Genomic DNA, 106,724 nt, shown 5'->3' on the forward strand with positions numbered 1-106,724 from the left:
AATCCTTTGCATATCTGAATTGTGGTGTAGAAAGATGGTTATCTCTTTCATCCCATATCATAGAGGCAGTGGGTAGAGCTGCTACCACAAGGCTGTGTTCAGGCAAGAGTGAGGGAGCCTCCCCCAACCCAACAAGGGTCAATTTAGTGACCAATCAGGATTACAGATGTGGCCACATGACATGAACTACATTTCCCTTGATGCATTCCCTTAAGGGGACAGCTCACAATTCCTAACTATCCCAAATCCCATTAACTCTAAACCAGGCTTGTCCAACTCGCGGCCCACGGGCCGCATGAGGCCCAGGTCGCCTCGTAATGCGGCCCAACCTTCGTGAAAGATCCAGCGAGGAGGAGGAGGAGAGGCAGGCGCGAGGTGGGGCGAGGTGAGCAACAGAAAAGGCGGGCAGCCGCAGCCCAAAAGTCCCGCCCCGCCACCTCCTGCTGTTGCCGCCGCCACCGCTGCTGCTTCTGCCCCCGCCGCCGCTGCCGCCGCTGCTGCTTCTGCCCCCCCGCCGCCGCCGCCGCTGCTTCTGCCCCCGCCGCCGCCGCCGCCACTGCTGCTTCTGCCCCCGCCGCCGCCACCGCTGCTGCATTTGCAGGAGGAGAGGTAGGCGCGAGGCGGAGCGAGGCGAGCAACAGAAAAGGCGGGCAGACGCAGCCCAAAAGTCCCACCCCGCCACCTCCTGCTGTTGCCGCCGCCGCCACCACTGCTGCTTCTGCCCCGCCGTCGCTGCCGCCGCTGCTGCTTCTGCCCCCGCTGCCGCTGCTGCTTCTGCCCCCGCCGCTGCTGCTGCTGCTTCTGCCCCCGCCGCCGCCACCGCTGCTGCATTTGCAGGAGGAGAGGTAGGCGCGAGGCAGGGCGAGGCGAGCAACAGAAAAGGCGGGCAGCCGCAGCCCAAAAGTCTCGCCCGCCACCTCCTGCTGTTGCCGCCGCCGCCGCCGCTGCTGCTTCTGCCCCGCCTCCGCCGCCACCGCTGCTGCATTTGCAGGAGGAGAGGTAGGCGTGAGGCGGGCGAGCTTTCTTCCCCCCCCCCACCCCGCAAAATTTGGCCGGAAAATTAATAAAAATAAATAATTTGCAGGAGGAGAGGTAGGCGTGAGGCGGGCGAGCTTTCTTCCCCCGGCAAAATTTGGCCGGAAAATTATAAACTAAAAAATAAATAATTTTTAATAAATAATTAATAATAAATAATAATTTTATTTTATTTTATTAATTATTTAATTTAATTTAATTTAATTTAATTTAATTTAATTTAATTTAATTTAATTATTTAATTTAATTTAATTTAATTTAATTTAATTTAATTTAATTTAATTTAATTATGTGCGGCCCAAACCAAATTTTCATCTTCTAATGTGGCCCAGGGAAGGTGAAAGTTTGGACACCCCTGCTCTAAACTGTCTGGACAGCACAGTAACATTACATTATAATATATTGCACCAATATGAACATGTTGCGCCAGTTCTGCAAGTCTATCATACTACATCCTTATGATGTTATGTTGCATTCAGGAGTCTGACAGACCACGGATAAAAGCTGTTCTTCAGCTAGTTCGTAGGACTGGCTATGCTTCTACATCTCCTACCCGATGGTGATAGAGCAATGGTGGATTTCCAAATTTTTTCCTAACCCGTTCTATGAGAGGTTGTCTGCACGCGCGCTTCGCAGTGTTAGGAAACTTTTAAGAGGATTTGCCAATCTTTAGAAAAAATGGATCATTTATCAGTCATCACTTATGGCTATGCTGTAGGGTTAGTAGTTTGTGAGTCTCTAATGAAATCTCTTTCAAAGATCTACTGTGCCATCTTTGACTACCTCCACAAATGAAGCCAAAGTAAAGCCGGTGTAATTAAGTTATTAAAGTGATTAGAACGGTTGAAAGGAAAAAGTCAGCCATGTACCCAAAGACAAATTTTGTTCCAAAAGAATTACAAAATCGCAAAATGCCATTTAAAAAAAACTGTACCGAGGGGCTGGCAACAGAACAGAGGAAAATGATTACTAGAAAGCAACATCGCTACATTCATTCGCACCTACAACCAGTGATCCGAATCTTACAAGGATTCAGGACCCAACAAAGCCGAATAGGCACAGTTCGCTCTTCCACGCCGACAGCTCATGAGAATGCTAAAAACAGAGCGTGCTGGAACCTGTAGTTCGCTCTATGTTTTTGGCTCCTTGCTATAAGAGGGGCGGGTTAAGCGTAAAGAATGCTCATTCGTTCTTGGAGACGCCAATCTTGGGTGGCTGTTGACCATAGCAACTGAACGACGCCTGTTGCGAAAAGGAGCTTTCAGAGGGAGGGAAAAGAAAAAAAGAAAGAAAGAAAGAAAGGGGGAGTAAAAAACGGAGAATAACTTCATAAGCGGTAAGTAGTGATCTCTGAGAGAGGGAAAAGGGGCGTAGTGGGAACAAAGCTCCCTCGGGAGTTTGAAACAACAAACAAACTTGTGCCCAACTGAAGCATCCTTTCCCCCTCTCGAAAAGCTGGACTACATAACAACACGTTCACAGGCTGTCCTACTGGGAATTGTAGCCCGCTCCAAAGGAATGGAGCCCAGACTGGCAAGCATTGTTTCCACATTTTCTCTTCATTGTGCCAGGACTAAAGCTACATAGTTATTTGTGTACCCATTGCACAGATAGGGAAATAGTGGCTTCCTTCCACCTTATCAAAGAGCTGAATGAATCCCGGACTCGCTCATAGTAGTTTTGCAGCATTGCTGGCTTTTTGTCAATGGGAACCTAGGGCAGCTGAAACAAGAGAGTTGGTTTATCTTAATCAGGACAATCCTAAGACATTTTGCTACCTAAAGCAGAGCCTATATAGGTGAAACTCGAAAAATTAGAATATCGTGCAAAAGTTCATTTATTTCAGGAATGCAATGTAAAAGGTGAAACTAATATATGAGATAGACTCATTACATGCAAAGCAAGATAATTCAAGCCGTGATGTGTCATAATTGAGATGATTATGGCTTACAGCTCATGAAAACCCCAAATCCACAATCTCAGAAAATTAGAATATTGTGAAAAGGTTCAATATTCTAGGCTCAAAGTGTTCCACTCTAATCAATTAATTAAGCCATAACACCTGCAAAGGGTTCATGAGCCTTTAAATGGTCTCTCAGTCTGGTTCAATAGGAATCACAATCATGGGAAAGTCTGCTGACCTGACAGTTGTGCAGAAAACCATCATTGACACCATCCATAAGGAGGAAAAGCCTCAAAAGGTAATTGCAAAAGAAGTTGGATGTTCCCAAAGTGCTGTATCAAAGCACATTAATAGAAAGTTATGTGGAAGGGAAAAGTGTGGAAGAAAAAGGTGCACAAGCAGCAGGGATGACCGCAGCCTGGAGAGGATTGTCAGGAAAAGGCCATTCAAAAGTGTTGGGGACTTTCACAAGGAGCGTACTGAGGCTGGAGTCAGTGCATCAAGAGCCACCACACACAGACGGATTCTGGACATGGGCTTCAAATGTCATATTCCTCTTGTCAAGCCGCTCCTTAACAACAAACAACGCCAGAAGCATCTTACCTGGGCTAAAGAAAAACAGACCTGGTCTCTTGCTCAGTGGTCCAAAGTCCTCTTTTCTGATGAGAGCAACTTTTGCATCTCATTTGGAAACCAAGGACCCAGAGTCTGGAGGAAGAATGGAGAGGCACACACTGCAAGATGCTTGAAGTCCAGTGTGAAGTTTTCGTAGTCTGTGTTGATTTGGAGAGCCATGTCATCTGCTGGTGTTGGTCCACTGTGCTTCATTAAGTCCAGGGTCAACGCAGCCGTCTACCAGGAGATTTTGGAGCACTTCATGCTTCCTTCCGCAGACGAGCTTTATGGGGATGCTGACTTCTTTTTCCAGCACAACTTTGCACCTGACCACACTGCCAAAAACACCAAAACCTGGTTCAATGACCGTGGGATTACTGTGCTTGATTGGCCAGAAAACTCGCCTGACCTGAACCCCATAGAGAATCTATGGGGCATTGCCAAGAGAAAGATGAGAGACATGAGACCGAACAATGCATAAGAGCTGAAGGCCACTATTGAAGCATCCTGGTCTTCCATAACACCTCAGCAGTGCCACAGACTGATAGCTTCCATGCCACACTGCATTGAGGCAGTAATTGCTTCAAAAGGGGCTCAAACCAAGTACTGAGTACATATGCATGCTTATACTTTTCAGAGGCCCAGTATTGTTCTATGTACAATCCTTGTTTTATTGATTGCATGTAATATTCTAATTTTCTGAAATTGTGGATTTGGAGTTTTCATGAGCTGTAAGCAGGGGTGGGATTCAAATTTTTTAACAACTGGTTCTGTGGGCATGGCTTAGTTGGTGGGCGTGGCTTGGTGGTCATGTTACTGGCTGGGCATGGCCAACTCAACATCACTCACATCGAGGCACACATCTCCTCGCCTGGCCTCTTGTGACTGTGGGGATGCTGCAACAGTTGTAAGTGTGAAAAACGGTCATAAGTCACTTTTTTCAATGGTCACTCCACACAAGCAGAGTACCAGCAAAGGAGGGGAAAAATAACTCCAGAGACGTTCCTGAGACAGGAAGTCTAGTCCTGCCAAGAATGTAATAAGGGCTAACGGAGAGGCAGTTTCTGGAAGCAACACCAGAATGTTTCCTTCCTGCTTTCCATACAGGATTAGGCTAGTAATTTCTTCTAACAACCGGTTCTCCGAACTGCTTAGAATGTTAACAACCAGTTCTTGCAAATAGGTGCGAACTGGTAGAATCCCACCCCTGGCTGGAAGCCATAATCATCTCAATTATGACAAATCACGGCTTGAACTATCTTGCTTTGCATGAAATGAGTCTATCTCATTTATTAGTTTCACCTTTTACGTTGCATTCTTGAAATAAATGCACAATATTCTAATTTTTCAAGTTTCACCTGTATGTCCTTCCTTCACCATTCAAATTCAGGAAGGAAGGAAGGAAGGAAGGAAGGAAGGAAGGAAGGAAGAAGGAAGGAAGGAAGGAAGGAAGGAAGGAAGGAAGGAAGGAAGGAAGGGGGTTCATGACATTCTAAACCAGCTAACACTATAGCTTATTAGATAAACAGATTTTAAATCCCTGACTTAAAAGTGTTTCTCAACCATGGCAACTTTAAGCTATAATGACTTCAACTCCCAGAATTCCCCAGCCAGTATATTCTGGGAACTGAAGTCCATAGAGCTTAAAGTTGCAAAGGATGAGAACTACTGACTTAGTGTGATGAGTGAACCCAGGTGTTATCTGGCTCTGATGGAGTTTAATAATACTGATAAGTGGCAATATTTAAATGACTTTGGACCAAGTCCATGTTTGGATGGGAGCCCACTGGAAAATCCCAGGACTATATGTTTTGATTGGAGGTGGAAAATATCTTGGAGAAGACAAGTACAAATCACTTCTATATTGCTGATGAGAATGTTATATAGACAATTTCCTGGAATCATCAGGAATCAAATGTGACTCAAAGATGACTTTACATTTTCCTTAATCTAATGCAATTGTCTTGTATTCAAAGTCCTTTTAAGACCTTTTTTTAAAAGAAATTTCCTTCTGATTGCTTTATATCTTCAAAATGCAAAGGATTTGTGCAATTTCTGGGTTATATCCTCCTCTTCTTGAGAAAATATCTGGGGAGAGAAATAAGGGAAGAAATATGGGAAATTGGGGAAAGGCAGCACAAAGTGCTAAGGACTTTGTTTAGATTTGTTCAAGACTCTTTGACTTGGCATAGCTGTGCTTGCAAGCCAAGGGACAATTTCCTCAGCATGGTAGAATCAGTATATACTGTACTGCATATAATGACCAGTTTTATACATTGCATGCAGGTATTTGGTATGCAATTTAGCATCTTATGCAAGATAGCCATTGTGCATTATCATTTATGACTTAGCATGATGTATGAAGCTAGTCAATTATAGCTTGTTAAATAAACTATGGTTAATTAAATAGCTTGGAATGATGTTGGCCCAATCAAGTAATCTCTATACTGCTTGACTGTCTACTAAATGGGTAATGTGGAGGAATATATGCTCATTTGCTAAAAGTTCTGGCTATAATTATGTAAAATATAATACAAACCATGGTTAGGAAAATCAGCTATCATGTCTATGTGATACAAAACCTTGAAAGATTAATTTAAAATACTATTATCTTAAGAATACAAATGTCTGGATACATGATGTAACAGTGACAGTTTTAAAAGGCTGTGTTCTTATTCACATGTGTTAAGTGTTAATAAAAGACATTGAAATTTATTCCAATGCAAACTTTTCTAACCTTCAGCTAAGTTCATGCATCTTTCATAATGACATTTGCCTCACTTTCTGTCATAAAGACAGAAAGGCAGGCAGAGACAGGCAGATAATTGATTAATCTTACTTATGGCTATATAAAAAAATACAGGATCTAATTTTGGGGTAAAATAGGGAAAAGAAAATACAATAAAATACACAGAAAATATCCAGATAAACATATTGCCTTTACAGGATGCTCCAATCTATTTGATTTGATGGGTTCTGCAGATTCTGACCAGTTCTGGAGAATCGGTAGCGGAAAATTTGAATAGTTCGGAAAACCGGCAAATACCACCTCTGACTGGAAATTTTACAGTATCCTTCCCCTGCCGTGCCCACCAAGCCACGCCCACAGAACCAGTAGTAAAAAAAATTGAATCCCACCACTAAAGTAAAGGTCCAAACCATATTTTCTGATGGGAAAAATCTGTTGTACCTTTTTCCAGCTCTGCAATATTCTGATGCAATAACAGGAGTAGTCCAAGATGTAGCCATCCCAAGATTTGTATAATATTTGTATAATATGTGGCAACATTGGAACTGACAACATATGCAGTCATAATCGTCGGTTTGGTATGTGGCTTTTTTTACAACAGCTATACACTAAGAAAGCTTCACTCTTCATGTTATTCAATGAAATTAAATTTTGGAATGGATATAAAATCAGGAACCATTAAAAAAAAATCTAAAAAAAATCAACAGCTACAAGAACAAATAATCATAAAAACTATGAAGGCCAAGTAAAACTATTATCTTATGGATTAAATATATTGAAAAGAATGGATAAATAAAAAAGCCACTTAACACGAAACACAACTGGTGTTAGAGAGAGCATTTGGAAGACTAGGTGCTAGAACAAAGAAGGCTACATGGTGGATCTCCAGAGAAGGCTTTCCTAAAGCCAGGCAGATTCAAAGCAGAAGTGGTATTCAGCAGGTTCTGACCAGTTCTGGAGAACCTGTAGCGGAAATTTGGAGTAGTTAGGAGAACCGGCAAATACCGCCTCTGACTGGCCCCACCCCCATCTATTCTCTGCCTCCCGAGTCCCAGGTGATCAGCTGGGTCTTCTTTTGTTGTCCTGCACAGGAAAACGGAACTGGAAAGCTGATTAGTGGGATGGGGAGGAAATGGGATTTTGCAGTAACCTTCCCCCAGGAGTGGGGTGAGAATGGAGAATTTCCAGTATCCTTTCCCTGCCACTCCCACCAAGCCAAACCCACAGAACCGGTAGTAAAAGTGTTTGAATCCCACCACTGATTCAAAGGGTAGCAATTCTGCAGAATTTTATAGCAGATTGACAGCCACGTATAATAAGCAGGAACAGTGATTTGATATAGAAGACTAGCATAGCATCCACTGATATTCCTAGTTTTCACTTAAAAGAATAATATTAAGTTTTGGTATTTACCCTGTTAACCTCTACAGAACAGTTAAAGTGAAGCTCACAAAATTGCCACCATTTAGAAACAAAATTGAAGAGTAAAAAATGTAAATGCAAATGTAACAAAAAAGCAATAATTAAAAGAACTTAATACTAGACCATTTTTAGATTTAGCACAAGAGCAGAAGGCATCTATCCAGTGAAACAAAGAGGGAACCCTAAAGGCTGTAACATCTCTTTTTCTGAACTTCTCATGTTGTTGTTACTGGTTTTTGGGTTAAGGGGATTTTTTTTAAACACCTGTGTCTTTTGATGATTCAGGTTTTTTTGCCCCAAAACAAATTGCAATCTTTAATCTCTAATGAGTAAAGTGACATTAAAACAGTTCAATCCCAGTGCCAATTAATCATTCTTCCTTCCTGGAACAAACAACATTCATGTCTTTGCTGATAACTAATTAACCATCCCCATCCTTGCATACTTAGCAACATGCTGGTTCAGTTTTGTAAGGTTAAATATTTCCCCTCATTAGCTAATTATAAGAATATGCTCTTACTCTATTTTTCTTCCCTTTTCTGGCCTAAGATAGCTTAGTTTTCTAGCACAACCATCTGTCAGTCATTTTTTTAAATACTGGAATGAAGGGAGTTGAATGCACAAATTAGTCCATACCACTTTACAAAGGAAACAAAATAACAGGTGATTGAAAAGATGGAATTATATTTTTGTTGTTCCAAAACATGAAATGTTGACTTATAGTTGAAGTCGCAGTTTGTGGAAACAGCCAGGAATTTCTCCTCTCTAAATGAGCTTGATGATCATTTATTTATTCAGTTTATATAGTAGTGTATTTCAACAAGTCAATCTGGATGGTGAACAAAATTAAAATAAAAACAACTACAAACATTACAAAAATTAAAATACAAAGCAATTGAAAAACATTCAAACCCAAATTTACGCAAAACGTAAAATCACTGAACCGGTAGTTACACCGGTCAGATCTCACCAGTGGTGGGATTCAATTTTTTTTTCTACCAGTTCTGTGGGCATGGCTTGGTGGGCGTGGCAGGGGAAGGATACTGTAAAGTCAGAGGTGGAATTTTCTGGTTCTCCAAACTACTCAAAATTCTGCTACCGGTTCTCCAGAACTGATCAGAACCTGCTGAATACCACCTCTGGATCCCACCCCTGACCCAGACATATACTGGCAAAAGTTAATGGAATAATGGTGTTACATTCACCAAATAACCATGTCATTTGCTACCCATGCTACCACATTCTGGACAAGTTGAAACTTTCAAATGTTTTATTTATTTAAAACATTTATATAGCCACCCATCTTATAACCAACTTGGGGCAGGTCCCAATCAAAAGTTAAAATAGCATAAAAGCCATATTACTACATATTCTAAAACTACACGCATTAAAAACAACAAAAATCTGGCACCAAATCAAATTTCTTCAAGGGCAGCCCCATCTAGGGTGCATTGAGGTAGTCCAGTAGGTCATAAAGGCACAAGTAACAGTGGGGAGGCCCTCCTGGTCCAGGAATAGATGCACCTGATACACACTTTGCTCCATCAAAACTTCCATTCATTTCTAAGAGGGCAGGCAGAAAAAAAAGTTCATTTGTATCCAATCCTTTAATCATTCTAGTTGCTCTTCTTTGCACTTTTCCAAAGTCTCAACATCTTTTTTGTAAAATGCAGAATTCCGGGTGTGGTCTTACTAAGGCTGCATAAAGCGGTACTAATACTTCACATGATTTTGATTCCATGCTTCTGCTTATACAACCAAGGATTGTATTAGCTTTTTTGGCTACTGCTGCACACTGCTGGTTCATGTTTGTGACCGTCCACTAGGACTCCAAGATTCCTCTCACAGTTACTGTTTTTGAGCCTGGTTTCACCTACTCTGTACTTGTACCTTTGGTGTTTTTGTTGACATTTTGGTTTTTTTTTTTTTTGGCATTAGATCATTTCATACCGTGGGCATTGTTCTTAGGCTACTGCTGCTCTTATATCTTTATACCAGTAGTAAACAGTGTTGGGATTTATATCATGCTACAATGATATCAGTTTGTAAATGTTTAGGATTTTGTGAGCATCCTTGGAAAGAGCAACTTTGAAAGACAACTTTATCCTGAATAAATAAGAGTAGAGGGCAATCAAAAGAGGGATAAATATAGTCATAGAGGGGGGTGGAATCAATTAGTGACTTCTTTTTGTAATGACTATATAAAACCTCCAGGATTAGAAGTAATGCAATTTCAAATATGGATTGCTGGAGCATAACTGCAGATGGGACCTGTTGCTCCTGCGTCCTGCTTAAACATTACATTGAGAGGGTTCTGATTGGCCCTAATGGAAACATGATGCTCGGATAAAGATGCCTTTGGTCTGATCAAACAGAGCTCTTACGATTCTTTCTCATTTTCTGTCTATCTGCCTCACGGTACTGTAATATAAAGCAGGACTTCAGCCAAAGACGGGAGTGTTCTTCCAACATTTCATTACTATTTTCCCTTTTTTTCTGTTGTTTGCAGGACTGTGACTTAGTCTCTACTCAGACCAAATTTATTAATTGCAAAGAAATCTGCCTATGCTGTCTACGTGATCTGGGCACATCACTAAAAAAACATTTTTGACCTTTTACATTCTTCTCTTCTCCTCTACTGCAGCCTCCCTTATCTTCCCTGCATCCTCTTTCCCTTTCCCTGAACACAGAACAACAACAAGAAGAAGCAGAAAAGCACTCCTTTCCTATGTAAAGGAGGTGCCATTGCACACAGTACTTGTTTCATAACTATTGCTGCTCTATAAGCACATGACAGTGACTACAGAGTTGCTGTGTTTCCTTTGAGAGCACACAAATGCAGAGGGTTATGTGTGAGGGAGAAAGTAGCAAATGTTTGAAAATCACATGTACATGATCATTAACAGCCTTACAGGCTCCAAAGAGTGTTCTTTGTGATAAGAGTACACCTATTTTTTTTTTTTGTTAAATATGTAAGCAAACAGTTCTTGCACAGAAAAGTAAATGTAACAATTAATTGTGGCACCACAACATCATTGTTGGAGCTAGAAAGTAAGCAAGGTTAATACATGAATGAGAAATTTCTAGAAAACTCAGGACCGCAGTCTAAAAAAAAATCTCAGAAAAAGGTTATAATGTTATAATGCTAAGAATGTTATAAATACATGAAAAGTAAATCCTATTTTTCCTCTTGTTTTTATTTCATTCATTAGATTTTATTGCAGACCATAATCATCTGCTACTTAGTACATTCCTTCTAGCTTGCTATCTTTTATTCATGTAAAAGTTTTATGTGCAACTTAACTTATTCTGAAAATAGTCATTTTAACTATGTGAGAGCAATCCCATAGGAATAAATAGGAACTTTCTGCATGGTTTTGCAAATTGTTTTCTAAAAATAGCTCAGTGATTAATCTCTGAAACGTCAATGTTGTTCATGTGACTCAAATGTTTGGATGACTTGATAGAAACAATCATATTTTCCAATCTGTGGGTTATTTCAGTTCCTTATTGTCAAAACAATAGTCCTTGTTTCTACAATAACCCATTTTTAAATTTTCTGTTTAGGCATTTTTAGGCATTGAGCATTCTTGTGCGTCTCTCCCATTTTCTGAAATCTGATTTACTACTTATTTTGATGGGATGCCCGTCCTGTAATATGGAGTTGCAGGGAAGACATCTGAACAAAGTTAAGGTCTTTTAATTAAACAAATACTGATGCTAACCTCAAAGCTAGTTAATGCCATTCCTGGGAAACTTTGGGGAAAAAAGTTGTTTCTGTCCAATTCTGCCATGTGATGTAGGCCGTCTCCACACGATGGTGCTACAGTTATTCTTTACTCTTATTCCCCGTTAATCTGGCCATTCATGCTTTACTAAGGAACAAAACAACCATCTCAACAGACCTGTGATTTCTGACCCTGACATTTAAATAGTATTAAATCATTATACATGGCCACATAAAAAAAAAAAATCTCCTTATCCACATAACAAATACAAGCAGGCTTCCACAGCCCCATAACTGGAAGAAAATTATGTTGTTTTGCTGGAGATCAAACAGGATCAAGCCTGTTTGAATCTTTGGAGAGAGGCTGTTTATGAAGCAGGTAACTTGGGATAGAAAGCACACTTCCTATCTGTCAGCCCTGTGTGGAAACCAAAACAGCTTCACTGAGAACATATCCACTTTGCTTTATTGGACGTATTTTTTTTTTAAAAAAAATTAAAAACCATTTCAGGGCTTTAATTATATGTGCAATATGAGTATGCATTGTTTTTCCAAGATCAACATGGCTATAATTTTGTGTCAAATGAGTGCTCGTATTAGATGTAAAGTCAGAATCCACATAGAATGCATTGCAATGATCAAGCATGTGCCACAAAAGATGTGGTCTAATAATTGCCATCTTTAAGAAGAAGCCATCCTGCTCTCCTTCAGAGTAGCATTCATGTATCAATTAAGGCATCCCCAACAACCCAGTTCATTCTTTCATTTTGCCTCTGACATTTCTAAATTGTGTAGTAATTTTATAAAAAAAAATATAATTACAATAATACTAATACAAACTAGTGTTGGAAGAAATATCCTTCTGGGTTCAGTTCCAAGTGGGGAGAAAGACACTGGAAACATGGAGGTGTTTGGAAAAATGGTTTAATGGTGGACAGGATCACATGCCTTGGAGCTCTTGGGTGAAGAAAAGGAGGGAGATGCTGAGAGTCCCTGGGTTTTATAGCCTCTCTGGCTTTGACCTTCCTGGGGCACAGGAAGAGTATCCTGATTGGTTGCTATCAGAGGTCATAGCTAGTTTTGTAAGTTGTCTGTGTGCAAAGTTTGGTTGAAACTTGGTGGGTGGTGCAATGAAGGTCAATTAAATGGCTCTGCCTGAAGGAGGTAGATCTTTGTTATGTAGAATAGACTGGCCCAGGCCTTAATGGTCCATTAACAAAGGGGGGGGCTGAGTTTCTGCCCCTCTGAGTTTCTACTTCTCTTTTACGGAAAATATTCTGCCTTTCTAGTATATCCTAAAATATTTCATTTTTCTAGGAGAGGGATGGGTTTTCACTTCCAAAACTAGAAAAGAAAAGAAAATAAGCACAGAAAATAAAAAAGAGAAAAGCAAGAAAAATAAGATTGGAGAAAAGAAAAAGAAAAGAAAAATATAAAGGAATAACTTTCCCCCTTCCTCACAAACATTAGTGTTTGTAAATCAAATTTAGGTGGTTCTCCTTTAATTGAAATCTTTAATTCTTTCTACTTCCTTTTAGGGTCCAAACTCCAATTTTTCCACTTAATTTTTTTCTAGAAGAATTAAAAAGAAAAGCATTTTTCTGTGGAAAATCTTTTATAATTAGTTCCAAAATCTTATTTCAATTCCATCTGTACCTTTAACTCATTTGTAACTTTTCAAAATCAAAGTTCTAATCACTCTTTTGCTGTTTATTAAAAAAAAAAACTTGTATTGAAAACTTCTTTTGCTAGGTAAGGATTGAAGGAAACTAACCTGGTGATTTTGGACTTGTTGATCCAAATGTTCCTAATAGCAACAAAACAATTAACAAGCAATTTCCAAACATGATTAGAAAAGGAAGTATGTGAACCCAGGGTCCCATTGAAGAGACTGACCATACTTTGAACGAGATGGCTATTCCTTCATCTCCCAAAACTCTAAAACCCATGGGAGACAGCTGTCTTGCAGTCTTTCTATGAAGAGCTACTGTCTGAGCTAGGCACTTATGAGCATTCTCAAGTCCTTTCTTTGTCCAGAGAAGAATTACAAAGAGCCAGTCTACTTATCAGCTCTTCATTCCACTGTGGTGGTCAGTTCCGTTTTTGTGAATCTGTCCTCAGTTTGCCATTTCTTCCCCCTAAGTTCTGGCTTTTCCAGTTTAGGTGTAAGATCCTATTAACAGAGAACTGAGAATTGATAGCATTGAAGAAAAACATTGTAGAATATTTTGCACATCAGTGGCATTTTCAACAGGAGTGCCAAACTCTGAAAGATAGCATACATTCTTCAATGCTATCAATTTTCAGTTTTAGACAAGACCAAATATTAAGTTAATTAGCTTTGTTTTGCCTTTTGTGTGGAATGAGCATAAAGGGACCTATAATAGTTGGGACAGACAGTGATTGTCCTCTTTTTTCCAGGATTTTAATATTGAAACTTTGCAAATACTTCTGAGGACTTGGGAAATGAAAATGGTCAGGAACCTTAAATGGACAGTGATGATGAAGAATATATTCCATCGGTGCGTTGATTAGTAGTTAGCACTACGTGTCATACCTCTTCCCTTTCTCATAGAACTTATTCTCTTCTGCTTCAACTTTCAGAAACAAAATGTCAGGATAAATTGGGATGAAAAGCACAAATAATTCGAACACAATTGTACATATAGTATTTTCAGGAATCCTAACAATATTTCACTCAAGGTATCTTGCAGAGTTCCAAATGGACCCTTGAATTTCTCACGCCTTAGTCAATTGAAGTATTCTCTGTATTTTTTCAAAACTGATTCTAAGTTGATCCAAAGCCACATCCCCATTGAAAGCAATGATGAGGTTATCTAGGTAATTCCTATTTAACTCCAACTTTACATAAAATTAAACATAATGAACTAGCTTAGTTATAAATACAGACACCGGGAGGCATCATTTCAGTCTGTCTCATATGATTTTTCTGTTGTCCATTTTTCAGAAGCATTTAAAAGATGGATGAAAGTCCAGTACCTACTGAACTGCGTACCTCACCTGATAGTGATGATTCAGCAAAGAAAGGCAAAGGCAAAGGCAAAGCTAAAGGATCACCAAAAGAAAAAGGAAGTCCTAAGGGGTCAGCAAAAGAAAAAGGAAGTCCTAAGGGGTCACCAAAAGGAAAAGGAACTGCTAAGGGGTCACCAAAACGAAAAGGAAGTCCTAAGGGATCAGCCAAAGGAAAAGGAAGTCCGAAGGGGTCAGCCAAAGGAAAAGGAAGCCCTAAAGGGTCAGCCAAAGGAAAACCAAAATCTCCTGGTAAGTGTAATATTATATAGAACTAAAGAAAGTTTGTCTTAATCTAAAGATTAACAAAAAAATATTCAAGAATAGATGAATGCAACTAATGCTTTGCCAATGTTTGTGTGTATTTATTCAAATATTTTTGGATATTGATCCTTCCTTCTTCCTTCCTTCCTTTCTCCCTCCCATCCATCCTTTTATTCTCCCTCCCTCCCTCTTTCGCTGGTTACTTTCAGAGGGGGAAGGCAAAAGTCAGAAAGTTAAATGAATGGCTTTAAGACAATCTGCACAGCTGGAATCAGGACACCAACATTTTATGGCAAACCAGACCAGAAACTATAGAGACCAGATCACAGTGGGGACTGGAAATATTGTGACTGGCTCAAGTATAGATTGTTGTTGTTAGTTGCAAAGTTGTGTCCGACCCATCGCGACCCCATGGACAATGTTCCCAAGTGTAGATAAAAACCATTTTAACTGAATCACAGGGAAAGGCCCATAAATTGTTTATTGGGAAAGAATGGATCCGCATGCAGAATGAATATGCTGTACAAGGGTTGGATCCTGAAATTCAGAAATGAAGCTTTTGGAAGGGATCTTTCTTTACTTCCTGTGACCGCAGCAGCTGCTACTAAGACTCAGGATTTACTGGAAAGGAAACTATATCAGGCAGTAAAGAATTGATCCCAGAATATGTAATATGTGTAAGCCAAAAGTATGGTGCTTTTAGTAATTTTGAACCATTCCCTACTCATGTTCCATTCTGCTCATTCTTGAGAAGAGATTGTTCCTGGAGTCAGAAAGTATTTTCCCCTTTGTGTGTGTGTGTGTATGTGTATGTGTGCGCACGCGCACGCACACACACACACACACACACACACACACACATATTCTTAGTATTCATTATATACATATAATTTTATTACTTTTTGGGAGAAATATACAGCCATGAAAATAGTGGGAGTCAGACAGCAAACAAGGGTAACAAGTCATCATCACATCAAGATACTAGGCTACCTTCTGTGTAAGGAAAACTTAAAATGTTTGGAACTTTTTAGTTGTATGATGGAATGAGGGGGTAGATTGTTCCTGGTCTGGGATTAGAAATTTATAAAATCAAGATTGGAAGAAAGATTCTATTTCCTTTTCTGTCATAATACTCAAACTCATCAAATAAAATTCACTGACAAAATCAAATAATATTTCAGGTCAAAGACAGTACATAAAATACATGGTGATACCCTACTAGTTAAGCCTTGATAGGAATTTCAGCACATTAGCAGAAGATAATCCTCACCAGTAGCCTGCTAGTCCTGATAATTATCATTCATCAAGTGGATTGTACATAGAAATTGAAAACACAAAGCACACCCTACCTGATTCAGAAAACCCCTTTCTCTTATTTCAGTTAAAAAAGAAGAGGAACCTGATCTATCTGTGGCAAGCATGGGTAAGTTAAATACTAAAGAATAAATAAGTAGATAAAGTATGCACAGTTGTGCCAGCCATAAATGAAATGAATAATCAACAAAAATGTCTTCTATAGTCAACCTTAGTGGAGCTAAGCACAAATATCATAAAACTGCTTATCTTTGCCATAACATACAACAACCTAAAATAGCCCAAATAAATCTTGTTTTCACAAGAAGCTATTTATTTTTTAAGTTAATTCCAAAATCTTGCAGTAAAAGTCAATGTTACAAATTTAACTGGATCCTTGTCCCATTTATAATTTTCTTAGATCAAAATCTTATCTGACTTTTTGCTGTTTATTTCAAACTCTTTAAGTTCTTAAGGAGGTGGAGATAATATTTCTGAAGGAATGCAAAATCCATTAAGGAAAGAAAAATTACAACTCAATCCTGAAAAAAAGGATAGTGTCAGAAAGAAACCCCAAATATCTTCACTTTGTTTCCATTTGGTGTAAAAGGGACAGGGGAGAACTCTGGCTATAGTATTCCTGTAATACTAGTTTGGCCTACTTCAAAGGCTTGAAGTTTACTGAGACTGAAGTAACTCAATTGATGGTTTGATATCAAAATGTAGTTTTCTGTAGCCTGAGTCTCAGGACTAAGAGCCTCTTAGTTTAGTCAATATTTTCTAAAGAACATCCTCAGGCAGCTCTAGATTTTTATATGAAAAGAATCATCCAAGGGGAAGACAACATTTAGTTTACATTGAAGTTTATTATTTCCTTAATAACACAGTTACCCCAACACACTCACACTCACACTTCCCTACAATATAAAGTTTTTCTGGAATGTAAAACAAACCTCTTTTTTTTTCTTGGTGATTTACTCTTGTTTTACAATATCAGATGACTGGCCATAATTTCATTTTGATGTAACTTCATTGAAGGCAGGGTCCTACAAAATGTAGGGAAAGAGTATGTTGAGCTTATTGAGAAGTACACTATCATTTTAGAAAGTTTGTGACATCGTGGAACTTTGGAGTAAATACAGTAGGCACTCTCTTTCTCTGTCTCTTACACGCGCGCACACACACACATTCATTGAAGAAAATTTTGTATTTTTTTCAGGCCACCCAGAAATATTTCCCTTGGTCCTCACTGAAAAAACACAAGAAATATTTAATTGCTCTGCTGATGTAGATGTAACAGCTGAAAATCCTTACAAGCTCATTAAAAAGGAAGATATTATTAATGATATGAAGACAAGAGCTGCAATTTCTGACTTCCACCCTATCAAAAAAGTTATACTAGTAAGTTACCCTTCAAGGCATGCTGTAAGTGCAATTCTCCGTTGAAACTGGATGTGCTTGTCTATATTAGTTATCCTAGATGGCATTGGATTGGGTTTTTTGAGATCCTTGGATTAGAAATGGTCAGCCTAAATGTGTTGGTTAAAAAAACCACACCATATTGCAGAAGAGGATATATATCTCTGTTAATGCATGTGAAAAATATAAATTCAAAAGCCAAAAATGGTGGACTATTAAAACAATGGGTAGCAACTGACATAGGGTTGAGTTATAAATTCAGTCTCTCACCCTGTTCTCTTTTCTCAGTTCTATTTGGCTCATATTTTTTCTAATTACAAAAATCCACTTATCTATATTCATACAGGATTATCCTGGCGAAGAACTCCTGCTAGTCTTTGACAGAGAATTAAAATATGGACAACTCTTTCATCTTATTGCAACCGAAGAAGCTAAGGAAAACCTTTTAAATGTAAGAGATTGTTCAGTTATTTGGTATGTGCATGATATAGAGCCGTGATGGTGAACCTATGGCATGCGTGCTGGAAGTGGCCCAAGAGGTCACCCAGAAGAGCCCCACTGCACATGCGTGCCCACTGCCTGCCGAACAGCTAATTGTCGGGTATCTGGCATGCATGGCTTGAGTGCGCAGGAAATACACGCACATGTGCAGAGATGGCAGCGTGTGTGGGGGGTCATGTGCGCATGTGTAGTGGGCATGGGGGGATCCTCACGCATTGCCTTCTGAGTGCTGGCACGCAAGTGCGTGAGTGTGAGCACGTGCACAATTTTCGGCACAGGATCCCGAAAAGGTTAGCCACCACTGATATAGAGGGTAAAAATAGTCTTCTGAATAGAGAATAATATAATTGTCTTTACCTTTATTTATTTTTTTAAATCAATAAGTTAAATGTTAACACCCTTACTACTTTCCTCTCCATAGCCACCAGAGCCAGAGGAAGAGGAAGAAGTGAAAGAAGGGGTGCCTGAAGAAGTTTATAAACCTCCTGTGTGGAAACCTTGGGTTTCACTTGGAAGTGAAAAGGAAATTGAAGAAGAATCAGTCAGGGAATCAATAAGGAGGGTGAGAAGACTTAATTTTATTAAGCAAAATCTAAGGGAGTAACCTTGTAATACTCTGTAGAAGTAGATTCTAGCTGCAGTGGTACTTTGGTACTCAACTGCTTAGAAACTCGTCAAATTTGGTCGTCAATACATTTTGACATGAAAATTTTGTCCCTCATCAATTGTTAGTTTATTATAACTTATTAGTATTAGGAGCCTCTGTGGCGCAGTGGTTAGAGTGCAGTACTGCAAGCTACTCCTACTGCAATTTGGCAGATCAAATCCCACCAGGCTCAAGGTTGACTCAGCCTTCCATCCTTCCGAGGTGGGTAAAATGAGGACCCAAATTGTTGGGGGCAAAAGGTAAACCGCTTTGAGAGGGCGGTTTAGCACTATGTAAAGCACTATAAAGCGGTATATAAGTCTAAGTGCTATTGCTATTACCTGCCTACATTATTCCTTCTGGGAAAAATTTGGTACTCATTGTGCCTCCCAGAACCAATTAGCGATGAGTACTGAGGTGCCACTGTATTTATGAGAAAGCTTAATGAGCCTCTTGAACATTTCAACATGTTGGTTCCATAACAAACAAACTTTGAGGAAACTGGGAGAAAAGTCTATATGCATTTTTATCTACATTTGCATATTCCATTTTCTTTCTTTCTTTCTTTCTTTCTTTCTTTCTTTCTTTCTTTCTTTCTTTCTTTCTTTCTTTCTTTCTTTCTTTCTTTCTTTCTTTCTTTCTTTCTTTCTTTCTTTCTCTTTATCAAAAAAGAAAGAGAGAAACAGAGATCGAGAAAAAGAGAGAAGGAGGGAAGAAAAAAGACAGTACAGTACAGTATTTACCTAGGCAAATATGGATTACTGTTCATGCCATTTGTGGAATTGTTGTTCAATAATCAAAATTACAAAATTCATCTATGTTTCTTTGCATACTAATTTAGGAATATATAGTAGTCAATTAACTTCTGACAACTTTATTGACGGGAGTCAATAAACTTGCTGTTAATTGTATAGTGCATAACACAGGAAACAATGTGCAATATATTATTGCAGTTGGATTTTACTTCACAGAAAAAATATAAGAGTACCTTTATGATTGAAATGATTTTAAAGTACAAATAGCAAATATTTCTTCTGGTATATGGAGTATGTTGTCCTATATGATCTGAAAGTTCTGTTGTTCTATCCATGGGAGATAAGAAAAAAATTCATTGCAATTCTTTTTAAAATTCCCATCACATAATGTTATCTATCTGATCATATGGACCTATTGTAAAGTGACCCCTTATGTCTTTTGAGCTGTCCTATTAATGCATCATTTTAAATATAATACCAGATCATAAAGGAAGCACAAAAAAGGCCAAGTCATATAATGTAACCATCAGATCCTGACACCTAGGACTGACACTGCTCCAAAGCAATCCTTTCACTAAGAAATATTTGTATTGGATTTTCAGATTAAATATATGATTTCTCGGCCACACAAAGAATTTGGGATTCGGGTTAAATTCCAAAACAGAAATGCCACACTTGACAAACATGCCTATGTGGATTGTATGCCCTATCAAGATAAGAACTTCACCATTCGGCAGCTAGAGAAACATATTGGTGTTCAGGTAGTTCCAGAAGAAGAAAATACCGGAACTCAGACAAAATGGTATAAAATTCTTCATTTTTGTTTTAAAAAAGAGTGTCCTTTTTTGTGGGAGGAGGGGATTTTTTTGGGGGGGAAGAGAATAACAACTACTTTTTTTCACCTAGAAAGAATGTGTATGAGAGATTTCAGATATACTAATTTCATCTATATTCTGCCTTTTGTCTATGATAGAATTCAGAACAACGTAATGGAGTTCAGGTTGGCTGCCCATTCAGTGGTTACTGATCACACACAGATTTACCTAAATTAAGTAAGGTTGCTATATTATGTGAGTTCAGGGTCTGGCTCATGCCCAAGGAAATAGATAATGAGTCTTCATCTGGGGATTATGGAAATTGAAATCTAACCAATCAGAGGAGCATCAGTCCAATAGATTTTGTTGGATGAGTTATATGGCTCCTATATGCATTTAGCACTAAAACGAAAACCATGCTTTATAAACCACATATCATCTTAAACAAAAAGCAAACAAATGAACCCACAATTGATTGTGCTACAAAAAGATGGCGCCCATATTTCTCCCTCTTATTTGGTTAGATTGGCCTATGTTTCCTCAACCCTACAGCATCAACTAATACCGTGGAGTGATTTCCAAAATTCTGCAGAATTAGTAGATACTATAGAACAAACATCGTTTAAATTATGATATCTAGCCTTTAATGTTGGGAAGTCCTTTTTCTCCCATTCCCCATGTTTTAAACAGTGGAATTCATGTGCTTTAGGACCTATCCCAAAAATGCAACGACACAATATTACCCGAGAGAATTTACAGAATATGAAAAAGAGGTATACTTGTCATCGGAAGAGCTGAAAAACTTTATCGTGTCTGTGGCTTTACGGTTAGTATTGTGTTCCACTAATATAATGTGCTGAGATGCAGGCAATAATATACAAACAACCCCCCTACCCCAACCCCCCCCAAAAAACCCATCCACATTCTACACGGCTTTAGTGACAGATGCAACTTTTCAGAATTCATTCCTTGAATTTGAGCAGTGTCAGTTTCGCGTGATTTGCAGTTATTAAATTGATGAGACATCCCTTTTTTTAAAAAAAGGATCTCTACATAGCTCTGCCAATAAGCTGGCTGGGGAGAACCCTACTTCTGGTTTATGGTTTATGGTAAGCATTGATTGATTCAGACCCATTACTGATGACCATTTACTAGTGGAGTAATTAAAAGGGAAACACCAGGTTGCCTGCTCAGATGGGGACACACCTGGACCAGCTGCAGGCAATAACAGCCCAAAATAGTGAGGGCATTTGCAGGGTACCCACATGCTTGGCAGGGTGGCCTTACCCTGCAAATTTTCCTCAGAACCCATTGATGCCTAATGTAGATAATCCCTCAAGTATTTTAATTTCTCATTCTTTCTCTCCCTCCCTCCCTCTCTCTCTCTCTGTCTCTCTCTCTCTCTCATTCTCTCATTTTCCCCTGCCACAGAGTTGAAATAGCTCTACAACAAAATGAAATCATGAATGTTTTTTTCGATGACTGGAAAGCTCTTGCAGAAGAAGAAAGTGGTTTTGCAGGTAAATCTGATGTTACCATGAAGGAATATCAGTCCTTTACAGATCTGCATTATCTCAAGGACAGAACTGTTAGCTGCGTCTGCTGGCACCCGACCATTTATGGTAAGGTTTACAAAACAAAGGTTCATATTTACAACAATTGTGATGGGTATCTGGAAATCTTTAAAAGGTAGCGGCTCTTGTATTTTATCTATTCTGTTATCTGAAAAAGCAGTCAGGAAGCGCAGCAAGAAAAGCATTTGAAATATTTTAGTAGATAATTGATAATACTGTGGAATTGGAATCACCGTCCTAACTAGGGAGGAGTGTTGGCTGATTATGTGCACCTCTTCTAAAACATTTGATGAATACTGAGAGAAGTTGTGTAAAATCTGGAGAAAGCCTTTTCTAAAAGAGTGGAAACCTTTAAATTTGGGATGATCAGCAACTATAGTATTATAGCAATAATACTATTTTTGTTGTTTAAAAAAAATCAAGAAAAGAGAGAAAAGAGGTAAATGCAATAAACTTCCCAAAAATTAGTGTCTATGATTGAAAATCTTAGCACTGGCTCAAGTGGTTCACCAAGGATAACATCATATCCCCAAGCCTTTCAACTTTGACTATTGAACAATTGCAAAAAAGAGGGTGGGGGGGTGTAAGGAAATGCAATCTTCACCAACATAAATATTTTTCTATTCTACTATCCTGAATACCTACCTACCTGTCCGCCTACCTACATGTGTGTGTGTGTGTTTGTCTTTCCCTGAAAAGAAGACCTAGCCCGAAAATAAGTCCTAGCCTGATTTTTTTGGGGGGGTGGGCCTAATATAAGCCCTGCCCCCAAAATAAGCCCTAGTGAAGGGGGTGGGCATGGCCAGCACAGGAGGCAGCCCTTCCCTTCCCCAGTTACCTCATGGCTGCTTGGCTCCTTAATCATGGCCCGCAGATTGGTGGGCCGCGATGAAGGGGCTGAGCAGCCATGAGGTGACCATGCTTGCAGCCTCCTGCACCTCAAAAAAATTAAGACACCCCTGAAAAGAAACCCTAGCTGTTTTTTTTGAGGGATCAAAAGAAAATAAGACCGGGTCTTATTTTGGGGGAAACACAGTATATATTGTCTTCATTCAGGAATAATTGTTGTAGCAGTGACGGAGCGCCTCTCTTATGAGGAACGAGTAGCTCAGTCTGGGAAATTGCTCTTATGGAAAGCCCCAATTCTGTTCTGGAGTTTTGCTGACCCCATTCATCCTCAGGTATTCTCTGTTTTTAACGACTTGACTATTTCTGAACATTGTTTAACCAACAAAGATGCAATCCCTTTACTTTGTGAAAATTGTGTTCAAAATTGATAGAGCTCTTCCTCTCCCCCAATGTTACTTCTAGCTGATGCTGGAGTGCCCTGAAGATGTTTATTGCTTTGAGTTTTCTCCAAATGATCCCAATATCATTGTTGGAGGCTGTCTCAATGGACAGGTTAGCAATTAGATTTGCACACTTCTCTGTCTCTCTCTCTCTCTCTCTTTCTCTCTCTCTCATCCCTCCCACCCTCTCTCATCTTTAAAGTGAGCATTGAACTATATGTTTGTATGCATTGTGTATCTTTTCTGCATTGTGTAATAAATTATGGTCTCTCCCCCAATTTTTCCTAATAATGTTTAATGGCACATAAAAAAGATTGAGAGAATCTGGGCTGCAGATGACCAATCCTGCTCTCAATTTTCCAAAACACATGGTCCAGATAATAGATAAGAGACCTGTGAATGTCACTACTATATTTCCAAATCTGGAGTTCAATCTGCTACTTTTCAACTTTTATAACTTCTACCTTTGTGTTATATATTTGCATACTTACCTATGATGGGTTGGTCCGTGGCGGTGGGAGATTTGAAGAGCCGTCATTGGCCACGAGCCGCGAGCAGCCAGCTATAAAAAAGGCTGCCGTGGTTTCTCCGCGTTCAGATCCTAGAAGAAAATAAAAAGAGAAAAAAACTCAACTGGGTCTCGAGTATCTTTTCCCACAACGCAACACTGGCGACTAAGATGGGATACTGAGACAAAGGAGCCCAGTTGAGCACGTGGCAATGAGGACTGAGCGAGACGAAATGGCCGGGAACAACTCGCCACCCGCACCATTCAACCCAACAACTGAGGACTGGGAATCCTACATCAACCGATTCCTCATGTTGCACTCAACCACAACAGAAGCTGTTATTAGACAACTAAGGAAACTTTTTATGACACATGGATCGCCAGATTTAGTTGTATCCGACAACGGACCACAATTCACGGCAATAACATTTGAGGGGTTCCTGGCAGAACAAGGGATAAGGCATGCACTAACAGCGCCGGGATGTCCGGCTACGAACGGACGGGGGGAACGCATGGTCCATTACACAAAGGAAGCACTACACAAATTGGGACCTGGAGATATACAAGAAAAAATAGACAAACTACTAAGTATACAGCACATTACACCCAACACCACAACAAATAAAAGTCCAGCAGAATTATTAATGGGAAGGAAACTAAGATCAAAGCTAGACAGACTACACCCCACATATAGCCCAGAAAAGCCAGCAGACTCCTCCAGTAAGTGCCGCACATTCAAAACAGGGGACCTAGTGTATGCAAAGAACCTCACAGGGGAATCAGTGTGGATACCGGCAAAAATAACCCAAATAACAGGGCCCCAGTCATACAGGGTAGACACAGAGGACAGGAGGAGCTGGAGGAGACACATAGACCAAATCAGATCGAGGACCACACTGAGAAACACTAACAATCAGAAACACTAACACTACCCAACCAGAGAGGGGGGAGAACCTCCGCAAATAAAAGAATTGCCGCAAACATTAAGCAAAAACAACCAAACCAGAGAGGGGGGAGACCCCTCAAACACAAACAAAAGGGGAGGGGGAGACCCTCCACAAGTAAAAGAATTGACAAAACAAACCCTAACAACAACACAACAACCAATACTAACATTAGGCCCGATCGGAAATTGCAAACACGTACCTGAAACCATAGAAGAAAACAACTTGGGGACATTGGAGCAGGCTTTGAAGAACCATCAGGAAGCCTCTCCTGGCGGGAGCGGCCGAGCTGACTCATCCAGCCAGGAAAGGCCTGGCGGGAGCAACATGGCCGACTCTACCTTCCAAGAGGCCCCACGGAAAAGGATGGGAGAAACAGCAACCCTGTCCGAACAGGTCAGAGGCGAACTCACGACTGAGTTGCGCAGGTCCAGTCGGAACCATAAGAGCCCCGCCTACTTACGTGACTACGTAGTATAGGCGGGGCCCGGATTGGTTAGACTGGACCACATGGTGTTATATATTTGCATACTTACCTATGATGGGTTGGTCCGTGGCGGCAGGAGATTTGAAGAGCCGTCATTGGCCACGAACCGCGAGCAGCTGGCTATAAAAAAGGCTGCCGTGGTTTCTCCGTGTTCAGATCCTAGAAGAAAATAAAAAGAGAAAAAAGTCAACTGGGTCTCGAGTATCTTTTCCCACAATGCAACACTTTCTGATATTGAAACAAAAAAAAAATCCTTCCTTTCTATGCCTTCACATATAATCCTAGCATTGTACACAGGAAAAGCTAGAATTTGGGAATTTTAATAGTTTCATCATGGGGGGAATATTATGCAGAAGAAATGTGTTTTGAACACCTCTCCTGTACTAGATTGTCAAATCTGTTGTTCTGCTCCAATGCCAGGTTGTGTTGTGGGATATTTCAGAATATGAAGAAAGGTTAAAAAGTGCCAAATCAGGCACTACTACTGGCACAACAGTTAATGTGGTGAGTATTCCATACTTATTCTTCTTCCCTGCTGTCAATTACTCCTTACTTACTCCTAGATAAATAAATACCTGTATGTGAGTAAGTTTGGAAGGGTCTAAGTTTCCTACACCTCCTCCAATAGGGCTAAATAGATATTAGGAGTTTTCACTTGGACTTTCAAACAAACATTAAGTTTCACGTTCAGCCCAAAATTGGCTCAAAGCTTTGTTTTGACCGTAGCTCAGGTCAGAAAATCAAGGGTCAGGTCTATGGTACTATTGTTTAAACAAATCTCAGTTTGACACGACAGAAAAGTGTGGTTTATTTAAAACTGAATGTTTCAAACCTTATGTCTCCTGGACAGGAGAGGAAAGAGAGAAGGGATATTTGAGGCTTGAATATCTGTGCCCATGTTACAAGAAATAATGACTTTGTTATATTTGAGTGGCTCAGCCCTCCCCCTTCCCCCCAGCCAGTATATTTTCCTTATTTCTTCCCACTGATGATGGCATATGCATGATCCATTTCTGTGAATATTCGAAGATCCTTCTACTTTAAATAAAGGATTTATTTGTTTGTTTGTTTGTTTATTAAACTTACATGCCGTCTATCTTGCTTATAAGCTTAATTTTGGTTTTTTTAAAAGAATGATAGCTGGTTTCTTCTTAAGTATTAACAGGTCATGTTCAATTTTTAGCCCAGTTTCATACTGGAACAACAAATGGGGAAGGAGCCACACTTGGCGAGGTACTGTGCAGTCTCATCTATAGAATATGGCCATAAATCTATAATAACGGATATACACTGGCTGCCAGATTTTTTTGAGGTAAGATTCAAATATGACTCTTTTCTCGTGAGCCATTAAGGGGGGGGGGGAATCCAGTCACCACCAGACTTGTTCAGTCTTCTTACTTCAAGAGGTGGCTATTGTGAAAGCAAAATGAGCGAAGATCCAGCTACGTGTCGTTTTGAGGCAGTATTGGATGTAAATGTAGTCTATATGCATATTTTTCGTAGAATATTTAACGGGGTTTGCAAATCATGGGTTATGACCCCCTATCATGAGCAACTTGGAGGTGTGTCATATAAAAAGTGCAAGCCCTGTTGGACTTGTGCAGGAAATGGGCTATCAAAATGTGGTCTTGATTTGTTTGGTTAAGCCTAAGCTAGTTTTGAGAAAAGCTTAAAAGAATGGTACATTCACGGTGGCAGTGTTTGGCTATTTTTCTTTAGTTTTATGGGGTGTGATTTTTCACAAACTACTTATCACTATGGGAGTCCCAGAGAATTCTTAGATTGCTGTACTAGAAGAGGTCAGAGGAACCTAACATTAGTTCCACAAACAGTGATGGAAACTCCCTTTGTATCTTCAAAATCATCACTAGCTCAACCCTCCTCCAAACAACTTCCATAGGTTTTGAGATAACCAGACAACATAGTATTCTCTCTGCTTCTTCAGATTCTTGAAACAAAAGTTGGGCTATAAACCTAACAAATAAATACTTAAAATACAGTCTCTGTGTCTCAATTTGCAATAAATAACAACCCCAGCATTATTTATTCTTGTGGAATCTAAGGGCTGATTCACAAGAACATTTCTTTCATATGGTGTGCAAGAAATTTTGTGGAAGAAAAATTACATATGCATAACTTCAGAAAAATATTGTAAAGCATTTGGAGGGTTTTCATTTGTGCTCAACTACAGTGCTCATTATTATATGCAGTATGTTCACTTTTTATTTTCTAAACTGGAAATTGATGTTACATTTATTGTACTTTCTACTAAAGTAAGTGTATCAGTGAACCAAGAACAACTGGCTATTTAACAAATTAGTAAGCCTGTTACAAAACTGGTGTTTCTAAATATGGTCAATGAACATGAACGTTTCTAGAATATCTGTGTACGGATTTCTACTTTCTTTTAATTGGAAATATTGTGCAACCTTGAATAAACCTGGGAGAATGTAACACTGGCTAAAAAAAAACCCAAAAACAATTTCCACATTTGGCCACTGCCTCCTCCAACTTCTGAGTTTGCCCATCCTGGAACATCTATTTGTTTGTAGTATTTTTTAATTATTATTGTTATTCTCCTGTTTCTAATATGAAATGGTATTTTACTTAATCTTTCTTAGGTCAACAGGATGGGTACTGTTTTTGAAAATAGAGCTGGAATTTGTGTGCAGCTGATGACCTGTTCACCAGACTGGTAATATTTTATTCAAAAATTTATTATATCAAGATGCAGTTATATGTTTGTGTGTTCCCTCCCCCTGTTAGTTCTTATGTGCCCAAATTAGCAAAAAATATTCTAGATTCTTATATGACCTTTTCCAGTGATTCATTCAGGGAGGCATGATTTAAATATATCTTTAAACCAGGATTGTAACTTATCAAATCATGATGTCAAAATTGGGAGGCAGAATATAAATAATCTCTGTTATTTCTTTGATTTCAGAACCCTTTTCTTGTTTTTTTTCATATTTTCCCCAGTCCATTATCACTTTGTGTGTTAAGCAGATACCAATTCCAATTAAAATACTCAGACTTAGTTTTGATACAAAAGTCAACCTTTCACTCTTTCGGTTTTATTGTTATTCCCATCTATCTAGCACAATATATGTTTGGGATCTCCGAACTTACAGGCCTGCCTTACAACCTTCACTTGAGAAGAAAAAGGAAGAGGGTATTATTATTGTTCCACCTGATGTGCCCACCACCTTCAAACACCTTGACCTTGCCTGGAAACCTATCATAAAGGTACAGCACAAACATGCAGAGAACTTTAAAGAATGACTAAGATGGAGGGAAGATGCATCATTTCAACCCAATTTTTAGTCTTCTCATCTCCTCTCCCAAAAGATGAAATTTGGTTCAGATAGGAGTATCTTGAAACATTGCTACAAATGGAAGATCATGTGTGATCTCCATATGCCAGAATCTGAGAAGCTGGATCTTACTTCCCCAAAGGCATCGAGAAAGAGAAGGCAATGCAAGTTTTGTCTTTAAAAAAAAATGGAAATTGCCAGATAGTATGGATCATTTTTATAAAGCAATTAAGGGGAGAACAGGTTGTCCAGATAATTGTTTTTTGACAATTTTAATTAGAACCAAATTGAAAAAAAACTTAATGGAAAAAATTCAACTACTCCCAAATTGGAATGATCTCCATGCATATCACCAGACATTCAACTTAGTAGATATATGAAAATATTTTAATTTAATTGTCAATTTAAAATATGCAGAAAGATACATTTTCTATCTACTCCACATGGCACTAGACTAGATTATTCTTCAATATCTCAATTGATGGGTATTTTGTTTGAAAAATGCAGCATTTTTTTCATTTTGAATTGTGATTGTCCAATAGGAAAAGGGGAGGGGAAATTCCTATTATTGGAAGTGGTGTTTTAGCCCTCCTTTTTTGGAAAATTTCTTGACAATTCCACATTGCAGCCTCAAACTACTTCTGCCCCGTGTTTGTGCTAGATGAATTCTAAGCCAGTTTAAGAAAAAAAAATGTCCTGCTTGGGGTACTGTGGTGGTGCTATTCTCAGGCACAAAGGATCAAGACCACAGAATAAGCACTAATTAAACTGATTTATTGCTCATGCCTATGCATAAGAATCTGGTCAACAAATCATCAGCACTAGATTGGTGCTAGGGTTAACAGAATTCACGAGGGGTTGAATTATTTATAGGAATATAATGACTCCAGGCTGATTCCTCTCTTGACACCGCCCTTAGGCTCAGCCTATCCTATTACAGATATACAAGTATTCAGTCTGGACAACCAACCCCTGTAGTCCTCATTGGACAGTTCCTCTGATGCTGTTCCTCCTACCTTCCATGCCAAGACAGCAACTAGAAAGCTAAATGTTGTTTATAAAATTAAAGTACCAACATGCCAACGGGTATACACCCAGAAATCAGCTTTAAAATAAACATTTTTTCTTGTATTTCCCCAAATTTGATCCCTAATCTCTACTACAGCTAGAATGAATTTCATTCTAGTATAGCAGTTATAACCTTTATCTAATATAAAGGGAGCTATGAATTCAAAAAATACATTTGGGGTTGGGTTTCTTTCATCCCTATTATTCTTTCTTTGGGTTATCCTGTCCACTTCTTTTTTAAAGCAATTAGTTCACTGATGATGAAGTTAAAACCAGCCCACCAGAATAAAGTTAATCATTAAAAAATCTTGTACCATGTTTAATGAGCTCCTTAAATAATGTTTCAAGAAGATTAGATAACCTGTTTTGTGTGTTGGTATTGCAAGAGAGTTCTGTAACTCATATGGCTTGGTCATGCCCATTCATGATTCTTTTTCAGTGTCAAGTTATTACCTATGTTAAAGCTTTATTTGTTTTGTTGAATGTAAGTTCATGCCTTTCTTTCAAAGCCAATAATATTTTTATGTGAGTTATATAATACATATATATTTGTGACCTTTAACTAATGTGAAATATCTTTTTTTTTTAATTAACAGTACTATAATATCTTTAAATGCAATGTACCAAAAATAGCTTTATCTTAACAGGAAATAGCCAAACTTTATTTAAAAAAATAATAATACTGATACTGATCTTAGAAGATTTAATAGCATTAAATTCTTCTGAGTTTGTCATTTCATATTGTTTTAAAATGTATTGTTAAAAATGGAAACAAATCAAACAGTCAGATGCTAATTACAAAATCAATTAATAGTGTGTCTATGATTATTATGCATTAGGAACCATAAATTATCTTATATAATATTGGTTGGTTTATATTCTATATTTGCTACCCAAAGAGGACTGTGCTAGTATAAATAGGTTTCTGGCATTGTTTGTTCAACGAACACATCTCTCTCCCCCCCCCTCCCCATTATACATCTTGTTAAATGCCTTTTCTAAAATCCTAAACCAGATCAATCTGCCCAAGGCAGATACAAGTGCTGAATATAGTCCAATAAGATTTAGCTTCAGAGAAGAGCACTATCACACCAAAATTCAAGGTAAGCAATTTTTATGTTTTGGGGAAATTAGCAGTAGATAAGGAGCAGATTAAGAGACTGCATAGTCCTGAGTTGGATCAGAGAGTGGGAAATTGATTCAGAATAGCCATACCCTAGCATCTTTCAGGGTATATTTAGTAATTAAATGCTTATAGCTTGAGTTTGGCAAGATTCCTTCCACTAGGTCTAAGCAAATGAAGGACTGAACTCGATTGAATCGTGATTATGATTATTGATTATCTCATTCATCTTATATCTAGTAGATAATATTAAGTATAGTTTACATTCCTAGAGTTTATATCTAATGGTCAATTATGGTACCACACCCAGAATCATTAATTGTATGCTGCCCAGAATCACCTACTCCAGAGATAGGTAGCTGTAAAAATTTGATAAATAAATACAGTACATAATGCAAAAATATTTTATAACTTTTCTAAACTGAAGATCGTGAAGTTTCCTCCTTTCTGATCTCTGTCAGGCAAAACTTGTCAGCTTCCCTGAAACATTCAGTTAATAAGCCCTCAGTTCATGCAGAGCTATTTATGTAGTTGATAAGAAAGTTAATCAGTTTCCTATTTGCCTGTCATTTTTAAAACATCTCTCGTCCTCCAGTCATCTAACCTGTTTTGATGAATGAGACAAATAATTGATTATGTAAGTTTTACTCACAATCTTACTCCAATTCTTTTGTAGACAAAACAGCCGTCCCAAATAAACAAAGCAAAGAGGAACCCATAGAAAAAATTCCATATGCAGAGATCCAGGGCACAACAATGAAACCTCTTAAGCTGCTGGAAAATATAAATACCAGCTTTTTTGTTGGAACTGAGGTAAGTTTTTCTTTGGGGTGCAAATTGATTGCTTAACTTCAGAAAGATGGGAGAACTGGAGAATACTGCACAGAATAGTTGTAAGCTGATCAATGAATTCCTATTACAAAACAGAATCATTAGAAAAATTAGTTATTGTGAATCTATTTACAAAGGGCCATATATGGGTATAATTACCATTGCTAGAATTCAGCACGGGGCTAGATTCTATTTGGCTGGGTTTTTTTCTTCTTATATAAAGAGGAGTTGTGTTCAATAGCACAGCTCAAAAAAGTTAGCCTGAATAAAAATAATTGCTACCAGTGTAATACTATTGGAAAAATCTAAGGCAAATGATGTTGTTACTGAGCTTATAAAAGAACTCCCGTTTAAGACATACATTTATTGAGAAAGCATCAACAAATACACAAATTATCAATTAGACAAAATGATGGTTCATTTGGACTTTTCTGGTTAGGCCTGTACAATTGGTTTTTATGAGTAGTCACTACATCATCATCATCATTATTATTATTATTATTATTATTATTATTATTATTATTATTATTATTATTATTATTATTATTATTATTATTATTATTACCTTTATTGTCAGGGTACAACATGTGTACAATTTTATTTTATTATTATTTTCCGTTCAGAAGTCTGACAGCCCACTAAGGATCAGCTTGTCACACTGAATCTTATTCACATATTTCACATGAAAAACCCTGGGGCAGTATTGTTTTAGATCAATCAGATCTGATTCTTATAGTCATTCCACATGGAACCTTTGCAATGTTTAAGATCAATTCTGCATCTCCCCATTCTCATTATTTTGGTTGGGTCTGAGAGTTGGGTTGATCTACTGAAGATGTTGTCACTGTGTGTAAAATTGCAGCAATGTTTTTTTAAGCACTCAAGTGCCGTTGTGCGGTCTGTTCACCCTCTCACCTGATGCCCAGAATTACTTCTAGCCACCTAGAGTTGCTTCTAGATAAGATGGGCAGTACATAAATGTAATAAATAAGTAAAATTTTAAAAAATACAAGCCTTTTTATGTGCATGATATATGGCACTTGGTCATAACTAAACTGATGATGTGGGAGCTTCCACAGCCCCATACAAAATACATGGCCACACTGATGAGCAGGGTATGTTCAGGGGTGGGATACGACAGGGTTAACTACCACTTCGGGATTTACGAGCTTCCCTGCAGGCTGCGAGCCACGCACCTGTAAATCATCATCAGCAGTTGCCTGCAAAGAAGCAGCCTTTGAAACAGCCCTCTTTTCTTGCTTTTCTAACTGCAGCTGTGCCTCGTTTGGCAGCTGAAGTTGAAAAATCAGGAAATAAAGAGCCCGGGCGGGTAGGTGGGCAAAAACATCAGCAGACATAGAACCGGTTCTATGTCTGCTGCTCTTCAGAGCTACCGGTTCTACAGAGGTGGACAGAACCGGTAGAAACCCACCCCTGGGTATGTTTGAAGATGGCAATTCACGTGGATCACCTCATAAGCTGTAGACAGCAAGAGTGTTCTTCTGCACACCCCATCACTCAGCTCATATTTACTCTGCTCCCTGCTCCCATTTGTGACTACTACCATTTCCAGTAACCAACAACTGAAGGAAAACGGCTGAATTTTAGTAAGGCAATTTCTGACACTTCTTGGGAGTGGGCAGGGGATTCCCCACTTTGATCTGTCAAGACAGATGTCTTTGTAACAGCTATGGTTTCACTCTCTCTTTCTGAAATACCTTTGCTGCTTTTTGAAACCTGGCCTCTCTCATAGGAAACCTAATTTTAGTTTACTTTAGTTAGCCTAGTGTAATTAGTCTACTATTAATTTAGTAAACTAGATTAGATAGTTGGAATTCCATCAGTAGGCCTTCTGCATGAAAACAGAGACTAGCCATGCTAATTGTATTTATTGTGTGTAATTATAAGAAATATCGTGCAAACATTTTGTGAGTATTCAAGTTTAAAAGCCTTTATTCTGAGCATCAAATATGTTCATATTCTGTGAAATGATATAATTTTTGCTGTATGTGTAATCTACATTTTCATTATCACAATGCAAAGAATTAATAAAGAAGAATGTTGTTTATGTTTTAAAAACATAAGACTAAGAGAGGCCTCTCTTTTTTTCAAGCCTACCCCTTCTGTGAAGTCTTTGACTAATTTCTGGCTATAAATCTCACAGTATCAATCTCTGTATATGTTTTCCACAAAACATATTGTGATTGAATTTCCATATGAACATGAAAAACATGATACAGTACTGTAAATATAACTAAAATAGGTTATCACCCTGTTAATTTTTTTCTCATGCTGCTTTCCACTTAAACAAACAATAGCAAAATTCACTATTCTAAAAATGTGATGTTTCAGCAATATAATGGAGCACATTAAATAGCTGGTGGGGATGTATCCAAGATGAAAAAAGCCTTTTATCAGATTTAAGAAAACTGAGCTTTCAGACACTCTATATAATATATTAAAGGCTTTGTTATTTTGGACATAAGTACAAGTATCTTGCCAAAAATTCTTTAAAAAAAGATTGTATTATAAAGCATATTTTTAAAGTATCAGTACTGAATCATGGTATATTTCAGACTGCAAAGATCTAAACATCAAAATAATGATGGAAATACTTCCCATTTGCAAAAGTTGTAAACTTCAAAGGCGATCACATTCTGTAACCAATATTTCATCTGAACTCCTGCTCCCCTTGCTAATTACATTTTTGTGGCATTTTGCAGGACGGTGAAGTTCTTTATTCAGACTGGAAGATGGAAAGAGACGGTGACTCAGGAAGATTGCTTAGTATGTCTTAAATTTCTCAATATTTCTAAAACGGCTATAGGACCCAGATAGTCAGTTTTTTAAAAATAAAAACTTAAGTTGTAAAGCACAGCATCTATGTTGGATTTCTATACAGACGGATCACCTTGTTGTTTTGAATTAGTATTTTAAAAAATAGTTGTCTGAATATACTAGTAATTGACTTAGGGCCTGGTTATTTGAGGAACCACTGGTCCGTGTGGTTTCTACCATCAGATGATATTCAGTGAGATCAATCAGCTAGCCACCCTTTCAGGTCCCATGAATCAAGCCGTGTCAGCTAATGGGACAAGAAGCCAAGCTTTCCAGTGGTGGTGCGCAGAGGGTTTACTACTGCCCTTTTCCTGCAATCCTGCACTCTCCCTGTGTCTTCAACAGCTGACGTGCAGCAGCTGAGCTTCAAATCAGGAAATAAAGGTCAGAAGATAGCCAGGGCGGGCAGGCCCAGCAGCTGATTATTGGAGGGAACTGGTTCACTCACAGATGATCCTCAGAGCTACCAGTTCAGCCAAACCAGGCCGAACCGGTAGAATACCACCACTGAAGCTTTCCTTATGGAATTATCTCTCTCCAGAGATTCTCATGGCTGTCCTGAATTAAATTCTTTTTTGAGTGTTGGTACTCTTCAAGATAAATGTTGTTGTATTTTGTTTACTTCTCCTAACTTGCTGGACTAGCCCTGCAGTTCATTCAGCAAGGTTTTTTTTAAAATGGTTGCTATTACCTTCTAGGGCTGAGAGAGAATGACTGGCCCAAGATCACTCAGCGGGCTATAAGACTGGAACTCATATTTGTCTGGTTTCTAATCTGGTTCCTTAACCACTACATGAAACTGGGGCTCCCAGTGACATTAAAGTTATTAAAGACCAGGTTTTTCTCCCAAGCTATGAAGGTTGAACCCATGCTAGAGAAGATGTGGGAGGAATGTTGGTTACATGTTGTCATATGAACTGTTTATTAACTTTCTATCTCTTTTTGTAATTGTGAGTGCCCAGAACCATAGATAGATGAATATGGGAATGATCTAGGGCAGGGGTCCCCAAGCTTGACAACTTTAAGACTTGTGGACTTCAACTCCCAGAATTCTGGAAGAATTCCCAGGAATTCCCAGGATTTCTGGAAGTTGAAGTCCACGCATCTTAAAGTTGCCAATTTTGGAGACCTCTGATCTAGGGGAAAAGAGGAAAAAGGTGCTGTCTAAGTAACGATCACACAGAGAGGCAGGAACCCCCTGTGGCTTAACAGTCAGAGAACGAAACTTAGGAAAATCTACCCTAATGCATCAAGCAGTTTAAAATGGCAGTGGGAAGTCTGTACTTTCCGACTGTTGATGTAGCCTTAGAATAAAATAGATTCAGCCCCTCTGATCTTGTTCCCTCCCTGGTTTTAGCCAGGTGGGTTGACAGTGAAAGATAAATGATAGCCTGCTGTGTTTTAGAAGTGGCGGGTTTCAATTCACAGGATCTCACAATTGTCAGCATAGATTTGAAATTCAAACAGTCTGAGAACACAAGTTTGTAAACGCTGACAGTTAAACAGCTTTCAAATCACAATGGTTCCCCATGGAAGGAGCAAAAAACAGCAGAACAAAGAACATTCAGTATAGTATCTCTTTTTAAAGACCACTGCATGGTCAATGTGTTTTGCTACAGTCCCAAGGGGTCTAGAGTAGAATGAATCGACAATCCATTTTTGCAATACTTAATCATCAAGTAGTAGAGACTAATTTGGATGAGAACTCCTCATCCTGATCTCTCTTGATGGGGAAATGACTTAATTATGGGGTCGATGCTATTCTCTGAGCTTGGTTGTTTTCTTGCAGATGTTTCATTACCCAATTACCTAAAATCGTCAGTACTAGCACTGGGCAGCATTACATGGCTGGATAATGAAATATCTGTAAGAAAACAACCAAGCTCAGAGAGCACCAAAGACCTCACAGTTTAACCCGGAACTACAACTGTTCCCTTCTATTGGTGCCTCAACTATGTTGAACATTTGACAACAGCTATAGGAACTAGGAAGATGAATAACACCAGGGTTTAAGGGACTGGATTAGGAATAAGGAGATAAGGGTTAACATTCTCCCTCAGTCAGGAGACTCATTGAGTAAATCTGGGCCAGCTTCTTAGCCCAACTCTGTGAGAGAAAATCAGATGTAACAGGTAAATACAAATAATAAAATTTTGTATACATGTACAAAAGCTTACCTTTTTTTCCTCTTGCTTCAGGCCAGAAACCATCTAACATACACAGCATCCATGATGGACTTGTTCACACTGTGCAAAGATCACCATTTTTCAAAGATATCATTCTCACAATCGGAGGCTGGAATTTTGCAATATGGAAAGAAGGTGTTACGGTAAAGATTTCTGGAATCAGAAATCTCCATAAAGAAGTTGCAGATCAAAGTTTTTAACAGAGGGCAACTCAGAGGTGCACAAACACGTTGTAGCCTCTTTTGAATTTAGGAGTAGCTCTGCATCCAGGGTTGGGATTCAGCCAGTTCGGGCCAGTTCAAACAACCCGGATGTTAAATTTACATCTGGTTCGCCGAAGCGGTAGCGGAACCGACTGGCTGGCCCCACCCTCCCCTCCCAGGAGTCTCCATGCGGCCCATTTTGGATGCAGGTAAGTGTAGGGGCTGTGCGAAGGCTCCGGAAGGGTGAAAAACAGCCCTTCCAGAAGTTCCGGAAGTCCAAAAATGGGCCTGTTTCTGGCTTCCGGAGGGCCTCTGGAGCCTGGGGACGCCGTTTTTGCCCTCCCAGAGGCCCAAGGGAAGCCTCCAAAATGGCCCTCCTGTAATTTCCAGTAGGCCATGCCGACCATGGCCACGCCCACCCAGCAACTGGGCAGAGAACCGGTTGTTTGGAGTTTTGAATTCCACCCCGTCTGCACCTCAAAAACTTAAACTTTTCACTATAGTACAATCCTTACAGAGGTTGTGGCAGAATTGCTGTTAATTAAATCCATTGAGAATTTAAAAAACAGATATTGCTTCTTGCCTGGGCTTCATTTTCTTATGTATTGTGTGTTTGTGTATTATGTAGAAGCAAGCAGCTTTGTGTTAAGAGTGGTTTCGGGCAAATTTTGCCTTTCTCACTAAATTAATTTTTTAAAAACTTGCTGTCATAATAATAGACCAAAATTTGTAGAACTTTTAGGTGTTATAATTAGGTGAGCGAAACTGTAGAAATTATATGGAATTCTATTTGATTGTGCAGTGTAAGATTTTTGAGAGCTGTGATGGCAAATAATTGAGAAAATATTTTTTAAAAATATTTCTTTTGTTTTTAATTCAGGGTGGACCGCTCCTTAAGTCAAACTGTGCAGCAAAGAGGTATACTGTTGGACATTGGTCTTTATCAAGACCAGGAGTTTTCTTTATTGGAAGAGAAGATGGAAATGTTGACATTTGGGACCTATTGGAGAAAACACACGAAGCATCTCAGACCCAAAATATCAGCATTGCACATATTACTTGTGTTAAGCCCTGGATCTATTCTTGTACGTCCCTACAGTTTGCTATAATTGTATTTCTCTACATAACGTATAATTTCGCAGTAGGTCTTTCTTTAGCCATTAGAAGCATGTGAATAACGAGATGCTGCCAAGTAGCAAGACAATATGGGGAAGAAAACTCCAGAAAATATCAAATTCTTAGATGATTATAAGGTGGATTGAGCTGCTAACAAAAGCAAGCAAGCAAGCAAGGAAGGAAGGGAGATGGTGACTAACTTTGGCAAAATAATAACAATAATAGTAGTTGTAGAAATAGAGGACAAGTCCAGATGTGAGTCTTATAAATTAAACTTAGAGAAAAGCTGTATATTACACACAAATGCATGTAATAAAAGCTTGCTAAAATGATTAAACAATGGTGCTTCAGAAGTTACAGTTTTGCTAGCAGAAATGCTATCTTGAATCCTATGTAGAGAGAAGTGGGAAGCAATAGGCAGAAAACATTTGAAAAAATGAATTGGTAAAGCTGATTTAACATTAACTTTCCCTCTATCCAAGTGACCTTTCTTTCTTTCTTTCTTTAAAAAAAAAGACATTGGATCTCAGTCACGGTATAACTATGATGTGGAATGCAAAAATATCACATAGTCACAGACTTAATTTATACAATATGTCATAGTAAACCATAAGGCTGACTTAATAGCAAATATGCCCTTGCCCAGTATTCCTCAACCAGGCAACTTTCAAATGTGTAGACTTCAATTCCCATCTCCAAATTCCATAGTTAAATCTATAAATCTGGGATACTGGTGCCATTTGACTGGAACAAAAACTAAAGACTAAAATATGACTTTATAAAGATAGGACCTTTAACTAGTCAGCCCATAAACAGAGATAGATGGTGAGACTCATTGCATTTGTTAATCGTTCGTCCTTCTGGCTTAGTATTTTGTATTAATTTATTTTTATTCTGCCTTTATCGTTTTTACAAATAACTCATGGGGGTGAACATATCTCACTCACATTCCTCCTATTTTCCCCACAAAAACAACCTCCTGAGGTGTGTTGGGCTGAGAGAGAAAGTGACTGGCCCAAAAGCTTTCATAGCTAAGTTGGGATTTGAACTCAGTCTTCTGCTTTCTTGCCTGATGCCTTAACCCTGTGATGGCAAACCTATGGCTAGTATGCCAGAGGTGGCACGCTGCACCCTCTGTGATGGCACGCAAGCTGTTGCCCCAATTCAGCTCCGATGCGCATGCACGTGTGCTTCCCTCCAGCCAGCTGCCCTTCAGGTCTCTGCTGCATATACATGGGGGGTGGCGCTTCTGCTGCTGACCAAGCATACCCAGCGTGGCCTTCAGCAGGGCAGCTAATGGTTAGGTAAGGCTCATCTCCCAAGGTGGCATGCAGCAGTTTCCTTACAAGACCTGGGGAAGGAGGCCTTCTGCTGCCACAGCTGCCTTGCAAAGGGCCAGGCTGGGCATACCTCATCATCACTGGAAGCAAGAAGATAGTAGAATCATACAATCAAAGCTGGAAGGCAGCTTGGAGGTCTATTAAGTCCAACCAGGGGTGGGATTCTACCAGTTTGCACCTATTCGCTAGAACCAGTTGTTAACATTCTAAGCAGTTCGGAGAACCGGTTGTTAAAAGAAATTACTGGCCTAATCCTGTAAGGAAGGCAGGAAGGAAACATTCTGGTGTTGCTTACAGAAACTGCCTCTCCATTAACCCTTATTACATTCTTGGCAGGACTAGACTTCCTGTCTCAGGAAATTCTCTGAAGTTTTCCCCCCCCTCCTTTGCTGGTACTTTGCTTGTGTGGAGTGACCATTCAAAGTTACAATAGCACTGAAAAAAGTGATTTATGACCATTTTCCACACTTACAACTGTTGCAACATTCCCATAGTCACGAGAGGCCAGGCGAGGAGATGCGTGCCTTGATGTGAGTGATATTGAGTTGGCCACGCCCAGCCAATAACAAGACCACCAAGCCACGCCCACCACCTAAGCCACACCCACCACCTAAGCCACGCCCACAGAACTGGTTGTTAAAATTTTTGAATCCCACCCCTGAGTCCAACCCTTTGCCCAAGTTGTACAGTCCTTATACCATCTTGGACAAATGTTAGTCCAATTTTTTCTTGAAAACCTCCAGTTATAGAGCATTCACAACTCCAGCAGGCAAACTGTTCCACTGATTAACCATTCTCACCCTCAGAACAATTCCTCTTTATTTCCAGGTTGAATCTCCCTTTGAGGACAAACACTGCTAGACAGTGAAGGCCAGCTGGAGTGGGGAAATAGGAGGCAACATGGGCCTTGGACTGTGGAGTGGCAAGGGAGCTATGACTGGAACTTCACCCTTTGCTACTGGACTGAGTAGGGCTTGGGTGACTTGGGCTTTGTGCTGTAATACCTGGTGGTCTGGGGCAGCTGCCATTTTTTATACAACCCCAGGGAAGATGGGTGGCATAAATAAATAACTAAATAATAGTATGACAAGCAGCCTAGAGCCTAGTGCTGGCTGTTGCCTCACAAGGGAGGGTGCAGGGCAGAATTGGGAGGGTACCAGGGTTGCCATGGCTAAGCGATGCAGTTGCAGGACATCAAGCTTTATGACTGCATCACTTAGCAATGGAAATTCCAGTCCCAATTTTTTGCCCTCCCCAAGCCTCCTCCACACAGACCCTGCACTTACCTGGGATCCAAAACAGGCCACGTGGCGACTCCTGGGATGGGAGGGAAGGGGTGGGCGGGGCCAACCAGTCATGGCAACTACTGGTTGGGCGAACCAGATGGAAAATGAACATCCGATTCATGTGAACCAGTGCAAACCGAGAGCAGCCCACCCCCTGAAGTCCAGTCATCTTAAAGTTCCCAACGTTGAGAAACATTACTGTAATATAGAGTATAAATCAGATTTACTTATCATTAGAGTTCTGTGTAGGAGTATTAACTATGAGCAAAAATCTGCCAACTCTATTCCAAAGTCATGAACCAATATATTTTAGCAGGGTATATCAATCTAACAGGTTTTAATACCATTTGCTTGGGGAACAAGTGGAAGAATGTATTCTGGAAATGAGCTTTTTACACCTAGTCACTAACATCAGTAATGAAAGCAAATATTCTACCAATGGTTAGAAGTTGTATGTTTATACCCGCAATAATATTTTGTGTCTTCTCCTACAGCAAAGCAACACTTCCTAGCAGTTGCTGATGATTTTGGCACCTTGCATATTTTAGAAATTTCATGGTCATTAATCCACCCTTCCAGCAATGAGGTTTGTAACTCATTTCATAAATTTTTGTGGGTGGCTATTAAAAGTTGCAGAATAGAGTAGCGTGGGGCAACTTGTGGCACCTAGCAAACCCTGCCATCTAGCAAACAAAAGTGAGATGTAGGCCACATTAGGCAAGAAACATCTGATTCAAGAAAGGCAATAGGATAGTGCGAATGCAGCTTTGCGTCCCCCATCAGCGAATCTGTTATCCCGTTATCTGTTATGTGCTAAGGTCAGAAAAGATGAAGAATTCCATTACATATAAGCCATAGTATCAGTCAGTTATACAGTAAGAAAGTGCCTGAATAGCATTTGGAGAGCTTCAAATAATCAGTAAAATGGTCACATTTGCAGCGACTGGATTTGTTTATTTATTTATACCCCACCTTTATTATTTTTCTAAATAACTCAAATTACCCAATAATCTTTCTTCCTCCCGTTTTCTCCAAAACAACAACTCTGTGAAGTGGGCTGGGCTGAGAGGGAATGATTGGCCCAAAGTCACCCCATAATCTTCCATGCCTAAGGCAGGACCAGAATGCACCATATCCCGGTTTCTATCCTGGTGAACAATTACACTTTGTGGATTTGGCAAATGGTGCTCTCCAGATCCTCTGGATTTCAGCGTCCATTAACAAGTTTAATGGCGAGATTTTTGTTGAAAACATCTGGATGGCACTGGTTTGTCTATTCTCCAAGCCAAACAAAAATATTCATTCATTTTTATTTCTCACATTTATACCCTACTGTTCCCCTGTGAAATGCAAGTTAGATCAGGGGTCGCCAACCTTTTGCACCTCAGAGACCACCAAACTCATAATTGTAAATCCCACGGAGCACTAATATGAATTTTAACTGACAGTGGCTTGCTGATGTTGGTGCAAAAGTCAGTCCCATATTCCAGAGACTGGCCCCTTTGGTCATCCCGGAGCAGCTGCTCCTCCACCTGGGTGCACCGGCCTGCCATGGACTGGAGAAGCTGCTCCGGGATGACCAAAGGGCCAGTCTTGTGACTACTGCAGCTCTGGAATATGGGACCGACTTTCCCACCAACGTCAGCAAGCCACCCCGGGGCTAATTTCCCTCCCCTGATGTTGGTCTTACCCTCCAGTTCCAGCTCGTGTGGCTCTACTCAAGGTAAGGTTTGCGCTTGGCCAAAGGGTGGGGGCCAGTGGGTGGGCGGGCCATGTGGGTGGTGCATCCTTTTGTACCCATGCAGCCTGGATTAATTGCTTTGGGAGGAGTGCTTGGGGGGGTTAGGGAAATTTTCTTGCCGACCACCAGTGGTGCCTGGCCCACCAGTTGGCGACCACTGGGCTAGATAGTATTCAGGCTTCTTTGGTTCTTGTAGTTGTATAAAGATAAGCATGTTTTATGAATGGACAAACCATGCTCATCATCATTAAACATACATTGGAAATGTCAGCGTTCCAGTGTTCTTCATTACTTTGAGCGAGAAGTCAAACATCTGGAGTATTTTGAGCAGCGGCAGGAATTCAGAGAAGAAGAAAGGGTGGCACTTGAGCATGAAAAGCTGATGAAGAGAACGGTAAGATCTTTAGAGACTGAAAAGCTAAGATAAGGGTGATATGAGTATTATTTAATTTACAAGCTTTTTGGGCAAGTGAGCTACAAAAAAGTATGATTACTTTTGTGGGTTTACAGTGTAGGGGATTGTGGCTAATTGAATATCCTTAGGATCCATGTTTTCTGTAACAAAGGATATTTTCATTGTGCCTAATCTTTTATTAATCATTATTTTTACAAGGTTTTCTATCCTTCTCTGCAACCAAAAACATTCTCAGATAGTTTAACAAACCAATACAAACTTAAACATTCCTTACTCTTAGACTTGTAATCTGTGGAAAGCAAATATGAGGAAAGGGGGGGGGGGGAAACATAAAATGCAAGTTTTTACTTTATTTTAACTTTCTTCAGCAACAGGAAGTTTTCTATATATATATTTTAAATAGCTGCAATACTATATCTTAGTAAATCCAAAACCAAATGATGGTTTGGACTAACTGTAGTTAATCCATATTTCATTTTGAATTTCTGGAAGCAGAAAAGCCAAAAGTGGTACTGAGTCTCTAGTTTTTCTTAGTTTGCCCCTATAATTGTCTCTATCAGATTGTACAGGTAGTCCTTGATTTACAACCACAATCGAGACCAGAATTTTCATTGCTGAGCAAGGTGATAATTAAGTGAATTGTGCCTGATATTACAACCTTTTTTGTCAGCTGTTAAGAAAATCACTGCAGTGGTGAAGTGAGTAACTTTGCTGGTCAGAAGTCAGCTGGGAAAGTCACAAATGGTGATGATATGACCCTGGGATCAGAGGTGGTATTCAGCAGTTTCTGGCCAGTTCTGGAGAACCGGTAGTGGAAATTTTGAGTAGTTTGGAGAACTGGCAAATACCACCTCTGACTGGAGATTTTACAGTATCCTTCCCTTGCCATGTCCACCAAGCCACAGCCACCGAACCGGTAGTAAAAAAATTTGAATCCCACCACTGCCTGGGATGTTGCAACTGGCATAAATACATGCCAGTTGCCAAGTGCCTGAATTTTGATCATGTGACTGTGGGGATGCTGCAATAGTGGTGTGAAGACCAGTTGTAAGTCACCTGTCCTCACAGTCCAGGAGGGGATCCATCTCACAACCTCACCTTCAGAGCTTGGCCACAATGTCCGCACCAGTTGTAAGTCACTTTTTTCAGTGCAGTTGCAATGCCCTCCAGCTGGAACTACCAGTATAATCTCAAAATGCCTATGCCACAACCATGCTAATTAGGAATTCTGGAACTTGTATTCCTGACACTTTTGAGGAACTCAAGCTGGGAAGGCTGTTCTAAAATATTATTACTATTAATTTAAATTTATTATAGCCACCCAGTCCCATAGGACTCCTCTTGAGTACTAGGTTACTTTAAAAATAACATTTAGTATTCAATATTGCTGGCTATTTTGAAAGTAGATATTGTCTCAGGAATGTAATGATGGAATCTGGTGAGACTTTGGAAAAATGCGTTTTGTATAGTAACTTATCATTCCCCCCCCCCCCCCTTCATTCTTCTCTTTGCAGAAAGTGGTTGGTGGTCAGCGAGAGTTAATGGAAGAACAGACCAATCAAAATTACGTAGAATTTTTGGATTTGGAGAAAGCCATATTAGTTCGACTTGGATTAATCAAGGGACCAGATAAATTTAGCCCCTCGAGAAATATGTAGTTTTACCACTACTTAACAATAATGAGCAACTTCAGAATAGCTGTGACTCTCAAGATATATAATTTATACTGCAAGTCCTTCCATGAAACAGACACCTCTTTTTATTTAACTAATTGTGCCTTCCTCAGTGAGAATGGCCAAAGATAGCAGGCAAACATGTATGTGCTGTTCTTCCCTATCCCTATATTATGTATAATAAATGCATACTTAAGAAGCAATATTTATTGTTAATTTGCTGTAGTGTCACAACGCAGATTTAATAAACACCTATTTATTTGTTAAATATGGCATTGTGGAAGCTGTGGTGTTAAAAGAAAACAAAAACAAAAAGCCTCAAGGGTGCCCCAAAGGTGTTTTTTCAAGAGGCAACTGGCTCAAAGCTGAAGAAGCTTCTTGGACTAGAAGTGAAACATCTTCAAACAAAAACCAGAAAGTCCAGTTGCCTCTTGAAAAAGCACCTTTGGGACAATCATGACCTGGATGACCAAGAATCTCCATATACAACTCAAGGGTGCATTTTGTATTATCAATTCATAAGCAAGTCTCACCTTTCACCCAGGTCAACATTCTGAGTTCACACATAGCCACACTCATATTATATTTCCCACGTTTGAAAGTGTAGCAGTAGGTAAAATCCTGGCAATATTTCAGTGGGGTTACTGCAGGATAGAGAATGGAGCCACTTTTATTTTGAAAGCATCAATGTGTTGCTTTTTTTCCCCTAATGCAGCTGCTACACAACATATGAATGATACACTGAATTATTTATTACACTGTTAAATTACACCACATGTGTAATTTATTACACATTTGCACATGGGGACAGAAATTTTTAAAAGTGATATATTTGTTTTGTTTGGTATGTTAAAGGCATAAAGTTATGTCCTAATTCAGCAGGAAAATTGAGATGCTGCATTAATGTGCTTGCAAGTGACTATATTACCCAGGGCTTCTCTTAAAAAGTTACGGATCACTGAATATAAAAATGAAACTTGTTTGATTTGTGCACAGCTCTTACACCCTGGTTTCTAACATTAGAGAAGTCAAAATGTAAGCATGTTAGGCGTGAATCAAGAACATCGTATTTAAAGAATGTTCAGCAACATAGACTTGCCAATGTTGTTCAGGCCATCAGGTGCATTGATTTGACATCAAGGACTGCAACAAATGGAGTATGCAAAATGACATCTACTCTTGAGTGGAAGTAGTGATTCCATTCCATTCATTCTTCTTCACAGGATTCTGGACAAGATGGACTCTGACCTGATAAAAGGCCCATCTGCTCTTATCAACTGTGAAAGGTCTGCCCCTCCATATCATCACCCAAACTGATACATTAGATTAAGTCTGTGTTCTTCCCATTTCATAGCACAGCAGACTAACAATCCTGGCAATATAAATTCTTTTCACACTAGTTAATTAGTCTTATCTTTAAAATGTATTCTTAAAATAATAACATTTTACAAAATTACAGAATCAAGTTGTTTTCAATTTTGGGTTTTATTCAGAATTAACATAGTTCAAAAATAATTCACTTCCTGTACATATGCTTTAAAAAAATACATCAGCTTATCAATAAATGCTTCAGGTTAAAATATATGCTTTTAAACTGTATCATTATATTGAAATGACTGTAGTTATGTACCGCCACTCTAATCATCATCATAATAAATTAACCAGACTGTATAAAATGCTGAATATTTAAGGAAAATGTGGCAAAAATCATGCACCAAATTCAGTCATCCTATTGTCAATAAATAGCTAAAATAATTATAATAATATCAAGGAGCAAATTAAATAGCACTTGTACCAGATCCGTAACAAAAAAAAGGAGAACTGATAATGTAAATAAATGAGGGGAAACCAGACCTATAATACAGGGTACCCTTTCCTTATCCTCCAACTATTTTAAGACTATAATTCCCGGAATTCCTAGATGGAATTGAGGAAATTGTGATTCCCCAAACAACTGACGACATCAGTTGATGAAGGTTAATGCAAAACAAATAGTGTTCAAAACACTCTTTAAAAGATAATGGCTTCCCCTGCTTGCTAATTAATATTTTTTTAAAGGAATGTCATTTAAGACATACTCTACTTCATTGCTATCTTTTTTTAAGAGGCACCTGGTTGCAATTTATTGCTGCTTGGGTCATTGCCTGATTGCAGACAGAACTTAAATTTGCATCAGGCTTGTATTTACTTTGGTTCACAAGTGAATATCAAAAATCTGCAGACCAATCCAATCAGGATTTATTAAATTTACCCTTCTTACAACAATATGGAAAAGCTGCCAATATTCATTTATAGAAACCTGGCAAGATAAACAATAAATTGATCGTCTTAGCATTTAAGGACATTCTTGGGATTAAAGAAGCTAGATCAATTGGAATGAAGACCTTCAAAATGTCTCAGGCCATTTGAAACACATTACTTTAAAAAGGCACTTTCTTCATATCAACCTTTGAAAAGGAGGCAAACTCTTTGGGGGTCTCCCTAGAATGGATAAAGGTGTAGAAATGTATTAGGGGGACAGGTTTAAAGTATATAATAAGTGGTTCTTTATCACAAAATAAAGAAGCAGCACAACTATCAAAATTGGGAAGCTTCCCATTAGCGTAGCAGAAGGGAAAATTCCCTATTCAGGAAAAAAAACTGGACAAGATACACAGTAAGGTACTCAACTTACGACCATTAATTTAATGATGGTTCAAAGTTACAAAGGCCTCAGAAAGAATGACTTATGATCCATCCTCAAAATTGCAACCATCACACTAGCCCCCTTACCCCGTTATGTAATCACCACTTAGACACTTGGCAACTGGCTTGCATTTATGACTATGTGATTGACTTAACCCATGATTCACTTAATGACCACAGTGATTTGTTTTAATGACCATAGTAAAATGGCTGTAAAATCGGGTTTGGTCATGTGACGACTTGCTGAACGACCACATTGCTTCGCAAGCAAAATTCAATTCCCAATTGTGGCCATAAGTCAAGCACCACCTGTAATGATGTACAGAGTTACGCACCTACATTTCCAGTCCGATGAGACTGATATAATAATGCCCAAGCATGGTTCACTATAGCTGGAGATGCTTTAACACAGAGAGCACCCTGGACTGCATTGATTATTGCCTATGCACAGTGCTAACATTAGGCTGATCAGGTTAAAGATCTAAATTTAAGATCACTACATATTTTTAAATGTGCATATTTGTGGACAATTTGGTAGAATAACTCTGTGGGACCACAATAAAAAATTTGTTTTGATTTGGTTGAATCGCTGCTATGGTCCCTGCCAAGCAATCAAGTCTCCAAAGCATCTCCAGAAACATGTTTTTTAGTTTCACAACGAGAATTTCAGAAGGGTGTGACAAACAGGCCATTGTGTCTAGATACTTTATTATTGTAGATACCTTGAAGTAATTTGTACGATTTTAGTTGCAACTTTCAAATACCTCAGTGTTCAACCACTTTCTTGTCCAGGACATCCCACAACTGCTTATGTGTGGTTGTTGGACAACACAACAGGCAAGTCTCTTTTCAGCTCTCTTGAGTCAGATCTAGAGTGGGCCAGATGGGCACAGGACTGTCCTGTGGAGTCCTTGGTGCTATCTGAACATGACTGTTTGCTTCAGACATTTCGTTACCCGTTAAAATGCTGATGCTACCTAGCTGGATAAACATTTGCAAACAAACAGCCACGCTTGGAAAGCACTAAGGACTCCACAGTTCAACCCTGGGCTACACTTTTCTACAGTGCTGTCATGTATAACATCTCCAATAGGGCATGAAAAAACACTAACCTCCCACATCAGCAGTTTTACTTGACTGGCATGTGGGGGAAGGGTGGGAAAACTATAGAAATAGTGCATAATCACCTCATTTTACACAATCATCTAATGCAATGCCAGGGCCTGCTCTCTAGGAAGAAATGACATTTCCTATGCTAATCTACCCCCACTTTTTGGACTCTTAAATCTCTCTCTCTTTCAATCCCTCAAATACATACACACATACACACACACACACCCTCATCATCATCATCACTATGCTGGGAAATGAATGAATGAATGAATAACATAAATTCAGAGCACTGGGCTGGAGAAAGAGAAGAAACTCTTACCCTGCGCAATGAAACGTACCTCAACTAGAAAGGCCCAAATCACGCCTAATGTTTTTCACATATAAATATCTACAAGACAAAAGTTAGAAAAATACTTTTGCAGTTTTAAATAGTTGCTTGAAAGTGTTACTACAGGAATACATCAATATTCATATAACTGAACTATCAAAAAGCTTTTATTTTCCATAGCAGCCTTTGCATTGCAAGTGAAAAGGTGTCAATATAATAGAACGTGATCTACATACAGTTTGTGCCGCATATTATCACTTAAGTAGTAACATTAATCTTTTCTCTTCTGGGAGAACATCCGTACCAGGGCTAAAGTTTCAGGAACAAAGTGTACTGTTCTAGTGTAACAAAGATAGAGATGAGGCATTATATATCTTCGATAAACTGTTCAAATTTCCTAAGTGCATAGTACCTTGACAAGGAATATTGCAGAATTGTTTTAGAAAAAGTAACATGCTTTCAAATGGTGGAGAAAGACTGCAATATGAATACCTAACTTACACAGTGATCTCCAACATTGCCCAGTACAGACCCTCATCCAAAACTCATCCTTTTCCTTATTCTCTCCTGGTGGAATACAACAGAAGGGACATACAAAACTGGAGACATGGCAAAGTGATCAACAACTCATATTGAGCTTGTTTTTATTGAGTTCCTGTTCCAGGTTTCCTATCAGCGTATCAATGCTTTCTTGCAAGTTTTTGAGGTTAACTTGATGGTTCACAGCAGAATCCATTGTTTGCATTGTCAGATACGCCTGAAAGGTACGTTCTTTGGATACACAAATGGGCCTCCGGAGCAGCGTTCTGGAAGCATCCGCTTTGCTGCCATCGTCCCCACTTTCTGCCTCTTCTGAAGGGACATCATCATAGTCGGCTTCGCTCAGAGCTTCTTTGGGACCGACAAAGTAGTTATCTCCACAAGCAGTCCAGTCGCCAGCATAGCGGTTGCTTGAAGAGCTGTCTAGTCTGGCTGGCCTGGATCGCAAGATCCCAGGCACTTCGCTTAAATTTAACATTTGAGGCCGCTGTTTCTTAGGCCTCAGATAGTTCACAGAGGACTGCTGCTCCAGCAAGGCTGACTCTTCAGTTGATGGATGTTGCACTATGATAAAGCATAGTCGGAACTCAGGTTAGCTTAACAGTATGCCTTAAAAGAAAGCAGCAATATGACATTATATTTTTTCCACCGGTCTATGACTTGGGAACATGCATTTATGCATGCATACTGAACAGCCAATAATTCTATTGTACTGATTTTGGTACCAGCCAGTCAAGTTATATTGAAAAGAAAAAGCCAACTAATAAACATTTCCTCTTAAAACTACCATGCCTTTGTCTACTGCCGCTGGAGGAATCTATTAAAACTGGAAGTTTAACCTGATTAACTCTGCAAGTTAATTTTGCAAGTTAATCACAGTCCAAAATCACAGCACAGTTCGAAGAAGAGCTTCCAAATGCGATCTACAATCAACTATGTAAGAAAAGCAGGCAGAACAAACACACATTTGGCACTTTTGTTACCTGAACTCATGGTTTTACAGCTCTAGAAACTAAGCCTCCTCTTGTTATCGCCTTCCTATGGTAAACAGTACAAATGTTTTATTCACCAACAACTGCTACATAGTTCAACTGTAAAAGTTTGTTTTCCAAGAATCTCTCTGTAGTAATGGCTCTATTATTATTATTCTTTTTGGTTCTATTGTTATTGTTGACTCTATTTTTATTTTTGCTTATAACAATATTCTGATTGCTTAATGGCACAAAGAAAAGACATCATTCCTACCACGAAGCCTTAACTCATGTAAGACTTGATAAGGAATGGAGAGAAAATGGCAGCAGTGCCCAGGGATGGGATTCAAAAACTTTTACTACCGGTTCTGTGGGCGTGGCTTGGTGGGCGCGCTTTGTGCACATGCACACACTTTGTCAAATACGCACTTTGCGCAGGCGCAGGGGCGTTCCAACTCACCTCCTACAAGCCTGCGCTCTCCTGGTCACTTCAGCAGCTGCCGCACCGCACTCTTCTGTGCCGCGCAAAGCAGCTGCGCTTCAAAAGCCGAAGATAAAGCTGAGTAGGGAAGGGCGGGTGGGCCCAACCGCAGAGCAGTGGAGAGAACCGGTTCTGCCTCCGCTGCTCATCACCGCTACCGGCTCCGCGGAAACGGGCAGAACCGGTAGCATACCACCACTGGCAGTGACTAATGGAAATTAGATCTAAAAGAAGCTGGGGGACCTTTGAATTGTCTCAACAGTACCGGGTGAAAGAAGTTGTATCTCCCTAGCTTGTCTTGTCAGAAGACGCAAAAACTGATGAATGTGCAGACAAAGCTTCTTGTAAAGAATATAGAAGGAGGATAATGTGAAAATTAAAAGATTTTTTAGGACCAGGAAAGCCAAAAGGAGAGAGGAAAAAAAAAAAAGAGTGAGGATTAAGTGCCATTGTAGTGGATGGACAGTTAGCAAAAGAAGAGTGTACTTTCAAGACTTAAACTTATACAGGGCGTCTTCAATTTATGACTGTTCATTTAACGATTGCTTACAAACAGCGCTGAAATAATGACCAACCTCAAGTACTTTCTGCCACTGCAGCATCCCTGCAGGGATGTGATTTTATCTCTAGTGGTACATATACAACTCTGGTGCATCCTCTGGTCATGTGATCATCTTCTGTAACCTTCCCAGGTGGTTTCTGACAAGCAAAGTCAATGGGGGAAACCAGCAGGGAAGGCCGCAATTTGGGATCATATGATGTTTTGCTTAACGATTATGGCAGAAAAGGTTGTAAAATGGGATGCGACAAATTATCTGGTCCCTGTTGTCATAAATCGAGGACTACCTGTATATTCTGCCTCTTAGGTTACAGATGAAAAACATTTGGTTACACCAACCGTATCTATCCTATTGGGTTGGCATAGGTATCCTGTGAGGCAGTTCAAGGCTCAAGGTTGATTCAGCCTTCCACCCTTCCAAGGTTGGTAAAATGAGGATCCAGATTGTTGGGGACAATATACTGACTCTGCAAACCGCTTAGAAAGGGCTTTAAAGCACTGTGAAGCAGTATATAAGTCTAAGTGCTATTGCTATTTATGTGTTATCTTTCTTCAAAGCCCATCACGAACTGCAGTGGCTTTGTAATTTCTAATAGTATCTGTCAGGGGTTATATTATTTATGTATACATTATATTTTATCCAGATTTTTCTTTAGAAGCAAAGGGAGCTTGTTGTGATATAAAATGCTAACTCTGGCACATAACAAGGCAGAAGCCAACAAATGCAACCTGCCACTTACTCAGATAATTTATGATATCTGTTTTTCTACCATATAATACATGAATAAACTTTCACTCAGGTTCAAATATCTCCCTGGAAGTAGTATATCTTACTTGTCTAACAATTCTGGTTTCTTGTTTTAAAAAGATGAGAAAGCATGTACATCAACAAAAGCTCTTCTGTTTAGATTTTTTTTTTTTTGAAACAAAGGGTTCATGTGTTAAACCTTAAGTGCCAGCATTATTAACTTTTCTGAATAAACAAGGACTATTATTTTTCAATTTATAAATAAACAGATAAATGAAAAGCTGAAGTTGGTCACAAGCATAATTATCAAGTTTTCCATATTCATCAGTAGATTAATGTTTGGCTTTATTCCTTCATAGGACAGAGCTCACTCCACAATGTTTAACTAAATTTTTGAAAAGCGAAAGCCCTTGGCATAATATCCTGTAGTTACAGAAGAGGCTGAAATTTTTAAGCTTATGCTAGTTCACTTCTTTGACAATATACACCTGGTCATCCAGGAGATACCTTTACAGAGCAAACCTTCTTCAAGGACCTGATTGACTCCATTTTGAATCACTGGTCAAGCAGCTATATTGCTTATTTCCATATGTTTTGTCTGAGCAGATAATATCAATTGTCCACATTCAGGAAAAAAAACCATCTTGGCTTTCGTTCAACTAACAACCTGATCATTGTGCTAGTAATGAATCTTCAAAGAGCTGTGGTGGCACAGTGGTTAGAATGCAGTACTGCAGGTTACTTCTGCTGACTACCGGCTGCCAGCAGTTCGATTATTACCAACTTAAGGTTGACTCAGCCTTCCATCCTTCCAAGATGGGTAAAATGAGGACCCAGATTGTTGAGGGCTATATGTTGACTCTGTAAACTGCTTAGGGAGGGCTATAAAGCACTATGAAGTGATATATAAGTCTTAAGTGTTATTGCTAAATGCTAAAGGAAAGGTGCAAATAACTTTGTCTTTCCAAACAGTCTGGTATCTGACCATCAGAAGATGCTATTGCTAAAGCAGAGATCAACTGCCCCAAAAACACTTAGGGCTGTTCCGTGTAACCTTTTCCTTTCTGTCTGAAAAATTAGCTGCTGAAGCCCAAAAGTTACACCCCTAAATATCTGCCTGAGAGAAGCTATAGATAGAATCAAGGTTATCCAATAATAAGCATAGAGAAAGAAGGAAATGGCAGAAGTCCCCAATAGCAAAGACAAAAAAAGGGGGGAGGGAGGTGGAGTGAAACAAGGCTCATGAAAAAGAGATGGACATAGAGATGGTGGCCATGAGTATAGTCCTTGAGTTAAGACAATGGGGATGCTTCAGAGCACTGGGAATAAACACACAGATGTTTAATATGGCTGGATCTTATCTTCTTACTATGGGTGCAAAATAAAATCTCATTCCTCTTTATTTTAAAGAAACTTAAGGGCAAAATACACAAGCCTGGAATGGATGCAAAAGTAAAAGAGTACATTAGCAAGATATTACTTTATATAACCAATGAAGAAAAAAAAAGTGGTTACAATAGCATAAATGTAATGTAATTGATATGCTACACTAGCAGGTATAAATAATATGGCGTAATACATTTTTCTTTGTAAGTTTATGCTACAATAAAAGTTCGAACAATGCAAGGGATTCCACTGCTTTTACTGCAACCGATTAACAATTGCTTTGAAAGAAATGAAAGGTTCTCCATTATGAGATTTTCTTTTTACCTGGCCACAACTGGAGCAGATAATGTAAAACTTCTATATGTTTTTTGAAATCCAAGGCACTGGCCAGCTCTTCTGAATCCGTGAACACTCTATTGTTGTGGCTGGTAGTTTCCTGCCACTGACTAAGTAATACAGGCCCAAAACACACAGCTAAATTCTGACAAGTCATTCTGTTTACTTCATGGTATGAAGCCACCAGTTTCAGATGGTCCAAGAGCATCTTTAGAGTTGCCTAAAGAAAAAGAGGAATGGTATTAGTTCATTACTGGGGGTGGGGATGGGGGAGATAATTAAGAAGAGAGGCAGTGGCATTATTATTGAAGGCTTTGTTCCTTTAATTCGATCACAACATTGTCATTCATGCCCACTAGCGGTGTCCACTTAAGATAACATTTCAAGAATACCTTTTCGTGAAGCAGGAGAGCACACAGATCTGAGGTTTTGCAGCTGCTCAATATCCTATATATGCCCTTAAGGAAATATTTTGCAAAGGCCAATGAACTGCAATTTTCTGCATACTGGAAGTAAACCACATGAAACACCAATCTTCAGCTTGGAGAAAGGCTTTAACAAACAGCCTAGTCCCATGAACCAATTTAAATAAAACTGCATTTAAATAAAACTAAATAGCACAGAAATTCTGCCCCATAATTGGTACTGAATTAAATGGCTAGAAATATTTGGTTGGGGCTCATCTTTCCTGCAAAAAAGATTCCTTTCCCCTGATTTGTTTGCCCTTTGGAATCACAGGCAAACTTTCTATGAAACTATAATTTTTCCTGTGCCAAAACCAACAAACATAGTAAGATGTTCCCACCACTCCGTTAAGAACACAGGAAGCTGCATTATATCAAAATTGGAATACCACACAATCCAGTTCATAATTATTATCTGATTAGATCCTCTGAAGTTTAAGAAAAATGTATTTTCCAGCCTAATTGGATTCTTTTATTTTTGGCTTTTTTGGTGATTTATAGCTCTCTATTTGCAACAGCTATCGCAGATTGGAAGGTGAATAAATTGTCTTCTTTTTTTTTAAAAAAAAACAACCATACTAGTGAAAATAGATATAAAATCTATGTTGGCATTCCACTGCAAAGACAGAAGATAATTTAATCAACATTTGGGGTGTTAGTTATTAGCTGAAAGCAATAATTTATGAATAATAATCAAAATTATTTAGAAAGGGAAATGTATGGTCAAGCAACATGTCTAGGGTTAAATACAAAGCATAGTGAAAAAGAAGGGGAGAGGCGCTGCTGATAAATAAAACCATCTTTTTGTAAGATCTGAGGGAAGCAGCTCTGCTTAGAAAAATGGTTTGTCTGGCTGCCTACCCATAAAAGGCTACAGCTGGTCTTCTTTACAAGGTTCTCCGCAATAGACAAATGAGTTTACACACTGTAGTTCAGCATATTATGACACCATATAAAATTAATTAAGGAGCATGTTTTAGGCATACGTGCCCAAAAATGGTAGTTTGCCAGGAGAAAAACTTTGTGTATCGCCCAGAGTAGCCGGGAGTTGGGACAGCACACAAATTTAATAAATTATTATTACCAAATCAAAAGCATTACAGGTAGTCCTCGACTTATGACAACTGGGACCAGAATTTCCCTTGCGAAGCAAGGCAGTTGTTAAGCACGAGCACTGATTGTAAGTCACTGTTTTCATGACACTGCAACTTTGAACAATCACTCAATGAATGGTTGAGGACTAACTGTATTGTTAATAATATTCATTAAGTATTTATAGTGTTCAACTTTGCTTGAAAACTATTTGTTTCTATCAATAACTTTGAATTAAATTCTTCTGTATTATTTGATAGTACAAAAATGTGAGTTGGAGATCTGATTTAAGGAAACCATTGGATCATATTATTACCTCCAAACGGATATGATTATTTCATTGCTTTGCACATGCATAACAAATCTCTCCTCCCTATACTGTCCAGGGTAAATGCCTTCCAATTCAAATCCATAAGGTTTGCTACAGTTTGGACTGCTGATGACAGTGGCAGGATTCAATTTTTTTTACTACGGGTTCTGTGGGCGTGGCTTGGTGGGCGTGGCTTGGTGAGTGTGACAGGGGAAGGATACTGCAAAATCCCCATTCCCTCCCCACCCCACTAACCTGCTTTCCAGCTCTGTTCTTCTGTGCAGGGCTACAAAAGAAGACCCAGCCATTCAGCTGGGACTCGAGAGGCAGAGAATAGATGGGGACGGAGCCAGTCAGAGGTGGTATTTGCCGGTTCTCTGAACTACTCAAAATTTATGCTACCGGTTCTCCAGAACTGGTCAGAACCTGTTGAATACCACCTCTGCCTAATGAGAATTGCCGAGTGGGAGCCCTTAAAGGCACAAGTTCTCTTTCATGTGCTTCCCTTTGCTTATTATGAGACAAACAGGGGCACCTGCACAATTAGGCTAAAGGAGCAAAAGTCTCCAGGTCCCTTAGTTTAAGTGCTAATGGGTACTTCCCATTCTCAGCCTAACTTATAATAAAACATTAAACTTCTATAATCAAGGGGAATAACCCCATGCCTATATTAATTTATGGTGTCCTGAGCCATAATGATGCCTCTTTCCCTCAACTCCAGCATATCTACACTTTTCTAATATCAAAAGAAGTCGAACGAAGTGCCTCTAAAATAAGACGGCTTACCAAAATAGAGTGGGAGGAATCTCCCACTTCGTATTTGCTTGATGGCCATTGTTCTCTCCACCTCTCAAACAGAACTTTACTTTCTTGTTTTTCTACCCATACATACTAACTCCAACCTCAGACAGTCAGCTCACAATCTGCTCTACCTGAAGCTATCTGATTTGGACTACAAAACTCCACACCGTCTCCAAAAGACTAAAATAAAATGAAGCGAGCCAGTTTTAATGCCATATCATGGTGATCTTGAACTTGGTAGATTTCGCAATTCTTGTTCTTATTTACCAGCAAAGTCCAACTTGTCTCAGTAATTGGACAACTATGTTAGTGTACTGCCGGCCAATCTGCTATTATCAACAACAACCCTGAGTAGCAATGTTTTGGTGTTGATCTCTATCTTTTTTTCCCCTGGAAGTTGCAGCAGCAAATGTTTCAAGGGCAGGATTGGTTATATAATCGTCTACCTTTAGCTGGCATCAGACAATAGCAGCAAGGAAAAAACCCCAAATCTCTGTTCACATCACTTCCTTGTACTTGTTAGGGAGAAGGGAATTAAACAATTTACTGAGGGTTTGGAAGGATTAAGATTAGGCAGACTGGTGGATCTCTTTTAAAGGAATACTTAAGCAGTCTTTATTTCAATGCAACTGCATGCAAGTTTCGTGCTGCACCTATGCTGCTATACACACATAGACTGGCTTGATTATAGAATTATTCCAGCAAATCTTAACAACGTGACTTTGCAAAGCTAATGCCAAAGCTTAGTTACTGCCAGAACTTGCTCCTATTCTGCCTGGACAAGCCAGCAGCCAATTTGCCCAGTTGGCATAGAGCAAATTGAATATGGTCTAATGGCTTTCATGTGCAAATCTGGATTACTTCTTGTGATTCTGCCTGGACAAACCAACAGCTGCTTTGTACAAGCAACATCAAAGGAAATTCTGACAATTTCTCCAGCAAAAGGCATGCAAGTTCAGCTCAGAATTGGCTCCCTCAACAAGCTGACAGAGGAGTCCTAATTTTCTCCAACTACTGCTTTAAAAAGCAAAAATCAATCCAAAATAAACGTAGAACACAAACCGAGAGCGGCTTTCTCAAAAATAAAGTCCAGATTTGTAACAGAAACTAAATTAATCTTTCCTATGAAAAATAGGCTTTATATGTCATTCATTATTTCAATGAAAACTGATAAAAGTTGCAAGGTTCTATTTCCTTTTATATGATATAGAGATTAAATGTTAATGATTAAAAATGATAGATTTTTGGCAAACTGTTAACTCCGATGAAATCATTTAATATTATTCAGAGGGGGTTAAACAAATGTATTTATTTTAGGAGATAATGGTATCACAAATGTTGAGATTTCCTGATGTGATCTAACATCTTAGGAATCAATTCACTGACCCAACTTAACTGAAGTCACTGGATGTCAAGTCAAAGTTTTATTCTGAAGAAGGAAGGAGGGAGAAAGTGGATAAAGGTAGTCCTTGACTTACGGCCACAAATGAACCCAACATTTCTATTGCTAAGCAAGACAGTTGTTAAGTGAGTTTTACCTCCATTTTATGAATTTTAGCACAGTTGTTAAGCGAATCACACTGCAGTTGTTAAGTGAATTGTGAGGTTGTTAAACAAATATGGCTTCCCACATTGACTTTGCTTGTGGGAAGCTGGCTGGGAAGATTACAAATGGTGATCACATGACCCATGCCAGTTGTCAAGCATCCATGCTGCAACAATCAAAAGCATGAAAACTGATCATAAGTCACTTTTTCAGTAATACTGTAATTTCAAGCAGTCACCAAATGAAAATGGTTATAAGTCGACGACTACCTGTACTCCTTAAGCCAGAGGACCCCAACTCCTGGGCTGTGGCCTATTTGGAACTGGGCCGCGCAAATGCAGCAGCCCAGTTCCCTCTTCCCCCTCCCAGACAGGCCAAGCTGCAAAGGTTGGGGACTGCTAGCCTGTTTGGAATTGGCCCCTGCAAGTGGCTGGCTGGAGCACGCACACACGCATGCAGACTCAACTGTCACAAGCGGAGGGCCAGCAGGTACTATTGCACATGTGCGCTAGCCCACTGCTCGCGAGGCCCAGTTCCCCTCTCCCCCTCCAGTTGGGCCACAAAAATGGGGGGCCGCTGCGTTAAGCCATCCACTAGTTCAATAGGTCAAACAAATACTTACTTTCTCAACTTCTGGCAGGCAATCCAAAAGAGCCGTTGTATGTTCTGAATCATTACAATCGTTTTCACATCCATTTGCTGTCATTTTCAAAGGTCTTTTTACCATGGCATCCAACACTGCTTCATAAAGTTGTTTGGTTATCAACGGAGAAGGCAACTCCCTTAAATAATCTTTGAGGATACCTAAACAAGACATGCAGGGAAAACAAATTTACCAGAAAGTCACATTTCAGCAGGACAATCAGTAGTGCTCATGCAGAAATTAACTTAAAATTGGGTATCTTGGAGATACACACACAGAGACAAACACTTCTCAAATCTGAAAATCATTTACAGCTCTGAATGTTAATTCTTGTTTCTTTTATTCTATCAATGCTGTGTTAAAGGAAATGCCAAAAGGAATATAAAACTTTATTGGGGATAGCAATCATTGCATTATATCACTTCTAAATTTTGATACATTTAACATTTTATCAGAATGTTTTAAGTATCGTGCATCAGAGTAGTCACAACCACAAGCGAATACAGGTTGTTCTGTCCCCGTGTTAGAACTGTTGCAAGTGTTTTATTGATTCTTATTTACTTATGTTAATCCCACTGTGTCTCATGTCATTTAAAACAAAATTTCAGAACTGGACATTCAGGGCAAGGCTGCTGGACCCCTCCCCGTTGCAATCTCTTAACTCCCCTCCCTTCACACATACATCATCCACTACTTCCAGCCATATGCAGTTCACTGACATTTTTAAAAAACTCAATGCATTCACTGCTGCCAAATTCCACTGCCTCAGTAAAGATCTGCAGCTGCCACTTTGATTGTTCCCTTACACCTCACTCACATTGCCAGCTCCTGTGCTGCTACTGCTCTCCTAGCTGCCAACAGCTGATCAGTGCCCCAGCTATTCCTTTGCAGCTCACCTTTGTTTTGGCCCTGTCTTTCCTACAAATTGTGCAGGCCACTCTAATTCATAACCTACAATTCTTGAATCAAATGCAGTCCGTCTCAGATCTCAAGAGCTGTGGTGGTGCAGTGGTTAGAATGCAGTACTGCAGGCTAACTCATTGCTTACTCCAAGAGTTCGATTCTGAACGGCTCAAGGCTGACTCAGCGTTCCTCCCTTCTGAAGCTGGTAAAATGAGGACCCAGATTGTTGGGTTTACTTAATTTAATTTCCATTAAATTAAGTTTTCTGTGGGGAAGGACATTCAAATGCTAAAATAAACCCTTAGCCGAAGGTGGACAAATATTTATGATAAGTATTTTAAGTATTTATTTTTGCTGTACACTACCCAAAGTCATATGTTTGTGAAATGGGTGGCTATATAAATTGGATAAATAAATAAATAAATGTTATACTGAGACATTCAAACCCAAGCAGCAGAGTTAAAATTAAAACAGCAAGTAGGTGAAAATAAAAGGAGGCATAGTTGAGCCCACATCCTGGTTATGTTAATTATGATTGGGCATTTTTTAAATCTCAGCTGCAGCATATGTTATACATTGATTTATTATAACATTTTTATTTTGTTTTTAAACATTGTTAGCCACTTGAGTTGCATATTTGAGATGGACAGCTGTACAAACTGAGTAACCAGACAGACAGACATATACACCACAACTAGTTCCCTCCTCCAAAGGCTGGAAGAAGCAGAAATAGACCTTTCCAGGTTGGTGGCCCAGCACAGAAGGGGGGAAGAGGTAATGGTTTTGTGTGAGGGCCAAGCATGCGCATGTGCACACTTCATTTGTGCGAGTTTATAAACACGCCCACCACTCGTGCAGGGGGCTGCCACCGGCACCAGCCACTTGCATGAGTTGGGGCTGTGTGCATGCATGCATGTGCTGGCCCATCGTCATGCAGCCCGGTTGCTAATAGGCGATGGCCCGGTAGTGGGCCGTGGTCCACATATTGGGGACCCCAGGAATAGATCTTATCAAGTGGAACCATTATCATATTAGTTTAATTGTTCCCTTAACATTAAAAAAAGTTGTTCTTGAAGTATTATGGTGAACCAACAAACCAAGTCAGTTTTTTAAAAATGGTCTACCTCTTTGTCTATTTTTTTTTGAAAAGTGATTAAATTAGGGAAGAATTCAAAACTGAGTTGAATCACAGCCTTTTAAGTCAGAAAAATCTGAGTAAGGATGGGAACAGAGATTCACCATTAATACAGGTCCTGCTGAATCCAACCTTCCCCTGATAGTGGAAACTGTCTCATTTCTTCTTGGCTACCACACTGCAAATGTTATATTAGTTTATTTTAATCAGATAATAACACTTTTATTACACATAGATGTTCTGAAAGGTAGCTGATAACATCACTAGGTAAATGCCTCCAGGCCCTATGAGCAATATAGTTCCTGAGGTCTCTTCAGGCTACTTTTTACATTGTTAAGTGTCTCTTTATCTTTTTTTTAATGATTTTGATCAAAATAAATTGAATTAATTGACTGTTTCTTCCCTATTACTAGATGGCATCTTATGTTTACTTGAAAGGCTGAGGAGCTGATTTGGACCTCCTCACCCTCTCCAACACTCCCCACCACCATCTTGGGCAAAGCAACACAATCTGTCCCAAAGGTGCTTTTTCAAGAGGCAACTGGACTTTCTAGTTTTTCTTTGAAGAAGTTTTGCTTCTCATCCAACAAGCTTCTTTAGCTCTGATTAGATGGTGGGGAATGGAAGGATTTATACTCCTTGCAGACAGCTGGTCATTTGCATTATTTTAGCAAGTCATGAAAACCACCTGGAGGTTTATCTGTGTCATGAGGGTCACCTGATTGCTGCAAATGGGTGTGGAGCCTTCTTGGAACTGTTGAAAGGACTGTGTTGTAGATTGGAGATAGATGATGTCATACCCCTCCCCCTCTGTGAAGAGAAGACTGCTCAATTTTGACATAGATGGTCTCTTTGACCCCTTTCATACCAGTGGTTCTCTCTGTCCAAAATGTGGACTTTGCTGTCTTCAAAAGAATGGCCTGTGTCTTTTAAATGCAGGTGGACTTCTAAATCTAGTCCTGATGTATTTGTTCTTCTATGTTGTGCCATCTGCTTATGAAGTGGTTGTTTTGTTTCCCCAATGCACAGATGAATATGGTTTGCTGCATTGTACTGCATATATCACATTGTATAGATTTTGTCTGGGTGTTTTATCTTTGGGGTAGATAAGCTTCTACCTTAGTATATTCTTTGATTTGAAGTGTGCACATATATTATATTGGCTGAAGATCCTCCTGAGCTTTTCCAATATTCCTGCAACATACAGAATGACAATGTTATTTTGTTTATTGTTTTCTTCGTTATCTGTTATGGAGGAGCTCCTGTAGGGTCTTTTTTGAGATTTGATGAAGGCGCCACCATCCAGTAAAAGCTGAAGAAGATTCTTGGATGAGAAGCAAAACATCTTCAAAGAAAAACAAGAAAGTCCAGTTGCTTCTTGAAAAAGCACCTTTGAGACAACCATGATCTGGATGACTGAGAATCTCTATAGACAACACAATCTGTATACTTGTGCAGTTTAAACTACAACATCCTGTTTATTTCAGGAATCTCTCAAATCCCCTGCTACATTTTGGGCTACAAAATGTCAAGATACAAAAACAGATACGTCGTTTCGGGAACTATTAAAATCTAAACTCAGATTTTAATTGCTTTTCTCCCATTTTATTCATGCAAACCACTGAACATAAGCTGGGCCTTAATAAATCGTACTTTTCAATGCAGAATGAAAACAAAGAGCTGAAAGTAGGAAGCTGAGATACCAATTTAAGTATCTGGCAAATAAAGGCCTTGTTAATCCCCAAACCAAGACAGAAATACCACTGCTGAATTTTTCTTAACAAAGCAAGACTTGTTGTAAGACTCAGTGTGCCTACCACAAATCTTACCCTATGACCCAACTGTAATGTGAATGCTGTTAATTGAAGACTCTGTTAAGAAACAGAATTTTTAAGATTAAAGCAAGGGGCTCTATTTCTACTCTTCATAGAGCAGAGGGGGTCAGAAAGTTACTGGGACTACATTATTTCAGTGTCACCCTCAGAATCTTGCAGGTCAAACTGCTGTTTTTTGTCTAAATATTTCAAGTAAAGGTTGTCCACACATTGGCAATCAAAACCAGCCTTTCCTTCAACCTAAAGCTATGCAAATGGATTCAACTAACCTTCCTATAATCTCCCGACATACTATGATCCCAAAATTTAGATCAGAGGTGTCCAATCTTGGTAACTTTTAAGACCTGTGAACTTATACACCCAGAATGCTGGCTGGGGAATTTTGGAAGTTGAAGCCCATAAATCTTAAAGTTACCAAGGTTGGACACCTGTGGTTTTTTAGATGATCCCAGTTTAGGAAAGGCTTAAATCAACACCAGGATCAAATGCTTATAAATAACACTTCTGGGCTTTCAATGTAAGTTTAGGAGTAGGGGAACTAATCAAGAAATATTTTTGCTATCTTTCTTGTAAAGGAGCTGCTCTGCAGACAAAATATCTAAGTAAGAGGAAAGTGCTATGCATTTTTAAAAGTACTCAATAAGAAGGCACTTCTGGAATGTTCTTTCACTGAGCTCTGCAATCAAGTCACTTGGTCTTTCCTTTTCAAAACACTTTCTCTCACTTCATTCCTCTATGAAACAAATTGTCAGCCCTCTGACCCTACACTGTCTCCTTTCAGAGACCTTTAAAAGAGGGCAGTTATTTTTATGGATTGGCATCTCCTGATAGCTTCATTTTTCTTGTTCCAACCATCGCTGGCACAGAATATAAGCAGTAACAAGAGAAAACACATACTTCTCCAATCCACCTCATTAATTTCTCATTTTTCTAACCCACTGAACTGTCAACTATAGGGTATACTTTACTACAAGAGAGTTCACATGGCTGGAAGCAGACACGATGCAGAAATATCAGAAATCAGCCAGCTGCTAAATTTGCTAAGGCACATTATTCTGAATGATGTGTGCATTCACTGTAAGTCAGTGCCAGCCACAGAAACATTTCTGAGTCAAGGTTTAGTAATTAAATGTGCATTTTCTGAGCAACAGAATAGTTCTTCAAAAGAACAAGAAAAGAAAGCTTTGAGACACAGACTTGAACAAGTGATCTTCCATCATATTTGACTTTAAAAGGAAAACACTAAGTGGTTTTTCACCAAAGAGGAATTTTGGCCAATTACTTGTATCAATGCCTATTACTTTATTAGAGATGTGCAAATCTCTTAACAAGGTGCTTCTCTTTCAATAAAGAGCTCTTTGAAAGACCTTCCTCAATATCCAGAAGCCACTGCTTCATCTGATTCAAAACTCTCCTAGGATAGCAAACAAAACAAAAATCTAATACTTTACTCCAGCCTAACTTTTGCAAACTTTTACTGACATGTCCATTTTCCAACAGTGCTCATTTTAATTAGATCAGCAGAGATATTTTCCTCTTTACTCGCCCAAGTCAGAGACATAGTCTAAGAACAGGATTTATACTTCAGTGTCACCTGCAGCTTTGAAATTGGGAAAAATCTTATTCCTTGGCATTGTCAGCAAAGAGCAGAATTCCACTTGCTATGACAAATAAATAATCAAATCAACTCATTCCAACAGGTGCTGTTTGGGGAACTAAGATCAATGATGACAGAGAGTTACCTTTTTAAACTTGAAAGCTGAAAACTATCCCTGCGTTGCTATATGCCCCAAATAAATTTTAAGTAATGGACTTTGAAGATTTACAAGACAAGATTAACAATTCAGTAGTCTGATAGATTAACAAGCACTTTAATGTGTGTGGCAGACAGAAAACGTGCTATTTCTACTCATTCTCAGCTACAAAGTCCTATTTTACTATAGGGATAGGAAACCATCTGCACAGACTATTGACTTCTGAGAACTGCAGGGACCTTTTGATATCACTGGACTGGGCCATATGTTTTAATGTTGTGGTTTCAAAGCACAAAAATAACTGAATTTAACTTCACAGAGTACATGATGACCATTAGACTACAGGGTTTTTAAAAAAAGTTTATATATCAAGAGTTGTTATCTCCTTGTCTAATAACTCTGTCATGTAATTCATGTTCAGAGGTGAATAACAGAGGCAAAGGACATGCAAGGAGTGTGTTCTATTCCTCAGAAGTGTTGTGTGTAAACTTCCCACAATAATTGGCTGGTCACTGATGAAAATAGGATACTAGCTCTAAGAATGAATCCTTGTTCTAAGACAGTAAATCTCTTTATGGAGAACCCTACAATTCAGAATTCTGTGCACATAAATAAAAGCAGCTGTGACTGCTAAAAAAAAACGAAGAAAGATGACAAGAGACTTTCTAATTCCAAAATAGCTGTAATTTAAACAATGTTGCTTGAAACTGTCCATCCCCACAGGAAATTCCACTCTGGAGACCTTCTTGTCATCCAAGAAGTGTAAAACAGGAATTTTCCTTAAAAAGGAAGTTATGAACATTTTATTCAACTGTGCCACAATGTAAAAAAACAGAGAAAATTTAGCAGTTGATTCAAGATAGTATCCCATATTTTTATTATAATTTCATTGTGATTTTATATATTTATGGTTTCAGTTTAATGTTGTAAGCCAACCATAGCCACCTTGTGGTGATGTGGGGGGCAAACAAATTTAATATATAATGTTAATATATGTATAACATTTCCTTTCTTCACCCAAGGTTCTGACCTTGGATTGCTTAAAGCGTGCATGGTAGACAAAGCTAGAGAAGAGAAAAGATGGTTACTTTAGGGCTTCAGATGTGTCTGTTTCCTTCTCCCCATTTTCCTTTCCCCAGTTCCAAACTGAATATTGTCTGAGGGTGGCAGCTGAACATGTAGGTTTCTTCAAAAAATAAATAAATTGTAACTAGGAAATGAATTTGCTCTAGTGAACAAATAAACCATTTGTTCCATTTTCTTCCATTCTCTTCTGTTGAAACCAATGCAAGCTTTGTATAAATCCAAATTATTATTATTTTTGTCAAGAAGTTCTTGGAGCTATGAATCCATGTAATAATGGAAAAGCTTTTGAGAACTTCTTTTACATCTGGCAATAAGGATGGAATTTATTATTTTCCTGAGATAATTAACATATCAGCTATGTGCACACTGAAAAATAATACGTTTGTATTATCTACTGTCTTATAAATAAGAAGAGTAAAATGTAAATAATCCTATTCCATATTATGCCCCAAACAGCTTTCCTGCCCTTTGCAATAGGTTTGCAGGAGTCTTTCTTAAATATTTATTGTGCTTGAGTCTGTGCAGCTATGTTTGTTTCAAAAGAAAAGTGTACATTCTTGGTTTCTTATGGGAGAAAGTTAATTATTTCTTTTATTTGAAATGTTTGGACTGTTGAATGCTGTTGCTTACGTATCTCAAAAATATTCAAGAGATGTTAGAGAGTTCATAGGTGTCCAGAGATTCAAAAGGCCTTGGTGGTAGAAACATCTAAATAGAATTTTGCCTCCAAAAAGTAAGGACCAAGTTTGCACAATACAAATCAAAAGTGATTTTGTACAGGCAAGAAACAGGTGGAGGATCTGCACCCTTAAGGAGAGAATTCTAACTAACAACATTTTGTTACACATTCTAAAGTGTCACCCCCAGTATAGATGAATAGATTACAAGCTATAACTAAAAATCGGGAAGAAGAGAGAATATACAGGGACTGAGATGGGGACAGCTGTTAGTTGATCAACCACTTCCAGTGTGAAATTCCCCCATCAAGGCCCCAAGCCAACTGGCAGAGCTAGGTCTCCAGGCTTTTATGGAAAATCAGGAGGGTGGATGCCAATCTAACCTCAGGGGGCTAGATGCTCCAAAAGAACCACAGCAGAGGCGGCTTTTGTTCTGGATCCCGCCAGCCAAAATTCTTTGATTGACAGGATCCACAGCATATATCTATGCTAAGCTATGTTCAGACAAGTTTCCCATCAGTGTACTGGGGTTGGCAATTGAAATCAGATGGCTCATTAGTTCATGCCTTTAGGATTTCTGCTTTCATTGAACTATGAACAAAGCCTACTTTCTTCATTAAAAATGGGTATCAAAAGACTCTTACAGCTGATTTAGTCTCTATACCAAGACTTGATAGCTATTAAATAGTAATTGTTAAACATTTTTTTTAAATTAAGCTGTGAATATACTGACTGTAGATACAATAAAGAACTTTCCTTGGTTTCTTCAATGTGCCCATGCTTAGGTTCCATTCATACATATTGACTACAATCTAGAACAGCATTTTTCAACCTTGGCAAGTTTAAGACATGAACAGACGTCAACTTCCAGAATTCTCCAACCAGCACTCATCTGGAAGCAAAATTATTCCAGAATCCAGAACAAATTTAATCTAGATCAAAACTGACAATATTGTTCTTACAAAATACCCTCAACTTATGTTTAGTGACAAAGTTTCCATAGTGGACAGATGTCAGTTCAAAAGGCTCAATTTTAGGACATTCTTTGTTAAAAACTTTTTTTTAATATTTACGTATACAATACACTGCACAATAAAACTCCAATGACATTCTAAGCATTTATTTATCTTTCTAGAAAAAATATAAAAAAGCAAATTTGTTACCTGTTATCACATTTATATCTGGGTACTGAGTTTCACATAGAGTAACTGCTTTGCTATTCTTCTCAAATGCCTCACGGAGTTCTTTTTTCACAGCTGCCGACCCACATAAACGGTAGAGCCCTACAACCTAGAAATAAAATATAAACCATATACAGCAACCTCATTTAGTTTAATGAGTACTAAAATATAAATCAAATATTCAACAGAAATCCAATTTTAAATATACTCAATATACCAAGATGGCCATAAAAGACTCTAAAAGGACTGGAAGGAAACTCTGTATGAAATAAAATCTTTATCAGAAAAAAGCAAGATTATCCATGTTGCATTAAGTATATCGACTGTGTTAGAGAGGAAATAGCTATTTTAATTGTAATGAATACAGTGGTATAATAGGACCAGGGAGACCAAAGTCCATCTATATTCAGCCAGAAAAGCTTACAGTTTATAAGCTTACACAGGGACTTTACATTCAGTCCTAGTCATCAAACTGATGGATTAGGTCCATCTTATCTTCAGCATTGTCTAACATAGTAGAGTCTACCTGCCTACTCAATTAGTATCCTTTCCCAAGAAGTCAAGGGAAACTATCACAGAGGGTTTTCTCAGACATAAACACTCACTATGAATCAGTGCCTTTAAAAAGTAACTGGATTTAGTTGGTTTTTTTCTTGAAAATGTTTTGCTTCTTATGCAAGAAGCTTCTTCAGTTCTCAGTTCAGTTCTTCAGAACTCAAGAAGCTTCTTGGATGAGTAGCAAAACATTTTCAAGGGAAAAAAAACCAAGAAGGCCTATTTGCCTTTTGATGACTTTGATGATTGAGGATCTCCATAAATACTCAATTTGAAATACAGTAGCCTGTATCCTGAAATGAGGATGGACCCTTTTCCTATTTAAAGAGTTGTCTGCCCTGAGTGTGAGCTGTAAAATATGATTTATAGGTCAGGGTGTTGTGGGACCAAGATATTACTGGGTTGTTTAATAACTGAGGTTAAATAAACCATTGGTTACCAAAAACTGTACACCCAGTTTTTATCCCCTCAATGCAGCACACCTGATGTAGTTATTTTTACAGGGAGAAAATGGAAAAGGGAACACTGTACCATTTTCTTTTTAATAATAAATTATTTATATTAATTAAATTATGGTGACACATTTATTACAATTTGAACATACAAAGATGTTTTGTCTGTTTTTATAGAAGCAAATATTTTTCTTCTGACGTGAGTCTCAAGGAATCATGTGCAGGCAATTTGCTAGCAGTAAAATTTATTTAAAAGGCTCTTCTGATTAGGAACCCTTCTGATTAAGAATATACACCGCTCAAAAAAATGAAGGGAACACTTAAAACAACACAATGTAACTCCAAGTCAATCACACTTCTGTGAAATCAAATTGTCCACTTAGGTAGCAACACTGATTGACAATCAATTTCACATGCTGTTGTGCAAATGGAATAGACAACAGGTGGAAAGCATAGGCAGTTAGCAAGACATCCCCAATAAAGGAGTGGTTCTGCAGGTGGTGACCACAGACCACTTCTCAGTTCCTATGCTTTCTGGCTGATGGTTTGGTCACTTTTGAAAGCTGGTGGTGCTTTCACTCTAGTGGTAGCATGAGACGGAATCTACAACCCACACAAGTCGCTCAGGTAGTGCAGCTCATCCAGGATGGTACATCAATGCAAGCTGTGGCAAGAAGGTTTGCTATGTCTGTCAGCGTAGTGTCCAGAGCATGGAGGCGCTACCAGGAGACAGGCCAGTACATCAGGAGACATGGAGGAAGCCGTAGGAGTGCAACAACCCAGCATCAGGACCGCTACCTCCACCTTTGTGCAAGGAGGGACAGGAGAAGCACTGCCAGAGCCCTGCAAAATGACCTCCAGCGGGCCACAAATGTGCATGTGGCTGCTCAAACAGTCAGAAACAGACTCCATGAGGGTGGTATGAGGGTCCGACGTCCACAGGTGGGGGTTGTGCTTACAGCCCAACACCGTGCAGGACGTTTGGCATTTGCCAGAGAACACCAAGATTGGCAACTTCGCCACTGGTGCCCTGTGCTCTTCACAGATGAACGGAGCTTCACACTGAGCACATGTGACAGACGTGACAGGGTCTGGAGACACCATGGAGAACGTTCTGCTGCCTTCAACATCCTCCAGCATGACCGGTTTGGCAGTGGGTCAGTAATGGTGTGGGGTGCCCTTTCTTTAGGGGGCCTCACAGCCCTCCATGTGCTTGCCAGAGGTAGCCTGACTGCCATTAGGTACCAAGATGAGATCCTCAGACCCCTTGTAAGACCATATGCTGGTGCAGTTGGCCCTGGGTTCCTCCTAATGCACAACAATGCTAGACCTCATGTGGCTGGAGCGTGTCAGCAGTTCCTGCAAGGCGAAGGCATTGATGCTATGGACTGGCCCGCCCGTTCCCCAGACCTGAATCCAATTGAGCACATCTGGGACATCATGTCTCGCTCCATCCACCAACGCCATGTTGCACTAGGCTGTCCAGGAGTTGGGGGATGCTTTAGTCCAGGTATGGGAGGAGATCCCTCAGGAGACCATCCGCCACCTCATCAGGAGCATGCCCAGGCATTATAGGGAGGTCATACAGGCACACGGAGGCCACACACACTACTGAGCCTCATTTTGACTTGTTTTAAGGACATTACATCAAAGTTGGATCAGCCTGTAGTGTTTTTTTTCCACTTTAATTTTGAGTGTAACTCCAAATCCAGACCTCCATGGGTTGCTAAATTTGATTTCCATTGATAATTTTTGTGTGATTTTGTTGTCAGCACATTCAACTATGTAATGAACGAAGTATTTAATAAGAATATTTCACTCATTCAGATCTAGGATGTCTTTTTTGTGTTCCCTTTATTTTTTTTGAGCAGTGTATATGCTTTAAGGAATGGATCAACATAATTTCTGCACAATTTTTTTAAAAAAATCTAAATCATACCATGAGAGATTGCTTCTTTCCTAGCAAAAGTAGAAGTAATCTCTTAAGAGTTTTTTCAAAAGGCAATTCCATTACAGCTAACATAAAAGGGAAAAAAGTTATAGCAAGAAAGTTGTATTGTCTTAGCATTTTTAATGGAAGCTGAATAGAAATTTAACTAATAACAATAGCACCTCATATACAAACTATGTGTAACACTCACTCTTTTAGATGCATCATTATTACAAATGAATATTATTTCAGTTGTAGGATGAAGCATTGTTACTGCACGATGTAATGTACAGTAAGTGAGTGTGACACTGACTGAATATATCTGTTTTTTAATCCAAATATTTCTCATATAAATACATCCTCTTACAGTGATAGAGTCTAAGCCAGAACTAAATGTTTACATGCTACTTGAAATTCAGGATTACATTTTCTCTAACAAATGAAGAAGTTGGATAAACAATTCTTTTATAATATAAACTAAAACAGTATAAAAAAGCTTTAGTCATCAACATTAAATACCAAAGAGTATTATGGTACTTTAAATACTAACTCATTTATTACATTTTTCTCCAGAACCCAGTCCACAAAAGCTTCAACTGCAATATATTTACTAGTCTTTTGTTCTTTTTTCAATCACCTTTTGGAAATTTCTAGATTAATGGTCTTTAAAAGCACTAAATTCTTGTGGGCAAAGGGTACAAGGAAAAGCACATTTAAAATCTGGCTGCCTTTAAAACCCGAGATCTGAAAGGCTTAAACATAAGGCATTTAGCTTTCCCATAATAGGAAATCTTGCTCTCAATGCAAAAAGATTTCCAGTGATACCCATTTACTGAATACTGGGGTGAGATTTGTGAGTGTTCCTAAAACTCTGTTACCCATTTATATTTTAATCCCCAGATGTACATATTCTGCATATATCTTTATATCTAAGGCTGCCCTGGAGCATCTTCTTAATCCTGTCAAACATCCACACTGGGATTCTAAAGGCATGATGACTACCTGTTTTACTGAAAAATAAATTCCCTACAGCTCATGCCAAGCATTTTTATAGCCATGTTAGACATCTTTTAAAAATCAGTTGGCTTCCCATGAATTTCAGGAAGGCAGAAAGAAATCATTCTAATCGGCTTCATGATTTCTGAGCTTTTGAGATGGGGGAAAAATCAGAGATTTGTTGCATGAAGTGAAAGTAAATAATCCTATTATTACTGAATGATGCAACAGTCTGCTATGATACTAACAACATCTGTAGGGCAATGCCTACTATTCCTACAGAAGCAACATATAAAGTTACCTTACAAGAAAAACTCTCTACTCTCAGTTTTGTTTAATTACAATTTCCGAATCCTATATCCTGTTTGAGATTTTTCTGACTGTATAAATACAAATGCCATTATTATATTAGAGCAGGGCTGTCAAACTCATCGCCCACGAGCCGGATGCGTCATGTTCTGGGCAGTTTAGCGAAGGGGGATAGCTATCCAAATGAAGAAGATCAAGGACTACAGAATGTTGTATTCTTTGGATTTATATATATATAAGGAGGGAGGGAGGGAGAGGGAGAGAGGGAGAGAGGGAGAGAGAGAGAGAGAGAGAGAGAGAGAGAGAGAGAGACCGCGCGCAATGACAAAACTTTACTTCTTTACCTGGCAACCTCTTTTTTCAATATCCGTAATGCACTTTTTCATCAAGAGAGGGACCATCAAACCTTCATTTTCCTTCTCAACAACTTTCCGAGCATCAACTCCAAAGAGTATTGGTTCTCGCTCTCCATCTGTTCCACAAAAAGAATTCTCCCACTGTTCCAGAAGAGTTAGCTTGACATAGATAAGACCTCTAGGCTCCAGTTTTACTGCCAACTGATGAGTCTTCGTCACACGAAAAAGAGCAGGAAGAACTACCGTACCATGGCAGCAGACCCGGTTTTTCCTTGGCATGGGCTCCCAGCTAAAAACCACTAATTTTAGATGCTGAGCATTTTCTATCTCTATGTTGAAAGTGTGATCCATGTCCAAAAATGTTGTTCTGCAAGTCAGCAAAGCGGTCCTTGCTTTATTTACCGAATCTACCTGAATTGCACAGAAGACATCTTTTGAGTCCATCCGTGGTGGTTTCAGGTCCTCTGCACCATAGAAGTGAATGCTCATGAGTCCAGATATGTACTGGGAACATTTGGGTTGGTCAACAAAAGTGTAGTGTCGAAAAGCATCAATGTCTATTTCTGATTTATTACCCAGGTTACCTGCAAATACTTCCTTTCCTTTCCCAACCCTGCTTTCAGCTGCGTATTTCCCTGATTTTGCTATAAGCTCAGGAGAGTCTCCATCGCTGAGGTAGCCCCCTTTGCTGGAGGATTTGGAAGTCCCCCTGTTTTTCTTTTTGTAGCTGTGTTGAGACGATACACTGCTATCAAGATGATACCGGCTTATAACATTCCTGCTAGCAGCTGCTGTTACATTTCCAGAAGAAGCTAACGGTGCATGGCCTACCTCCTGGCAATTATTTTTAAGCAACAAAGAATTGTCTGAGCTATTATGGCTTGAATTTCCTTTGACACTGAGCTTCCTGCTGAGTTCAGGCAATTTTTTCATCTTCATGGAAAGTTTCCGGACTGTTCTTGGGGATTTTATTTTATCAGGGAAAGGCCAGTTTATCGAACCACCTTTTTTCAATGGGCTTGGGCTTGGAGGAGAATATTCTGCTGTTCCTGTCTCTGCCTTGTTTGCAGACATGATTCCAGGACCTTTGAAAAAAGAAAAGAAAGAGACAATTTAAAAAAAGAAACGTTGGAAATAAAAGAACGACTTCTTCGTCGTGATCTGAAAAATGTCTGTCTAGAAAGATGCTGAGCATCATCTACATCAGAGTTCCCCAACCTTTCTGATTTTGCGGACTGGGCGGGCGGCGAGAGAGAGTAGGGTTCCACGCGTGCGGCGGGCATGTGCACACAGCTCCATTTGTGCTTGCCCACCACTCAAACAAGTAGGGATGCACGTGCTTGCCCACCACCTCTGCGGCCCAGTTCCGAAGGGCTCAAGTCCCTGTAGTCTGGGGGTTGGGGATCCCCGAGCTACATTATTCCCATAAATACCCTTTCCTGTGTGCCAGAACAACCAAGGCTATGCGTCCCCCTTTCCTTAAAAAAGACAAAGAAGGCAGATGCTACCTAGGAATCACTGACCCATCCCACTGCTGAAGGATCATTCTGCTTGTTTTGTTGTCTTGTATATGTTAAATTGATGTCTTTCAAAAGAGAAACTGAATGCGGCAGTTTTGTTTCATCATCTCTTCTGAAAATAAAATTCTATGTTTTGCCTACATTCTGGAAAAAATTGGAAAACAAAAGAAACAACTTTGCTTTAGGGCTACTGTGCATTTCAAAGGCAGTCTATTTCACAGTGATTTGATTTTTTATGTTGTTTTTTTCTTTGCCAAACAAACATATATGCCTCTTCTCATTATAGCAGAGTGAACTTACAATATATTTGGAATCAATTCTCCACAAAGTTCCAACATCACTTATCTCTTAAAATCCACTAATAAATCCTTTCTTACACAATGTTTTTTCCATTTATCAAAGAAATCTGAATATCATAAAGAACCAACAAAATAACTTAACATTAGATTCATAATTAGTTATTTGCTTATTCAAAATATTTTGTAAAAAAAAAACCAGTTTAATAGGAGGAAATTAAAAAAAAAAGTAAAACTGAATACAGCATACAATAGTAGCAATTGATACACCATAGTTTTTCATAGTGAAAAATGAGCCTCAAACTTTTGTTCATAGCTCTTACCTCACGGAAGTAGAAGGCTCACCTAAAGATCTTGACATAATAATCATGTTTACTACCCAATAAATCTTTATCTAATTCTACTAGAAATATTCAAATAACACTATTGTATTCCAAATCCAGCAATATCGTACAGTATACCAAAATGTTAAAAACAGATGTTCAGTACAGACTGTCAACTGTCATTTAATATAATTGGGTGGAGCAGTCTACCTCCTAGTATCCCTTGTGAGATAACAGGACATCACTAGATCGCGCTGCCAGAATATGAAGGAGGAAAATGCTGACTTTCAGCCATGCAGTTTTTCTTTTTCTTTTTGTAAAAATTTTATTTGGGTTTTCACAAAACATAATACAAGTAAAATTTCTTTTTTTGAGAATAGCATGGTCCCGGTTATCACTTCTCCATACAGACACAAACTCAATTTCATATTCGCCTTTTGTGTTCTATTCCATATCTCATTACTATTTTAACATTTTCTCAATAATGTTTCCCTTCCCTTAGTTTTCTCATCCTTGCTTTTAATTATCTCATTCCTTTCTAAATTCAGTTATATATATCTTTTCCTAAGTTTCAATATCTTTCTAATCATTGTATTTATACTTTTGTCTGTCCTGATTCAATTTCATATTTTCTTTTCTCATTAAACAAAATTTTCCCCTGTAGTTACTGATTGGAGTATGACACTTTTGTATCTTTTAATTTTTGTCCATTCAACTCTTATTTAAACTTCAATTTATGCCTTTACAATTATAACATTCGGTATAATGCATAACTTCCAGTCAAGTTCTGCTTGGTACATTGGTACAAATACATTGGTACAAAGTTCTTAAAGAGAAGGTATATACATAACAATAATAAATAAAATACTTATTCTATTCCAATTCAGCTCTATCATTAATGTTAATTATAATCTTTAACATCTTTAACATTTCTTTTCAATAGGATATCATACTTCCTTAGGAACAGTTATATTTCCATATTTTTCTCATATTTCTTTCATATTCCTCTTCACTTAAATTTTTATAACACATTAGTAATAATTAAAGTGTTCCCTTTCTTTCCTAATTTCATTCTCTCATTCTTATTTCATTTATTTATTAACAAACATTCCATTACATTACAATGAGTATTTTATCTATAATTTTAATCACACTTGTTTCATATTTTCAAAGTACATTTCTATTTCTAATATAAGAATACTATCTTATGTACCCTTGCAGAATCCCCTTTTCAATTAAGTTTTCACCCATTATCTCTGTGTCTTCTAAATAGGCTTATACCTTTAATCTTTGTACATTTTCCATTTCTCTATATCCTGTTTCTGTCCTTTACAATTTCTTTTCCTTTCCCTCTTCCCCCTCTTCTTCTCCCTCCCCTTTTTGATCCCTTGTCTCTCTAATTCTGATTCACTCTTCTGTAATCCTCTCTTCTGTTTCTTCCTAATGTTGTAATTACTTTTCAAACTATTCTTTTTTTTTTGGTTGTTTTTCAGATCTTAAATTTTTCGCTCTCTTTCCCCCCTTTCCTTTCTTTTCCCCACACAGAATTACTTGATCATTGAAGATGGCTTCTTCTTTGTCCCGCCCTTCTTGTTCTACTAGCATTTCTTGTTGTTTCTCATAGTTCAGGATGTCCATTTCTAAAAATTGAAATGCGAAGCCAAAAAAACCTCTTCCTTCTTGTGCATCTTCTTTCTGTTTTTTAAGTTCCATTTTCAATTCTTCCAAGAGTGATACCATTTTAAAAACTTTTAAACAACCACACGATTAATTTTAGTCCTTTAGATCCATAACCAAAAATCCAAAAATCACCAAATGATCCAAGTAATCCCAAACTGTTTCTTCTTGCTTCTTTTTTCCCATTCTCTTCCTGTGGTTCTACAGTATTATCTTGTTACCAAGTTTCAGTTAGAATGTGTCTTTTAGGAATCTTGTTAGTTTCACTGTTAATTCCTTTCACTTCCAGGTGGTCTCCTCCATTTTTCCAGATCCCACCCTTTTGTTTTTTCCTTTTCTCTCCTCTCCTTCTTTTAAAAGTTTTTGAGAGTCCAGAAATCTTTATTACCCCTTTGACATTTTATTTTCAGCTTAAATGCCTGTTAATGTCAAAGTGGATTTTTGCTGGTTTCTTGCTTAAATCTCTTTGTTGTCAATATGGGGAAGGAAAGACAAAAAACCCAAATCCTTTCCCTTCCCTCTCTCATTCACCGCTTCAAAGTTTTCTTTGAGAACAATGATTCTTTATAATTCAAATTCCAGGGTACCTTATATTGATGCTTTTTCAGTTCGACCCAGTCAGCCAAAAACTTTCTCTTCTTATCTTCCTCCTGCACATTCTTTTCCAGTTGAGTTCTTCTTTGAGGTGGCCATTTCTGACCACTGCTGCAACCGCCTTCGGGAAAGGGAGTAATCGCCAGCTGGGGAGGAGAGATGCGGTTCTCCTTGACCCTGCTGGCAGTCTCCCCCCTCTTCACCACCTCTACGGGGTGCCTTAGCCCCAAAACCAGCCGACTTGGGGCACTCCAGTGGCGAGCATAAATCGAAACCGTGCACGATCACTGATTTCGATCTGTCACCGAAGAGGCTCAAACCGGAACTCCAACAATGCAGTTTTTCAAGTTGGTATTTTTATTTTGTTTCAGCAATGTAGGGATTTTGGAAAACTTTATGGAGACATTTTACCTCACACTACAAAATACAAAGTTATTTTTCTTGTAGAATTGGAAGACAGTATGATTAATTTATTCTTTAGTTTTTCCTCTAGCATCCTAAAGTATACTCAAAGGGACAAGAAATAATATCTGGAAAGCACAGATCCTAACCTAATCGATCATCCAATCGACCAGGATGGTCCTCCAGATAATCATTTGCTCATTTGTACTTATAAGCACTACAGAGAACACATTTACTCACTAAAAAGTAAAGCAAAAGTGCATCTGACCCTTAATTTAACTTTTCTTTCCCACCCAACAACCAACCAGGTCTGACTGCCTAGCTTAGACATTCAAATAAAAAATAACCAAACAAAATCTAAGCAAATGCTTATGAAAAGACTTATCAAATCTCCCTATCACTACTTAGATACCTATATTATGGTCTGGAGTTGCCTTATAGGAGAGCCGGGAAATGTAAGTATGAAATAAATAAACAAACAAACAAACAAACAAATAAATAAATAATTTTTGGGAAGCTGCTGATAGCAGGAGCACAGTTGCTTAGTGACCAAGTAGACTGTGTTTTTACAGCATTACACAAATCATTCCATTTCTTCTGCAGCCCACCCAATTAGAAACTGCAGCTCAAATAAATAGCACCTTATCCATATTCTACAGAACCCCTGTTATTTTCTTAAACAGGAGCTAAATAATTTTTTATTGACGGAAATTGACAATTAGGCTTTGTTTTTTAAAAAATGATGAAGCCGATTCTACTGCACAAAATATGTTTTCCAGAGCCTCAGTAAAAGTTCTTGTTTCATTCAACTGCTTTGCTTCTATTGAGGCTATTTCCTTACTTGGAATAGACTATTTCTAGCACACCCGCTGTGTTTTTCTGGCAACAGCTCATAAAAAATGTGGTATTTGATAAATCTGGACAAAGGCCTCTCTTGTACTGCAAATCACCTCAGTCTCACTAATGGGTTGCACTGAGGCATTCCATAGTAATCAGGGCAAAGTTTTAATTAATTCACATTAATCTTTCTCTGTCAGAAGCCTCTGGCAAAGGCTTAGAAAAGCAAGCCAAAATATAAAAAAAGCCTGAGAAGTCAATCTAACATTCCTGACATTTTATCTCGAACTTCCGGTGGCTTCATAAAGCCTTCTTATTCTTTCATTGTTGGAACAATAAATAATGTCAAAAAGACACTGGAACCTTTCTTGGCATTATAGCAACCATACATACACAAAGGGAACAGACAACTTTTTCAAATCCAATACAACTGTTATACCAACCGATAATTGTAAGTGACATTGTCATTATAGGCTGTCAGAAGTTTGTATTTCCAACTCTGTATTCCAATTATTTTTAAATCATACTAAAAGGAAAATTGGTGTTTTCTCCATTAGGTCATATGATCATTATTGATCAAGTCAGAAAATCTCCTTTCAGCATAAACAGTTTTGAACACAGTATATTAAAAATTATGCAACAGGTATGCTTGTTCCTTCTGTAGATACTATGATTTCACTTATTCAATAAAAATAAAAGAGCTATTTTTTAAAGCATTTGAATCCACCATAGCTTCTAAAGGCTAAAAGCATTTATGAACACTAATAATTCTATTTACATTAATCGCACAATGTAGAATTGTGAAATGGTTCAATATTTTTAGCACTGCTTTTTGCAATCATTCACATTTGTATTAGCATATATTTATTTATTAAATTTATACTCCATCATTTCACTGTTGAAATTTTTCTGGAAAAAGAAAACTATGAAAAGTCATTTGTCATAACTTATTACCAAGCAAAACCTAACCTGTCCAATGTATTGATCCTAAATCAGAAGTCTATATAAGTGATACGGTATCTTCTATCCGTCCGTCCATCCGTCCATCAATCCATCCATCTATCTGTGTCTGTCTGCAATGCTTCAGAATTTGTTCCAAAAAGATCAGTCTGCAACTCTTTAAGTAGCCATATTTTTCCCTGAAACATTCAGGAGTAAGTGTACAAGGCAGTTGTGCAAGCACCTGAAGCACCTCTTCCAACCTTTTACCATTATCCAAAATTCTGCACAGTCCTAATTTCAAGAGGTAACGGGAGCATTTTTATTTTTTTTTGCCTTTCAGGAACCTTCACCTCCAATCACCTAAATCATCACATGTGAACACTAGTTGTTCTATCTCCATGTGTGTCCACTTATATGCAATAGTTATGAGCTCTGGCAGTCTTCACTGTGAACAAGCAGCTCCTGGCAAGTTTTCAGTGAGGTAATGTGGCTGAAAATGTTTTCCATTATTTCAGAAGGCCAAAAGCTATATGTTTCTACACCTACTTTGAAAGCCTTAAGGACCATAGCTCTTGTGCAAAAAAAAGGAAACAGTATGATAAAAACTACAAGCAATATGGATTACTATACTTGAGGAAGTTCAATACAGATTCCAGTTAATTTCAGTCTCTCCCTCAAGTAAAAATAGTACCTGCTCTAAACATTGTCTCCAAAATTCTCACCATCAAGCACTATAGTTAAGATGGAAATAGCAATTGCAATGAAAAGACAAACTTATTTTGAGAAGCTTGCAATTGCCTATAAAAGGGTGTTTCCTCCTCCCAGGACAAGTAGAGTTTATGCTTTTTGATAAGAAAAAGCTGCTCCTTCGGTGTAGAATGCTTTCTAATGGCAAGGGGAGTGAGAAACTACTGCACTACGGAAAATAAAACAATAAATTATAAGGGACTTAGGAGTCTATAGCAATTTAAGCACCATGGGAATCTGGGAATGCAATTCCTGAAGCACTTCCGTGCCACGTAACTTAAGACTGTTTTTAGTAATCCTTCAAGAGGAACAGTTCTGGTGCCACATTTAGATATCCGCACAAAGTCACAGCACTGAAAGAGAAAACTGCACTGCTTTTTTTTTTTTTTTTTTTTTAGAAAAGAGGAGTCAGTAGGTCACCTTAGCATCCAGAACTTTGGAGGTGAAGTGGTAAAAGGGAGCAAGTGAAAGATGCATACGTTGCAAAGCATAGGCCTCTTTGGGAGTTGCTGTGTAACGCTGCAATGTTAGTAAAAAAACAACGGCAGAGCTTGCATCATGGTGTCACCATTGCGGCTTTTGTTATTTTGTCATTATTATAATTGGCTGTGGATGGGGCATAGGGCAAGAGAGAGATGGGGGGAGTGGAGTAGAGCAGTGTTTCTCAACCTTGGCCACTTTAAGATGTTAAAGTTGGCTGGGGAATTCTGGGAGTTGAAATCCACACATCTTAAAGTTGCCAAGATTAAGAAACACCAGAATAGAGTAAGTGGATAAAGCATGATGAAAACATTCATTGTTCTACAATATAGGTAGTCTCGTTTAGCAACTACAATTGGCACCAACAACTCTGTTATTAGCAAAGTGGTCACTAAGAAAAATCACAAATATGCTTATGAGTTTACTTCAGCTTTCCTTGGTTCTAAAGGCATAGAAAGGTGGCAAATTAGTCATATAGTTAAAAAAAGGAGTTATTTTTAAAGTTATCTTTTCATTAGTGTTATAACTGTAAACCAGCACATAAAGTGTAGATATTAGAATGATTCTTACTGTGCTTAAAACATCACTGTAGCAAAAGAATTATCAGTTCCACCGTCAATCCATATAAGCCTAACACATTTTGCTTACTCCTTCATTCCTATAATGTGAGCTTGTTTGGTCTACTGTCCTTTATGTAGTCATTTTGCCTAGATAAACTGTCATTTTCAGTTAAATTTAATTTTCATTAAAATTAATAGTAGATACCTTAACAGGATTAAATGAAATCTTCAGTATTCTTTAGCAATAAAGCCAATTACTTAACAGTAGGAAGTCTTATCAATTATTTCATTCAGAGATCCTCATTCAACAAAGCACACAAAACCCCAAGAGGCACTTAAAATAGCTTCATTAACTCTGTAAAGAGACGGTGTAGGATAAACTCATAAACAATGTCACCAGAGTTCATTATAGTCTCATAATCAAAACACTCAATAAAGCAATGACTTTTTTTGCCTGTGATATGAAAGTTCCTATTTAATTTTCTCTAGTAAAGGGGGGGATGTGTTATAAACCAAAAACTAAAAGGAGTGAAAAAAAATCACTGAATTACACTGCAGTATAAATGCATACAGTTTACAATATTCCAGTTAGTAAATAAAATCCATTATTAACATTTTAGCAACAGACATAAAAATAAGAATGTGCCAAGAAAAACATTAACAGTGCTGCTACAGCAAATGTAAACCTCCTTAATGTTAATCATCTCCCCTCAAACATACCAACCCTGAGACTACAGTGCTATGTTCATACATTAGGAGTAAAGTATTTCTGAGACTACTTCTGGGAAAGCAAACACACATACATACTGGACATATTTGTTTCCAGCTTATGAAGAAATATATATTATGGTTAAAAACATTGAGTTATTATATTATAACCTTTGTTGTTCCAAAGTATGACTAAAGATATACTGTAGTATCTCTAATGGAATTCAAAGATTAATTAAAAGACATTTCTTGCCAAACCAATGGATATAAAAACATAATTTGAGGATTGGTTTTCCCTTTCTATAAGAGGAGAGAGACATGTAAAAAATAAAACTTACAGATTGTTATGTGACTATAAAGAGGTGACATAAACATTTAGAATGAATGAGAGAAAACAGAAATATGATGCTCCCCAAAACTGGTTCAATCTTACCAAAGTTATAACTGATTTAAATAATTTACTGAAAGAGGTATTTTAGAATGAGAAGGATTCTTCTCTTCTGGATTCATTCAAGGTGCCCTATCTTTTCCCCATTCACGGAAACCATCCTGGCAGGCTGTGCATACAAGTGCATACACAGATACTTTGCTAGGGGAAAAAAATGAAGGGGTGATTCACTCATACGTATGAAGTTACCTTGAACAATTTCCAAAACAATCATATAAGCCTAGAAAAATAACTACTGTATATATGCATTCCAAAGCATCTTTGATGAAACATCTGCAGAGATATACTGTATGTTCAAGATTATATGAAGCATTCAGAAGTCTGCTAAAAAAAAATTTAATAAAAGGTTTTATTTTATCTTTCCACATTTCAATAACATCTTTTTTAGTGAACAGCATGATTCCAGGTTTTCACATTTCCATACAAACATTACCTTGATTACATATTCATCTTTCACATTTAGTTTCATATCTTATCATCACTTTACATATTTTCTATTAAATTTCTCAAATATTTTCCTCAAACTTATTTTATATATTTTCAATTCATTTCTTAACCTATTTCTTTTAACTTAAATAATTCTCATATCTTCATATTCATTGTGCTTTATACTTTTATCTGTCAGGTTTGCAATTTCATTGCATATTCTTATTTAATCATTTCAAAAATTCCATCTCAATTCAAACATTTCAAAAAAGTTTCCCCCACAATTAGAGTGTGCCATCCCATACCTTATATATCATTTGGTTAGTTCCTCTTTAAATCCCAATAATCATTTAACTTTTTAATTATCACCTTAAGAATTAATATGAATAATCTCCTAACAACTACATAACACATATACCTTTTAAATCAGATTTTGCATGGCAGTTTCCCCTTCAATTACATCAAATTATTTATAATTTCAAAAAGAAAAATTAATCTATTCAATTAATCATAAAAACTGATATTAATCTCATTACAGCAATCCTCATAATTCATTTCAATTATATTCTTAAATTCATTAAACATAGTTAATAAACTCATAATACATTTATACAACACCTCATCACCGTGCAGAATCCCCTTTCTTAATCCTTATTTAACCATTATCTCTATGTCTTTTGAATAAACAATTTCTTTTCATTTTTCTTCGATTTCCATATTTCTTTATTTCCTGGTTCTTTTTCTTATTACTTCTTTTTTCCTTCATTTTCATCTCCTTTTCTTACTCCAGTTTTTATCCCCTTCCCTCTTTAAAGCTTCCTTCTTTGATTCCCTTTTCTGCTCTTTCCTTTTACTTTGTTTGGTTTTCAAAACATTCCCCTTTTTAATTGCCTCTTCAAATCTCCAAGTTTTAATTCCCATTCTTTTTCCTCTTTGCTTTAATATTCGTTGCTCCAATTATTCCTTGAAGATGGCTTCTTCTTTAATCAGCTCCTTCTCTTCTGGCACTCCTTGTTGTTCTTTATACTCTAAAATCGCCATTTCTAAGAATTGTAAGGCAGAACCAAACGACTTGCCTCTTTCATGTAACATTTCTTCATTTCCAAAAAAGTTCTGCCATTTTTAAACACTTCTGTTTTTTTATACATACATACATACATACATACATACATACATACATACCCTGTTTCTCCAACAATACAGCCTCCCCCAATAGGAAGTCCCAGCATGTTTTATAGGCATGAAATGAAATTAAGCCCCTCCCCCAAATTAAGGCCTATATTAAAACATGCGAAATGGGGGAATGGTGAGGGGCTTGCCGTTAGGAAGTACTTTGTTGCACACCCAGATATGGTGCTGCCTGCGTTGACCCGATACGAAGTGCCCCACCAACGCCGAAGTCAACATCAAGCCGTCGCTGCCTGCCCGAAGATGCAAGGGGGATTAAGTCACCCCGAAAAACGGCCTAGCCATTTTTTCGGGGCTCAAAAAAAAATAAGACCCAGCTTTATTATATGAGAAACACGGTACATATTCAACCAATGTCTTTAGAATTTATTTCCAACTATCAGCTTTTATTAATTCCTCTTTAGTTTTTTTCCAAATTCATCAAAAAGTCCAATATCTATAAATGTAAGTTTATGCCAAAATCACCAAACAATCCCAAGGTAATTTCTTCCTGCTTCTTTCTTTTGTTTTAATATTCAGTATTTCCACTTTCCAGAGTCTCTATTTTGTTGTAAAAAAGTTTCACATACTTTGTATCAAATTCAGCTTTTAAAAGAGCCAGGCATTTGTTTTTAATAAAGAGTCACAAAAATGTTCTTTTACCACTAGACGGCACTCTCTGTTATATCCAAATTCTGCCCCCGCCCACACACACTTTTTCTTCTCTATTTAGGGCTTTTAAGATTCAAAAATCCAATAAATCCAAATATCAATTACTGTTTTGGGTTTTTTTTTGACATGTTCAAGTTCAGCTTTAATTATGCCTATTTCGTGCCAAAATAATAAAATTATCTAATTTTAAGAGATATCTTCTTCTGGCTTCCTCCTTTCAAAATTCAAAGCCACTTTCAGCTGTCCAAATTTATTTTCTTCACTTTCTCTGATCGCTGTTTTTGTTATCTCTCTTAAAAATTTCTTAAGATTTTAATTCCGGGTTACCTTATGTTTAAATGTTGCACCTGATTAGCCCAATTTTCTTTTTCACTGCTCCTGCACAATCTTTGTCCCCAGTTAGCTCTTTCTCTTCAGGGTGATCATATTTGACCACCGCTACAGCTGTCTTCAGAGAGGAGTATGCCTAGCCAAGGAGGGGAGATGCGGCTCCCAGCTGGCGGTTGACCCAGCTGGCGGTCTCCCCCTTCTTCACCACTCCTACAGGATGGTTCTGGACCCAAAAACAGATGATCGGGGCCCTCCGATGGGAGAGCACGGATCGAAGCCACAGACGATTGAGGTCTCTGGTCCGTCAGTGAGGAGGATGCCACCGGAAGTCAGAAGTCTTTTAAAATTGATGTGCTTTATGCAATTGTGATGTATACTAGATTATATTAGGCAATTTTCCTTCTGACTTATTTGAAAATGAGGATAACATGTAGAAAATCATGTAAATTATCTTGATATTTTTCCATTTAATATTATATTAAGATTATTATATTAATATCATTCCTCTTTAATATTGTAAAATAAAATGTAAAGTCCATTAACTGTCATACTTGAAGCCAGAACTTCACAGACATATCCAGTCCTTCAGGCTTAATATAACTTACAGGAATAATATTTAGGGATATAATTGAAACTTTACTGCAATGTGATCTCCCTCAAAATCTGTCCCCAAAACCACAATGTCAAAAATTGTGATGGATACAACATGTACATTCAAGCTTGAGTAAACTTTAAAATTAAAATATAAAAGTATATAAAAACTTATCTCAAGGTAGGTAAACTGTCAGGCTATGAAAATGTTAAAATAAATCAATAGAAGTAGAGCTTCTTATAGAAATTAAGATTTAAAAAGAGAGATCAATTAGTTGGTATTTAATGAGATAAAACATGTACTCTAAATCTTTTCCTCATACTTTCTTTTAGGATAAGGGATTTTCCCCCCCTAGAAACATACTGTATCTGTTTCTTACAGCAGAGGACAATGGCCAGGGTAAATTAACTTATTTCCTGACAATGTTCATGATTTCTTCTACTTTCTACATAGAATCAATCTCTTGTGTCACTTCAAAAGCAACATTTACTAAATAGTATGGTATTTAGATTTCAGCAACTTGAAGCTCCATTTTGAGTAAACTCCAAAATGTTTTCTATTTGCAAAGTTTTGGTTACAGGTCTCATAAAGGATGAGAGAATAATTATAGTAAATGTATTTTTAAAAAATAAATGTAGGTAAAATTACATCCAGCTTAATTTTGGAGGGAAGCTGTCAATACTCCAAGTTACCTGTACAACAAATACAGGAAGTCCTTACTTAATGTACACTTAGTCAGTAACTATTCAAAGTTATGATGGCGTTGAGCAAAAGGGACTTACAACGTGTCCTTTTAGTTGTGACTGTTGCAGCACCCCCACCATCACATCTACACAATTCAGGCAATTGATTTGCAATTATGGCACCACAGCTTCCCATGGGGACATGATTTAATTTTCATTGCTGACTTCTGATGCGTAAATTAATGGGGAAGCTGACAAGTCACATATGGCAATCACATAAACATAGGAAGCTGTGATCTGCAGAATTCACCTAACAGCAGCAAATGGGATTGCTGGAACTGTTCCTATATGTCAGGGGTGTCAAACTTGTGACCCACCCCTGGGTTTAGCGAAGGGGAAAAAAGTCATGATACATCATGTGACAATGACATGACGACACGAGTTTGACACCCTTGCTGTAAGTCAATGAAGTCATATCACACTGCACCTTGCACACATCATTTAGTGCTGGAATTGAAATTCCTGATCTCAATTAGCATTGGTAAGCGAGGACTACCTATTTTGCAAATGCAATATACCCTTCCGCAAGAGAAAAAAAATCAACATTTTTGTAGCAGTTATTCTCAATGGACCACGTTACAGTAATGGTGCCAAATAAATTTCTTTCCTATCTGTATAGAATAGTTACAGTTTAATGATTTTTATAGTCACATGTGTGGTTTAAATTTAAAAAAAGTACAGCCAGGAGTTAATGTGAAGCCTGAGAAACCAGCTGTGATTCAGATATGCTTCCTGCCCACTCTGACAGAGTAAAACATTAACATTTCCCACAGGCCTGAGATATGGTGAAATCTTATAAAAATGTACTCTGATGCATACACATTATGCATGTATTACATGTACAAATAATTATTTCAGCTGAGCATGATATTCATACGAAACGGACATCTACATAGCTAAATAGGTTATGCATAACTAGTTCCAAGTTAAGATTTGAATTTTCACCTCTCTAAAACATGACTGTATCACATGGGTAGGGGTGGCAGACATAATTGTACTGTAAGTTAAATGTTTACATTGCTCTTACCTCCTGTAGTAGTTTTAAGAAGACCTTCGTCCACTGCGGACCCAGTCAGAATATTGCATACAGGCTTTGGCTTTTGTGTTTGCAAATATTCCACTGAATGCACATTATCTATTTGACTCGTTTCTCTAGGCTGACCATTTCCAGAACAGTTTAAGAATTGAGGAAGGCCTTCATTATGCGTTATGACTTTGATTAAATCATTCCCAGGTGCTATTTTGTAATTCAAGGCTTGGGGGTCCAAATGATTATTATGGTCACTTAGAAAACAAGGGAACTCAGGCTCATCATCTTCAGGGATAGGATTGTACCATATTTCTCCTTCATCATCTGCATCATTATCTTCACCAAAATCTAAAGTACAGTTTTGTAGTGCCAAAGATCTTGTTCCATTCCCAGCAGCATGTGCAGAACTGACTCTTCCTCTAGGGCTTTCCTGTCCTAGAAATCTGGAAAAAGTCTGAGGCATTTTTGGCTCAAAGAAAGGACTGGAAGATTTCAGTACCTGGTAATTTTCTCCTGAAAATTTCTTGTAAGAGTTTCCTTTTTCCAAACTAGGTACTCTCAGAGAACTTTGATGTAACCAGTTCCGCTTCTTGGACACAGTAATGTTAGCAATCTGAGGCCTGCACTCAGAAACTTCACTGGATTTCAAGTTCTTAAGTTCTCTTCTGCTCACAGAAGGTATGTAAACATTTTCAATCAGCTCTATAAAATGGAAAAGGGAATAAAAGAGTGTGTTAGATGCCATCAAGTTGTCATTATTGGTATCAGGTGTACATAAAATATTGTAACTTAAAAAAGAGACATAAAATGACACAATGCAAACAGATTTCATCCATGAAGATAATAATAGTCTAGTTGCAAAATGGCAAAACTTATTCTGTCCATATAACCAAATCAAGGATGATATGATTAAATATTACAGGATAAAATGTGCTGAAAGACAGACAGCAAGCTGTTTTAAAGCAAATGAACCACGTAAACTTATCCAATATAAACTACCACTTGCAAAGCTAGTTATCCATCAAGATGGTTGGCCAAATTATTACCAAAATCTTGATGTTTTTTCTATTGCCATTCATGCAACTTTGTAATGCTAGAAAGACTGGTTGTTAAATCTCAGGTGCCCCGTTAAGCATGGCTTATATATTTGGTATAGAATTGCAGTATTTTTTCAGAACATGGTCCACATAATACGTATTACTACATCAGATCCAGTCTTAACCATGACTACCTTTATATTTATCTGTTTTAATGAGTCTATGGCAAATTTTATTTAGTGTAGCTAAAGCAAATAAATTTAGGTTTTACTCAACTGCCTGATAATATATTTCATAAGCTGTACAATTATGTCCACAAGATTATGTAGATTGATTTCTATTTCTCTCTATCTAAATTTATTTAAAATTATGCAATGGTATTGTGAGCAGGATCTAATTTGGTCACCGGGACCAGAGGTTTTGTCTTCTGACCTTTCAGACTCATGCTGGAGCCCCATCCTGAAGGAACTTTTCTCAGGCAGACTAGTCAGAGTAGAAGTTCCTGAAGATGGGCTCCAGCAGTTTCTGGTTCCTGTGACTGATCCACACTGGATCCTGCAATATATCCTGGGACCTGTATATTTGTCTTCATTTGTGAATATTATGAGCAATTGCAAAATATTTTATACTTGAAGGCAGTTCAGTTTCCTTTAAAAATAACCCTTCAAATCCCATTAAACTCACTGGGATTTAATTCCAAGGAAATGTTGAATTAGATCTGGACAGATACATATGTAATGCAAGAGTGAAATATGTATCAGCCTCAATGGTGTTGAAATACTATAAATGTTCCTATATACATACCCTGCATATGATGGTAGAAGTTACTGGGAAATGTATTTCAAAACATATATGGAAAAACAGACTGCTCAAACCACTCTACAGTAAGAAGTCAACATGATTTTCATTGTATTAGAAGCCAACAAATACTAGAATCAACATGTCACACCTGTACGTTGTGTTTGGCATGTTTTTCATGCGTTACATCTAGTTACCATTGAGGTCACTATAGATACATTTCATTAGTGCATGTGAGTTTGTGTTTCACTTCAAGATTTAAAATAAATGCCACTAAATTGATTACACAGGTTAGAAAGGATTTTTTTAAATAGTGAGGGACAGGGCAACATCAACCCACGATGATAAGAAAAACAGCATACCACATCTACCTAGAAAGTCTAAAAATGCCACTTTCACATATAAAAGAATAAATCCAAACTAGCTGATAGTTTCATTTGCAATACTTATGGAAGGCACCAAGTTGAGAAAGGACAAGCTTGATTCAAAAGTTGAGCAATCTCTTAAGAGAAACTACATAACAACATTATGTATAAATTTTCATATATTGGCAGCAGTAATAGACACGAAAAAACTACTCTATAAATGTTACTTTGGTAATATCAGAATTTGTACCATTTCCCAAGAATATTTATAATGTCAGAAAAGAGGGGATTACCCCTTCCCCCTTTGCTAACAACACATATCAGAAGCCCATTGCATCCTTTAATACATGCTCAATAAATGCTCACTTATTAAGGAAGTTCTGCTTCAACCAGCACAACAGCAAGATTCTTGAATGGAATGGCTCTCACTTGTATAGAAATAAAATATTCCCACCTAACAAAACTTATTTAAGATGAATTTTGAATAAATGTATTCCTTCTACTTCTAATCAAACAAATACAGGAACATAACCCTTTTAGAAATATTTAAAAATCTGTTAGTCACACAAAACATAGAAAAATAAGAAAATGGTATCATCATTTACAGCAGGATTAGACAACCTTTTTTGAGCCAGTGCACATAATTCTGGGCTTATTTAGATGGGTCCCAGTTGACCTTAAAACTAAGCAGGTTCAGACCTGATTAGGTCTCCATAAGAAAAATCTCAAGAATTTGGCCTAGATCAGGAAAAAATAGTCTCAGAAGAAAGTACCAGCAAATCTCCCTTCCAGCTTCTTGCCAAGAATATTGGATATGTCCAATTTCATGTCCATAAAATTATCAAGAATAGGCAGAGAATGCATGACTGATTCAGTTACCTAGTGAACTCCATGATTTATCAAGGACTTGAATCTGCATCTTCTAAGTTCAATATCTTAACCACGAAACGGGGAGTTCATCTCTTGTTCAGATATCTAATTCAGTGAGCTCTTCTAAGTTAATTGCAAAGTTTAAGGTTTCATGATATTACACTTACCTAAATTCAAGTACTGTAACAGTTTGCACTATTTCAATGAAAGCTAAGGCTGGTTTTAGTAACTGATAGCTCTATCTCCTTCTTCAAATTCCATTTATCAAGATGACTTTGGGCATATGATAGAGGTGGAATTATACGCCCAATATATAAATTTCTGCTTGCTGGTTTCAAGAGATGAGTTTAACATTACTTGGTCTGGGACTAATTGATTGCTCTTTCTTGTTCACCATACTTGTAGTAGCCAATTCCAAACTCATAATTTGAAGTACAAAGTAAACAGCTTTCACAACTATATAGCACCATGTAAGACCCCTGCTTTAACTAGTATATTTACTCTTAGTAAAATGACCTGATCCTTTATGATCTTTGCCACATCTGTACTGCATTGGTTTTAGGATTAAACTCGTCTTTATATCTCAAACACAATGCCCATCGTTATTCTTCAGTTTAAGAAAACACTGTTTCACATTTTCATTGTCAGGTGTAAACTCACGGATGTTGATATTACCTTGTGTTTGTGTTTAAAGGTAACACAGATTTTTTTCTTTCTGCTTTTATTCTCATAATAAGGTCTTCAAAGTCTCCTTTAATGATGGAGAATTCCTCATTTAAATACAATCCATTCTAAATTGAACTTGCTATCATTTAATTGCTCACTGTACTAGTATTTATATTTTGCTTTAAATTTTAATTCTAAGCAAGATGCTATAACTCTACATGCCAAAAATTGTTCACAACATAGCAAATCTTACTTCTTGAACATATCTGCTTCTCTTATTGTGCCCATTCAACTCTGTATAATTAAAAGGTACATTATAATTATATGCATTGTAACCTCCCTACACCTGTAAAACAATATGTGAAATATAACAATATTTTGCAACCAATACTTAGAATGCTTTTTGCTAATTACATTTTTCTGGAGAAGTGTTTTGTAATAAACCTAGGAGGATTTAAAGCAATGAAACTTTAAACCTGGTATAATCCTAAAACAGAACATAAAACAAAATGTGGCTGCACGCTCGAAAAGCATTTTCTACTACAGTAAGCTAGTATGTACTTACATGGAAAAGTTGTAACATGAAAGAAAAAGAAACCATACTAAAATGTAACTGATTCTACAGTTAATGAGAGACCACACACTGCTAAAAGGGCAAGATAAGGAATGCCTATTAATGTAATTTAGTCTTTCTTCAAACATTATGAAAAGCATAAACACCTGTAAGAAGCCTTTTTTACCACAGTAAAGTTGGGGGTTGGATCCTGAATAATACAGCAGGTTTACTTCTTTGATTTTCCAGCAACACCCTGAGAGAATTTATACAAAGGTGTGTAAAATTCCTGGAAATTCAACAAACTTTAAAAGCAGTTGCAATTAGCTGGTATTGGTTCCAATTCCTCTATGAAGAAAATATGCATAATTTGGGGAAACTAAGCATATATTTGTAGTATCACACACACACACACACACACACACACCATTTAGTAAAGCAGATAACTCAAGCTAAGGTAGCTTGGAAGTCATATTTCTTCACTCACAGAAGGAATAAGAGAGTGGTATGGAACACCCTTGCAGTACATCTACTACTTAACTGATTTTATGATTAACCATAATTAAGCAAATGCAACTTGAATGCTTCTGAGATGTGGACAATCAACCCGATGTTCTCCAGGTATTTTGAATTTGTGAAATTCAGTGTGAGCATATAATTCTGCCTGTATCGTTTTTGTGGAAAAGTGCTGGACTAGCACTTGGGAGACTGATGTTAAACCCTTAGCTATGGAAACTTTCTAGATAACTTTGGGCCACTCATTCTTGCTTAGCCCAGCCTATGTCACAGATTGATATAGGGGAGAACAGAATACTATGATTGTCACTTTGAGCTCCTGGATGAAAGATAGGATACTATCTAACAAATGCAAAAATGCCACTAAATCTTGACTATTAACTATGCTAACTCATGGGAACTGAAGATACAAGGAAGCCACCAAACTGCCTAATTCTATAGTATTTCTACTAATTCTATAGTACAGTGCAAATCTCTGTATTTGAAGGTAACATAACAGTAGAAATATAAATAATCCTTTTTTTTTTTAAACTACTGTTCAATTCTGTCCAATTCTCGGAAAGTGCCTGTTGAAGTCCCTGCAGTTTTCTCGGCAAGATCCTTCAAAACTGGCTTGCCATTCCTTCCTTTCTAGGATTGACTGGCTCAAGGTCAACCAGGGCTTCATTCCTAATGTGAGGCTAAAGCTCATGATCTTGTAGTTTCTAGCCTAATGCCTTAACCACTATTCCAAACTAGCTCTCAATCTACAGAACAGAATATATTAAAATAGAAGATGCTTATTCCTACATTATAGATACCTGTGTTTCTGAAGAGTGGATTCTGAACACATAACTTGTTTCCATAACCGTTCACACATAATCATACATGTAAAAATTAGATTTAAGGTTATGGCTAGTTCTTAAAAAACAAAAATAATTTAGTTGATTCAGAAGTCATTCAATAATGCAAGTGCTAAAATTGAAGGTTTGATAAAGCCACACATTTCTGAGATAGCCCTCGTTGCCTACTATATAGACATGGAAAAGCAATGTGGTACAGTGCTTAAAGTGTTGAAGCATAGAGATTTAGATTCTGGTCTTTCCTTAGGCATAAAAGCTCACTGGGTGATTTTTGGGTAGTCACTCTCTCTCAAACCTAGTATATAAAAAAATTAACAACAGTAGATCAATAGATTTGGTTCATAATATTCAGTAAAGATTGCTTCATATTGTAATGAACTGATTCAGGATGATGATGATAAGATAGGCATGCACAATAAAAAAAACATTATCCCAACAAGTAACCAGATTGCCATTTTAAAAATCTACAACTTCTAATTTCTGCACCTAAGAATAGACCAGGTCTGGAGTCAAGGCATAGTTAGGAAGGCTCTCCCACAATTTTTTCCCCTTCATTGTAATTTGTCATTAAAAGATAGTTCATTCTACTTTGTCCCATCTTCCTCCCTGACCCTTTATTAACATTTAGTGAAAGTCAGGCTTATGTTGAACTATTGCAATGCTGGGTTAAAAGAAATAAATGGAATGAGACTTAGAAAGATTGCTTCACATATGAGTACTTGAATAAGTGAGTTATTAACTTACTTTAGCCACACACAATTAATATACAAAGGAAGCCATTTTCTAGAAATGGCCATGCTGAATTGGCAGCTCTTCCTAGAATATTTCACCCCCTCAGAATAGACAGAATAAAATGAGGTCACAGGGCTTCACCAGACACGTTTTTTTTTCCAATTGCTGCTGCTGCTTGAAGGAGGTGTTTTGAGAAAGAGATGAGAAAAGTATTTATTTATTTATCACTGATATTTCCAGGAGTCCATGAAAATTGGACTTCAACTTACATCATTCCCTGGATGGGAAGCTGGGGGTAATGAGCATTATTATCTGATTAAACAATTAGGCAAGTGATTTCAGAAGTTGAAATAAAGGCTGTGTGAATGTTTGATTTGCAGATTAAGTTCAAAAAGCTGATCTGGATAAACTGATCTGATTTAAATTGGATTTGATTATTTTGGATATTTTGCATACCTACATAGGAACTTTTTCAAGACTGAATTGACTGTTTGATTCTATTAGCACTGTCCATTTTTCAATCTACTGTCCCAAGTGTGTTGAATGGCAGCTCAGAGAAACTCTAGATACTATGGCCAGTGTCACATTTAACTACAGTATGCTCAATCGAGAGGTAATCTAATTAGCGAAGTCAAAGTACACATAGTTTGTGAACTCATTAATTGAAACAAGAAGTAGGTGTGTAGCAGATACCATGTGGAAATGCTAACTCTCTTCCCCAGGTATCCAAATTCCTAAAACAATAGCAACTTCTATATGTTACATGTGACATGTTAGAGTATACATTGTTGTCGTGGCAATTTTTCCCAGGTTGTGATACTAGCTACAATAAGGATTGTCAAATATGTTGATTTCTCTTCCTCACTTGCACTCTTAGCAATAGGAGTTCTAGAAGCATGACACCATATGCTTCAATTTATAATAATGCAGCCAAAGAAAAACACATTTAAACTGTCAATATTGAACAGAAGCAGTTTACATAAGTATTAACATTTAACCAGACTGTATCAAGCAGCAGGTTATGCCAAAAGGAACTCAATGGTACGTTCCCTATGGAAAATATCTAACTGTGCTCTACAAATATGGACAGAGACTCCTCTCCTGCAAACTTAGCCTGCTATTTACATTTTAGGAGTTGGCATAGGAGTTGGCATGCCTTCTGGGTTAAAAATTAGGAGGGTTGTATAAACAAGGTTCAATCAACTTCACTGCATAAATCATGTCTTGATTTTTCAGGTTGGAAAAATGAAACTACCTTTTTTTTTAAAACCTCTGGAAGCTACTGAAGAGATAAGCCAATTGGAAAAAAGACAACAGAGTACATGAAGCTTTGATATAGTTATCAGCTTTAAAAATGGCTGGTTTCCTAGGCTTAGCAAGACATTCAACAAGCTAAGTCTTTCACAACCACGGAGAAGCAAGAAAGGGGGGGGGGGGAACTCTTAACAGCAAAAGTGGGACAAAGCCCTTAGGCTCACAAAGACCTTGAAAGGAAAGCAGGAGACCACAGAAACCATTACCTGTCAGCAATATTCTTTGGTCTGAAGAAGATAGTCGGGCCTTGGGCCCTGGGCCATTCAAGTGAGCAGGGGGCGAAAGTGTGAGCCCCTCTCCTCTGCCAAGAAGTGGCCTGCAACTCCCAGTGACCTTGGTGCGGGAAGATGGGGGGGACATCCCAGCGGTCCCACCCCGGCCTTTCATGCCCAAGGAGAGCAGGCGTCCTTTGTACATCCACTTCTGCAGCTTCCGAACAGTCACAGTGGGTGGTTTGAAGGGGCCCGGGGAGGCATCTTCTGGGGGGTGCTGGGGTTTTCCCTCATGGCTACCCCTGGTTGCTCTTGCTGGATCCACCATTTTGCCCTGGGCTCCATACAGCTCAGGGGCCAACAGCTCCTCCATGTCTTCCTGGAGCCCTGAAGGATGTGCTTCACCAAGGCCTTGGCTGCTGAGGGTCTTCTCACAACCGCTGTCACCAGAGCCATGTGTGGCAGCTGACAGGAAGCAGGTTTCCTGGCTGGTGCCAAGTTCCTGAGGTTCGAGCAGCAGGTGGCCACGGGGCTCTAGTGGCTCTGGAGGCAGAGGCTGGAGCGTACCTTCGCTCCGACATCTCGGCAGGAGCAGTAGTTTGGAAGCAGAAGGCTGGGCAAAGCAGAGGCTCTCCAGACTCTTGCTGATGCCCTGGCGCCTGATGGGATTCTTGGCTGAAACTTGGGCACAGGGATCGGATCTTTGCAACGGCGAGCATCCGTCCGGGCACGAGAAAGACCAGCGTAAAGCATCACTCGCTGCAGCCTCAGAGGCGGGCAGATGGCTAGCGGGCTGCGGCGAGGGTCCTCCAGCTGTGGGGCTGGCCGGAGGCAGGTCGTGCATGGCGTGGATCAACAAGTAATAGGCCTCCTGGAGCTGGCTTCGCAGTTTGCCGGTGCTTTCTCTCGCTCTGGCCCTGCTGCCGCCGCCAGCACCCGGAACGGCGGCCGCGCTGCCTTCCTTGTTTCCCCGCGCTGCTCCTTCGGGCGTTCGGGCCGTTCCTTGGCAGCCCCAACCAGGCAGCCTCTGGTTATCATAATAGTCGTCTTCTTCGCTCCCACCACCGCACTCCAGGGCCGGGCCGGGTTCCGATCCCCTGGGGAAAAAGGACGACGAGGAGAAGCAGAGCTCGGCGGCCAGAGGAGGCGCACGGAGTTCCGGGGGGCTCGGCTGCTGCAGCGCCCTGCCTTCCGCGCCCTTTCTCGGAGGGCAAGAGCGGGCCACGGCGGCTCCCGGCAACCTTTCTCCGGGCATCTCCGCCTTTCCCCACCGGGACCAGGCAGCCGACTCCCGCAAGCCCGGCCTCTCCAGCGGGGACACGAGGAGCACTTCACAACCGCCCACCTGGCTCCCCAACCCGGGACACGCTTCGGTCGTCACTCCGTTTTCCAGGCAGGGGTGATGGAAGTGCAGGTTCTGCTGGGTTTTCCCTCCAAGGGCTCCGACGCCCCTGCCGCCTCTCTCGCTGGGGTCCCCGGCAGCAGCTTCCCCGGCTCCTCGCTGCGACCTCCTACTTCGCAGCTTGGAGAAAGTCCTACGCAGAGGGTCAGCCATGCCTGGTCGTCTCCTTCAGTTCGCTGCCGTCGAGCGCAGCAGGGGTGCCGCTGCTTGGTGGCGCCTTGAGCAAAGCGGAGGCGGCGGCGGCGGCGGCAACGGCAAGCGCAACAGCTTGCCGCGCGGCTGGCTAGAGCACGCCATGATCTTCTACTTGGTCCTTGGGCGCCTCTCGCTCTTTGCCGCGGCTGCTGCTGCTGCTGCTGCTGCCGCCGCCGCTCAGGCTCACATATTTGGCATAACTGAGCGGGGTGAGAGGGCGCTCCGCAATGCGCATGCCTTACTGCCAAAGCAGCTAGGCTGAGAGCGCTTTTTGGGGGGGGGGACCGGAGCGCGCGCGCGAGGCCTTGCCTTCCTAGCCCCGAGGCTGCCCAGCTTGGGCCGAGACGTCGGGGGAGAACAACGGGAGAGAGAGGCCAGGTTCGTCCGGCTCTTCCCCCCACCAGGCGCGCGCGTGTGTGTGGTGGCGCGCGCGCGGGGGCGGGACACTGAGGCGAACTTTTCCAGCCCTCGCCCCCTTTCGCGTCCCTCTTCCAAAATTAACCCTTTCCTCGGCCCTCGAATAAATAAACAAGGCCACCGGTGCCTGAACCCAGTTGGATCAAACCCGGTTCTTTTCGGGAGAGGTCTCTCCTGCCGCTTTCGATCGCGGTTTGGGTAAGAAGCGATGCAACAAAGGAACGTCTTCCCCCTTGCCGGCGCTCAAAAAGTTGAAATGTGCAGCTGACAAATACAGGCGGTCCTCGACTTGCAACAGTTCATTCAGGAACCGTTCAAAGTGACAACTGCACTGAAAAAAGTGGCTTATGAACCTTTTTCACACTTAACGGCCACGGCAGCATCCCCATGGTCAAAATGTGATCAAAATGCAGATGCTTGGCAAGTGGTTCATATGTTGCAGTGTCCGGGGAATCATGTTATCCCCTTTTGCGACCTTCTGACAAAGTCAATGGGGAAGCCAGATCTGTTTAACAACCGTGTTACTAACTTCACAAATGCAATGATTCATATAACAAGTATGGGAAGGAAAATGGGGTAAACTCACTTAACAACAAGTCAACAAGCTCAGCGTCTTACCCACTGAGCCACTGCGTCCAGTGGTGGGATTCAGATTTTTTTTACTACCGGTTCTGTGGGCATGGATTGGTGGGCGTGGCAGGGGAAGGATACTGTAAAATCTCCAGTCAGAGGTGGTATTTGCAGGCTCTCCGAACGACTCAAAATTTCCGCTACTGGTTCTCCAGAACTGGTCAGAACCTGTTGAATACTACCTCTGACAGCATCCCTTTAAACTATAAAGGAAGGGGAAGCTACATTTCTCAAACACACACCCAGCCAGCCAGCTGCTCAAATCAGAATAGAAGCATAGTCCTTATATTTCAAAATTAAAAACAGCAGCCAGCTTTTGAAATCATTTTTTTTTTTTTTGCTGCTAAACATAGGGCAGTCTGTTCGGTCTCATACTTTGGAATCCGCTGTGAATCTGCAACATCTTCTTCTCATTAATCACCATCAGGAAAAGGGTCTCAACTGCCTTTGGTTCTGCCAGAAAGCCTTTTTTTTCATATTGATAAAGCAGCTGGCCAACCAGAGGAGTTGGCTGGGGCAGATACTGTCTCCTGGCCCTTCCGAGGTTAAGTAAGGACACTGTATGATTCGACAGCATCTCAAAAGGCTGGAATCCTGGAGCCAGAGGAAACTGCAAGGTAAGGACTGAACTAATTAGAAAAGGAAGTGAATGATACAATAGGGGTGGGCAGGGCAAGGTTTTTTCAGTTTTCTAGTTTCCTTGCTTTTGTGATTGTGTGTGTGCGTGTGCACGCAGTTGGAATGGAAGGCTATTAAAAACCCTTATTTTGTGATAATCATTACCGCTTTGTTGTTTTCCTACCCCAAATTAAGAAAATATTATTACTCCCAAAAGTTAACCAGTTGTTTTGTGAGGGCCAGACCCTCAAAAAAGAGTTTCAGTGGCTATGTGGCCTATCACTAAATTAAAACTGTTTTCCAGTTGACCTCAAAAATTATGAAAAGATTAGAATGAAACCGTTATCCTGGCAATTGTCAGGGCTATAAAAAAACATGTATTTTTGCATTATTTTTCCTGATAATTTGGAATGTTGCTTGGGGAAACAACATATCCAGAAAAATATATTTTTAAAAAAACATACATCCAGAAAAATCTATAATGACTAGTCTTACAGTCTTTTAACATCCACAATTAATGTTGTAAAGGAGGTGAGATTATTTTTTTCAATATTTTCTCCTTTCTTTAGTGGCACAGTCATTAATGCACTATGCACAAATATCCATAAATGAGACCTGTTGTGATATAATGTAACATGAATTATACCTAATAAGTACACAATGTACTATAAACATGATGCAACAATTAGTTCTTCCTGGTATTTAACTTTCAAGCCAGATCTTTTCCCTCCCACACGTACATAAAAGAAAGAATCATCAGGTGATGGTGGAAAGTGTGAGTGCTTTTCTTGTTTGCTTTTGTGTGAGGATACTAAGACAAACAGATGCAACAGCTGTCCTTGTGTAGCAGCAAATGTGCCGTGGAATTGATCACAATATGGTCTGGAGGAAAAACCTTAGGAACAGGCTTCACAAAGTGATCTTAAAAATTCTGTCAGTTGTCTCCCACTGACGCAACTTCATCCTGGGAGATCATTTGAAAACAACTTTGAAACAGGGTACCAGATGTCCCCTGTTTAAAATGGATGGCCTTTATAGAAGCCATTTATAAACACAACATCTTCATAGAACATCCTGTAGCCTGCTGATTTATCTTCATCTTTTACTATAACTAAAGTGCCAGCTACGAAGAACAACTTGCTTGCCTGAGTTCATTGAATGCTCTTTTCATGGGAAATTTAAAAAAATAGAAAGGAACTACCAACTTTAATTTTTGATGCAGATGAGGAAAAAAACCACTTCAAATTGCACTGAGAAATCACAAGATTGAATCACTTGTTTTTAATCCTATACAGTATATGGAAAAATAGACATGTGAAAGAATAATCATTTGAATGAGTAGCGATCATGCTGAACAATTAGAGTGAAGATAGTGTTTTTGATAGCCACATGAAGGTGTTTCTCTCCTGTCATAGGAAATATATAAATACAATTTGTACTGCTCCAAGAGGCTGTCTTTACCATGCCTGCATAATGAAACTAGGTAGTGCAGCAGCAGCTGCTCTCACCCAATTTAATGTGGGGAAGGTCAAGATTGCAATTAGTGGATTCTCTGCCATTTTTTTTGCCTACTTACACAATGAAATAAAATATAAGAATTTGCTTTTCTGAATACGTGCTATGGCAGGCTTGGCCCTCCAAGTCTTCATTTTTACTTCTGTATGCTTATTTTGACACAACTATTGATCTCTCGTAAGACTGATAGTCCCGTGAAATTACTTTCTGGATGTTGAAATCTACAGGTTATCAGGATTATTGCAGGGCCTGGGAGTTCTGTTAATTCTGTTAAATAAATAGAAGATTGATAAACCCATATCAAAGAACCCCCTCCAGAAAAAGAAATCTGCCTGAATTATCAGAAAACCTCAGAAATCAGAGGTCCTGCAAAATTGTTCAGCATTATGTCCCTTTCTTTTCTTTCTTTGTCTCTTTCTCGAAGTCAGTTTCCCTGGGATTCATTTTTGTTCATGTTAGTTTTGCTTATGATTGTATGTCCTATGTACTTTCCATACTTTAGGGCCTTCCCAGCACGCACGCGCGCGCGCGCGCACACACACACACACAAAATCAGCGTGGGATTTCAAGCTGTCAGATCTATCTCAGTCTTCTGGGCTTTGGAGAATCCAGTGTAAAGAGAATGGTCTGTCGTGCAGTCAAAAAGACTTGCTAGGTGAACTGGAGCTCAGTAGATTATTGTCCCATCATTTATTTATATATGGCCAACTATCTTACAGCAGATAATTCAAGGCAGTTCACATTAACATTAAATATAAAGAGCAAACCAACCCAGCAACCCCACATATCTTAAAGCTTAGCATTAGAACATCATATAGCCACAATCTTACATTTACTGGGCTCACTTCTATCATAGTTCAAAACCTAGGTGAAGAGCCAGGTCTTCACAGCCCTTTGAAAGTTAAATAGAGGACTCTGAATATTGGCGGAGGGGGGGAGCGAGGCTATTCTAAAGCAGTGGTTGCCAACGTCTGTGAGAAAATTTTGGTGGTCTGCAGAGAAATGTTACCCCCAAAGCACCCCCCCCAAGCAATTAATTCAGGCAAGACAGGAACACAAGGCTGTGCCGCCCTCATGGCCCATGGGAACACAAGCCTTGTGTCACTTGCATTGCGAACACGAGGTAGTGGGGGGGGAAAGGTCGGAGGGGGGAACTTGCCCCGTGTGCCTGGTCTGGCCACCGGGCTGCTTCTTTCTGCTTCTTTCTTCTGCTTTTGGCTGCACACAAGGAAAGCAGCAAAAGTCTTTCTTTCTCTCCCCCAAACTCCACCAGAAATGAGTCTTTGGGACCCTGCAAGGCATCCTTCTCCAAGAGGCTGTGCCGGCACAACAGGTCTCACAAAGACTTACTTCTGGTGGAGTTTGGGGGAGAGAAAGAAAGACTTCTGCTGCTTCTGCTGCTTTCCTTGCATGAAGCTAAAAGTCTCTCTCTCTCCCCCCCTGAGAACGGAGCTGGTATCCTGCGATCCCAAATAAAGAATGTTCGATCGGTAGGAAAATGGGGTGGGGAATTTTCCTGCAGACTTTTTTGGGGATTTTCCCAGGGTTTCTGGTCCACGGGATTTAAAATTATGAGTTTGGTGGTCCCTGAGGTCCAAAAGGTTGGCGACCCCTGAAATAGAGGACTCTGAATCTTGGGGGGAGCGGGGAAGGGAGGCTATTCTAAAGGGCTGGGATAGCCACCGAAAAGGTTGTCCTCAAGACTTATTAGATTGTCCCCATAGGACATTTTGTGCTGGGAGAAGAAGAAAAACATTCTTTCCCAACTAGAACAATTAAAAATGATTCTAGGCTGCCTCAACTAAACAGAAAGTTAGGGTTATTGTTTTTTTTTTTACATTGACAGATTACAGCTTGAGAATTGCTGTCTGAAGTTTTTTTTTTAATAAGAACACAATCCAGGTAAAATTAAGCATTTTCGCTTGATTCCAGTAAGTTCAGCACATTTAAATTATTTCTACTCAGCCTTAAAAATAACACCCTCTGGTCTGTGATGGTAATATCTATCTTATCAACCATAAAACAAGTTAACTTTAGATATTATCTTTCAATAGATTGCTAACAGCAAAACAGTACATGAAACATAATTGCTATTTTGTTTTGTTTAGTTTTTTTGCAAATGTTTTATAGTTATCAGGTCATACCGAAAACTAGTCTTAAACTGATTTGAGTGAAATCATCCAAAATCTTATCATTGCATATTTGATAGAGTTTTTGCAAACAAACAAACAAAGAAAGCTTAATATCCACAAAGGCATGCCAGGATGCTGTTTGGAAGACATTGCAGGAGCTTGGACTGAATTCGTTCATACATTAACATAGCAATGCTAAAAATCTAAATGCATATTCAGTCACATATTTTTTTCTAAGAAGTTGCAGATCGAGCCTTGCCTGTTTCAACCAGAATCTCAGCTTGCATTTATTAAGTGTCTCAGCTATCAGATACAGCAGTAATCAAGTGGGAATATTAATGACTGCCCATGGGCAAGAGGTTCAAGACATGTGAGTGATAAAATTCCCTCGTAGAGCAAAACTCCAGTCGCACAGGAGCAACCTAAAACCACGCATCCAAATTGCAGCCTAAGATTTCAGCTGAAAACACTTGGGAATGATTCTTTGGGATTGCTCCGAAAGTAACTATTTTTTTTCAAGCTTGCAACCAGTATTTAGCATCTTGAGAGTATTAGCTGAAGGATTTCAATTAAGAGGAGTTCGTATCTGTGACAAGCTAAAGGCAAAAGGATGAAATCACTTGTATCAACAAAAATTCAACTGAAGAAAGGGGGCAAAAATAGTGGTTTGTTAAGGAAAAAACAACAAATAATTCTGAATGGTTATGCTCTTAGGATCAGGACGTCATTTTATTCCAATTGAGACATTTCATGCTCATATTTCTTGATGTTACATCATTTCAATTACATTAATTTCTTTAATGTGTTTAAATTTACAATTGTGCTTTATTTAGCTTCCATCAGCCTATTACACAAACACACACACACACACACACACGTCTATTCTCTCCCCACCACTGAAAGTTCTCTGTAGCATCATTTCTGCACCCCAAGGTCTGCAAACTATTTTGAAGCTGGCTTTATAAGCATCTTCATCCCAAATCCTCAGAAGAGAGAAGACTGGCAGGCAGTGCCAATTAGCCAGAGTTTCCGCTGTGAATCTGGGGGAAAAAACATCCAGTCATTCTGCCCAAAACACACTGCAGGTCCTTGAAGCAACAAAAATCTGCTCATGTGACTTCCCACACAAACAAATAAATAAACATATGGCGCATTTCCAGAGCATACTGCAAAAAACAAACACATTTGCTATAAAAGAGTAGCTGCAAAGTACATGAGCCACCATTTCTCTCTTGCATTTAAAGGCCCCCAAACTGCTGTTTTTCTGGGGAGACAATCCCAAAGCAGTACATGGCACTTCATTCTTCCCTGCCACATGGCTCCTGCAGAAAGAGGATATAGTATTCTGATCAGTTTCACTCTTCTTGAGAATAGTTCTGGTGCATTGCAATATGAAAACAAGGCAGAACAGTTCCTGTGGTATATTGTAATGGAATTAGCGTGTGGCGGTATGCATTTGTTTGACTATACCAAAATCCCTCTGAGTGATTGTTGGTGGAGAGGGAGACAGGGGACTGAGCATGACATTCCCAAAGGTGGTCTAAAGACCTGAGAAGGGGATGTTTCAGAGGCAAAAGCTCAGGAAGCTTCCCATCAGTGAGAACAGACTGCATACTCACACTCCTGCAGAACTTCATTACTACACAGGGAAGGATTGCTTCGGGAGAGATCCTGGATATAGCAATAGAACTAGCATTTAGACTTATATACCACTAATAATGCTTTACAGCCCTCTCTAAGCGGTTTACATAGTCAGCATATTGCCCCTAACAATCTGGGTTTTCATTTTATCAACCTTGGAAAGATGGAAAGCTGAGGTAACCTTGAGCTGATCAGAATCAAACTGCTGTCAGTCAGCAGAATTAGCTTGCAATGCAGCGTTCTAAACACTGAGCCATCACTGCACCACCTCATCACCATAGTTACAGTACAGTACAGTTAGAAATGAGTTCACTAGAATACAGTCATCACTAGAAGAACAAAGAGGTCCAGAATTGATTTTGGAGTAATATAAGTGTTGAGTGTTGTCTATATCAGCGGTCCCCAACTTTTTTGGGAACCAGGGAGTGGTTCCATGGAGACAGCTTCTTCCGCGAACTGGAAAAGGTATGGTTTTCCATGCTGCCTGCTTTCTTTGTTTGTGTGGCCCAGTGCCAGTCTATGGACCAGGAGTTGGAGAACCCTGGTCTATATAGATGGGTGCCTTCAGCTTTATACTCCAATAAGGCAAATAGGCTGGCTTGCAGAAGATTTCCAGAGAGTTGCTTCTATATCTTCAAATATTGAAGCACCAGAGCTCAACACACACTCAATACTCAATACACTACTCACATTGGGCTAACTAGTAATTGGGCTATTGATGGCTGGTTGAATCAGCTACAGTTAGCTCGGTTTGACGCATTAAATCCTAAACTATGGTTGAGAAAGATAACTGGATTCCTAAAACACGCCGAGCCATAAGCCACAAGCCAATACTCTGTATTGTGGTTTAGTCACTCTTACTTATTGTTTTCTGCTATGCCAAGATAGGAGTGTACAAGAATGACTGACTTTCCATATCAATATGTAGAATTGTGAATTAAAACCATGCAATAAACCTCTGATTATTTTTTAGGTTTCTGTAATTAATCAGAGTTTGTGTTAGCCATGATTGCTGATTTAAGTCAGGCAATATCAAAACTAAATCCTAGTGATGTATGTCTTTCATGCATGCAACTTATTTATCATTGCAGAAACTCAGCTACTCAGCTACTCAATTCTGGTTTAGCACCTCATGGCTTCTCTTTTCCCCTTTTGGCATACATAGGAATTTGGGGAGTGGGGTGAGCAGGAGAAGATATACCAAAGTTGTTCTCACCTTCTAGCAGTGCCGGCTTTTCCTTTTCTGTAGGTTAGTTTGCCCAACAATAGACTAGATTCGTTGTATGACCCTAGTCATCGTGCTTCATTTGAATCATGTCTGACTATAGATCGTTGGATTAACTCAGCAACTCAATCACATCATCATATGGCTATGACGGCCTTTTTGTAATTTCTTTAACGAAAAAGATGCAGTGGACAAACTTGATCTGTTGAACTCTAATGACTTTCAGTCATTTATTTTACTCTCTTATGTCCAAATCTTGACACAATTATTCAGGATTTGTAATATCATGACCAAAACAAATGTTCTTCTTTACTTACTCTGCAAGCCTATCCACGTTCAGCCCAAATTTGATTCAGTGGAATTCATTCCAACATGGATGAATTTAATAGTGTAGATTCCATGATAAATAGTAATAGACCATTAAGGATTGCCCCAAAATATTGAGCATGGATCAACACCACCTCCCTCCTCCTGTTAGTGTGCCAACTCAACAGCCATGCCTTCAGTTGGACTCTGTTATCCATGCCTAACAAGTGTTCACTGTTGTACAAGTACCAAGCATGTTCAGTCCAAATTTTGGGGACTCCCACTCTGTTGTTTTTGTTTTGTTGCTTTTATTCTTTCGTGTGCTGCCCAGAGTTATTGTTATTATAATGGGCTGTTATGTCTTTTAAAATAAAATACAATACAGGTGTATTATCTCAATTTTCAACCACAATTGAGTTCCAAAGTTGTTAAGTGAATGTTGCCCCATTTTTGTAGACCTTTCTGGCTACGGTTTAAAGTGAATCACTGCAATTGTTAAGTAAGTAACAGGGTTCTTAAGTGAATCTGGCTACCACGTTGACTTTGCTTGTCAAAAGGTTGCTGATCACATAACCCCAGGATATTACAAAACTGTCGTAAATGTGAGTCAGTTGCCAAGTGTCTTAATTTTGGTCACATGACTATGGGGATGCTGTAACGGTTTAAGTGTGAAAAACAGTCATAAGTCACTTTTTTCAATGCCGCTGTAACTTTGAATAGTCACTAAATGAACTATTGTAAGTCAAGGAATACCTATACTGATGTGGATACTGATATTCCTGGTATAGAAAGAGAAGCATTCGGGGATTGTATTTCTTATTAATAAATAAGGCAATAATTTTGTTGCGGATTCTATGGGATATTAAACCCTGGCAGTTTTCACTGAAAAGTGATCTGAAAGTGATCCTAGAGTTTCTAGATAATACATGAATTGAAAAAAATAGTAATCCAATTTTACCAGAAGAGGCCTAGAGCAAAGATCTAGAAAAGTCTAATGTTGTAAACTCTCAAAAGACAGGGCCTTGATGCACTAATGCCTTAATCTGAGCTTGATCCAACAAAAGTGCTGCTGTTTGGCATATGAGAGAGACACTTTGTAACTGGCCCTTCAAAAGGCTTTGTTCATAAAAACAAGAAGTGTCCTCTGTGATGGAGATGTGACATAGGTCAGAGACCTTATTATGTTTAATATGTAATTTGCTCTGGGAAGGCTTTTGGAACTAAACTCAATTTAGGGATCAATGTTGTATTGTAATAGCCTGTTCCTTTTTTTCTTCTTCTCCCCATCTTGGTCAACTGCGAGTTTTAAAATGTCCAAACAGCTTGGTTTAAGGTGACACCTGGAGAGTCTAATGTCTCCTCTACAATGTTTCTGCTTCTACATTTCACAACTTTATTAAATAGGGAATGCTTTCACTCAGGGCTGGTTTGGAGGCAATTTAAGCAACCCACACACAAGGATAGTAAACCAGACAGAGCCAGCTAGCAAAGTCCAAAGCTTCAACTTCATCTGCCTTGGAGGCATGTGGAATTCTAGGTCTGTTTACTCTGCTATGCAATTAAACAAATGAAATATTTTACATGTGAGTCACCCCTAAGTTACACACGAAGGTTCTTTTTTTAAAAAGCTATTCTTTCAAAGAAATCAGAAGACTTTATTCATTCCTTGATGTAGGCACTGCTGCTTCTATGCAAAAACTAAGCCTGTCCATTAACATACTGTATGATTATGTTAAATGTCTTCCTGCGTTTTAACAATCAAAAGCAGCTATGATTTGGCTAGAAGGTTAATAATAAAAATGTGCGATGATGGTCATCACCATAATTAGTATGCTAGGTGAGGTTTGTGACTGATTAATACTTGGAGACAGATCACTATCAAATATTCCTGCTTTAAGCTAGTCTGGAATGACAAAAGATATCCCAGAAGGGCACAGTAAATCATTTCCCTCTTATTGCCAACAAAATTGTATGGATGTCTTCCTGAAGTCATGAAAGTTTACCTTTTATTTTTTTCCTCTGAGAGCGTAGTAATTGGGATTGAAACCAAGCATATGCAAGGCTGATTAACTTTGAACTGTTCATTTCTATATAAACTGTGTGGGAAGAGTTCCAAAGTATATTTTAATAAATGAAACAGAAAATTGTCCTTGAAATGAGCTCCTATGTTTACTTTTCCACATAATCACCACCTTTGCAACATATTTCTGCAACAATGGATAAGCTACTGTGATGAAAGAACTCCACACATTATGTCTCTTCAGCCAAGTCCTGAAAGTGATTTCTACTTTTTCATTTGAGTCACAAACAGGTGTCCATGATTCCTTCAATTCTGGGAAAGTGGAACTCACATGGCACCAAGTCTGCACTGAAAGTGAATGAGGTAAGATAGTGAGAGTCAACTTTGCAATTGCCTCCTGGGTGGCTTGTGGGGTGCAAGACTTAACTTTGTCAGGTCATAGCAAAATTTTCCTGTTGTATTTCTAAAAATTTTTTTTCCCAAATTTTATTGGTTTTTAAAAACAAACATAAACAAACAAAACATAAAAACATCAAGCTATCTTCCATAGGTGTACATACAGTGTGCCGCTTGGTTTACAAATTGTTTTGTGCTTCCATTTCGTAGTCTTCAATTACAATTACATTACATATAATCTCATATTGTCAATCAAAAATTAAATACCTTAGTATCATTATTAATCAATCATTTGACTATACTTTTATTCATTCATGTTTTACAAGATAACCATAATTTACTTAGATCTTATAACAGTTCATATTACCATCCCAAATCTATCCTAAAATCATTTTGTAGATATAATAAGAAAGAAGTACATCTTTGTATATTTATTATTTTCTAAAAGTCTACATAATTCATTACTGTACTTTATTGTCTAACCATTGATAGAAAAGATCCCAAATTTTATAAAATTGTTTATCCTCTTGTTCTCTAATTTCAAAT

General features: G+C 38.8%; 2 protein-coding genes across 3 annotated transcripts; one reads left to right on the forward strand and one right to left on the reverse strand.

Annotated features, from left to right (window-relative positions):
- Nucleotides 1-2,271: 2,271 nt before the first annotated feature.
- Nucleotides 2,272-44,372, forward strand: DNAI3 (dynein axonemal intermediate chain 3). Its single transcript, XM_087960560.1, has 23 exons — nucleotides 2,272-2,371; nucleotides 14,420-14,733; nucleotides 16,127-16,168; nucleotides 17,258-17,439; nucleotides 17,804-17,908; nucleotides 18,380-18,520; nucleotides 19,962-20,161; nucleotides 20,884-21,000; nucleotides 21,606-21,796; nucleotides 22,805-22,929; nucleotides 23,060-23,149; nucleotides 25,397-25,480; nucleotides 26,160-26,288; nucleotides 27,598-27,671; nucleotides 28,075-28,222; nucleotides 30,374-30,461; nucleotides 31,158-31,294; nucleotides 34,036-34,099; nucleotides 36,349-36,479; nucleotides 37,420-37,624; nucleotides 40,776-40,867; nucleotides 42,294-42,416; nucleotides 43,952-44,372. The coding sequence occupies exons 2-23, from the start codon at nucleotides 14,433-14,435 to the stop codon at nucleotides 44,093-44,095; spliced, it is 2,913 nt and encodes a 970-aa protein (XP_087816686.1). The 5' UTR covers nucleotides 2,272-2,371; nucleotides 14,420-14,432; the 3' UTR covers nucleotides 44,096-44,372.
- A 1,204-nt stretch (nucleotides 44,373-45,576) lies between these two features.
- Nucleotides 45,577-96,199, reverse strand: SYDE2 (synapse defective Rho GTPase homolog 2). 2 transcript variants are annotated; one of them, XM_026674159.2, is made up of 8 exons: nucleotides 93,676-96,199; nucleotides 85,774-86,478; nucleotides 71,271-72,367; nucleotides 66,667-66,793; nucleotides 58,093-58,274; nucleotides 53,246-53,477; nucleotides 49,760-49,814; nucleotides 49,222-49,340 (listed from the first exon to the last, which is right to left on the reverse strand). In XM_026674159.2, the coding sequence occupies exons 1-7, from the start codon at nucleotides 95,234-95,236 to the stop codon at nucleotides 49,804-49,806; spliced, it is 3,915 nt and encodes a 1,304-aa protein (XP_026529944.2). In that variant the 5' UTR covers nucleotides 95,237-96,199; the 3' UTR covers nucleotides 49,222-49,340; nucleotides 49,760-49,803. The 2 variants fall into 2 exon arrangements, with proteins under 2 accessions (XP_026529942.2, XP_026529944.2); XM_026674157.2 differs by lacking the exon at nucleotides 49,760-49,814 and having other exon boundaries at nucleotides 45,577-49,340.
- Nucleotides 96,200-106,724: the final 10,525 nt, after the last annotated feature.

This window comes from Notechis scutatus, chromosome 3, assembly GCF_049901735.1.
Source record: "Notechis scutatus isolate UNSWTSFEM ecotype Mainland chromosome 3, rNotScu1.2, whole genome shotgun sequence".
NCBI classification, from domain to species: domain Eukaryota; kingdom Metazoa; phylum Chordata; class Lepidosauria; order Squamata; family Elapidae; genus Notechis; species Notechis scutatus.

Excerpts from the sequence above, each read along its gene's own strand:
- SYDE2 (XM_026674157.2), bottom strand. The coding sequence starts at position 95,236 with ATGGCTGACCCTCTGCGTAGGACTTTCTCCAAGCTGCGAAGTAGGAGG. Across the intron at positions 58,275-66,666 it reads AGATATAAATGTGATAACAG|GTATCCTCAAAGATTATTTA; the intron begins GTAACAAATTTG and ends TGTCTTGTTTAG. Across the intron at positions 49,341-53,245 it reads TCTGCTCCAGTTGTGGCCAG|TGCAACATCCATCAACTGAA; the intron begins GTAAAAAGAAAA and ends GCTTTATCATAG.
- DNAI3 (XM_087960560.1), top strand. The coding sequence starts at position 14,433 with ATGGATGAAAGTCCAGTACCTACTGAACTGCGTACCTCACCTGATAGT. Across the intron at positions 21,001-21,605 it reads ATCGTGTCTGTGGCTTTACG|AGTTGAAATAGCTCTACAAC; the intron begins GTTAGTATTGTG and ends CCCCTGCCACAG. Across the intron at positions 36,480-37,419 it reads TATGGAAAGAAGGTGTTACG|GGTGGACCGCTCCTTAAGTC; the intron begins GTAAAGATTTCT and ends TTTTTAATTCAG.